This window comes from Arachis stenosperma, chromosome 5 (genome assembly GCF_014773155.1).
Source record: "Arachis stenosperma cultivar V10309 chromosome 5, arast.V10309.gnm1.PFL2, whole genome shotgun sequence".
Lineage (NCBI taxonomy): Eukaryota > Viridiplantae > Streptophyta > Magnoliopsida > Fabales > Fabaceae > Arachis > Arachis stenosperma.
This window is the reverse complement of record NC_080381.1, coordinates 64638433-64782611: the sequence shown is the minus strand read 5'-3', so window position 1 is coordinate 64782611 and position 144179 is coordinate 64638433. Positions and strand designations below refer to the sequence as shown.

At 39.3% G+C, this 144179-nt stretch overlaps 3 non-coding genes and 1 pseudogene across 3 annotated transcripts; 2 read left to right on the top strand and 2 right to left on the bottom strand.

The window, feature by feature from the left end:
• Positions 1-33468: 33468 nt before the first annotated feature.
• On the bottom strand, positions 33469-141978 carry LOC130980850 (ATPase 5, plasma membrane-type-like; annotated as a pseudogene).
• Positions 40922-41025, bottom strand: LOC130983718 (small nucleolar RNA R71). The gene has a single exon (XR_009087696.1). It is a non-coding gene; the product is annotated as a small nucleolar RNA R71 (small nucleolar RNA).
• On the top strand, positions 102530-102633 carry LOC130984728 (small nucleolar RNA R71). Its single transcript, XR_009088642.1, has one exon. It is a non-coding gene; the product is annotated as a small nucleolar RNA R71 (small nucleolar RNA).
• Positions 110671-110774, top strand: LOC130983924 (small nucleolar RNA R71). Its single transcript, XR_009087891.1, has one exon. It is a non-coding gene; the product is annotated as a small nucleolar RNA R71 (small nucleolar RNA).
• Positions 141979-144179: the final 2201 nt, after the last annotated feature.

Genomic DNA, 144179 nt, shown 5'->3' with positions numbered 1-144179 from the left:
TGCTTTGGATCACAACTTTATTTCTTTCTTTTTCTTTTTTTTTCTCTTTCTCCCCTTTCTTTTTGTTTTTTTTTGTATTCACTGCTTTTTCTTGCTTCAAGAATCATTTTTATGATTTTTCAGATCCTCAGTAACATGTCTCCTTTTTCATCATTCTTTCAAGAGCCAACAACTTTAACATTCATGAACCACAAATTCAAAAGACATATGCACTGTTTAAGCATACATTCAGAAAACAAAAGTATTGCCACCACATCAAAATAATTAATCTGTTATAAAATCTGAAATTCATGCAATTCTTCTCTTTTTCAATTAAGAACTTTTTTCATTTAAGAAAGGTGATGGATTCATAGGACATTCATAACTTTAAGGCATAGACACTAAGATATTAATGATTATGGAATAAGACACAAACATGGATAAACATAAGCATAATTTTGGAAAACAGAAAAATAAAGAACAAGGAGATTAAAGAACGGGTCCACCTTAGTGATGGCGGCTTGTTCTTCCTCTTGAAGGTCTTATGGAGTGCTTGAGCTCCTCAATGTCTCTTCCTTGCCTTTGTTGCTCCTCTCTCATGATTCTTTGATCTTCTCTAATTTCATGGAGGAGGATGGAATGTTCTTGGTGCTCCACCCTTAGTTGTCCCATGTTGGAACTCAATTCTCCTAGGGAGGTTTAATTTGCTCCCAATAATTTTGTGGAGGAAAGTGCATCCCTTGAAGTATCTCAGGGATTTCATGATGAGTGGGATCTCTTGTTTGCTCCACTCTTTTCTTGGTGATGGGCTTGAGGTCATGCCTTCTTAGTTGAACCGGCTTCCCTCTTGAATCTCTCTTTCATTGAACGCCCTCTTCACAAATGTCTGTGAGGACTTGGTCCAACCTTTGATCAAAGTTGACCCTTTTTGAGTTTGAAAGGGACCTCAGGGATCACCTTCTTCATGGCCACAACTTCATAGAAGTGGTCTTGATGCACCCTTGAGATGAATCTCTCTATCTCCCATGACTCGGAGGTGAAAGCTTTTGCCTTCCCTTTCCTCTTTCTAGAGGTTTCTCCGGCCTTGGATGCCATAAATGGTTATGGAAAAACAAAAAGCAATGCTTTTACCACACGAAACTTAAAAGGTTTGCTCGTCCTCGAGCAAAAGAAGAAAGAAGAGAGTAGAAGAAGAAGAAATAGAGGAGATGGAGATGGCTTTGTGGTTCGGCCAAAGGGGAAGAAGTAGTGTTTAGGGTGTGTGAAAATGAAAGAGTGAAGATGGGTTTATATAGGGGTGGAGAGAGGGGTAGGGTTCGGCTATGGGAGGGTGGGTTTGGGAGGGAAAGTGGTTTGAATTTGAATGGTGAGGTAGGTGGGGTTTTATGAAGGATGGATGTGAGTGGTGAAGAGAAAGATGGGATTTGATAGGTGAGGGGTTTTTGGGGAAGAGGTGTTGAGGTGATTGGTGAATGGGTAAAGAAGAAAGGTGGGGTAGGTGGGGATCCTGTGGGGTCCACAGATCCTGAGGTGTCAAGGAAAAGTCATCCCTGCACCAAGTGGCGTGCAAAAATGCACCCTTTTGCCAATTCTGGCGTTAAACACCGGGCTGGTGCCCCTTTCTGGCTTTTAACGCCAAGTCTTTGCCCTTTTCTGGCGTTTAACGCCAGTCTGGTGCCCCTTTCTGGCGTTAAACACCCAGAATGATGCCAGACTGGGCGTTAAACGCCCATCTGCTAGCCTTACTGGCGTTTAAACGCCAGCAGGATCTTCCTCCAGGGTGTGCTATTTTTCTTCCTGTTTTTCATTCTGTTTTTTCTTTTTCACTTGATTTTGTGACTTCTCATGATCATCAACCTACAGAAAACATAAAATAACAAAAGAAAATAGATAAAATATAACATTGGGTTGCCTCCCAACAAGCGCTTCTTTAATGTCAGTAGCTTGACAGAGGGCTCTCATGGAGCCTCACAGATACTCAGAGCAATGTTGGAACCTCCCAACACCAAACTTAGAGTTTGGTTGTTGCCTCCCAACACCAAACTTAGAGTTTGGTTGTTGCCTCCCAACACCAAACTTAGAGTTTGACTGTGGGGGCTCTGTTTGACTCTGTTTTGAGAGAAGCTCTTCATGCTTCCTCTCCATGGTGACAGAGGGATATCCTTGGGCCTTAAACACAAAGGATTCTTCATTCACTTGAATGATCAATTTACCTCTGTCCACATCAATCACAGCCTTTGCTGTGGCTAGGAAGGGTCTGCCAAGGATGATAGATTCATCCATGCTCCTCCCAGTCTCTAGGACTATGAAATCAGCAGGGATGTAATGGTCTTCAACCTTTACCAGAACATCCTCTACAAGTCCATAAGCTTGTTTCCTTGAATTGTCTGCCATCTCCAGTGAGATTCTTGCAGCTTGTACCTCAAAGATCCCTAGCTTCTCCATTACAGAGAGAGGCATGAGGTTTACACTTGACCCTAGGTCACACAAGGCCTTCTTGAAGGTCAGTGGCTACCTCCCATCCTCTCAGTGGAAATGTTCAATGCACCCTGTCACGGCACGACTATCCAGCTGTCGGTTCTCGATCATGTCGGAATAGAGTCTAGTGATTCTTTTGCGTCTGTCACTAACGCCCCACAATCGCGAGTTTGAAGCTCGTCACAGTCATTCAATCATTGAATCCTACTCAGAATACCACAGACAAGGTTTAGACCTTCTGGATTCTCTTGAATGCCGCCATCAATTCTAGCTTATACCACGAAGATTCCGGTTAAAGAACCCAAGAGATATCCACCCAATCTAAGGTAGAACGGAGGTGATTGACGGTCACACGTTCATAGGTGAGAATGATGATGAGTGTCACGGATCATCACATTCATCAAGTTGAAGAACAAGTGATATCTTGGAATAAGAACAAGCTGAATTGAATAGAAGAACAATAGTAATTGCATTAATACTCGAGGTACAGCAGAGCTCCACACCTTAATCTATGGTGTGTAGAAACTCCACCGTTGAAAATACATAAGAACAAGGTCTAGACATGGCCGTGAGGCCAGCCTCCAAATGATCAAAGATAGCATAAAACTACTCAAAGATAGCTACCAAGATGTCTAATACAATAGTAAAAGGTCCTATTTATAGGGAACTAGTAGCTTAAGAATTACAAAGATGAGTAAATGACATAAAAATCCACTTCCGGGCCCACTTGGTGTGTGCTTGGGCTGAGCATTGAAGCATTTTCGTGTAGAGACTCTTCTTGGAGTTAAACGCCAGCTTTTGTGCCAGTTTGGGCGTTTAACTCCCACTTTGGTGCCAGTTCCGGCGTTTAACGCTGGAAATTCTGAAGGTGACTTTGAACGCCGGTTTGGGCCATCAAATCTTGGGCAAAGTATGGACTATCATATATTGCTGGAAAGCCCAGAATGTCTACTTTCCAACGCCGTTGAGAGCGCTCCAATTGGGCTTCTGTAGCTCCAGAAAATCCACTTAGAGTGCAGGGAGGTCAGAATCCAACAGCATCTGCAGTCCTTTTCAGTCTCTGAATCAGATTTTTGCTCAATTTCAGCCAGAAAATACCTGAAATCACAGAAAAACACACAAACTCATAGTAAAGTCCAGAAAAGTGAATTTTAACTAAAAACTAATAAAAATATACTAAAAACTAACTAAAATATACTAAAAACATACTAAAAACAGTGCCAAAAAGCGTACAAATTATCCGCTCATCAGTAATAGAGGGGGGTTAAAAGATATCTTATTTGATGTAAAAGATGCATGTTTTCATCTATGAGGCAAAGTTCGGAAAGCAACACAAAGTCATGTGTTTTTATAGGAATAAGTGTGAAAGATCATTGATAAACCCTTAAAATCCATACATGATAAACCCTAAAAAGGGGGTTTATCAACCTCCCCACACTTAAACTATAGCATGTCCTCATGCTAAAGGAGAGCGAAAGACCAAAGGATTACAAGAGAATGAGATTCATGAAATGCAATCTATCTATACGAATGCAACTAAGATGAGTGTTATCATCTACTTGGTCACAAGAAAATCAATCTTCCAAGAGAAAACATAAGCACGTGGGGCAAAATGATAAGCAATGCATGAATTCTAACAATTTTAATCATCAAAATGAAATGCGCATAACTTGCATGAAGAACGCTCGTGAGAGCCAGGAACAAGAAGTTGGATTTCGCACCCTCATTGGAAGTGTTTACACTCTATTCACTCGGTGTATAGGGTTATCACTCAATTCTCCTCTATTTCATGCTTTCCAAAATTTATTCTTCCTCTAACAATCAACAATTATTATATGCAAACATACATATATCATGAGATATTTTCTTAGGTTGTAATGGGACTAGGGTCAAGGTGGGGTTATATATTTAGTTAAGTGGACTAAAATTTGAGTTCTTTGATTAACCTAAACTTCCCACCTAACCTATATAACATCCTATACAATTATGTACTAACCTAACTACCCATTCCTCACTTTTTCACATACTCATGCATTCACTCTTGATCACTACACATATGCATTGATTGTTATTGAGTCTTACTTTGGGGCATTTTATCCCATTTTCCTTTCTTTCTTTTCTCTTTTCTTTTTTTTTTCTTTTTCTTCTACATTTTTTTCTCATTATTCATTCCTTTTCTTTTTTCTTTTTGTTTTTCTCTTCTTTTGTTTTTCTTATCAATGCATACGATCTACATTTTTAGTCAACTCATGAGTACATATCCACTTCCCAATATTTTTAACACAAATAACAACATGCTCTTACCTCAACCAATTCCCCCCCCCATTTCCCCACACTTGAATGACACACACACACTAGCCTAAGCTAATCAAAGATTCAAATAAGGACATTCATGGTTTTTCGCTTTTAGCTTGTAATGTGCAGAAATTAAGAACAAGTGGGTTGAGCGCAGGCTCAAAGTTGGTTACAAAGGTTGTTAAATGAGGAAAATTTATACTCAAATCAACTGGGGCCCTATAGGTAAATTTATTAAAAAATCTCAATATTTTGACAAAGCTTATTATCTAAATGCAATGTTGTGATTGAGAAATTCGAAAATTCCTTAGTTTGTCCCCCTTTTTTAAACAAACCGAATTCTCATAAGCAGAAAGGGTCAACTAGGCTCAATAATCCATTTTTTTTCTAATCACAACTAACTCATGAACTATATATATATGCTATCAACTACAAATGCAAAATCTTACTAAAAATATGAAATGTATACTACTCAAAGTGCAAAATGTAACAAACCAAAATAAAAGTATCCAAGGTGTTACTATATACAATAATCCAAAAGTGCGGAATATAACAAAATAATGCAAAACAAGAGATAAATGTCCGAAATGTCACCCCAAATAGCAATTCCACCGATGGCGATGACGTTGACCTCCCCACACTTAGAATGAAGTATCGTCCTCGATGCTATAGCTATGGCTTGGACTCGGGGTGAGGGTCAACAGTCGCATCTAGCTGGGGCTGAGGCTATGGCTCCACAGAGGTCTGCTGCACCTTTGGGGTAGCCTGGGTCAGTGTAGGTGCCTCTGGCTGCTGAGCCTGCTCCTCCTCATGCTCCTCCTCCTCTGCGGAAGAGGGGTCGTCATCAGGGGGCATCTCGGCGCCCAGTGCTACAAGCATCTGATCCACTCGATCAAAGCATCGCATGATGCGGCGCTCACTACGCTCCATGAATTAGAAAAGACACTGTACTAGTAAGTACATCGGCTGGGGTGCTGGTGGAGGTGGATGTGCAATAGGTGCTGCTGGTGCTGTAGATGCTCCTGTTGTAGCTGAAGAAGATGATGGGCCAGATGCTGCGGCTGCTGAGGAAGGTGTTGGTCTAGATGCTGCTACTGTTAAGTGGGCTCTGGATCTGCACGGGGCTAGTCTCTCGTCCACCCAAGTCCCCCACAAAATCATTGTCTCCTTTCTGTGGATCGGGGGTGGCGACTCATCATCCTAGTGCCTGGGTACACCAGCCCGCTGACACATCTCAGTGACCAAGGCAGGGAATGGAAATGTGACTCTGATATGTGCCCACCACATAACTCTCCTGATCAGGTGGGGGAAATACAGCTGGTGTCCCTCCACAATGCATCTGATCAAAGCGAGCATAGCCACTGAAATCTCGGAGAAGTGTGTGGTAGGCATCACATAATGAGCAAAGATATGCTGCCATGTTGGTGGACGAAATTGTGATCACATGTTCTTTATACTTTGATGATGTTTACTCTTAGGGCACTATTTATTTTCACAACTCCGTTCAACTAACCAGCAAGTGTACTGGGTCGTCCAAGTAATAAACCTTACGTGAGTAAGGGTCGAATCCACAGAGATTGTTGGTATGAAGCAAGCTATGGTCACCTTGTAAATCTCAGTTAGGCGGATTAAACATTGTTTATGGGTTCGAAGGTTAATAATAATAAGAAATAAGAAAATAGAAAATAACTGATAAAAGGGATAGAATACTTATGCAGATTCATTGGTAGGAATTTCAGATAAGCGGAATGGAGGTGCTGTAGAGCTCACAGACGCCTGCTCTCCTACTGCTTCTACTCAATCCTTCTTACTCCTTTCCATGGCAAGCTTTGTATAGGGGTTCACCATCAGCTGTGGCTACTTTCAATCCTCTCGGGGAAATATCCTATGCCGCTGTCACTCGCACAGCTAACCAGTCTGGAGGCATCACCCATGGTTGATGGCTACATCCCATCCTCGCAGTGAAAGCTAATGCTCACGCACTCTGTCACAGTACGGCCAATCACCGGTTGGTTCCCGCTCCTACTGGAATAGAATCCCTTGATTCTTTTGCGTCTGTCACTAACGCCCAGCAGGTTGCAAGTTTGAAGCACGTCACAGTCATTCATTACCGGAATCCTACTCGGAATACCACAGACAAGGCGAGACTTTCCGGATTCCCAGGATCCTACTCGGAACACCACAGACAAGGTTGGACTTTCCGGATCCTCATAAATGCCGCCATCTATCTAGCTTATACCACGAAGATTCTGTTGGGGAATCTAAGAGATACACATTCAAGCCTTGTTGCATGTAGAACGGAAGTGGTTGTCAATCACGCGCGTTCATGAGTGAGAATGATAATGAGGGTTATTTACTCATCACATTCATCATATTCTTGGGTGCGAATGAATATCTTAGAATAAGAATAAGATAGAGACCGAATAAAAGAAAATAGAACTTCATTAATACTTGAGGTACAGCAGAGCTCCACACCCTTAATCTATGGTGTGCAGAAACTCCACCGTTGAAAATACATAAGCAAAGGGTTCAGGCATGGCCGAATGGCCAGCCCCCTAAAACGTGATCAATGATCTCCTAGGATGAAGAATAAAACAAAACTGAGACCAAAGATATCTAATACAATAGTAAGAGGTCCTATATATACTAGACTAGCTCCTAGGGTTTACATGAGTAAGTAATTGATGCATAAATTCACTTCCGGGGCCCACTTGGTGTGTGCTTGGGCTGAGCTTGATCAATTCACGAGCTGAGGCATTTCTTGACGTTGAACTTTGAGTTATGACGTGTTTTGGGCGTTCAACTCCGGATCATGACGTTTTTCTGGCGTTTAACTCCAGACAGCAGCATGAACTTGGCGTTTAACGCCAAGTTACGTCGTCAATCTTCGAATAAAGCATGGACTATTATATATTTCTGGAAAGCCCTGGATGTCTACTTTCCAACGCCGTTGAGAGCGCGCCATTTAGAGTTCTGTAGCTCCAGAAAATCCATTTCGAGTGCAGGGAGGTCAGAATCCAACAGCATCAGCAGTCCTTTTGTCAGCCTTTTTTCAGAGTTTTGCTCAAGTCCCTCAATTTCAGTCAGAATTTACCTGAAATCACAGAAAAACACACAAACTCATAGTAAAGTCCAGAAATGTGAATTTAACATAAAAACTAAGGAAAACATCCCTAAAAGTAGCTTAAACTTACTAAAAACTACCTAAAAACAATGCCAAAAAGCGTATAAATTATCCGCTCATCACAACACCAAACTTAAATTGTTGCTTGTCCCCAAGCAACTAAAAATCAAATAGGATAAAAAGAAGAGAATATACTATAAATTCAGAAATATCAATGAATATTAATTATAATTAAATGAGCGGGACTTGTAGCTTTTTGCTTCTGAACAGTTTTGGCATCTCACTTTTTCCTTTGAAGTTTAGAATGATTGGCTTCTCTAGGAACTTAGAATTTTGGACAGTGTTATTGACTTTCCTAGTTAAGCATGTTGATTCTTGAACACAGCTACTTATGAGTCTTGGCTGTGGCCCTAAGCACTTTGTTTTCCAGTATTACCACCGGATACACAAATGCCACAGACACATAACTGGGTGAACCTTTTCAGATTGTGACTCAGCTTTGCTAGAGTCCCCAGTTAGTGGTGTCCAGAGCTCTTAAGCACACTCTTTTGCCTTGGATCACGACTTTAACCACTTAGTCTCAAGCTTTTCACTTGGACCTTCATGACACAAGCACATGGTTAGGGACAGCTTGATTTAGCCGCTTAGGCCTGGATTTAATTTCCTTGGGCCCTCCTATCCATTGATGTTCAAAGCCTTGGATCCTTTTTTTACCCTTGCCTTTTGGTTTTAAGGGCTATTGGCTTTTTCTACTGCTCCTTCTTTTTCTATATACTCTTTTTAGCTCCATTTTTTTTTTTGAATGCTTCTTCTTTTTCACTGCTTTTTCTTGCTTCAAGAATCAATTTCATGATTTTTCAGATCATCAATAACATTTCTCTTTGTTCATCATTCTTTCAAGAACCAACAATTTTAACACTCATAAACAACAAGATCAAAAGACATATGCACTGTTCAAGCATTCATTCAGAAAACAAAAAGTATTGTCACCACATCAATATAATTAAATTAAATTCAAGGATAAATTCGAAATTCATGTACTTCTTGTTCTTTTGAATTAAAACATTTTTCTTTTAAGAGAGGTGAAGGATTAATGGAATTTATTCAAAGCTTTAAGGCATGGTTACATACTAATGATCATGAAATAAAGACACAAAACATAGATAAACACAATAATTAAAAACCGAAAACAGAAAGAAATAAGAACAAGGAATGAATCCACCTTTAGTGGCGTCTTCTTCTTGAAGGTCCAACAATGTCCTTAAGCTCTTCTATGTCCCTTCCTTGCCTTTGTTGCTTGATTCCTAGTAATTTTGGTGTTCCTCCCCTTAGTTGCTTCCAATAGTTGTGTGGAGGACCATTTATCCCTTGAGGTATCTCAGGGATCTCTTGATTTGCAGCCACATGTTATACCACTGAGCTATGACGGCTTATATTTTTCTTTCCATCTCCCATGACTCAGAGGTGGAGGCTTTTGTCTTCCCTTTTGAGGTTTCTCTGGCCTTAGGTGCCATTAATGGTAATGGAAAAGCAAAAAAAGCTATGCTTTTACCACACCAAACTTAAAATATTGCTCGCCCTCGAGCAAGAAAAGAAAAGAATAGTAGAAGAAGAAGAAAATGGAGGAGAGTGAGGGGAGATGGATTCGGCTATATGGGTGGGATTGGGTGGGAAAGAATTTTGAATCTTGAAGGTGAGTGGGGTTTATGGGAAAGAGTGAGTGGTGAGTGAAAAATACAAGGGATGACCATGAATGGAGAGAGAGAGGGCGAGGTAGGTGGGGATCCTGTGAGGTCCACAGATCCTGAGGTGTCAAGGAATTTCATCCCTGCACCAAATAGGCATGTAAAATGCCTTGGTGCACCATTCTGGCGTTCAAACGCCCATTGATGCATGTTCTGGGCGTTCAACGCCCATGTAATGCATGTTTCTGGCGTTGAACGCCAGTTTCATGCTTGTTTCTGGCGTTCAGCGCCAGAATGTCCTCTCTGTGCACCATCCTGGCGTTTAACGCCAGGTTGTTGCTTGTTTTGGGCGTTCAGCGCCAGAATGGTGCTCTGTTCTGGCGTTGAACGCCGGCCAGATGCACCTTCTGGGCGTTGAACGCCAGCCCGTGCGTCCTCCAGGGTGAAAAATTTTTTCTTCTGTTTTTGACTTTGTTTTTAATTTTTTTGATTTTTTCGTGACTCCCCATGATCATGTACCTAATTAAACACAAAAATAACAAAGAAACAAAATAAAATAAAATTAGATAAATAAAATTGGGTTGCCTCCCAACAAGCGCTTCTTTAATGTCAATAGCTTGACAGTGGCTCTCATGGAGCCACATGGTGATCAGGTCAATTTAGTGTGTAGTCCCAACACCAAACTTAGAGTTTGGATATGGGGTTTGAACACCAAACTTAGAGTTTGGTTGTGGCCTCACAACACCAAACTTAGAGTTTGACTGTGTGGGCTCTTCTTGACTCTGAACTGAGAGAAGCTTTTCATGCTTGCTCTCTTTTGTCACAGAGGGATGGCCATGTGCCTGAAACACAAGGTAGTCCCCATTCAATTGAAGGACTAACTCACCTCTGTTGACATCTATCACAGCTCCTGCTGTGGCTAGGAAAGGTCTTCCTAGGATGATGCATTCATCATCTTCCTTCCTAGTGTCTAGGATTATGAAATCAGTAGGGATGTAAAGGCCTTCAACCTTTACTAGCACATCCTCTACTATTCCATAAGCTTGTCTTATGGACTTATCTGCCAATTGTAATGAGAACAAGGCAGGTTGTACCTCAATGATCCCCAGCTTCTCCATTACAGAGAGTGGCATAAGATTTATCCTTGACCCAAGATCACATAGAGCTTTTTCAAAGCTCATGGTGCCAATGGTGCAAGGTATTAATAATTTGCCAGGATCTTGTTTCTTTTGAGGTAGAGTTCTCTGAATCCAAGTATCTAGTTCATGAATGAGCAAGGGAGGTTCACTTTCCCAAGTCTCATTACCAAACAACTTGGCGTTCAGCTTCATGATAGCTCCTAAATATTGAGCAACTTGCTCTCCAGTCACATCTTCATCCTCTTCAGAGGATGAATATTCTTCAGAGCTCATGAATGGCAGAAGGAGATTTAATGGAATCTCTATGGTCTCTATAGGAGCCTCAGATTCCTCAGGATCCTTAATAGGAAACTCCTTCTTGCTTGAGAAACGTCCCTGGAGGTCTTCCTCACTAGGATATTCGTCCTCCTCCTCCTTTGTGCATTCGGCCATATTGACTATGTCAATGGCCTTGCACTCTCCTTTTGGATTTTCTTCTGTATTGCTTGGGAGAATACTGGGAGGAGTTTCAATAACTTTCTTACTCAGCTGGCCTACTTGTGCCTCCAGATTTCTAATGGAGGATCTTGTTTCATTCATGAAACTGAAAGTGGCCTTTGACAGATCAGAGACTATATTGGCTAAATTAGAAGTGTTTTGTTCAGAATTCTCTGTCTGTTGCTGAGAAGATGATGGATATGGCTTGCTATTGCCCAGCCTATTACGTCCACCATTATTAAAGCCTTGTTGAGGCTTTTGTTGATCCTTCCAGGAGAAATTTGGATGATTTCTCCATGATGAGTTATAGGTGTTTCCATAAGGTTCACCCATGTAATTAACCTCTGCCATGGCAGGGTTCTCAGGATCATAAGCTTCTTCAGAAGCTGCCTCTCTAGTACTGTTGGATGCATGTTGCAATCCATTCAGATTTTGAGAGATCATGTTGACCTGTTGAGTCAACACTTTGTTCTGAGCCAATATGGCATTCAGAGCATCAATTTCAAGAACTCCTTTCTTCTGAGGTACCCCATTATTCACGGAATTCCTCTCAGAGGTGTACATAAACTGGTTGTTTGCAACCATGTCAATGAGTTCTTGAGCCTCTTCAGGCGTTTTCTTCAGGTGAATAGATCCACCTGCAGAATGGTCTAGTGACATTTTCGAAAACTCAGAGAGACCATAATAGAATATATCTAATATGGTCCATTCTGAAAACATGTCAGATGGACATCTCTTGGTCAGCTGCTTGTATCTTTCCCAAGCTTCATAGAGGGATTCACCATCTTTTTGTTTGAAGGTTTGAACATCCACTCTCAGCTTGCTCAGCTTTTGAGGAGGAAAGAATTTGTCCAAGAAGGCAGTGACTAGCTTATCCCATGAGTCCAGGCTATCTTTGGGTTGTGAATCCAACCATACTCTAGCTCTGTCTCTTACAGCAAAAGGGAAAAGCAAGAGTCTGTAGACTTCAGGATTAACTCCATTCGTCTTTACAGTGTCACAGATCTGCAAGAACTCAGTTAAGAACTGATAAGGATCTTCAGATGGAAGTCCATAAAACTTGCAGTTTTGTTGCATTAAAGCAACTAGTTGAGGCTTAAGCTCAAAGTTATTGGCTCCAATGGCAGGAATGGAGATGCTTCTTCCATCAAACTTGGATGTTGGCTTTGTGAAGTCACCAAGCATTCTCCTTGCATTATTATTATTATTTTCGGCTGCCATGTCCTTCTCCTGTTCGAAAATTTCTGAAAGGTTATTTCTGGATTGTTGTAATTTAGCTTCTCTTAATTTTCTCTTCAGAGTCCTTTCAGGTTCTGGATCAACTTCAACAAGAGTGCCCTTTTCCCTGTTCCTGCTCATATGAAAGAGAAGAAAACAAGAAAAGAAAGAGGAATCCTCTATGTCACAGTATAGAGATTCCTTTATGTTAGTAGAAAAAGAAAGGGGTAGAAGAATGAAGGGGAATTCGGATTTTTAGATGAAGGGAGGTGAAGAGAAGTGTTAGTAATTAATTAATTAATTAGAAGAAGAGAAGAGAGGGAGAAGAATTCGAAAATAATTTTTGAAAAAGGGGTTAGTATTTTCGAAAATTAGAGATAACATAAGATTAAAATTAAAATTTAAAACATGAAACAATTAATTAATTAAAAAGAATTTTTGAAAAAGAGAGAGATATTTTCGAAAATAGAAGAGGGAGAAGTAGTTAGGTGGTTTTGAAAAAGATAAGAAACAAACAAAAAGTTAGTTAGTTGATTGAAAAAGATTTGAAATCAAATTTTGAAAAAGATAGGAAGATAAGAAGTTAGATAAGATATTTTGAAATCAAATTTTGAAAAAGATAAATTTTTTTTTTTTAAAAAAAGATAAGATAAAAGATAAAAAGATATATTTGAAGAAGATATTTTGAAAAAGATTTAATTTTAAAAATGACTTAACTAACAAGAAACTACAAGATAAGATTCTAGAACTTAAAGATTGAACCTTTCTTAACAAGAAAGTAACAAACTTCAAATTTTTGAACCAATCACATTAATTGTTAGCATATTTTCGAAATTTTGATATAAAGATAAGAAAAAAGATTGTGAAAATATTTTGAAAAATAATTTTTGAAATTTTCGAAAATAAAAAAAATTGAAAAAGATATTGTTCATACCCTGACCGAGCTCCTCCAACTCGGCAAAATCCATGAAAGGTCCGACCTCATCCCAAGGCCCACGCCTAAGGTCGGACCTCGGACAAATAAAGCTAAGAAGGCCCATCAAAAGGAACGAAGCCCAAAACCTAAAGGCCGAAAAAGCCTAGGAAAGGCGGTTCCGCAAAGATAGAGGTAAAACTCCCAAAAGATAAGATAAGATAAGAATATCTTATCCAGGGAAGATCACGACCAACTACTATAAATACACTGGAGCACCCAGGTATGACATACATTCCACATTCTACACATATCTGCTTGGACCCATGCTAACTTAAGCATCGGAGTGTCATTGCAGGTACAACCACCAATCGCCAAACACATCAAGCTCGGGTCCCTGACCCCCACCTCGGGCATCTCCAGACGACCGAGCTACACGTTTCAGGTAACCCCCGGAACATTGGCGCCGTTGCCGGGGACCTGGAAGTCATCCCTTTACCATGGCGGACGACCCTCTCAACAATGACCACGCTGTATCAGAACAAGAGGAGGAAGTTGACACCGGAGAACGACCGGACAGCCCTCTATCACCACGCACTCCAGGAGGAAACAAACAGAATCGCCCAAAGACATCGCTCCCAAACAAAGATCCACAAAATCCCAAAAAAGAAAAGAGCTCAGAAATTCTAGAAGCAGTCCGGGCACAACAAAACCGACTGAAACAACTCGAAGAGGACATAAAGAAGCAAAAAGAAACTGAACAAGATCTGAGAAGGGAGGCTCGCAAGCGCAGAGAATTAGAAGAAAAGCTGCGGAAAATAGAGGCCAACCTGAAAGATCGGACAGAACGCGACACCACCCCCGAAGGCAACCATGATCCCTTCACGCAAGAGATCATGAAGGAGAAGGTACCGCGAAACTTCAAACCACCCGATATGGATCTCTACGACGGCACCACCGACCCAAGTCACCACCTCAGCAACTTCAGAAGCAGAATGTACCTAGTTGATGCCTCCGACGTGATTCGGTGCAAAGCCTTCCCCACCACTCTCACCAAGTCAGCCATGAAGTGGTTCGACAACCTGCCACCAAGATCAATCACCAGCTTCGAAGACCTAACCAAAAAATTCCTAACAAGATTCTCTATTCAAAAGGACAAGACAAAGCATGCCCCCAGTCTACTCGGGATCAAGCAAGGTAACCAAGAAACTCTCCGAGAATACATGGAGCGATTCAACAAAGCCTGCCTGGACATACAACACTTACCCACTGAAGCGGCCATCATGGGACCAGCAAACGGCCTAAAAGAGGGACCGTTTAGCCAATCCCTATCCAAGCGCTACCCGACCTCCCTATACGAGGTGCAGGAGCGGGCAGAAAAATATATCAACATGGAGGAAACCTCCCAGCTAAGAGACTCTTCTAGGAAGGAATCAACCTACCCACTCCGAGATCGGGATCGGGAACAAAAGAAAAAAGAAGACCCCAACTCGGACAAGCCACGGAAGTACCACAACTACACCCCCCTCCGAGTCTCCCTGGTAGACGTCTACAGAGAAGTATGCCACACCGAAAAGATCCCACCGCCCCGACCGCTAAAACACAAGAGAGCGGGAAGAGATCGGTCCGAATACTGTGAATATCACAAGCTCTACGGTCATTCTACTAACGACTGCTATGACCTAAAAAATGTTATAGAAAAACTCGCCAGAGAAGGAAAACTCGACAGATACATAGCGGAAAAAGGAGAAGAGACCAGGAAGAGAAGGCGGGGAGATAACGAAGGTCGGGCCGAACAAACCCCGCGAACCCCGGAAAGACACATTCACATGATAAATGGAGGTTTTGCAGGCGGGGGAACATCCAGATCCTCGCGAAAAAGACACTTCAAAGAAGTCTATCATGTCCGAGAAGACAGCCCCCTGCCCGAGTTACCTACTATCTCATTTACCCGAGAAGACGCTCAAGGGATAATTCCCGGGCACGACGATCCAATGGTAGTCACCATTATCCTAGCAAACGCCAACTTACATCGAACCCTGATTGACCAGGGAAGCTCGGCAGATATCCTGTTCAAAACGGCATTCGACAAGCTCGGACTTGAAGAAAAAGAACTAAAGGCCTATCCCACCGACCTATTTGGGCTAGGGGACACCCCGATCCATCCCTTAGGATACATCCCGCTACACACTACCTTTGGAAGAGGCGAGCAATCTAAAACATTAAGCATCGACTACATTGTGGTCGACGTCACTTCGGCATATAATGCCCTCATTGGGCGACCAACCCTAAACAGACTGGCAGCTATAGTCTCGACCCCACACCTCTGCATGAAGTTCCCTACCGCAAAAGGAATCGCTACCCTAAAAGGCGACCAAAAACTAGCGCGACGATGCTACAACGAAAGCCTGAGCCTAAAAGGGAAGGAGGTCAACACGATAGAACTCGGACGAGTGCAGTCCCGAGAAGATCTTCGACCACAACCAGAGGGAGAGACCGAAAAAGTCCAGATTGGGAACACACCTGAAAAAATAACAAACATAGGAGCAAACCTCAAAACGGGCCTAAAAGAGGAACTCATAACCCTCTTAAAAGAAAATTCCGACCTCTTCGCCTGGAAAGCCTCCGACATGCCAGGCATAAGCCCCGACTTGATGTGCCATAAGCTATCAGTTTACCCGGGATCCCGACCTGTCCAACAAAGACGCCGGAAGCTCGGACCCAAGCGCATGCAAGCGATAGAAGAACAAGTACAAGCACTACTAGATGCAGGGTTCATTAGGGAAGTAAAATATCCCCTATGGCTTGCAAACGTGGTCCTGGTAAAAAAGCCCAACGGAAAGTGGAGGATGTGCGTCGATTACACAGACCTCAACAAAGCCTGCCCCAAAGACCCATATCCACTACCAAACATCGACGCCTTAGTAGACGCAGCCTCAGGCTACAGATATCTCTCCTTCATGGACGCATACTCGGGATACAATCAAATCCCGATGTACGGACCCAACCAAGAAAAAACCTCGTTCATAACCCCAAGGGCAAACTACTGCTACGTAGTAATGCCCTTTGGGCTGAAGAACGCAGGGGCAACCTACCAGAGGCTAATGAACAAAGTGTTCTCAGAGCACATCGGACTACAGCTAGAGGTGTACGTCGACGACATGCTGGTAAAGACACAAGAAGACAGAAACTTACTGACCGACCTCGCCAGCGTCTTCGGCACCCTCAGAAAACACAACATGAGACTTAACCCGACAAAGTGCACCTTCGCCGCAGAAGCCGGAAAGTTCTTAGGCTTCATGCTGACTCAAAGGGGCATCGAAGCGAACCCGGATAAATGCCAAGCAATACTCAATATGAAAAGCCCGACGTGTGTCAAAGAAGTACAACAACTGAATAGAAGGCTGGCCGCCCTATCAAGATTCTTGGCAGGATCAGCGATAAAGTCACTACCTCTCTACTCACTCCTAAAGAAAGGGAAACCCTTCTCATGGACCCCGGAGTGCGAAAAAGCCTTTCAAGAATTCAAGGAATTCCTCGGGCAGCCACCAATCCTAACCCGACCTTTAAAAGGGGAAGAGCTCGTACTATACCTCTCGGTCGGACATCGAGCAGTCGCTTCAGCATTAATACGAGAAAATAACCAAGGACAACACCCCATATACTTTGTAAGCAAGGCACTACAAGGGGCCGAATTAAACTATCAGAAAATAGAAAAATTCGCCTACGCCCTAGTGTTCACAGCTCGGAGGCTCCGTCCCTACTTTCAAGCCCACACCATCAAAGTCCGGACAAACCAACCCATGAGACACATCCTACAAAAAAACAGACCTAGCGGGATGAATCCTACAATGGGCGGTGGAACTGTCCGAGTTCGACCTCCACTATGAAGCCCGGACTGCCATAAAATCTCAGTATCTAGCCGACTTCGTCGCAGAATACACTGAGACCCCTGGAACCCCACTCTCATGGAACCTGTATGTCGACGGGTCCTCAAACAAAACAGGAAGTGGAGCAGGGGTTATACTCGAAAGCGACCAAGGAACGCGGATAGAACTATCCCTAAAATTCGAGTTCCAGGCCTCGAACAACCAAGCCGAATACGAGGCCCTACTAGCAGGCCTAAAACTAAGCCGAAGAGGTCGGAGCCCAGAAAATCACGATCTTCAGCGACTCCCAGGTCGTCACATCACAAGTAAATGGAAGCTACCAGGCCAAAGACCCAACTATGAAGAAATACCTGGACCAAACACAGGCACAATTACGCCACTTTTCAGAAATACAGATCCAACACATACCGCGGGAACAAAACGCCCGGGCAGACGCCCTCTCAAAGCTCGCCAGCACCAAGCCCGGAGGCAACAACAGAAGTCTCCTCCAGGAAACCTTACAATCTCCCTCCGTGACAAGAGAAGAAGAAACGCTAAATATATCCAACCAACAGCAAGGATGGATGACCCCCATACTCAACTACCTGAAGTCGGGAACTCTCCCCACCGAAAGAAAGGAAGCTAAAAGACTCACGAAAGACGCCCAGAATTATACACTAATTCACGACGTATTATACAGAAGAGGATTCGCAAACCCCCTCCTTAGGTGCGTCCCGACCTCAGAAACAAAGAGCGTCCTCGAAGAAGTCCACGGAGGCATGTGTGGGAACCACCTCGGAGCTCGGGCGTTATCCAAGAAAGTAGTCCGAGCCGGGTTCTACTGGCCAACTTTGCAAAGAGACGCAACGGAGTTTGTGAAAATATGCCCCCCTGCCAAAAACACGCCAACTTCCACAAAGCACCACCCGAAGACCTCATCAGCATCACCGCACCATGGCCCTTCGCAAAATGGGGACTTGACCTACTCGGCCCGTTCCCCCCAGGACCGGGGCAAGTCAAATACCTCATAGTAGGGGTCGACTACTTCACAAAGTGGATCGAAGCTGAACCCTTAGCCACCATTACGGCTCAGAAAAGTCGCAAATTCCTATACAAAAATATTGTCACAAGGTTCGGAGTCCCCTACTCCATCACAACAGACAATGGAACACAGTTCACGGACACAAGTTTTCAGAACTTGGTGGCCGAACTAAAAATCAAACAGCAATTCACCTCAGTCGAGCACCCACAAGCCAATGGACAAGCAGAGGCTGCAAATAAAGTCATCTTGGCTGGGTTAAAACGGAGACTCCAAGAGGCCAAAGGGGCATGGGCTGAAGAGCTCCCCCAGGTGCTATGGGCATATCGGACAACTCCACACTCTACAACAGGAGAATCGCCATTCCGACTAGCTTATGGGATGGAGGCAATGATTCCTATCGAAATAGATGAAGGGTCACCCAGAGTCATCTTCTACAACGAAGAAGGTAACCCGCAGGCACAAAAGGAAGAACTCGACCTCCTCCCCGAGGTCCGAGAAAGGGCCCGGATCCGAGAAGAAGCCTTAAAACGGCGAACGGCCCTCAGATACAATCAGAAGGTAATAAAACGAAGCTTCTCCACTCACGACCTAATTTTAATCCGAAATGACATCGGAACACAAAAGTCGGGAGAAGGAAAGCTAGCCGCAAACTGGAAAGGACCCTACAAAGTAACAGAAGTCTTAGGAACAGGCTATTACAAGATATCCGACCTAGAAGGCAATGAGCTGCCCAGGGCCTGGCACGCCTGCAATCTAAGACGGTACTACAGCTAGAAAAATTTGACCCGAGGTGTACTCTTTTTCCCCTACAGGGGTTTTTTAATGAGACACCCGGTCAAGTAAGGCACCCGACCTAGTCAAGGGTAAACACTCTGTAAATATTCTTTCTTTTTTAAATACTAATCAAATCTTTCTATTTTCTTTTGTTCTTCCTCGTGATGAAACAAATCCTGAAAAAGTACCCCGCCAAGGCGCATTAATTTATGCTCGGCAAAACGCAAAAAATCATTTGCCAAAAAGACCGCACAAGGTCGGCAAAGATAAAGCGACGAGGTTCAAATTAATGTGAGAAGTTATAAAGTAACTCTGAAAAGGTTCAAAAAAAACCAAATAAAAAGAGATTACAAAAATAACTTAAAAGGCCGACCAACGACAAGGTCGGACCCAACAAAGGGAAGTACTCGAACACCCGAGGTCCGAGGAAAAACCCGGATCCAAGAAAGAAGCCTTAAAGCAGCAAAAGCCAAGATTTCGAAAACGCTTACTAAAAAGTTGCTATACAAAAACAACTAAAAAGTACAAGCGAAAAAACGAAATCAAAGGAAGAGGCAAAACCAAGATTTCGAAAACGCTTACTAAAAAGTTGCTATACAAAAACAACTAAAAAGTACAAAGCGAAGAAACGAAATCGAAGGAAAGGACAAAACGGAAGTTTCAAAGCGCTGGCTAAAAAGTTGTTATCCAAAAAACAACTAAAAAGCATAAAAGCGGAACAAAAAGTCAAAGCAAAACACCGCATAATAAGCTAAAAAGTTACTACAAGTAGCTAATAGCAAAAAAGCGTCCAAAGCGTTCACAGCAACCATCCAAAAACAAAAGAGCCCACAGGCCGGGCAAAGAACCAAAAATAAAAGATTACAGAGGATCAAGGTCCTTTCCGGATTCCACATCGGTAGAAGGCTGCGGAGGAAGAACCATAGAAATCGGGACAGCCTTGACAGCACCATCATCTCGGCTTGAAACCTCCACACCAGATCCATCCCCGGCCAAAGGTGAAGTCGGGTCCGCAACCGGAACCTTGAGGTCGGACACCGGAACCTTGGGATCGGACACCGGCACCTCATCCTCATTGGGAGCAGGAACAATCTTTCCCTCCACAACAACGTTATCCGTACTAAATAAGCTCAGATCCAGGTCAGGAGCAAGAACCCGGACCTGAGCCTTCAAATTCTCGAACATAGCATCCATACCCTTAGCCACATGGCCTTCCAGCTCGTAAAAATCATCCTGAGCAGATTGCAACTTCTCCCTTGTCTCCACAAGCTCGGCATATACCCGAGTATAATTCTCCGTCGCCGCCTTCACCATCTCCTCGGACGCTTTCGCTGCCGCCACAGCCGCGGTAGCTTTAGCTTTCTCCTTCTCCAAAGAGGCCTCCAGCTCCGTAATCCTAGCAGCCTTCAGCTCACTAAACTTCTCAAACTCGGACTGAGCCCTCTCAAGTCGGGAGCTGGTCGCGCCAATGGGAGATTTCTTGAACTCCCGGGCAATAGCAGCATGAAGACTGGCCATCCGAACACAACTCCGCGCCATATACTGAAAATGATGCTCCATAGACACGTCATCAGTAGAGATAAAAGTCTGAGGGAGAATATGCTGTTCAATCCAACCAAGAGCATCGAAATCCTTATCGTTAAAACCCGCAAGCTCTTGAGAGGTCTTCTGCTCCTTGGGAGGAGGACCCGAGAACGGGGGAGGAGAAGAGGTAGCAGGCCCGGAGGTCGGAGGGTCTTGATTTATAGCTCGGAACTGGGGAGTCGGAATAGTCTTCGACCGAGTCTGAACACCCACGGTAGCCTTCTGCGGAGAAGATCCAGCAGAAGCCTCAGCCTCGATATTTCGAGCAGCCACAGACTTCTTCGTCCGACGAAGGAACTTCATGGAATCCGCCTGAGAAGACATCTCTGCAGAAATATAAAGAAAAGGATTACCACAACAGAAATTCAACCAAAACAAGTAAAACAACAATATTGAAAAAGAAGAATCTCGGAGAGGTCGGGAAACTACCTAACTCGGAACGGAGAAGGCTTGGATCCCCCAACATTTTCTTCGTATCCAAGTGAGGTGCCCGACCCCATAAACTGCTCACCACACCCACAAAAGCCTGCTCAACCTCATCTAGACTCTCAAAAGTATACTTAGCAGACACTACATTCTCCTGCCAACAAAGAGGAAAAGAAGGCTCCCCACTCTCATCCAGAAAGAAAGGTCGGACGTCTCCAGTAGCCCGGACCTTGAAATAAAAGTTCTTGAAATCATGAAAGGACTCATCATAAAGGGTACAAAACTTCCTTCCCTGGTTAGCCCTAAAAGAGACCCAAGACACCTTCCCTCCACCCGACCCCGGCTTCGTCAACACAAACAAATAGGAAAAAAGAGAAATAGAGGGAGCGACGCCCAAAAACTGACACAAAAGTTGAAACAGCTTTAAAAATGCCCAAGAATTTGGATGGAGCTGCGTAGGGGCAAGGTTACAAGACCACAACACCTCGGACTCCAGGTCGGTAAAAGGAAGTCGGACACTCAGCTTAGAGAAAAAACAATCATAAGCATAAAAGAAGAGCTTCTCGGAACTATCTAAAGGCGGGAAGCAAACTCTCTCCTCGGAATCCGGGGCTACGAGCTCATAATCCCTCTCAGACTCTCTATTCTCACATATACTACAGTGCCTACGGAACCTAGCCAAATATTCAGAATCTACCACAGAAGGGACTTTTAGAGGAAGAGGGTCTACCCAACCAAGACCACTTGGAATCTTGGTCGACATCGCCTGAAGAACCTTTCGAAACATAAAACTCTTACCTACAAAGAAGAAATACAAAAGCAAGCAAAAATCACATAAAGTAGACAGCGAAAAACCCGTTCAGCCAAGCAAGAAACAAAAAAGAAAATGTGGCAACCCGGAACAAAGTACCAGAAAAATAAAAAAGAGCCCCCCCATATGCAAACAAAGCAATGGCGGCGCCTCTTTTTGGGGCAACCCAGGCATAAAGAAAGAAGAAACAGACAAAGAGCCACACAAAAGAACAGAAAGCATATGTGCGCAAAGAAAAGAGACGGGAACAAACCTGGAAGAAAGAAAGAAGACGACGAGCTCCGAAGAAAGAAGAACGAAACGGCGGCACAGAGGAAACCCCGGAAAGACGCACGGAAAGATTCGGGGAAGAAGAACAAAGAGAAAGAAGAAGCGATGCTCGAAAAAGAGATGGCGAAAACTTAGAAAAAACAGGAAGGAACAGAATAAACGAAGAAAAAGGAAGGGAGCAAATAAATAATACCTTCACAGAGCCCGAACGGAAATCGAGGAGAAACGGTAAAATGCAATAAATGCAGGAAACGGCCATTTTTGAATTTTGAAAAACAACTATGCCCGAGCTCGACCTCCCAAAAAGGACGAACTCGGGCAGGGGCACTGTTCATACCCTGACCGAGCTCCTCCAACTCGGCAAAATCCATGAAAGGTCCGACCTCATCCCAAGGCCCACGCCTAAGGTCGGACCTCGGACAAATAAAGCTAAGAAGGCCCATCAAAAGGAACGAAGCCCAAAACCTAAAGGCCGAAAAAGCCTAGGAAAGGCGGTTCCGCAAAGATAGAGGTAAAACTCCCAAAAGATAAGATAAGATAAGAATATATTATCCAGCGAAGATCACGACCAACTACTATAAATACACTGGAGCACCCAGGTATGACATACATTCCACATTCTACACATATCTGCTTGGACCCATGCTAACTTAAGCATCGGAGTGTCATTGCAGGTACAACCACCAATCGCCAAACACATCAAGCTCGGGTCCCTGACCCCCACCTCGGGCATCTCCAGACGACCGAGCTACACGTTTCAGGTAACCCCCGGAACAGATATGATTTTTGAAAAAGATTTTGAAAAGATAAGATTTTTAAAATTGAAATTTTGACTTGACTTGTAAGAAACAACTAATTTTGAAAATTTTTGACCAAGTCAATCCCAAAATTTCGAAATTTTGAAGGGAAATAAGGAAAAGATATTTTTGATTTTTCAATTTTTAAAGAAAAACACAAAAATGACCCAAAACATGAAAATTTTGGATCAAGACACAAGATGCATGCAAGAACACTATGAATGTCAAGATGAACACCAAGAACATTTTGAAGATCATGATGAACATCAAGAACATAATTTTGAAAAATTTTTAATGCAAAGAAAACATGCAAGACACCAAACTTAGAAATCTTTAATGCATGGATTCTAACAAACAAAAAATGCACATGAAAAACAACAAACAACACAAAACATGAAATCATCAAGATCAAACAAGAAGACTTGTCAAGAACAACTTGAAGATCATGAAGAACACTATGAATGCATGGGATTTTCGAAAATTGCAAGAAAAATTTTTTTAAAACATGCAATTGACACCAAACTTAAAATTTAACTCAAGACTCAAACAAGAAACACAAAATATTTTTTATTTTTATGATTTTCTAATTTTTTTGGATTTTTATTATTATTTTTCGAAAATAAAGTTTAGAAAAACGAAAAATAAAAGAAAAATTTTGAAAAAGATTTTTGAAAAGAAAATTACCTAATCTGAGCAACAAGATGAACCGTCAGTTGTCCATACTCGAACAATCCCCGGCAACGGCGCCAAAAACTTGGTGGACGAAATTGTGATCACATGTTCTTTATACTTTGATGATGTTTACTCTTAGGGCACTGTTTATTTTCACAACTCCGTTCAACTAACCAGCAAGTGTACTGGGTCGTCCAAGTAATAAACCTTACGTGAGTAAGGGTCGAATCCACAGAGATTGTTGGTATGAAGCAAGCTATGGTCACCTTGTAAATCTCAGTTAGGCGGATTAAACATTGTTTATGGGTTCGAAGGTTAATAATAATAAGAAATAAGAAAATAGAAAATAACTGATAAAAGGGATAGAATACTTATGCAGATTCATTGGTAGGAATTTCAGATAAGCGGAATGGAGGTGCTGTAGAGCTCACGGACGCCTGCTCTCCTACTGCTTCTACTCAATCCTTCTTACTCCTTTCCATGGCAAGCTTTGTATAGGGGTTCACCATCAGCTGTGGCTACTTTCAATCCTCTCGGGGAAATATCCTATGCGGCTGTCACTCGCACAGCTAACCAGTCTGGAGGCATCACCCATGGTTGATGGCTACATCCCATCCTCGCAGTGAAAGCTAATGCTCACGCACTCTGTCACAGTACGGCCAATCACCGGTTGGTTCCCGCTCCTACTGGAATAGAATCCCTTGATTCTTTTGCGTCTGTCACTAACGCCCAGCAGGTTGCAAGTTTGAAGCACGTCACAGTCATTCATTACCGGAATCCTACTCGGAATACCACAGACAAGGCGAGACTTTCCGGATTCCCAGGATCCTACTCGGAACACCACAGACAAGGTTGGACTTTCCGGATCCTCATAAATGCCGCCATCTATCTAGCTTATACCACGAAGATTTTGTTGGGGAATCTAAGAGATACACATTCAAGCCTTGTTGCATGTAGAACGGAAGTGGTTGTCAATCACGCGCGTTCATGAGTGAGAATGATAATGAGGGTTATTTACTCATCACATTCATCATGTTCTTGGGTGCGAATGAATATCTTGGAATAAGAATAAGATAGAGACCGAATAAAAGAAAATAGAACTTCATTAATACTTGAGGTACAGCAGAGCTCCACACCCTTAATCTATGGTGTGCAGAAACTCCACCGTTGAAAATACATAAGCAAAGGGTTCAGGCATGGCCGAATGGCCAGCCCCCTAAAACGTGATCAATGATCTCCTAGGATAAAGAATAAAACAAAACTGAGACCAAAGATATCTAATACAATAGTAAGAGGTCCTATATATACTAGACTAGCTCCTAGGGTTTACATGAGTAAGTAATTGATGCATAAATTCACTTCCGGGGCCCACTTGGTGTGTGCTTGGGCTGAGCTTGATCAATTCACGAGCTGAGGCATTTCTTGGCATTGAACTTTGAGTTATGACGTGTTTTGGGCGTTCAACTCCGGATCATGACGTTTTTCTGGCGTTTAACTCCAGACAGCAGCATGAACTTGGCGTTTAACGCCAAGTTACGTCGTCAATCTTCGAATAAAGCATGGACTATTATATATTGCTGGAAAGCCCTGGATGTCTACTTTCCAACGCCGTTGAGAGCGCGCCATTTAGAGTTCTGTAGCTCCAGAAAATCCATTTCGAGTGCAGGGAGGTCAGAATCCAACAGCATCAGCAGTCCTTTTGTCAGCCTTTTTTCAGAGTTTTGCTCAAATCCCTCAATTTCAGTCAGAATTTACCTGAAATCACAGAAAAACACACAAACTCATAGTAAAGTCCAGAAATGTGAATTTAACATAAAAACTAAGGAAAACATCCCTAAAAGTAGCTTAAACTTACTAAAAACTACCTAAAAACAATGCCAAAAAGCGTATAAATTATCCGCTCATCACATGTCCTTGCCTCCCGAGTCAGATATTCAAACATCATCCCCTTGGGCTTCATCTTATTGGCATCCATCTCCCAAGGGGCGTCCGGGGTGGCTACTACATTCCTCAGAGCATCATAATCATATGTCATATTGTGCAACTCCGCCTCAGCCTATGTAAAGGCATCAGTATCACCGGTCTTAGGTAGACAGTGGAGTGCATCCTCAATGTCAGCTTCTGTCATCAGAACTCGCCCGCCTTTCAGGTGAATCGAGGGTCGGTGTATAAAAGTTGCAATAGAATTCTCAGACCCATGATTTATTCACCCTAACTAGCACCCTATCCACGAAGCCTAGGCCCAACCCATCAAGCCGAAGCTTAATGTACTGCTTCAGATTTGAAGGAATGACGAGCTTCTTCTCTATATTGAGCTTCCGCCCCTAAAAGGATGGAAAGCGGAGCTCACAGTATAAGTTTGGAAACTTGTCGGCGTCGGTAAGCGGTAGTAACTGATCTGCTTTATCCTTTTCCGAAAGAGGGTTCTTGGCATAATCGGAGAAAGGAGAAGCAGTGGAAGATTGAGTTTTCTTCTTTTTTCGAGAGGTCACCTTTGCTTTACCTCTATCAGTCATTCTGGAGAAAATAGAAGTTACAGGACATAAACAATTAAGCCAAGTAGAGGAATAGAAAGCAAGGAATCAAGTATGGGTAGAAAAATAGAAAATAAGAGGATTAACATAGAGAAATTCTCATGAAGTGAATCAAACAAGAAAACTCTTGGATTGCAAGCAAACATAATTTAGATAACAATCAAACACAATCCAAGAACATGCAATACTAACAAAATGCTTGTTTGTTAAGTAACCATAATCATCATGCCTCAAAGAATAAGAAAAAGTTAATGTGAAAGCTAAAAAAAAAAGAATTAGAGAGTTAACAAGGTCAAAAGTTAGAAGCTAGGCCAAATATTAGTGGCACGACTATTAAGGGACTTAATCCAGGGAGGCTCAAAAAGTATATAGAACAAGCATATTCACATTTATGAGTATGATGCATGACATTGATGATGAAATACGAAATGATAAAAACATGGAAAATGATGCAAGTTATCATCAATGTTTATGGTCACTGAGTTTGTAATGTTGGTGCTGAAAGATTTAAAATATGCTTATGTAACCCAAGGCCAATTAGACAAGAAAAACTGGTTACATAGGCAAGATTAGACCAACAGTTACACTTGAAAAAAATTGATCACTTAATCAAGTTCCAATTGACAAAGAAATTTGCCAATTAGCTCTTTGACTCTATTAATCAACAAGGCGCATAAAAGGGAACATAAAAATAACACAGATATGTCTGCCAAACAACCTGTGTATTGAGTTTGGTGTATGTCACTTGAATTTCAATTCAAAGAAGTTCCAAATCAATACTTATGTGTACTTTAAGAACATGGCAATTTCCAAAAAAAATTGGGCAGCATTCCGACAGTAAAATGGACGTTCCTGAATAGCAAACATCAACAAAAATAGTGCGGAAGACACAATTAAAAGTAGTAGGGCAGCAATGAAACAATCCACATGAAACAAAATTCAGCACAGAGGTGGCAAGATATACACAAAGCACAATATCATCACCAATCAGCAAACAAATGACATTCAACTATATCAGATAATAAGAACGGAGCACTTATCAGACTTAGAATCCTCTAATCACAACCTAGCTACCTAACTACCTAGGATTAACTAAAATATGCAATTCTAAGCTATACTAAGCAAGAAGAATTAAATGACTAAGCTAAGTAAACAGAATTAACAGCAGAAAGCAAAAACAAAGCAGGAGGCAGGGGAACCTGGAGGGAAAACCAAGAATGAACTGGAAAATAAACGGGAATAGGGAGCAGCGCCACCTAGGAATGGTGGCGACCGGTGGTTCGCAGCGGCATTGAGAATGTGGCAAATCCAACAGGAAAGCAGCGTAGAACAGGGTCGAATAGAGCCTAGTAGTGGCTAGCTCAGGGCGCTGCGCTTGCAGACTTAAGGGAAGGAGAGATGGGAGAAGTTGGCAGTTGTGGCGTGGCTCGCCGACGGCAAGGGATGGCCACAGCGGTGCTGGTCGAGGCAAGGAGCAGAAACGGTGAGAGATGAGGGAAGAAAGAGTGGAGATAGGGCGGCGGTCAGCGGCGACGGGTTACTAGAAGAGTGGCCGGCAGTGGTGGTTAGAGAGCTTGTGGGGCGGTTATGGGGGTTTGGGTTTGGAGGAGAGAGGAAAAGGGAACGTTGGAAGAGGAGAGGGTTGCACGAATGGCTAGGGCTTCCGCGTCGTTGGGGTCAATGTATTTGAATCCACACGTACGCGTTCTCTACGCGTGCGCGTGGATGAACAGAAAGGTGATCGATGCGAAAGCGCTAAGCATGCATATGCGTATATGGAGAGAGTGCGCATCAATGTGTATGCGTGATGTATGTGTACGCGTGGAATGAGAATTGTGCTAGAGGCACAATTCTGGCACAAAAGTGGCATGACTATCGGGTATGATGTATGGGAGCTGGACTCACGCATCGACGCGTACGCATCATGTGCGCTTGCGCGTAGATGGGGTGTTTGTGGATCGATGTGTGCGCGTGATGTACGCGTACGCGTGGGTTATAATTGGGCCAAAGGCACAAAATGGGCGCAAATATGGCACAACTCTCGGGTATAATGTACGGAGGCGTGTTTGCGCATCGACGTGTACGCGTAATGTGTGCGTACGCGTGGCTTTCCCCCTTTTTTTAGAAACACCCAAAACAGCTAAAAATCCCCCTAACACTGCCTGCAACTCAAAACTACAAAAATGCAACATTAACAAATATCTTTTTAGGTTTGAAGAATTTTCAATCACAAAGCAAACGTAACTTGCACCTCAAGCAACTAACAACCAAGGTATTAAAACAAGACTATATGAATGGAAAACTACCTACTTGTAACTCAAATCACTTATTACTCAAACCTACAAGAGAATGGATAGAGTTTACCATGGTGGAGTGTCTCTCACCTAACACTTTTAGTTTAAGTCCTTAAGTTAGACATTTGGGAAGCTCTTTGTCATGGTGGTTTATGCTTGTATTCATCCTTAAATCTCTAAGGATGCTTGCTTCTCAAGCGGTTGTCAGAATTTCCAACCGTCTTCACCAAGCTTGGGTGAAGTTCTACCCAATATATGAGCTCCCAAAGTTGGTCTTTGTGTTGTGATCTGGGATCCCATATCTTGTTTTCACACCCGTCTTCTAGTTGATCATCATGGTTCTTTCATCCGGGTGGTTGACACATAGAATTCTCCTTAGAACACCAAATTTTCCTCCTAGAGCCACACAAACTTGCATTTATCCAATCATGGTGCCTACTCCTTGAAAGTTCAACCTTAATGAGATCAATATCAAACTTCCAACCACTACACAATTCCCTCTTACTCTTAACCCCACAAAGAGCTCTAAGTTGCCCACCCGTTTCAATCAAACCATATTCAAGTGAGAAATTGAAGCTTAAGGGTAAGAATTTTACCCACTTGAATGATGTGTTGGATAGTGACTTATGTAACAACCCTGATTTTCGAGTACGCGAGATCTTTTCTGAAAGTACGAATTTCTCCGGAAGATCAGTAAAGGGAACACCTCTGTTATATCATCAAGCATCTCAATCCTCATTGTCATTATGACATCTTTAAGCTAGAACCTTTTATGAGGCAAGCTCGATAATGCAGTTACGAAGAACATAGTTTTTGAACTGTATCGGTTAGGAGTTTTGATCCGGTTTTTCGTAGATAGTCTCAGTTTGACGAACTAGACTCGATTCATGAGAGAAGAGAGATAATAGGGTAATATTATCATTAAATAAAAGTTTCTTGAATGATATTATAAGGTTACCTGGTCAGTTTTAGTTAAAAACAGAAAATCAGTTTAACTGGGTTTACGGTTTACTGGTGCAGCTTAGCACCAGCACTCTCTGATGACTTTAGCAATGCTAAGGCCTCATTATTCATGTTTTATTATCATAATAAATATGTTACTAGTGTCATTTATGCTAGTAGCTCAGAAAATAATTTTTAGAGATGTTTTTACGAGTGTTCCGATACACCTAGTTTTAGTAGTTGTACACCATAGATATTTTAATATTATTTTAATCCACCTTCAAGCCAACCAATCACAACTCACCCTACACCCCCAAAACCCCCAAGGCTGCCTCATTTGCTCATTGTGGCCGAAAATCACCAAGAGAAAAAGGAGAGAAAGTTCTTGGTTCATAAATCTTCAAAGCTTGATTTCTTCTGAACTAAAACTCAAATCAAAACTCCGATTTCACCAAAATGATCCTCTCTTCTTCCTCTACAAAACCATGTGAATTATCAAGGCCGGAAATAAGGTGAGATGGCTGTCTCCCTCCCTCTTCAATTCGGTTTTCAAGGAAAACCATGCAAAACATGTGTTTTCTTGATGTTCTTCCTTAGGAATCATGCTTAACTTGACTTGAGGGCCAAGTAACGTTAATTTCCAGCAACTCTAAGGTGAGATATCTCTTTCTAACATGCTGAGTGAGATTTGGTCAGTTGAGAGTTTTTGGATTTAAAGTTGTTCTTGATGTGATTTAGGAGGAAAAAGTGCTAAAGGACCACCTGAAAGTCTAACTGAATTAGGAGCAGCGAAACCAGGTAGGGTGTCACGAAATTAATCTTGATTATTTGTGTTTGAGATGTGTGAATGTTGTATTATTTGGCTGTGCTAAAAAGTGGTTGCATATATGATTGATTCTTGGTGAAAATTTGGTGAAATTTTGATGAAATTTAAGCTATGAATGTGTGTTCTTGTGGCTGCTGGAAAAACGAACCCTAGGCCCTAAATTGAGGTTCAATTTGTGTTAAAATCATGTGGAAAAGATGGGGTTTTAGTGGCTGGGAATTTATTTTGAATTTTGGTAAAAATCGGTTGCTGAAAAGATTGAAAAACGGGTAAAAACAGAGAAAGAATTTGAAGAATTTATGAAGAACATGAAGAACACTTTGAGTGTGATGAAGAACAATGAAGAACAGGCTTTAGATCTTAAAAAGGGCAAGGAAGTAAAATTTTTGGTGTTTTAGGGGTTGTTTGGTAATTTCTAAAAGTTAGGGTGGTAAAAGTAGAAATATTAAAAGTTACGGGTGGTAAAAAGTGAATTTTAAAGGTTAAAAGTAAAAGTGAGTTAATTTTCGAAAATTTAATAATAAAATAATAAATAATAATAAAATATTAAATAATAATATTTAATTAAAAATAATATTATAATAAAAATAATAAAATAATGCAGAAAAGGCAGTTTTCTGTAAAAGCTTTAGAAAGACAACTTTAAGTGCAGAATCTCATAATTACCTTCATAAAACACTTAGGGAGTGGTAATAACATGTTAGAGAGGAAAAGATAAAGAAAAGATAAAAGTTAAAGAAAAGATAAAAATCGGAGAAAAAGTCTGTAAAGTTTTAACGACAGAAAAACAGACAGAGACTAGTGAACGAATTAGGGCAACATAGTTAGACCTTGAACTCCGACTAGGATTAGGTATTATATGAAAAGTTAAAATGTTTCAGTATAGACTTAATGAACCTATACTTGGGACAGGCTAACTATTCATACCGAAGTTTACATAAGCTTTAAATACATATGTTAAGCAGAGAAACACAGAGAACAGAGTAATCAGAGCAGAGTAGAGAAACACAGAAAATAGAGTAACCAGAGTAAAGTAAAGAGATAAAGAGAAAAGGAGTAATATAGATACAGATGAAAAGAGTAATCAGAGAAGAGAAAAGAGATACAGAGAACAGAGTAATTAAAACAGAGTAAAGAGATACAGAGAAAAGGGCAACCAGAACAGAGTAAAGAGATATTTAATATATATTAGTTGCTTGATGCAACCCAGAGCTATATTTATTATATACTAGTTGCTTATACTAGTTGCTTGATGCAACCCAGAGCTATATTTAATATATATTAGTTGCTTGATGCAACCCAGAGCTATATTTAATATATATTAGTTGCTTAATGCAACCCAGAGCTTCTGTAGGGAAACTAAGTTACCTACAGCTATTTTCCGCTTCCCCAGAGCAGAGCAGAGTATATATATATTTTCCTGCAGTAAGCAGAGGCTGTCTCGAATGAGCGGCTATTATTATATGCGCATTTATTTAGGAACGGAAAATCGTATCCGGGAAATCGGGATTACTCGTGACCGGATAAATGTCGGGATTGCGGGCAGCCAACCGACACATGAGCTCATGGCCTGTGCTAGGACTAGACATGCATCATTCTCTGTTGCATTCCTTTCTGTGTGTGATCTATTTCTTTGTGTTTGTCTGCTTGTATGCTATTTCTATGTTTTATTTTCTTGTATTCTTTTGTTTGTGTTCTGCTTTCTATTGTCTCTACCTTCTCTTTTTGTCTTTATCTTTTGTTTACTGCTTCGCTATCTTATGTTATTCGTCTGTTAATCGACCCCAAATAAATGAACGTAACTAATAACCCCGACCCTACTAAGGACTCCCCAGTTCTTACCCATTCTCTCTCCCTTCCTCCCCCAGATGGAGACGGGCGTGATCTTCTATGAGTTCGAGGACCCTTACGTCTACGAGGATCCGGTACATCATAGTTATTTCATCATGGGATTGGAGCCTCGTATTAGACGATACGCGTTACCTGATCGAGCCTTTCAACATCCTCTGTCTAGCCCGCATTTTGACCCTGATGCTCCTTACGACTTTCCCTTATCCTGGTTACATCCTGACGCACCTGTACATCCTTTTCCTGATGACCCCGAGCACCCTATACCAGCTCAACCTTTGAATGAGGTGGAACCTGAGCCTATCATTCCTGATGAGCCCGAGTTAGCTGGTGACTACGTACCTGTGATACCACCAGAGTGGGACTTTCCCCCTGAGCCGTTCCCTGACTTTCCACAGCCTGATGAGCCGGCACTACCGGATGATGGGGTAGCTCCTATATACGCAAACGGACCTGTGCTCGCGAATGGTTTTGTACATAGTGACAGTAGTGCTTCTGGTGGATCTGAGGGTATAGTTGTAGCTGCGGATGATGAGGAGGAGGAGGAGGATCCTGAGATAGAGATAGAGCAGGATGAGGAGATGGACGAGCCTCACGGCGATTCTCCGAACGGCCACGAGTAGATGTAGTTTGACTGCGGAAGGGGCATTCTTTTGATGACACTCTAGTCTAACATTATCGGATAGAAAGTCTCTCACTTGTGTTAGTACACCCGAGAGCTAGGAGCTATATAGCGGTTAGGCTAGCCTAGGTGCCAGTTTAGCGGCTTTTTGTATGGGCCAGGCCCTGGGAGTGTCGAGTAAATATTAGCTACGTAGGATGACGAGGATGTGAACTGACTTGATCTTGTGTAAACGCTACATGTTTTGTTATAGTGTACATGATGTATATTATCTGCTATATTTCTATATTTCTCTATGCTTGCTTTTATTGCTCTCAATGTATGCTTGCTTATTTTACTTGAACATCTGCAACAAAAAAAAAAGTTACTCGTAAAATTGACAACGTTCTAACAAGGAACAGGCTCGTATATTAAGTGATAGTTAATAATTAGGAAGAACAAGTTGGTAACACTTAGCTTCTTGTATGACCATGGCATACTGGGAGTTGGGTCGTTACAACTTAGGAAGGGGAACTTCCCCACACTTAGACAATGCGAGGTCTACTCCCTTATACTCTTCCTTAATTGTTTCTACCTCTTGAAAACTTTCTTCAATTTCTCCTTGCTTGTTAACTTCTTCCAAATCCTCTTCATCATCAATCAAGTCAAACTTTGGAGGTTGTGTGAAATTTACTTCAACATCAACTTCACATTCAATGGAAGAGTCTTCAACAAGGTCATCAATGTTACTCGGTGTAGAGTTGTCTTCAATAGCTTCAACTTCATATTCCATGGAAGAGGATTCTATTTTGGACAAGAATTCATCAATGATCGTATCCATCTCTTGATCGACCTCCTTACGATCTCCATCTATGATATACAATGGGGGTTGTCCTCAATATCAATATTAAGCTTCTGGGAGAGAGGTTCTTGAGATTCCCATGGTGGTTCTGCATCTCCTAAGTCTTCAACCACTTCTTTCTCTTCTTCAACGATCATGGCTTCCTCCAATTATTCCAATACAAAATCCCACTCCTTATTTCCCACCAGAGCTTCTAATCTCTCTTTTATGCTATGCTCTTCTTTTGATCCTTCACATGTGGCCACGGAAGCACCTTGAGCGTTCAAGCATTGGGTGGCTGATAAATCCCATTTGTAGGGTTTATCTTGTATTGATTTTAGGGGATTTTATCACCTTTTACCTACATTTATTCAATGAAATGGCATGGTTTTGTGATTGTCTCCTTATCTGTGTTTAGATGTGAAAACATGCTTTTAGACCCTTAATTTGATGGTTTTAATCTCCCTTTGATTCAACTAGATGCCTTGATATGTTTGTTAGTGATTTCAGATTGAAAAGGCTAGGAATGGATCAAAGGAGTGAAGAGGAAAGCATACAAAGTGGAAAAATCATGAAAAATCAAAGAAGATGAACTCGCCCATGGACGCGCGCGTGCACCTGGCGCTTGCGCGCACCTGCAAATCACCCCATGGACGCGTACGCGTGTTGTGCGCGTACGCGTCGGTGCTGGTCTATGATTTTTTAATGAAAATGTGACCAACGAATTCTCAAGGGTTGTGGGGCCCAATCCCAACCAACATTGGCGCCTAAACTGCTATTTAAAGCCAAGGATTGAAGAACACATGGGGAACACACAATTAGTTCATTCACACTCATTAGGATTAGTTTAGAGTTAGTTTCTAGAGAGAGAAGCTCTCTCTTCTCTCTAGAATTAGGATTAGGATTAGGTTTAGTTCTTAGATCTAGGTTTTAATCTTTGCCTTCTTCCACTTCTATCTCTCAATTCTTTGTTGCTACCTTCATCTTCTTCTATTCTTTTGTTGTAATTTTCTTTATGTTGTTCTTATATTTTGTTGTAGATCTAGTATTGTTCCTTCTACTTTCTTCCAATTCAATTAGAGGTAATTCATAATGATTGTGTTCATTTGATTTGTTGTTGTTTAATTTCTTGCAATTTAGTAGTGTAGATTTACTTTTCTTGCAATTTTACTATGCTTTCCTTTTATGCCTTCCAAGTGTTTGATGAAATGTTTGGTTGGATTTTAGAGTAGAATTTTATACTCTTGGCTTGGAAAGGTAACTTAGGAACTCTTGAGTTACTAATGTCCAAGTAATTGATGATTGTGAGCCATTTACTCTAGTTCTCACTAATTGAATTAGTGGAGAGTTAGGACTTATGGACTAGGATTGATATAGCTCATTTGACTTTCCTTTACTACTAGTTAGAGGATGATTTAATGAGATTAATCCTTGCCAATTCTCATATTGTGGTTAATGATTAGGATAGAGATCCTTAACCACCAACCCTTGCCAAGACCTTTTTAGGCCTTAGTTTACTTTCTTGCCATTTATCTTTCATGCTTCATATCAAAACCCCAAAATAACTCACAACCAATAACAAGACACTTTATTGTAATTCCTAGGGAGAACGACCCGAGGTCTGAATACTTCGGTTATTAATTTTAGGGGTTTGTTACTTGTGACAAACAATCTTTTGTATGAAAGGATTATTGTTAGTTTAGAAACTATACTTGCAACGAGAATTCATTTGTGAAATTCTATACCATCAAAAATCTAATCATCAAAATGGCGCCGTTGCCGGGGAATTGCAATGGTATTATGTTATTGGTTATTGTACATATGTGAATAGTATGAATATCTTGCTTTTTGCTTTACTTTCTAGTTTTTGTTAGTTTTATTTTGCCTTCCCATTATGAATTCTCACTTTGGCTATGAGTTTGGTTCCAATTGTGTTGTAGGAAATGAGAGCCTCAATGAGAATGTGTATCAAGGATGGGATAACCAAAGGTGGGAGGAGCCATATGCTTATGATCGATCCTCATGGCAACAACCTCCACCGGTGCACTATGAAGAAGAGCCATTTTATGATGCATACCAATCAAATGGCTATGGTGAATCTCCTTGTGACTTTCAAGAACCACCACCATATGCCTATGAATCATATCCTCAACATGATCATCAACTATACTCACAAGCCTCTTTTCACCAAATACCTCCATATGACTCTAATCCTTATCCACCACACCAACCACCTTTTGAACCATATGAGTCATACAAGGAACCACAATTCCAAGATTACTACTCCCAAGAACCACCTCAATACACACCACCACCTTGCCAAGAAGAACCACCTTCCTATAATGAGCCCTTTCTCCAAGACAATGAACCCTCTTATCCACCCCAATCCTCAATGGATGAAATCCTTAGCCTTATACTTCAAGGGCAAGGAGAAATGCAAAGGGAGACACTAGAATTTATGGCTACCTTGACCAAGGTAGTAAGCATTTTAGCCTCCCAATGCTTGAGCACTCAAAGCACTCCCATAGTCACATGTGGAGAATCTAAAGAGGAACATAGCATGAAGGAGAGATTGGAAACTCCGGTGGAAAAGGAGGAATACCACTTTGTGTTAGAACAATTGGAGAAGCCTACGATTATTGAAGAAAAGGAAGAAATGGTTGAAGAATTAGGAGATGCGGAACCTCCATGGGAACCTAGAGTTATAGAAAACTCCTCCAAGAAGATTGAAGTTGATGTTGAGGAGGAATGTGCACAACCTCCAAGGCATATCCCATATGAAGACTTGGAGAGAATGAAGCAAGAATTGAGTTCCCTTGGTGATGAAGATCATGCATCCAATCTTCTTGGTGAAGAATCCTTTAAATTTGAAGAACCTTCTCCCAATGAATTTGAAAGTGATGTGGAGGTAGATTTCTCTCAACCCCCCATTTATGACTTGAGTGATGGAGAAGAATTAGATGAAGTTGATGAACAAAGAATTGAGAATGAAGAAGTTTATAAAGAGGTGGAGATTGACAAGGAAGCAAACAAGGGAGTAGAGCTTGCAAGCACATTAGAGATACCTCTCCCCAAGCCACCACCATCCATTCTCTCATTCAAGTGGGTAAATTCCTTATACTTAAGTTTTATTATTCCCCTTGAATATGGTTTACTTGAGACGGATGGTCAACTTAGAAAAATTAGTGGCTTTAAGAGTAAAAAGGAGATGGTTAGTGGTTGGAAGCATCATTCTAGGTTCATTATGGTCACATGTCCAAAGCTTGATAGCAAAGGTTGGTGTATAACTAGAGTACATGGGTCTAGAAGGATGTTTGGTTACTTTGTTGAGAATTCACCTTGCTCACCACCCACATGGATTAATGATAATCAACTTGGAGATGGGTGTGAAGACAAAATATGGGATCCGGGAACACATGAGGATCAACATTGGGAGCCCATGGTTTGTGAAGAACTCCATCAAAGCTTGGAGATATTAATCTTGAATGATGGAGCTTATTGGAAGTCCAAGTATTGGTGGAAGTTCCAAGATGAATACAAGCACAAGCCACCTTGAGAGGAGCTCCCCATAAGTCCAACTTAAGGACAATAAACAAAAGCGCTAGGTGGGAGACTGATGAGCGGATAATTTATACGCTTTTTGGCATTGTTTTTAGGTAGTTTTTAGTAAGTTCAAGCTACTTTTAGGGATGTTTTCATTAGTTTTTATGTTAAATTCACATTTCTGGACTTTACTATGAGTTTGTGTGTTTTTCTGTAATTTCAGGTAATTTCTGGCTGAAATTGAGGGACTTGAGCAAAACTCTGAAAAAGGCTGACAAAAGGACTGCTGATGCTGTTGGAATCTGACCTCCCTGCACTCGAAATAAATTTTCTGGAGCTACAAAACTTCAAATGGCGCGCTCTCAATGGCGTTGAAAAGTAGACATCCAGAGCTTTCCAGCAATATATAATAGTCCATACTTTATTCGGGAATTGACGACGTAAAGTGGCGCTCAACGCCAAGTACATGCTGCTGTCTGGAGTTAAACGCCAGAAACACGTCATAACCCGGAGTTGAACGCCAGAAACACGCTATAACTCGGCGTTCAAATCCAATAAAAGCCTCAGCTCGTGGATAGATCAAGCTCAGCCCAAACATACACCAAGTGGGCCCCGAAAGTGGATTTATGCATCAATTACTTACTTCTGTAAACCCTAGTAGCTAGTCTAGTATATATAGGACATTTAACTATTGTATTAGACGTCTTTTGACCACGTTACATCTTTGGTCTCAGTTTTGTTTTATTCTTCATCTTAAGAGTCTATTGATCACGTTTGAGGGGGCTGGCCATTCGGCCATGCCTGAACCTTTCACTTATGTATTTTCAACGGTGGAGTTTCTGCACACCATAGATTAAGGGTGTGGAGCTCTGCTGTACCTCAAGTTTCAACACAATTACCATTACTTTCTATTCAATTCTCTTTTATTCTTATTCCAAGATATACGTTGCACAACAACTTGATGAATGTGATGATCCGTGACACTCATCATCATTCTCACCTATGAACGCGCGTGACTGACAACCACTTCCGTTCTACTTTAGGCTGGGCGCATATCTCTTAGATTCCCCAACAGAATCTTCGTGGTATAAGCTAGATAGATGGGCATTCATGGGGATCCGGAAAGTCTAACCTTGTCTGTGGTATTCCGAGTAGGATCCCGGGAATCCGGAAAGTCTAACCTTGTCTGTGGTATTCCGAGTAGGATTCCGGTATTGAATGACTATGACGAGCTTCAAACTCCTGAAGGCTGGGCGTTAGTGACAGACGCAAAAGAATCAAGGGATTCTATTCCAACCTGATTGAGAACCGACAGATGATTAGCCGTGCTGTGACAGAGCATTTGGACCATTTTCACTGAGAGGATGGGATGTAGCCATCGGCAAGGGTGATGCCTCCAAACGATTAGCCATGCAGTGACAACGCATAGGACTATTTTCCCGAGAGGATGAAAAGTAGCCATTGACGATGGTGATGCCTTAGATACAGCTTGCCATGGAAAGGAGTAAGAAGAATTGGATGAATGTAATAAAAAAGTAGAGATTCAAGAGGAGCACAGCAACCCCAAACGCCTATATGAAATTCCCACCATTAATTTACATAAGTATTTCTATCCCTTTTTATTTTCTGTTTATTATTAATTTTTGAACTCATCATAAACCATTTAATCTGCCTAACTGAGATTTACAAGGTGACCATAGCTTGCTTCATACCAACAATCTCTGTGGGATCGACCCTTACTCACGTAAGGTATTACTTGGATGACCCAGTACACTTGCTGGTTAAGTTGAACGAAGTTATGATCACACCACGGATTATTAAGATCCCAATTCATCACACCATGATCTCTTTGGGGTATTTTTGATTTCATACAAATACAAAGAGACCAACTTTGAGGATCACAATTTCGTCCACCAAGTTTTTGGCGCCGTTGCCGGGGATTGTTCGAGTATGGACAACTGACGGTTCATCTTGTTGCTCAGATTAGGTAATTTTCTTTTCAAAAATCTTTTTCAAAATTTTTCTTTTATTTTTCGTTTTTCCAAACTTTATTTTCGAAAAAAAAATTTAATAAAAATCCAAAAAAATTAATAAAATCATAAAAATCAAAAATATTTTGTGTTTCTTGTTTGAATCTTGAGTCATTTTTTTAGTTTTGCATGCTTTAAAAATTTTTCTTGCATTTTTCAAAAATTTCATACATTCATAGTGTTCTTCATGATCTTCAAGATGTTCTTAGTAAATCCTCTTGTTTGATCTTGATGATTTCTTGTTTTGTGTTGTTTGTTGTTTTTCATATGCATTTTTCGTTTGTTAGAGTCCATGCATTAAAGATTTCTAAGTTTGGTGTCTTGCATGTTTTCTTTGCATAAAAAATTTTCCAAAATTATGTTCTTGATGTTCATCATGATCTTCAAAGTGTTCTTGGTGTTCATCTTGACATTCATAGTGTTCTTGCATGCATCATGTGTTTTAATCCAAAATTTTTATGTTTTGGGTCATAATTGTGTTTTTCTATCTCATAATTAAAATATTCAAAAATCAAAAAAATATCTTTTCCTTATTTTTCTCATAATTTTTGAAAATTTGAGTTGACTTAGTCAAAAATTTTCAAAATTAGTTGTTTCTTACAAGTCAAGTCAAATTTTCAATTTTAAAAATCTTATCTTTTTAAAATCTTTTTCAAAAATCATATATTTTCCAATTTTTCCTCTTTTTCAAAAATTTCAAAAAAATCTTTTTCAAAATATTTTCAAAATCTTTTTCTTATCTTTATATCATATTTTCGAAAATTTACTAACAATTAATGCGATTGATTCAAAAATTTGAAGTTTGTTACTTTCTTGTTAAGAAAGGTTCAATTTTTGAATTCTAGAATCATATCTTGTAGTTACTTGTTAGTTAAGTAATTAATTTTAATTTAAAAAAATTTTTTTTTCAAACATATCTTTTTATCACATCTTCTTATCTTATCTTTTTATCATATCGTTTTCAAAATTTTATCTTTTTCAAAAATTTGATTTTAAAATATCTTATCTAACTTCTTATCTTTTTTAAAACCACCTAACTACTTTTCCCTCTCTAATTTTCGAAAGTATCCCATTCCTTTTTCAAAAATTCTTTTTAATTGTTTTAAATTTTAATTTTAATCTTATCTTATCTTTAATTTTCAAAAATATTAAACTCTTTTTCAAAATTATTTTCGAAATTTTCCCTCTCTCTTCTTATTCTCTTTAATTATTTATATACTAACACTTCTCTTCACCTCCCCTATCCTTACTCTTTATACAGACTATTCATTCTTCTTCACTCTTCTCCCCTTTCTTTTTCTACTAACATAAAGGAATCTATATACTGTGACATAGAGGATTCCTCTTCTTTTCTTGTTTTCTTCTTTTTCATATGAGCAGGAGCAAGGAAAAAGATACTCTTGTTGAAATTGATCCTGAACCTGAAAGGACCCTGAAAAGGAAATTAAGAGAAGCTAGATTACAACAATCTAAAGGTAACCTTTCAGAAACATTAGAACAAGAGAAGGAGATGGCAGCCGCACCCAACAACAATAATGCAAGGAGAATGCTTGGTGACTTCACAAAGCCAACGTCCAAATTTGATGGAAGAAGCATCTCCATTCCTGCCATTGGAGCAAACAATTTTGAGCTGAAACCTCAGCTAGTTGCTTTAATGCAACAGAACTGCAAGTTTTTTGGACTTCCATCTGAAGATCCTTACCAGTTTTTAACTGAGTTCTTGCAGATTTGTGAGACTGTAAAGACGAATGGAGTTGATCCTGAAGTCTACAGACTCATGCTTTTCCCTTTTGCTGTAAGAGACAGAGCTAGAATATGGTTGGATTCACAACCTAAAGATAGCTTGGACTCCTGGGATAAGCTGGCCACGGCTTTCTTGGATAAATTCTTTCCTCCTCAAAAGCTGAGCAAGCTTAGAGTGGATGTTCAGACCTTCAAGCAAAAAGATGGTGAATCCCTCTATGAAGCTTGGGAAAGATACAAGCAGTTGACCAAAAGATGTCCATCTGACATGTTTTCAGAATGGACCATATTAGATATATTCTATTATGGTCTATCTGAGTTTTCGAAAATGTCATTGGACCATTCTGCAGGTGGATCTATTCACCTAAAGAAAACGCCTGAAGAGGCTCAAGAACTAATTGACATGGTTGCAAATAACCAATTCATGTACACTTCTGAGAGGAATTCCGTGAATAATGGGATACCTCAGAAGAAAGGAGTTCTTGAAATTGATGCTCTGAATGCCATATTGGCTCAGAACAAAGTGTTGACTCAGCAAGTCAACATAATTTCTCAAAGTCTGAATGGATGGCAAAATGCATCCAACAGTACTAAAGAGGCAGCTTCTGAAGAAGCTTATGATCCTGAGAACCCTGCAATGGCAGAGGTTAATTACATGGGTGAACCTTATGGAAACACCTATAATTCATCATGGAGAAATCATCCAAATTTCTCATGGAAGGATCAACGAAAGCCTCAACAAGGCTTTAACAATGGTGGACGCAATAGGCTGAGCAATAGCAAGCCTTTTCCATCATCTTCTCAGCAACAGACAGAGAATTCTGAACAAAGCACTTCTCATTTAGCCAATCTAGTCTCTGATCTGTCAAAGGCCACAATCAGTTTCATGAGTGAAACAAGATCCTCCATCAGAAATCTGGAGGCACAAGTGGGCCAGCTGAGTAAGAAAGTCATTGAAACTCCTCCCATTATTCTCCCAAGCAATACAGAAGAGAATCCAAAAGGAGAGTGCAAGGCCATTGATGTAATCAACATGGCCGAATGCACAACGGAGGAGGAGGACGAAAATCCTAGTGAGGAAGACCTCCTGGGATGTCCCTCAAGCAAGAAGGAGTTTTCTATTAAGGATCCAAAGAAATCTGAGGCTCATATAGAGACCATAGAGATTCCATTAAATCTCCTTCTGCCATTCATGAGCTCTGAAGACTATTCTTCCTCTGATGAGGATGAAGATGTGACTGGAGAGCAAGTTGCTCAATATTTAGGAGCTATCATGAAGCTGAATGCCAAGTTGTTTGGTAATGAGACTTGGGAAAGTGAACCTTCCTTGCTCATTAATGAACTAGATACCTGGATTCAGCAAATTTTACCTTAAAAGAGACAAGATCCTAGCAAGTTCTTAATACCCTGTACAATAGGCACCATGACCTTTGAAAGAGCTCTATGTGATCTGGGGTCAGGGATAAATCTTATGCCACTCTCTGTAATAGAGAAGCTGTGGATCATTGAGGAACAACCTGCCTTGTTCTCATTATAATTGGTAGACAAGTCATTGAGACAAGCTTATGGAATAGTAGAGGACGTGTTAGTAAAGGTTAAAGGCCTTTACATCCCAGCTGATTTCATAATCTTAGACACTAGGAAGGAAGAGGATGAGTGCATCATCCTTGAAAGACCTTTCCTAGCCACAGCAGGAGCTGTGATAGATGTCAACAGAGGTGAATTAGTCCTTCAATTGAATGGGGACTACCTTGTGTTTAAGGCACATGGCCATCCCTCTGTGACAAAAGAGAGTAAACATGAAGAGCTTCTCTCAGTTCAGAGTCAAGAAGAGCCCCCACAGTCAAACTCTAAGTTTGGTTTTGGGAGGCCACAACCAAACTTTAAGTTTGGTGTTAAGACCCCATATCCAAACTCTAAGTTTGGTGTTGGGACTATACAACATTGACCTGATCACCTTGTGGCTCCATGAGAGCCCACTGTCAAGCTATTGACATTAAAGAAGCACTTGTTGGGAGGCAACCCAATTTTATTTATCTAATTTTTATTTTATTTTATTTTATTGTTATTTTGTGTTTTATTAGGTACATGATCATGTGGAGTCACGAAAAAAATATAAAAATTAAAAACAGAATCAAAAACAGCAGAAGAAAAATCACACCCTGGAGGAAGGACAGACTAGCGTTCAACGCCAGTAAGGAGCATCTGGCTGGCGTTAAACGCCAGAACAGAGCATGAATCTGGCGCTGAACGCCAGAAACAAGCAACATTCTGGCATTTGAACGCCAGGAATGTGCCTTGAGAAAAGCTGGCGCTGAACGCCAGTAACAAGCATGGAACTGGCGTTCAACGCCAGAAACATGCTGCATATGGGCGTTGAACACCCAGAACATGCTTCACATAGGCGTTGAACGCCTAGAACGTGCATCACCTCGGCGTTTAAACGCCAGAATGGTATGCAAAGGCATTTTACATGCCTATTTGGTGCAGGGATGGAATTCCTTGACACCTCAGGATCTGTGGACCCCACAGGATCATCTCAGGATCTGTGGATCCCACAGGATCCCCACCTAACATATTCCCACCTTACCTCCTAATCCTATTACACTCTCCCCCATGTCACACTTCCTAACAACTTCAATCTCTCAATCTCTCTTCCCAATAAACACTCTTTTCCAAAACCCTTCACCAATCACCTCAATCTCTCTTCCCCATCACCTATTCACCACTCATATCCATCCACACTTCCCCATAAACCCCACCCACCTTCAAAATTCAAAAACACTTTCCCACCCAACCCACCCTAAATTGGCCGAACCTACCCTCTCCCCTTTTCCTATATAAACCCCTCCATTCTACTTCATTTTCACACAATACAACCTCCTCTTCTATACCTTGGCCGAAACCCACACTCCACCTTCTCCTCAATATTTTCTTCTTCTTCTTCTTCTCTTCTTTCTTCTCTTGCTCGAGAGCGAGCAATATTTTAAGTTTGGTGTGGTAAAAGCATAAGCTTTTTGTTTTTCCATTACCATCAATGGCACCTAAGGCCGGAGAATCCTCTAGAAAAGGAAAAGGGAAGACAAAAGCTTCCACCTCCGAGTCATGGGAGATGGAAAGATTCATCTCCAAAAGCCATCAAGACCACTTCTATGATGTTGTGGCAAAGAAGAAGGTGATCCCTGAGGTCCCTTTCAAGCTCAAGAAAAATGAGTATCCGGAAATCCGACATGAGATCCGAAAAAGAGGTTGGGAAGTCCTAACCAACCCCATGCAACAAGTCAGAATCTTAATGGTTCAAGAGTTCTATGCCAATGCATGGATCACTAGGAACCATGATCAAAGTATGAACCTGAGTCCAAAGAATTATCTCACAATGGTTCGGGGGAAATACTTAGATTTTAGTCCGGAGAATGTGAGATTGGCGTTCCACTTGCCCATGATGCAAGAAGATGTACGCCCCTACACTAGAAGGGTCAACTTTAATCAAAGGTTGGACCAAGTCCTTATGGACATATGTATGGAAGGAGCTCAATGGAAGAGAGACTCCAAAGGCAAGCCAGTCCAACTAAGAAGACTGGACCTCAAGCCTGTAGCTAGAGGATGGTTGGAGTTCATTCAACGCTCCATCATTCCCACAAGCAACTGATCTGAAGTTACTGTGGATCGGGCCATCATGATTCATAGCATCATGATTGGAGAGGAAGTAGAAGTTCATGAAATTATCTCCAATGAATTCTACAAAATAGCCGAAAAGCCCTCCACTATGGCAAGGCTAGCTTTTCCTCACCTTATTTGCCATCTATGTTACTCAGCTGGAGTTATCATAAAAGGAGATATCTCCATTGAAGAGGATAAGCCCATCACCAAGAAGAGGATGGAGCAAGCAAGAGAGACCCTCCACGGTTCTCAAGAGATGCATGAGGAAGCTCATCATCAAGAAATCCCTGAGATGCCTCAAGGGATGCACTTTCCTCCCAATAACTATTGGGAACAACTCAACACTTCCTTAGAAGATTTGAGCCACAATGTGGAACAATTAAGGGTGGAACATCATGAGCACTCCATCATTCTCTATGAAATAAGAGAAGATCAAAGAGCAATGAGGGAGGAGCAACAAAGGCAAGGAAGGGACATAGAAGAGCTTAAGGACATTGTTGGTCCTTCAAGAAGAAGACGCCACTAAGGTGGATTCATTCCTTGTTCTTATTTCTTTCTGTTTTTCGGTTTCTATGTTATGTTTATCTATATTTTGTGTCTCTACTTCATGATCATTAGTATGTAGTAACCATGTCTTAAGGCTATGAATAAAATCCATTGTTCCTTCACTTCTCTTAAATGAAAAATGTTTTAATTCAAAAGAACAAGAAGTACATGAATTTCGAATTTATCCTTGAAATTAATTTAATTATATTGATATGGTGACAATACTTTTTGTTTTCTGAATGAATGATTAAACAGTGCATATGTCTTTTGATATTGTTGTTTATGAATGCTAAAATTGTTGGATCTTGAAAGAATGATGAACAAAGAGAAATGTTATTGATGATCTGAAAAATCATGAAATTGATTCTTGAAGCAAGAAAAAGCAGTGAAAAACAAAAGCTTGCGAAAAAAAATGGCAAAAAAAATAGAAAGAAAAAGAAAAGGCAAGCAGAAAAAGCCAATAGCCCATAAAACCAAAAAGCAAGGGTAAAAAGGATCCAAGGCTTTGACCATCAATGGATAGGAGGGCCCAAGGAAATAAAATCCAGGCCTAAGCGGCTAAACCAAGCTGTCCCTAACCATGTGCTTGTGTCATGAAGGTCCAAGTGAAAAGCTTGAGACTGAGTGGTTAAAGTCGTGATCCAAAGCAGAAAGAGTGTGCTTAAGAGCTCTGGACACCACTAACTGGGGACTCTAGCAAAGCTGAGTCACAATCTGAAAAGGTTCACCCAGTTATGTGTCTGTGGCATTTATGTATCCGGTGGTAATACTGGAAAACAAAGTGCTTAGGGCCACGGCCAAGACTCATAAGTAGCTGTGTTCAAGAATCAACATGCTTCACTAGGAAAGTCAATAACACTATCCGAAATTCTAAATTCCTAGAGAAGCCAATCGTTCTAAACTTCAAAGGAAAAAGTGAGATGCCAAAACTGTTCAGAAGCAAAAAGCTACAAGTCCCGCTCATCTAATTAGAATTAATATTCATTGATATTTTGGAATTTATAGTATATTCTCTTCTTTTTATCCTAATTGACTTTCAGTTGCTTGGGGACAAGCAACAATTTAAGTTTGGTGTTGTGATGAGCGGATAATTTATACGCTTTTTGGCATTATTTTTAGGTAGTTTTTAGTAAGTTCAAACTACTTTTAGGGATGTTTTCATTAGTTTTTATGTTAAATTCACATTTCTGGACTTTACTATGAGTTTGTGTATTTTTCTGTAATTTCAGGTAATTTCTGGCTGAAATTGAGGGACTTGAGCAAAACTCTGAAAAAGGCTGACAAAAGGACTGCTGATGCTGTTGTAATCTGACCTCCCTACACTCGAAATGGATTTTCTGGAGCTACCGAACTCCAAATTGCGCGCTCTTAACGGCGTTGAAAAGTAGACATCCAGAGCTTTCCAGCAATATATAATGGTCCATACTTTATTCGGGAATTGACGACGTAAAGTGGCGCTCAACGCCAAGTACATGCTGCTGTCTGGAGTTAAACGACAGAAACACGTCATAACCCGGAGTTGAACGCTAGAAACACGCTATAACTCAGCGTTCAACTCCAATAAAAGCCTCAGCTTGTGGATAGATCAAGCTCAGCCTAAACATACACCAAGTGGGCCCCGGAAGTGGATTTATGCATCAATTACTTACTTCTGTAAACCCTAGTAGCTAGTCTAGTATATATAGGACATTTAACTATTGTATTAGACGTCTTTTGACCACGTTACATCTTTGGTCTTAGTTTTGTTTTATTCTTCATCTTAAGAGGCTATTGATCATGTTTGAGGGGGCTGGCCATTCGGCCATGCCTGAACCTTTAACTTATGTATTTTCAACGGTGGAGTTTCTGCACATCATAGATTAAGAGTGTGGAGCTCTGCTGTACCTCAAGTATCAATACAATTACCATTACTTTCTATTCAATTCTCTTTTATTCTTATTCCAAGATATATGTTGCACAACAACTTGATGAATGTGATGATCCGTGACACTCATCATCATTCTCACCTATGAACGCGCGTGACTGACAACCACTTCCGTTCTACTTTAGGCCGGGCGCATATCTCTTAGATTCTCCAACAGAATCTTCGTGGTATAAGCTAGATAGATGGCGGCATTCATGGGGATCCGGAAAGTCTAACCTTGTCTGTGGTATTCCGAGTAGGATCCCGGGAATCCGGAAAGTCTAACCTTGTCTGTGGTATTCCGAGTAGGATTCCGGTATTGAATGACTATGACGAGCTTCAAACTCCTGAAGGCTGGGCGTTAGTGACAGACGCAAAAGAATCAAGGGATTCTATTCCAACCTGATTGAGAACCGACAGATGATTAGCCGTGCTGTGACAGAGCATTTGGACCATTTTCACTGAGAGGATGGGATGTAGCCATCGGCAAGGGTGATGCCTCCAGACGATTAGCCATGCAGTGACAGCGCATAGGACCATTTTCCCGAGAGGTTGAAAAGTAGCCATTGACGACGGTGATGCCTTACATACAGCTTGCCATGGAAAGGAGTAAGAAGAATTGGATGAATGTAATAAGAAAGTAGAGATTCAAGAGGAGCACAGCAACCCCAAATGCCTATCTGAAATTCCCACCATTAATTTACATAAGTATTTCTATCCCTTTTTATTTTCTGTTTATTATTAATTTTCGAACTCATCATAAACCATTTAATCTGCCTAACTGAGATTTACAAGGTGACCATAGCTTGCTTCATACCAACAATCTCTGTGGGATCGACCCTTACTCACGTAAGGTATTACTTGGATGACCCAGTACACTTGCTGGTTAAGTTGAACGGAGTTATGATCACACCAGGGATTATTAATATCCCAATTCATCACACCATGATCTCTTTGGGGTATTTTTGATTTCATACAAATACAAAGAGACCAACTTTGAGGATCACAATTTCATCCACCAGAGACACCCCACCATGGTAACTTCTTTTCATTTTATCTTTTTGTACATATTGGTAGAATTAATTTAAATTCTTGTTTTGATTGTTTTAATGAGTCTAATTGGTAGTTTAGTATGTTAAATAAGGTTTTATGGTATTTTGGTAAGCTGTTTAGAGGTTTGGAATGCTTGGATTGGTGCGAAAACATAGAAAAAATTTTTTTGAAAAACAGAGCACCATCCACGCGTATCCGCACCTTGCGCGTACGCGTGCATTAAGCGTTTTCGACCATCCACGCGTGCGCGCCATGTGTGCGTACGCGTGGATTGAGAAGTTTCACCTTCCATACCTTGACCCGAGAGTTAGGCCTGCACTGTGCGGAAATTGGGCCTGAGGCACAAACCTATTTGCGCGCTCGCGCACATGACGTGTACGCGCCACTCTCGAGATAAACCATCCGCGCGCGCGGCATGCGCGCGTACGCGCGGATTTCCTTCCTTCACCACATTTCGTTTCTTCTCCTCTTCCTAATGCTTTCCTTCTCCTTTCTTCTTCCCTCCTCCTACCCCTCATCCAACACCTCCAAACACCATTGATAACCATTTATTTTAGTTAGTTAATTAGTTAGTTAGTTAGTTGATTAGTTAGTTTTAGTTTGTTTTCATTTCATTTCTCTTTTTTCATTATAAGTGTTGGATTGTTATTTTTGTTTACCATTAATTGCTGCTGAGTATTAAAAAGGGCATGTTATCTTAACATCATAACGTTTATAATCTTTGTTGGATTCTATCGTTGAGGTTATATTTTGCTACTTGGTTTTGAGTTTTTCATGCTTACCTTTGCGAATACCAAGTGATGAGAATTGCCTTCGAGCTTATAACTCTTTTGAATTGCATGTTGTAGCTAGCCATCATGTGATTTGAATCCTTTTCCTCGATTAGGCAACCTCTTGATGGATGATGTTGTGCATTTACCTTAATGCATTGTATTTCATGATCATACGCATCCATATGTGTTTGACATGAATGCTTTCATGCTTCTTTAATGCTTGTTCTACCTTACAAGTTTACTTAAATCATCTCAAGCACACGAGGATAAGTGAAGTACATGCTTCTTTTGTGACATCGCCCTTTTATGCTAATGTGTGTTCTAAATCGCGCAATTTAGAATTCACACACTTATTTGTCATTAATGTCACACTAATTCACTCACTCATTTCTAGTGATTTACCTCATTCCAACAATGTATGCTTCCTTGCTTTTATATCTTCTCATCTTATGGTGGTATATTTTTGTTTTTACATGACAAATGCACCACAAGCAATAACGGAAGCAAGACTAAGAACACGCAGCAATCCGAAGAGTTTTTGTACCCCCTTGCTCATCTTTGAATGCACCGAGGACGGTGCAAACTTTTAAGTGTGGGGAGGTCGTCCGGCCGGTCGGTGATTTTGGGTGACAAATTTCTAATCCCAACACTTTTGCATTTCATTCTAGGATTTTATGGTTTTTACTTGCATTTTCTTATTTTTGCATACATATACACAATAAGCATAGTCAAAATAATGAAATTTTTCAAGATTTCTATCTATAGGGCACCAATTGATTTGAGTGAAAACTTTTCATAGAACTTGCTTGAAATATATATATTGTGGATCATGAATTTTGAGCTAAGAACACAAGCTTGCGAGATTTGAGCCTAATAGTGTGGTTACATCTTATAACCACTTATTTTTCCTTCTTGTGTGCATTATTCTCTTTCTATGAATGTAATCTTTGATTTGTTTGATCCTTTATATCCATTATTTTGTGTATTCATGCATTTATATGATTGAGGCCATCATTTCATTTAACTCACTTACCCAAATAGCCTTACCTTTTATCTTCCATTGTTAGCAAATTTGAGTCTACACTTAACCCACTTGTTCTTTAATTTAGCACATTACAAGCCCTAAAGCGGAAAACAATAAATGTCCTTAATTTGGATCTTTGATTAGCTTAGGCTAGTGTGTGTGAGTATCATTCAAGTGTGGGAACCTTGGGACATTGGGTGAATAAAAGGGTAGTTTCGTATTGTTATTGAAAATATTGGGAATTGGGTACATACTCATGTATTGATCAAATGTAAAACCTTATGCATTGATGCTCTTTTATATAAAAAAAGTAAAAATGATGAGAAAAAGAAAAAGAAAAAAAATAATATGGAAAAGAAAAAAAATAGAAAAAGAAAGAAAAAAAAGAAGAAAAATAATAAAAAGGGGACAAAATGCCCCAAAGCGAAGCTCAATAAGATCAATGCATAAGTGTTGTGAAATGAAAAAGAAAATGCATGAGTATGTGAAAAGGTGAAAAATGGGTAGTTAGGCTAGCTTTGAAATTGTATAGGATGTCATAGGTTAGGTGGGAAGTTTAAGCTTATCAAAGATTCAAATTTCAAGCTCACTTAACCAAATATGCATCCTACCTTGACCCTAGCCCCATTACAACCTATGAAAAGACCTCATGATATATGTATGCATGCATGAAATATTTGTTGATTGTTAGAAGAAAAACAAATCTTAGAAAGCATGATTAGGAGAGAATTGAGAGAATCAACCCTAAACACTTGAGCGAATAGAGTGCAAACACATCCGGTGAGGGTTTGATGCTCAATTATATGTTTCCACCTATGATCATCTCTTCTCATGCAAGTTTGTAAAAATATTTAATAACTCAATTCAATTGTGGATTAGACTTGCTAGTCCTTAGCCCTTGTGCATATATGCTCCTTGGGAAATGATTTATTTTGACCAAGCAATTGCATTCATCTAGATAGTTACATATAGGTAGATTGCATTTAGTTAGTTCCCATTGAATAAATGCCATACCCTTACTTCATTCTTGGTTTAAGCATGATGACATACTTGGTTTAAGTGTGGGGAGGTTGATAAACCCCATTTGTAGGGTTTATCTTGTATTGATTTTAGGGGATTTTATCACCTTTTACCCACATTTATTCAATGAAATGGCATGGTTTTGTGATTGTCTCCTTATCTGTGCTTAGATGTGAAAACATGCTTTTAGACCCTTAATTTGATGGTTTTAATCTCCCTTTGATTCAACTAGATGCCTTGATATGTTTGTTAGTGATTTCATATTGAAAAGGCTAGGAATGGATCAAAGGAGTGAAGAGGAAAGCATACAAAGTGGAGAAATCATGAAAAGTCAAAGAAGATGAACTCGCCCATGGACGTGCACGCGCACCTGGCGCTTGCGCACACCTGCGAATCACCCCATGGACGCGTACGCGTCGGTGCTGGTCTATGATTTTTTAATGAAAACGTGACTAACGAATTCTCAAGGGTTGTGGGGTCCAATCCCAACCAACTTTGGCGCCTAAAATGCTATTTAAAGCCAAGGATTGAAGAACACATGGGAAACACACAATTAGTTCATTCACACTCATTAGGATTAGTTTAGAGTTAGTTTCTAAAGAGAGAAGCTCTCTCTTCTCTCTAGAATAAGGATTAGGATTAGGTTTAGTTCTTAGATCTAGGTTTTAATCTTTGCTTTCTTCCACTTCTATCTCTCAATTCTTTGTTGCTACAATCATCTTCTTCTATTCTTTTGTTGTAATTTCCTTTATGTTGTTCTTATATTTTGTTGTAGATCTAGTATTGTTCCATCTACTTTCTTCCAATTCAATTAGAGGTAATTCATAATGATTGTGTTCATTTGATTTGTTGTTGTTTAATTCCTTGCAATTGAGTAGTGTAGATTTACTTTTCTTGCAATTTTACTATGCTTTCTTTTTATGCCTTCCAAGTGTTTGATGAAATGCTTGGTTGGATTTTAGAGTAGAATTTTATACTCTTGGCTTGGAAAGGTAACTTAGGAACTCTTGAGTTACTAATGTCCAAGTAATTGATGATTGGGAGCCATTTACTCTAGTTCTCACTAATTGAATTAGTGGAGAGTTAGGACTTATAGACTAGGATTGATATAGCTCATTTGACTTTCCTTTACTACTAGTTAAAGGATGATTTAATGAGATTAATCCTTGCCAATTCTCATATTGTGGTTAGTGATTAGGATAGAGATCCTTGACCACTGGTGGACGAGATTGTGACCCTCTTTGTATTTGCATGAGATTTATTTAATGGCTATTGGCTATGTGTGGACACAACTCCGTTCAACTTAACCAGCAAGTGTACTGGGTCATCCAAGTAATACCTTACGTGAGTAAGGGTCGATCCCACAGAGATTGTTGGTATGAAGCAAGCTATGGTCACCTTGTATTTGTCAGTTAGGCAGATTAAATTGGTTTATGATGAGTTCGAAAATTAATAATAAACAGAAAATAAAATAGGATAGAAATACTTATGTAAATTAATGGTGGGAATTTCAGATAGGCATGTGGAGATGCTAGAATCCTCTCGAATCTCTACTTTCTTATTACATTCATCCAATCCTTCTTACTCCTTTCCATGGCAAGCTGTATGTAGGGCATCACCGTCTTCAATGGCTACTTTTCATCCTCTTGGGAAAATGGTCCTATGCGCTGTCACTGCATGGCTAATCATCTGGAGGCATCACCCTTGTTGATGGCTACATCCCATCCTCTCAGTGAAAATGGTCCAAATGCTCTATCACCGCACGGCTAATCATCTGTCAGTTCTCAATCAGGTTGGAATAGAATTCCTTGATTCTTTTGCGTCTGTCACTAACGCCCAGCCTTCAGGAGTTTGAAGCTCGTCACAGTCATTCAATACCGGAATCCTACTCGGAATACCACAGACAAGGTTAGACTTTCCGGATTCCCGGGATCCTACTCGGAATACCACAGACAAGGTTAGACTTTCCGGATCCCCATGAATGCCGCCATCTATCTAGCTTATACCACGAAGATTCTGTTAGGGAATCTAAGAGATATGCGCCCGGCCTAAAGTAGAACGGAAGTGGTTGTCAGTCACGCGCGTTCATAGGTGAGAATGATGATGAGTGTCACGGATCATCACATTCATCAATTTGAAGTGCAACGTATATCTTGGAATAAGAATAAAAGAGAATTGAATATAAGGTAATGGTAATTGTATTGAAACTTGAGGTACAGCAGAGCTCCACACCCTTAATCTATGGTGTGCAAAAACTCCACCGTTGAAAATACATAAGTGAAAGGTTCAGGCATGGCCGAATGGCCAGCCCCCATGGTCTAAGGACTATGCGCCCCCAGATGTTCCTTAGATCTAAAGTGATCAAAAGATGTCTAATACAATAGTTAAAAGTCCTATATATACTAGACTAGCTACTAGGGTTTACATGAGTAAGTAATTGATGCATAAATCCACTTCCGGGGCCCACTTGGTGTATGCTTGGGCTGAGCTTGATCTATCCACGAGCTGAGGCTTTTCTTGGAGTTGAACGCCGAGTTATAGCGTGTTTCTGGCGTTCAACTCCGGGTTATGACGTGTTTCTGGCGTTTAACTCCAGACAGCAGCATGTACTTGGCGTTGAGCGCCACTTTACGTCGTCAAATCCCGAATAAAGTATGGACTATTATATATTGCTGGAAAGCTCTGGATGTCTACTTTCCAACGCTGTTGAGTGCGCGCCATTTGAAGTTCTGTAGCTCCAGAAAATCCATTTTGAGTGCAAGGAGGTCAGACTCCAACAGCATCAGCAGTCCTTTTGTCAGCCTTTTTCAGAGTTTTGCTCAAGTCCCTCAATTTCAGCCAGAAATTACCTGAAATCACAGAAAAACACACAAACTCATAGTAAAGTCCAGAAATGTGAATTTAACATAAAAACTAATGAAAACATCCCTAAAAGTAGCTTGAACTTACTAAAAACTACCTAAAAACAATGCCAAAAAGCGTATAAATTATCTGCTCATCACAACACCAAACTTAAATTGTTGCTTGTCCCCAAGCAACTGAAAATCAAATAGGATAAAAAGAAGAGAATATACTATAAATTCCAGAATATCAATGAATATTAATTATAATTAGATGAGCGGGACTTGTAGCTTTTTGCTTCTGAACCATTTTGGCATCTCACTTTTTCCTTTGAAGTTTAGAATGATTGGCTTCTGGTGCGCGAAATTGTGAACAATACTTTTCACAACTCTCATAATCCCCGGTAATGAACCCCAAAAACTTGGTGTTCAATACCATGGCATAAACACAACTTCGCACAACTAACCAGCAAGTGCACTGGGTCGTCCAAGTAATAAACCTTACGCGAGTAAGGGTCGATCCCACGGAGATTGTTGGTATGAAGCAAGCTATGGTCATCTTGTAAATCTTAGTCAGGCAAACTCAAATGGATATGGTGATATACGAATAAAACATAAAGATAAAGATAGAGATACTTATGTAATTCATTGGTGGGAATTTCAGATAAGCGCATGAAGATGCTGTGTCCCTTCCGTCTCTCTGCTTTCCTACTGTCTTCATCCAATCCTTCTTACTCCTTTCCATGGCAAGCTTATGCAAGGGTTTCACCGTTGTCAGTGGCTACCTCCCATCCTCTCAGTGGAAATGTTCAACGCACCCTGTCACAGCACGGCTATCCATCTTTCGGTTCTCGATCAGGCCGGAATAGAATCCAGTGATTCTTTTGCGTCTATCACTAACGCCCCGCCCTCAGGAGTTTGAAGCACGTCACAGTCATTCAATCATTGAATCCTACTCAGAATACCACAGACAAGGTTAGACCTTCCGGATTCTCTTGAATGCCGCCATCAGTTCTAGCCTATACCACGAAGACTCTGATCTCACAGAATGGCTGGATCGGTTGTCAGGCGAGCGCTCGGTTGTCAGGCGATCAACCATGCATCGTGCATCAGGAATCCAAGAGATATTCACCCAATCTAAGGTAGAACGGAGGTGGTTGTCAGGCACACGTTCATAGGTGAGAATGATGATGAGTGTCACGGATCATCACATTCATCAAGTTGAAGAACAAGTGATATCTTGGAACAAGAACAAGCTGAATTGAATAGAAGAACAATAGTAATTGCATTAATACTCGAGGTACAGCAGAGCTCCACACCTTAATCTATGGTGTGTAGAAACTCCACCGTTGAAAATACATAAGAACAAAAGTGATCATTGGCTTCGGTCCCAGAGAGGGAACCAGAAAAACCAAGATCTGATCTAAGAACTAGATGTCCAAAGATGAAAAATACAATAGTAAAGGGTCCTATTTATAGGGAACTAGTAGCTTAAGAATTACAAAGATGAGTAAATGACATAAAAATCCACTTCCGGGCCCACTTGGTGTGTGCTTGGGCTGAGCATTGAAGCATTTTCGTGTAGAGACTCTTCTTGGAGTTAAACGCCAGCTTTTATGCCAGTTTGGGCGTTTAATTCCCACTTAGGTGCCAGTTCCGGCGTTTAACGCTGGGAATTCTGAAGGTGACTTTGAATGCCGGTTTGGGCCATCAAATCTTGGGTAAAGTATAGACTATTATATATTGCTGGAAAGCTCAGGATGTCTACTTTCCAACGCCATTAAGAGCGCGCCAATTGGGCTTCTGTAGCTCCAGAAAATTCACTTCGAGTGCAGGGAGGTCAGAATCCAACAGCATCTGCAGTCCTTTTCAGTCTCTGAATCAGATTTTTGCTCAGGTCCCTCAATTTCTGCCAGAAAATATCTGAAATCACAGAAAAACACACAAACTCATAGTAAAGTCCAGAAAAGTGAATTTTAACTAAAAACTAATAAAAATATACTAAAAACTAAACCAAATATACTAAAAACATACTAAAAACAATGCCAAAAAGCGTACAAATTATCCGCTCATCACAACACCAAACTTAAATTGTTGCTTGTCCTCAAGCAACTGAAAATCAAATAAGATAAAAAGAAGAGAATATGCAATGAATTCCAAAAACATCTATGAAGATCAGTATTAATTAGATGAGCAGGGCTTTTAGCTTTTTGCCTCTGAACAGTTTTGGCATCTCACTCTATCCTTTGAAACTCAGAATGATTGGCTTCTTTAGGAATTCAGAATCCAGATAGTGTTATTGATTCTCCTAGCTAAGTATGATGATTCTTGAACACAGCTACTTATTGAGTCTTGGCTGTGGCCCAAAGCACTCTGTCTTCCAGTATTACCACCGGATACATACATGCCACAGACACATAATTGGTTGAACCTTTTCAGATTGTGACTCAGCTTTGCTAAAGTCCCCAATTAGAGGTGTCCAGGGTTCTTAAGCACACTCTTTTTGCCTTGGATCACAACTTTATTTCTTTCTTTTTCTTTTCTTTTTCTTTCTCTCTTTTTTTTCGTCTCTTTTCTTTTCTTTTTTTTTGAATATTCACTGCTTTTTCTTGCTTCAAGAATCATTTTTATGATTTTTCAGATCCTCAGTAACATGTCTCCTTTTTCATCATTCTTTCAAGAGCCAATATTCATGAATCACAAATTCAAAAGACATATGCACTGTTTAAGCATGCATTCAGAAAACAAAAGTGTTGCCACCACATCAAAATAATTAAACTGTTATAAAATTCACAATTCATGCAATTCTTTTTCTTTTTCAATTAAGAACAAATTTTTTTTTCATTTTTTAAGAGAGGTGATGGATTCATAGGACATTCATAACTTTAAGGCATAGACACTAAGACACTAATGATCACAAGACACAAACATGGATAAACATAAGCATAAATTTTCGAAAAACAAGAAAATAGAGAACAAGGAGATTAAAGAACGGGTCCACCTTAGTGATGGCGGCTTGTTCTTCCTCTTGAAGATCTTATGGAGTGCTTGAGCTCCTCAATGTCTCTTCCTTGTCTTTGTTGCTCCTCTCTCATGATTCTTTGATCTTTTCTAATTTCATGGAGGAGGATGGAATGTTCTTGGTGCTCCACCCTTAGTTGTCCCATGTTGGAACTCAATTCTCCTAGGGAGGTGTTCAGTTGCTCCCAATAGTCTTGTAGAGGAAAGTGCATCCCTTGAGGCATCTCAGGGATCTCATGATGAGAGGGGTCTCTTGTTTGCTCCATCCTTTTCTTAGTGATGGGCTTATCCTCATCAATGGGGGTGTCTCCTTCTATGTCAACTCCAACTGAATAACAGAGGTGACAAATGAGGTGAGGAAAGGCTAACCTTGCCAAGGTGGAGGACTTGTCCGCCACCTTATAGAGTTCTTGGGCTATAACCTCATGAACTTCCACTTCTTCTCCAATCATGATGCTATGAATCATGATGGCCCGGTCTAAAGTAACTTCGGACCGGTTGCTAGTGGGAATGATTGAGCGTTGGATAAACTCCAACCATCCTCTAGCCACGGGCTTGAGGTCATGCCTTCTTAGTTGAACCGGCTTCCCTCTTGAATCTCTCTTCCATTGGGCGCCCTCTTCACAAATGTCAGTGAGGACTTGGTCCAACCTTTGATCAAAGTTGACCCTTCTAGTGTAAGGATGTTCATTTCCTTGCATCATGGGCAAGTTGAATACCAACCTTACATTTTTCGGACTAAAATCTAAGTATTTCCCCCGAACCATTGTAAACCAATTCTTTGGGTTCGGGTTCACACTTTGATCATGGTTCTTGGTGATCCATGCATTGGCATAGAACTCTTGAACCATCAAGATTCCGACTTGTTGAATGGGGTTGGTAAGAACTTCCCAACCTCTTCTTCGGATCTCATGTCGGATCTCCGGATATTCACTCTTTTTGAGTGAAAAAGGGACCTCGGGGATCACCTTCTTCAAGGCCACAACTTCATAGAAGTGGTCTTGATGCACCCTTGAGATAAATCTCTCCATCTCCCATGACTCGGAGGTAGAAGCTTTTGCCTTCCCTTTCCTCTTTCTAGAGGTTTCTCCGGCCTTGGATGCCATAAATGGTTATGGAAAAACAAAAAGCAATGCTTTTACCACACCAAACTTAAAAGGTTTGCTCGTCCTCGAGCAAAAGAAGAAAGAAGAGAGTAGAAGAAGAAGAAATGAGGAAGAAGGGAATGGCTTAGTGTTCGGCCAAAAAGGGGAAGAAGTGGTGTTTAGGTTGTGGGAAAATGAAGGAGTGAAGATGGGTATATATAGGAGTGGGGGAAGGGTTATGGTTCGGCTATGGGAGGGTGAGTTTGGGAGGGAAAGTGGTTTGAATTTGAAGGGTGAGGTATGATGTGCGGAAAACGATCCGACACAAAACTCACCGGCAAGTGTACCGGGTCGCATCAAGTAATAATAACTCACATGAGTGAGGTCGATCCCACAGGGATTGAAGGATTGAGCAATTTTAGTTTAGTGGTTGGTTTAGTCAAGCGAATCAAGTTTTGGTTGAGTGGGTTGTATTTAACAGAAGATAAATTGCTTGGAATGTAAAGGGAGAGGGGGATTTTGCAGTGAATTAAAGAACAGGAAAATAAACTTGCTGAATCTTAAAGAACAAGAAAGTAAATGACTGAAACTTAAAGTGCAAGAAATGTAAATTGCAGAAACTTAAAGTGCAAGAAATGTAAATTGCTTGAATATAAAAGGGATTTGAGGACAGGGATTGCAGAATTTAAACAAAGAGAAATTGAATTGCCACAATTAATAGAGCAGAAATTGAATTGGAAGCAATGAGGATTCAAACAGAAATTAAAATTAAAATGCAGCAAGGTTCACAGAAGAACCAAAAGTAAATTGGGATCTCAGGGTTCAAGAGACTAGGTAGCAGAGCCTAGATCTCAATTACCTTCCTAGATCCAAGTTCTCAAAGCAATTGACAAGAAATTGAAGAAGAAACAGTAAAGAGAATGTAAATAGATTCAATTATGCAGAAAAGAAACTAAAGATTTCTTGAGTGGAGATTGAGACAGAATTTCCTCAATTCTTAACACCCAAGAATCAAAACAAGGAAATTAAAAAGACCCAAGCAAGAACGAGGAAGAAGAGAGATCAATTCCCCTCCCCAATTCTCTGAAATCTCAGTCAAGTTTCTCAAGGAAAGTGCAAAAGCTCAAAGCTCAAAGAAAGTGCAAAATTCAAAAGCAAAGCTAGCGGTTTTTAAGCTCCCAAAAAAAAAAAGATATCCTAATTACATCAAACTAGCTCCTATTTATACACTTTCTATTCTTGGATTTTGGGATTTGGATGGGCTTTTGATTTGGTGAAGAAATGAATTAAATTGGAATTTTAATTGAATTTTCGGCCCAAAAATAATAGCTCCCAGGAGGCTGCCCTGCCCTTGCGGAGGGCAGGGCAGAAAATGGTGCTTGGTGCGGCTTGGTGCGGGCTGGTGCGGTCTTGGTGCGCAGAACGCTGCCCTGCCCTCGCGGAGGGCAGGGCAGGAAAAATTGGTGCGCCAGAAATGTGCCTTGGTGCGTGCTGATGCTGCCAGAATCATGCCATGGTGCGCCAGAATTGAGCCTTGGTGCGCCAGAGTCATGCACCAACAAAATGCTGCCCTGCCCTCGCGGAGGGCAGGGCAGTGTTTCCAAAATGAAGTCCCGCGTTGGAATCCTGGCTGCTACACACGCTTATTCATTTTCTTTGGCTTTCTTGGCACGGTAATGGAACTTAGTTCCTTGCTTCCTCATGGTCCCGTGTTCAACTCTTGTGGCAAGCATTTGGAGACATTTTCTTTTGATTTTCTCCCCTTGTGAGCCCGATACTGCCCTTGTGGAGGGCAGGGCAACATTTTCTTCTTCTTGATTCCAAGGCACAAATTTGTGCTCTGCCCTTGTAGTGGGCAGGGCAGAGTTGCCTTCTTTGCCTTGTTCCCTTATGTTGCCCTCCTAGAGGGCAGTGTGCCCTCGTGGAGGGCAATGCTTGCCTCCCCCATTGCATGCGGCACACTTTTGACCACACTTTCTTCTCCTTTGGTCACGCTTTCTTAAGCCACGCTTTTCTCTTTTATTCTTTTCTTCACCTACAATAAACCAAAACAACCACTCCAAGTATCACTAAATTCATAAGGCTTATAAATCAATTAAAATTCAATTAAAATTAGCTTAAACCTTATGATTTAACATTAATTTCATGGTGGTTGCTTGATTTAAAGAAGTTATGCATTTTCACTCCAAATCACTTACTTAGGATGCAAGAAAGTGTATAAAGACTAATAAAACAAGTGAAATTAGCTTGAAAAATGGGTATATGATGAGTTGTCATCACAACACCAAACTTAAATCTTGCTTGTCCCCAAGCAAGCATCAAAACTAAGAGGAATTGAAATGAACAAGAAAAGATATATATCCTTATTAGGCAAATAGCAGAACTTAATCTATGGGGTCTTTATGCAGACAATGATAACTCAAGTTATTGTTTGCTGTTACACAATATACATCTTTCCTCAAAGGCTTGCTAAACTTGCTGTTAGAAGACTCACTTTTTAATTACTCCCTTGCTAACTTCTCTTGGCTTATAATGCTTAACAAGCTTATTATTCTTTTGGAGGTTTGGTGTCAAATGTTGCAGTAGTAGCCTTTGGCTTTATTTTCTTTTCTTTTACTCAACATCTCTCCACCACAGACACTTGGCTCACTAATTCTTCCTAGGATCATTGATGCCCAGCATCTCTTTGGATAACTAAATGTTCTGTATCTAAGTTGCTCTTTATTGTGGATTTTCAATTGGCCATCCCAAATCAGTTGATCTAAGTGACCGGGTTTTAAAATACCCCTTAGAATTTACTCATCCAAGCATATCTTAGTACAAGAACACCACAGGCATGTGTCCTAGGGTCCAAGCTATTGGTGTCCAACCTTTATTCTTTGTTTTTCTTGCCATTTTGGCTTTTTCTTTCCCTTTTTCTTTCTGTTTTTGTTACCAAGGGCTTTTTCATTATTGATAAGAGTCTTTATTAACAGCAAGCTAACTCACACTTGAATGAGAATGATATTATGCAGCAGTTATTTCATGAGTTATGCATTTAATCAAACACATATACCACCATTAATTTCCATTCTACTTATGCAACATTGAATATTTCACTTTTCAATTCAAACCAAATCTCTTTTATTCAAGCATATGGGAAATAAAACAAAATTTAAAGCTAAGTGATGGATAACAAGCATCATGCAGATTTAACAATTTTCTAGCTATTTATTAACTAACTAAAATGAAAGCAAAGAACAAAAATTGCATGAAGTAAAAAGAAAATAGATGATGGAGGCATATCATGTTTCAGACATGCATCTCCTTATTAAAGACATGAAAAAGGAAACATGAAAGAACTTTGCCACCTTCTCATGGTCGTGGCTGCTGCTTGATTCTCCCTTTTTCTTCTTTCTCTTCCCTGTCTTGGAATAATCTCGGATCTCTTCACCAGGACATCTTCTACCCCAAACGGAATCTAAGAGTCCTGAGAGCCCAACATCTTCCAATCTTTTAAAGGTTGCCTCAGTATATTGATGAGATCTTGCCTGTTGCTTGGCTAAAAATTCAGGGCATTGCTCAAATGGCTTGATCTCAGGATTGAGTGTTGGCAAATTGTGGGTCAAGTACTCCAACCTTGCTTGCATGTTTTCATCATTCTCCATTCTTTGTGCGTATCTAACTTCTCCCATGGTGTGATGAACATTCTTCCATTGATATAGGTTGTGACTATATTCCCCTGCTTTAGCTTGACTAAAATACAGCTTATCATATGATTCTTTGAACTCTTTGTATTGCTCTTTTTGTCCTTCAAGAATCTGTGGTTGAAATTCTTGCTGCTGAGTCATCATTTGTTGTTGCCATCTCTCTTGTTTCTCCTCCATTTGATGCTGCCAAGCTTCTCGTTCCTCTTTTTCTTTCAAAAATTGCTCCATAAATTCTGGATGGGGCTCTAGATATTGCACTTGGCACCCCTGATTTTGCTCTTGTTGAGTCTGCATGAGTTGTTGAGATAGTTCTTCTATTGCTCTGTGTAGCTGGCTCATGTCTATAGCATCATGAGCTTGATTTCGTCCTTCCTCTCTTTGTGATCTCCTTTGCTTGGGAGCTACCACCCCCTCTGGATCATCTTCTTCATTTATTCCTTCCATGCTCTTCTTAGTGATCCCTTTTCCTTTCTTCACTTTTGTTGTGTCCTCATCTTCAAAGATTACTTTAGCTCTCTCACATAGTCTGAGGATGGTACTTGGATGTCCAAGACTACTTGATTTGCTTGTGCTATTGGCCATATCTTGAATACTGTCGGTTATGAGTTGTGCAAGGTTGATTTCACCTCCATGTAAGATGCAGTACGTCAAGAGTGCCCGTTTGATTATGACCCAAGAGGCGTTTCCAGTAGGAAGGATAGATCTTCTCACTATTTCATACCATCCCTTGGCTACAGAAGTAAGATTTATCCTTCTCAAGTGGCTTGGAACTCCCTTTGAATCTCTTTCCCAATCTGAATTCTCCACACATAACCCCTGCAAGATCTCATCAGGATTGTTTTCTATCTGCAATCTGGTTTCATAACTGGGCTCTTGTGATGGCAGCTGGGCTAAAACTCACTTCAACTCCTCTGACATAACTTGTGTAAGGAGCACTATCTTTGTTTTCTTTTACAGCATTTGCATAGAACTCCCTGATCATGACTGCACTGATGTCAACAAGAAGAGCACATAAAAGTTCCCACCTTCTTTCTTTAGTGATTTGCCTCATGATGGGGTACTCCCCATCTCTCAACTCAAGGCCTTTCTCATAAATGACATTCTTTGTCTCCATGAACCTATGATATCTCCCTTCATGGAATTGGGATCTAAATTTGGTTGCATCAAATGATGGAGGTTCGGCTACCATAGGTTCCTTTCCCGGCCTTCTTTTTGAACTTGAGGAGGCCATCGGATTTGAGGTAAGAAGAAAGAAAGAGTGAGAATAGAAGAAGTATGTGTTGTGTTTGGGATGAGTTTTGGTTCGGTTTTGTTGTGTGAGATAAGGGGATTATGTTGGTTTTGGAAGTGGAAGAGATTATGGCTTTCATATGAAAATGGCTTGAATGAGAGTGTGTATATGATGAGCGGATAATTTGTACGCTTTTTGGCATTGTTTTTAGTATGTTTTTAGTATCTTTTAGTTAGTTTTTAGTATATTTTTATTAGTTTTTAATTAAAATTCACTTTTCTGGACTTTACTATGAGTTTGTGTGTTTTTCTGTGATTTCAGGTATTTTCTGACTGAAATTGAGGGTCCTGAGCAAAAATCTTATCCAGAGACCAAAAAGAACTGCAGATGCTGTTGGATTCTGACCTCCCTGCACTCGAAGTGGATTTTCTGGAGCTACAGAAGCCCAATTGGCGCGCTCTCAACGGCATTGGAAAGTAGACATCCTGGGCTTTCCAGCAATATATGATAGTCCATACTTTGCCCAAGATTTGATGGCCCAAACCGGCGTAGCAATTCGGCCTCAGAAATTCCAGCGTTAAACGCCGGAACTGGCATAAAACTTGGAGTTAAACGCCCAAACTGGCATGAAAGCTGGCGTTTAACTCCAGAAAAGGTCTCTACATGAAATTGCTTCATTGCTCAGCCCAAGCACACACCAAGTGGGCCCGGAAGTGGATTTTTCTGTCATTTACTCATTTCTGTAAAACCTTAGGTGACTAGTTTACTATTAATAGGATCTTTTGACATTGTATCCGAACCTTATGACCTCATGACATTTTTACACGTTTCTTTGTGTACATTCCACGGCATGAGTCTCTAAACCCCATGGTTGGGGGTGAGGAGCTCTGCTGTGTCTTGATGGATTAATGCAATTACTACTGTTTCTTATTCAATCATGCTTGCTTCGATTCTAAGATATCACTTGCTCTTAACCCGGATGAATGTGATGATCCGTGACACTCATCATCATTCTCAACTATGAACATGTGCCTGACAACCACCTCTGTTCTATCTTAGATTGAGTAGATATCTCTTGGGTTCCTTAACCAGAATCTTCGTGGTATAAGCTAGAACTGATGGCGGCATTCAAGAGAATCCGGAAGGTCTAAACCTTGTCTGTGGTATTCTGAGTAGGATTCAATGACTGAATGACTGTGACGTGCTTCAAACTCCTGAGGGCGGGGCGTTAGTGACAGACGCAAAAGAATCACTGGATTCTATTCCGGCCTGATTGAGAACCGACAGATGGATAGCCGTGCCGTGACAAGGTGCGTTGAACATTTCCAATGAGAGGATGGGAGGTAGCCACTGACAATGGTGAAACCCTACATACAGCTTGCCATGGAAGGAGCCTTGCGTGTTTGATGAAGAAGACAGTAGGAAAGCAGAGATTCAGAAGATGGAGCATCTCCAAAACCCCAGCCTATTCTCCATTACTGCAATACAAGTAACCATTTCATGTTCTTTTGCTTTTTACAATCAATCCTGATAATTTCTGATATCCTGACTAAGATTTACAAGATAACCATAGCTTGCTTCAAGCCGACAATCTCCGTGGGATCGACCCTTGCTCACGCAAGGTATTACTTGGACGACCCAGTGCACTTGCTGGTTAGTTGTGCGGGATTGCAAAAGTGTGATTGCAATTTCGTGCACCAAGTTTTTGGCGCCGTTGCCGGGGATTGTTCGAGTTTGGACAACTGACGGCTTATCTTGTTGCTTAGATTAGGACTGTTTTATTTTTATTGGTTTAGAGTCTTTTAGTTGAGTCTAGTCTCATATTTTAAGTTTGGTGTCAATTGCATGCTTTTGTTTTTCCTTTAAAATTTTCGATTTTGCATGTTCTTAGTCCCTTTTTGATTCAAAAAAAAATTCTAAGTTTGGTGTCCTCTTTGTGTTTTTCCTTTAAAATTTTCGAAAATTAGTGTTTGATTTTCTAAAAATTTTAAGTTTGGTGTCTTTTTGTTGTTTTTCTCTTTCCTCTTTTCAAAAAAAAAAAAATCAAATCTTTTTCAAAAAATTTTTTTTTCAATCATATCTTTTTAATTGCTGTTTTCAAAATCTTTCTAATTAACTAATTGATTCAGTTCTCAATTTGCTTTGATCTTATTTTATTTTTAAATTTCGAATTTTTATTTTAGTTTTCTTTTGTTTTATTTTATTTTATTTTATTTTCGGTTAATTCAAAATAATAAACAAAATTTATCTGTTTGCAATCATAGTCATTTCCCTCTTGTCCATTATGGACATAAGTGGGATTGATCAGTCCAAAAGGACTCTGGGGTCATATGCTAACCCCATTACAGCTGCATATGGGAGTAGCATCTGCACACCTCCCATCAAAGCAAGCAGCTTTGAGCTCAATCCTCAACTCATTATCATAGTGCAGCAAAATTGCCAGTATTCCGGTCTTCCACAGGAAGAACCTACTAAGTTTCTGGCACAGTTCTTACAAATTGCTGACACAGTACATGATAAAGAGGTGGATCAGGATGTCTACAGACTATTACTGTTTCTATTTGCTGTAAAAGATCAAGCTAAAAGGTGGTTAAATAACCAACCTACAGCAAGCATAAAGACATGGAAACAGTTGTCAGACAAATTCCTGAATCATTTTTACCCTCCAAAGAGGATGACACAGCTAAGGCTGGACATCCAAGGCTTTAAACAAGAGGATAATGAATCCCTTTACAATGCCTGGGAGAGGTATAGAGGTATGCTAAGGAAATGCCCCTCTGAAATGTTTTCAGAATGGGTACAGTTAGACATTTTCTACTATGGGCTTACAGACAAAGCTCAGATGTCTTTAGACCACTCAGCTGGTGGATCTATACACATGAGGAAGACAATTGAAGAAGCTCAAGAGCTTATAGACACTGTTGCTAGAAACCAATATTTGTATTCTAGCAATGAGTTCTCCCCAGAAGAGGAAGTCATGACAGTAATCACTGACTCTAATCCTCAAGAACAGATAATTGAGCTTAATCAATAACTACTCCTGATGACAGAACAGTTAGCAGAATTTAAAGAGATGCTTCATGAAACTAAAGTTGCTAATAAGAGCATAGAACTACAGTTGAATCAAGCAAAACAGCAAATATCTAAACAGATAACAGAGGAATGTCAAGCAGTTCAATTGAGGAGTGGGAAGACACTGAATACCACTGCTCAAAAGAGCAAAAAGCCAAACAAGGAACAAATGACAGAGGACAACCAAACCACTGTTCAAAATCCCTCTGAGGACAGTAAGAGCCCAGAGAGGAATTTCATTGGCGTTCAAACGCCAGAAAGGGAAGGAAAGCTGGCGTTAAACGCCCATTCCTTGCCCAGTTCTGGCGTTCAAACGCCAGAAAAGGGGGAAAAGTTGGCGTTAAACGCCCATTTTCCATCCAATCCTGGCGTCCAAACGCCAAGGGAGGATCAGACACCTGAGAGTGCTGACAGTAATCCCTCTAACAAGGCTTCTTCAACCACTTTTGTAAGGAATAAACCTGCAGCACCTAAGGTTGAAGAATATCAAGCCAAGATGCCTTATCCTCAGAAACTCCGCAAAGCGAAACAGGATAAGCAATTTGCCCGCTTTGCAGACTATTTAAGGACTCTTGAAATAAAGATTCCGTTTGCAGAGGCACTTGAGCAAATACCTTCTTATGCTAAGTTCATGAAAGAGATCTTAAGTCATAAGAAGGATTGGAGAGAAACTGAAAAAGTGTTTCTCACTGAAGAATGCAGTGCAGTCATTCTAAAAAGCTTACCAGAAAAGCTTCAAGATCCTGGAAGCTTTCTGATACCATGCACATTAGAAGGCACTTGCACCAAGACAGCCCTATGTGATCTTGGGGCAAGCATCAATTTAATACCTGCATCCACTATCAGAAAGCTTGGGTTGACTGGAGAAGTCAAACCAACCAGGATATGCCTCCAACTTGCTGATGGGTCCATTAAACATCCATCAGGCATAATAGAGGATATGATTGTCAAGGTTGGGCCATTTGCCTTTCCCACTGACTTTGTAGTGCTGGAAATGGAGGAGCACAAGAGTGCAACTCTCATTCTAGGAAGACCTTTCCTAGCAACTGGACGAACTCTTATTGATGTACAAAAAGGGGAAGTAACTTTGAGAGTCAATGAGGATGAGTTCAAGTTGAATGCTGTAAAAGCTATGCAGCATCCAGACACACCAAATGACTGCATGGGCGCAGACATTATTGACTCTCTGGTAGAAGAGATCAATATGGCTGAAAGCCTAGAATCAGAGCTTGAGGACATCTTCAAAGATGCTCAAACTGATCAGGAAGAACCAGAGGAAGCAAAGGAATTTTCGAAAATTCCTCAGGAAGAGGATAAGTCTCCTAAGCCTGAACTCAAACCACTACCACCATCCCTGAAATATGCATTTCTGGGAGAGGGTGACACTTTTCCAGTGATTATAAGCTCTACCTTAAATTCACAGGAAGAGGGAGCACTGATTCAAGTGCTAAGGACACACAAGACAGCTCTTGGGTGGTCCATAAGTGATCTTAAGGGCATTAGCCCAGCTAGATGCATGCACAAGATCCTATTGGAGGATAATGCCAAACCAGTGGTCCAACCACAGAGGAGGCTAAATTCTGCCATGAAGGAGGTGGTGCAAAAAGAGGTCACTAAATTACTAGAGGCTGGGATTATTTATCCTATTTCTGATAGCCCCTGGGTGAGCCCTGTCCAAGTTGTTCCCAAAAAGGGAGGCATGACAGTGGTTCATAATGAAAAAAATGAACTGGTTCCTACAAGAACAGTCACAGGGTGGCGCATGTGTATTGACTACAGAAGGCTCAATACAGCCACCAGAAAGGATCATTTTCCTTTACCATTCATAGACCAAATGCTAGAAAGACTAGCTGGCCATGATTACTACTACTTTTTGGATGGCTATTCAGGCTACAACCAAATTGCAGTAGATCCTCAGGACCAAGAGAAAACAGCATTCACTTGCCCTTCTGGCGTGTTTGCCTATAGGAGGATGCCTTTTGGTCTGTGCAATGCACCTGCAACCTTTCAAAGGTGCATGCTCTCTATCTTCTCAGATATGGTAGAGAAATTTCTGGAAGTCTTCATGGATGACTTTTCAATATATGGAGACTCATTTAGCTCCTGTCTTAATCACCTAGCACTTGTCTTGAAAAGATGCCAAGAGACTAACCTGGTTTTAAACTGGGAGAAATGTCACTTTATGGTGACTGAAGGAATTGTCCTTGGGCACAAAATTTCAAGCAGGGGAATAGAGGTGGATAAGGCAAAGGTAGAGGTAATTGAGAAATTACCACCACCTGCCAATGTTAAGGCAATCAGAAGCTTTCTGGGGCATGCAGGATTCTATAGAAGGTTTATCAAGGATTTTTCGAAAATTGCAAAACCTTTAAGTAACCTGCTAGCTGCTGACACACCGTTTGTGTTTGACACACAGTGTCTGCAGGCATTTGAGACCCTGAAAGCTAAACTGGTCACAGCACCAGTCATCTCTGCACCAGATTGGGCATTACCATTTGAATTGATGTGTGATGCCAGTGATCATGCCATTGGTGCAGTGTTGGGACAGAGGCATAACAAACTTCTGCATGTCATTTATTATGCTAGCCGTGTTCTAAATGATGCACAGAAGAATTACACAACCACAGAAAAAGAGTTACTTGCAGTGGTCTATGCCATTGACAAGTTTAGATCCTACCTAGTGGGATCAAAGGTGATTGTGTACACTGACCATGCTGCTCTTAAATACTTACTCACAAAGCAGGATTCAAAACCCAGGCTTATAAGATGGGTGTTGCTTCTGCAAGAGTTTGATATAGAAATAAGAGACAGAAAAGGGACAGAGAACCAAGTAGCTGGTCATCTGTCCCGAATAGAACCAGTAGCTGGGGCGTCCCTCCCTTCTACTGAGATCTCTGAGACTTTCCCAGATGAGCAACTCTTTGCCATTCAGGAAGCTCCATGGTTTGCAGATATTGCAAACTATAAAGCTGTGAGGTTCATACCCAAGGAGTACAGCAGAGTGCAGAGAAAGAAATTAATTTCAGATGCCAAGTACTACCTCTGGGATGAACCATATCTCTTCAAGAGATGTGCTGACGGAGTGATCCGCAGATGTGTACCCAGAGAAGAAGCACGAAGAATCCTATGGCACTGCCATGGATCACAGTATGGAGGACATTTTAGAAGTGAGCGAACAGCCACTAAAGTCCTCCAGTGCGGCTTCTACTGGCCTACTCTCTATAAAGATTCCCGAGAGTTTGTGCGTAACTGTGACAGTTGCCAAAGAGCTGGTAACCTGCCTCACGGATATGCCATGCCTCAACAAGGGATATTAGAGATAGAATTGTTTGATGTATGGGGAATTGACTTCATGGGGCCATTCCCACCATCATACTCAAACACTTACATTCTGGTGGCGGTGGACTATGTATCTAAGTGGGTAGAAGCAATTGCTACACCCACTAATGATACCAAGACCGTGCTCAAATTTCTCCAGAAACACATCTTCAGCAGATTTGGTGTTCCCAGAGTACTAATCAGTGATGGGGGCTCTCATTTCTGCAACAAACAGCTATACTCTGCTATGGTTAGATATGGAATTAGCCATAAAGTGGCAACTGCGTATCATCCACAGACAAATGGGCAAGCTGAAGTCTCTAACAGAGAGCTAAAAAGAATCCTAGAACGGACTGTGATAGCCCGAAGAAAGTGTTCCGGGGGTTACCTGAAACGTGTAGCTCGGTCGTCTGGAGATGCCCGAGGTGGGGGTCAGGGACCCGAGCTTGATGTGTTGACGGTTGGTGATTGTACCTGCAATGACACTCCGATGCTTAAGTTAGCATGGGTCCAAGCAGATATGTGTAGAATGTGGAATGTATGCCATACCTGGGTGCTCCAGTGTATTTATAGTAGTTGGCTGTGATCTTCCCTGGATAAGATATTCTTTATCTTATCTTATCTTTCGGGAGTTTTATCCCTATCTTTGTGGAACCGCCTTTGCTAGGCCTTTTCGGCCTTTAGGTTTGGGCTACGTTCCTTTTTATGGGCCTTCCTAGCCTTTAATGTCCGAGGTCCGACCTTTAGGCGTGGGCCTTTTGGACGAGGTCGGACCTTTCACGGGTTTGCCGAGTTGGGGAGCCCGGTCAGGGTATGAACAGTGCCCCTGTCCGAGTTCGTCCTTTTTGGGAGGTCGAGCTCGGGCATAGTAGTTTTTCAAATTTTCAAAAAAAGGCCGTTTCCTGCATTTATTGCGTTTTACCGTTTTTCCTCGATTTCCGTTCGGGCTCAGTGAGGCTTTATTTATTTGCCCCTCTTCTTCTCTCTCTGTGTTTTTTGTTTCTCTTCATCCTTTTCGAGCACTGCTTCTTCTCTCTTTTTTCTCTGCTTCCCTCGAATCTCTCTGTGTGTTTTTCTGGGTTTCTACTGTGCCGTTGTTTCGTGCTTCTTGCTTCCGGAGCTTGCCGCCTTCGTTTCTCCTTTGCCTCGGAGCTCCTCGCCTTCGTTTCTACTTTCCAGGTTTGTTTTCCATGTTTTTACTTTCTTGTGATCATATGCTTCTGTTCTTTGTGTGGCTCTTTGTTTTGTCTCTTTATGCCTGGGTTGCCCCGAAAAAGAGGCGCCGCCATTGCTGTTGTTTGTATATGGGGGGGGGCTCTTTTTTGTTCTCTGGTGTTTTTCGGTCCGGGTTGCTGCTTTTTCTTCGCGGGGTTTTTATTTTCTTGCATTGCTGAATGGGTTTTTGCTTTCTGTTGTATTCTTCTTTGTAGGTAGGAATTTATGTCTCGAAAGGTTCTTCAAGCGGTGTCGACCAAGATTCCGAGTGGTCTTGGTTGGGTAGATCCTCTTCCTTTGAGAATCCCTTCTGTGGTAGATTCTGAATATTTAGCTAGGTTCCGTAGGCACAGTAGCATATGTGAAAATAGAGAGTCTGAGAGGGATTATGAACTAGTGGCCCCGGATTCCGAGGAGAGAGTGTGCTTCCCGCCTTTAGAGAGTTCCGAGAAGCTCTTCTTTTATGCTTATGATTGTTTTTTCTCTAAGCTGGGTGTCCGACTTCCTTTTACCGACCTGGAGTCCGAGGTGTTGTGGTCTTGTAACCTTGCCCCTACGCAGCTCCGTCCAAATTCTTGGGCGTTTTTGAAGTTGTTTCAACTTTTGTGTCAGTTTTTGGGGGTCCCTCCCTCTATTTCTCTTTTTTCCTATTTGTTTGTGTTGACGAAGCCGGGGTCGGGTGGAGGGAAGGTATCTTGGGTTTCTTTTAGGGCTAACCAGGGAAGGAAGTTTTGTACCCTTTATGATGAGTCCTTTCATGATTTCAAGAACTTTTATTTCAAGGTCCGGGCTACTGGAGACGTCCGACCTTTCTTTCTAGATGAGAGTGGGGAGCCTTCTTTTCCTCTTTGTTGGCAGGAGAATGTAGTGTCTGTTAAATATACCTTTGAGAGTCTAGATGAGGTTGAGCAGGCTTTTGTGGGTGTGGTGAGCAGTTTATGGGGTCGGGCACCTCACTTGGACACGAAGAAAATGTTGGGAGATCCAAGCCTTCTCCGTTCCGAGTTAGGTAGTTCCCGACCTCTTTCGAGATTCATCTTTTTCTTAGTATTTTGGTTTTGCTTGTTTTGGTGAAATTTCTATTGTGGTAACTCTTTTTCTTTTATTTCTGCAGAGATGTCTTCTCAGGTGGATTCCATGAAGTATCTTCGTCGGACGAAGAAGTCTGTGGCCGCTCGGAATATTGAAGCTGGGGGGCTTCTACCCGATCTTCTCCGGAGAAGACTACTGTGGGTGTTCAGACTCGGTCGAAGACTATTCCGACTCCCCAGTTCCGAGCTATAACTCAAGATCCTCCGACCTCCGAGCCTGCTACCTCTTCTCCTCCCCCGTTCTCGGGTCCTCCTCCCAAGAAGCAGAAGACCTCTCAAGAGCCTGCGGGTTTTAATGACAAGGATTTCGACGCTCTTGGTTGGGTTGAACAGCACATTCTTCCACAGACTTTTATTTCTACTGATGATGTGTCTATGGAGCACCATTTTCAGTATATGGCGCGGAGCTGTGTCCGGATGGCTAGTCTTCATGCCGCTATTGCCCGGGAGTTCAAGAAATCCCCTATTGGTGCGACCTGTTCCCGACTTGAGAAAGCTCAGTCTGAGTTTGAGGGAATGAGTAAACTGAAGGCTGCTAGGATTGCTGAGCTAGAGGAGTCTTTGGAGAAGGAGAAGGCTAAAGCTACCGCGGCTGTGGCGGCGGCGAGTTCGTCCGAGGAGATGGCGAAGGCGGCGAAGGAGAATTATACTCGGGCACTTGCCGAGCTTGTGGAGACAAAGGAGAAGTTGCAATCTGCTCAGGATGACTTTTACGAGCTAGAAGGTCATGTGGCTAAAGGTATGGATGCTATGTTTGAGAATTTGAAGGCTCAGGTCAGGGTTCTTGCGCCCGACCTGGATCTGAGTTTATTCAGTATGGATAACGTTGTTGTGGAGGGAAAGATTGTTCCTGCTCCCAACGAGGATGAGGTTCCGATGTCCGACCCCAAGGTTCCGGTGTCCGATCCCGAGGTTTCGGTTGTGAACCCGACTTCACCTTTGGCCGGGGATGGATCTGGTGTGGAGGGTTTGAACCGAGATGACGGTGCTGTCAATGCTGTCCCGATTTCTATGTTTCTTCCGCAGCCTTCTGTTGATGCGGCGACCGGGAAGGATCTTGATCCTCTGTAATCCCTTTATCTTTTGGGTTTTTGCCCGGCCTGTGGGCTCTTTTGTTTTTTGGATGGTTTCTGTGGATATTTTGGACACCTTTTTGCTTTTAGCTACTCGTAGTAACTTTTTTAGCTTATTATGCGGTGTTTTTGTTCGCGTTTTGACTTGTTTGTTCCGCTTTTATGCTTTTTAGTTGTTTTTGGATAACAACTTTTTAGCTAGCGTTTGATTTCGTTTTTTCGCTCGTACTTTTTTAGTTGTTTTTGTATAGCAACTTTTTAGTAAGCGTTTTCGAAATCTTTTTCTTCGCCGTTTTGATTTTTTTGTTCCGCTTTTATGCTTTTTAGTTGTTTTTGGATAACAACTTTTTAGCTAGCGCTTGATTTCGTTTTTTCGCTCGTACTTTTTTAGTTGTTTTTGTATAGCAACTTTTTAGTAGGCGTTTTCGAAATCTTTGTTTTCGCCGTTTTAAGGCTTCCTTCTTGGGTCCGGGCTTTTTATCGGACCTCGGGTGGCGTGGTCGAGTACACCCTTTGTTGGTCCGACCTTGTCTTTGGTCGGCCTTTTAAGTTATTTTTGTAATCTCTTTTTTATTTGGCTTTGTTGAGCCTTTTTCAGAGTTACTTTTATAACTTCTCACATTAATTTGAACCTCGTCGCTTTATCTTTGCCGACCTTGTGTGGTCTTTTGGCAAATGATTTTTTGCGTTTTGCCGAGCATAAATTAATGCGCCTTGGCGGGGTACTTTTTTCAGGATTTTTATCTCGAGGAAGAACAAAAGAAAATAGAAATTTGATTAGTATTAAAAAAGAAAGAATATTTACAGAGTGTTTACCCTTGACTAGGTCGGGTGTCTTACTTGACCGGGTGTCTCATTAAAAAACCCTTGTAGGGAAAAAGAGTACACCTCGGGTCAAATTTTTCTAGCTGTAGTACCGTCTTAGATTACAGGCGTGCCAGGCCCTGGGCAGCTCATTGCCTTCTAGGTCGGATATCTTGTAATAGCCTGTTCCTAAGACTTCTGTTACTTTGTAGGGTCCTTTCCAGTTTGCAGCTAGCTTTCCTTCTCCTGACTTTTGTGTTCCGATGTCGTTTCGGATTAGAATTAGGTCGTGAGTGGAGAAGCTCCGTTTTATTACTTTCTGATTGTATCTAAGGGCCGTTCGTCGTTTTAGGGCTTCTTCTCGGATCCGGGCTCTTTCTCGGACCTCGGAGAGGAGGTCGAGTTCTTCCTTTTGTGCCTGTGGGTTACCTTCTTCGTTGTAGAAGATGACTCTGGGTGACCCTTCATCTATTTCGATAGGAATCATTGCCTCCATCCCATAAGCTAGTCGGAATGGCGATTCTCCCGTTGTAGAGTGTGGAGTTGTCCGATATGCCCATAGTACCTGGGGGAGCTCCTCGGCCCATGCCCCTTTGGCCTCTTGGAGTCTTCGTTTTAATCCGGCCAAGATGACTTTATTTGCGGCTTCTGCTTGTCCGTTGGCTTGTGGGTGCTCGACTGAGGTGAATTGCTGTTTGATTTTTAGTTCGGCCACCAAGTTCTGAAAACTTGTGTCCGTGAACTGTGTTCCATTGTCTGTTGTAATGGAGTAGGGGACTCCGAACCTTGTGACAATGTTTTTGTATAGGAATTTCTGGCTTTTTTGAGCCGTAATGGTGGCTAAAGGTTCAGCTTCGATCCACTTTGTGAAGTAGTCGACCCCTACTATGAGGTATTTGACTTGCCCCGGTCCTTGGGGGAACGGGCCGAGTAGGTCAAGTCCCCATTTTGCGAAGGGCCATGGTGCGGTGACGCTGATAAGGTCTTCGGGTGGTGCCTTGTGAAAATTGGCGTGTTTTTGGCAGGGGGGCATATTTTCACGAACTCCGTGGCGTCTTTTTGCAAAGTTGGCCAGTAGAACCCGGCTCGGATTACTTTTTTGGATAATGCCCGGGCTCCGAGGTGGTTCCCACACATGCCTCCGTGGACTTCTTCGAGGACGCTCTTTGTTTCTGAGGTCGGGACGCACCTAAGGAGGGGGTTTGCGAATCCTCTTCTGTATAATACGTCGTGAATTAGTGTATAATTCTGGGCGTCTTTCGTGAGTCTTTTGGCTTCCTTTCTTTCGGCGGGGAGAGTTCCCGACTTCAGGTAGCTGAGTATGGGGGTCATCCATCCTTGCTGTTGGTCGGATATATTTAGTGTTTCTTCCTCTCTTAGTACGGAGGGAGATTGTAAGGTTTCTTGGAGGAGACTTCTGTTGTTGCCTCCGGGTTTGGTGCTGGCAAGCTTTGAGAGGGCGTCTGCCCGGGCGTTTTGTTCCCGAGGTATGTGCTGGATCTGTATCTCCGGAAAGTGGCGCAATTGCGCCTGTGTTTGGTCCAGATATTTTTTCATAGTTGGGTCTTTGGCCTGGTAGCTTCCATTTACTTGTGATGTGATGACCTGGGAGTCGCTGAAGATCGTGATTTTCTGGGCTCCGACCTCTTCGGCTAGCTTTAGACCTGCTAGTAGGGCCTCGTATTCGGCTTGGTTGTTCGAAGCCTGGAACTCAAATTTTAGGGATAGCTCTATCCGCGTTCCTTGGTCGCTTTCGAGTATGACCCCGGCTCCGCTTCCAGTTTTGTTTGAGGACCCGTCGACATATAGGTCCCATGAGAGTGGTGTTCCAGGGGTCTCAGTGTATTCTGCGATGAAGTCGGCTAGATACTGAGATTTTATGGCAGTCCGGGTTTCATAGTGAAGGTCGAACTCGGACAGTTCCACCGCCCATTGCAGTATTCGTCCTGCCAGGTCTGTTTTTTGGAGGATGTGTCTCATGGGTTGGTTTGTCCGGACTTTGATGGTGTGGGCTTGAAAGTAGGGACGGAGCCTCCGGGCTGTGAACACTAGGGCGTAGGCGAATTTTTCTATCTTCTGATAGTTTAATTCAGCCCCTTGTAGTGCTTTGCTTACAAAGTATATGGGGTGTTGTCCTTGGTCGTTTTCTCGTATTAATGCTGAAGCGACTGCTCGATGTCCGACCGAGAGGTATAGTACGAGCTCTTTCCCTTTTAGAGGTCGGGTTAGGATTGGTGGCTGCCCGAGGAATTCCTTGAATTCTTGAAAGGCTTTTTCGCACTCTGGGGTCCATGAGAAGGGTTTTCCTTTCTTTAGGAGTGAGTAGAGAGGCAGTGACTTTATTGCTGATCCTGCCAAGAATCTTGATAGGGCGGCTAGCCTTCCATTCAGTTGTTGTACTTCTTTGACACACGTCGGGCTCTTCATATTGAGTATCGCCTGGCATTTGTCCGGGTTTGCTTCGATGCCTCTTTGGGTCAGCATGAAGCCTAAGAACTTTCCGGCCTCTGCGGCGAAGGTGCACTTTGTCGGGTTTAGTCTCATGTTGTGTTTTCTGAGGGTACTGAAGACACTGGTGAGGTCGGTCAGCAAGTTCTTGTCTTCCTGTGTCTTTACTAACATGTCGTCGACGTACACTTCTAGGTGTAATCCGATGTGTTCTGAGAACACTTTGTTCATTAGCCTCTGGTAGGTTGCTCCTGCGTTCTTCAGCCCGAAGGGCATTACTACGTAGCAGTAGTTTGCCTTTGGGGTTATGAACGAGGTCTTTTCTTGGTCGGGTCCGTACATCGGGATTTGATTGTATCCCGAGTATGCGTCCATGAAGGAGAGATATATGTAGCCTGAGGCTGCGTCTACTAAGGCGTCGATGTTTGGTAGCGGATATGGATCTTTGGGGCAGGCTTTGTTGAGATCTGTGTAATCAACGCACATCCTCCATTTTCCGTTGGGCTTTTTTACCAGGACCACGTTCGCGAGCCATAGGGGGTATTTTACTTCCCTAATGAACCCTGCATCTAGTAGTGCTTGTACTTGTTCTCCTATTGCTTGCATGCGCTCGGGTCCGAGCTTCCGGCGCCTTTGTTGGACAGGTCGGGATCCCGGGTACACTGATAGCTTATGGCACATCAGGTCGGGGCTTATGCCTGGCATGTCGGAGGCTTTCCAGGCGAAGAGGTCGGAATTCTCTCTTAAGAGGGTTATGAGTTCCTCTTTTAGGCCTGTTTCGAGGTTTGCTCCTACGTTTGTTATTTTTTCAGGTGTGTTCCCAATCTGGACCTTTTCAGTTTCTCCCTCTGGTTGTGGCCGAAGATCTTCTCGGGCTTGAACTCGTCCGAGTTCTATTGTGTTGACCTCTTTCCCTTTTAGGCTTAAGCTTTCGTTGTAGCATCGCCGTGCTAGCTTTTGGTCGCCTTTTAGGGTAGCGATTCCTTTTGAGGTAGGGAACTTCATACAGAGGTGTGGGGTTGAGACTATAGATGCCAGTCTGTTTAGGGTTGGTCGCCCAATGAGGGCATTGTATGCTGAAGTGACGTCGACTACAATGTAGTCGATGCTTAATGTTTTAGATTGCTCGCCTTTTCCAAAGGTAGTGTGTAGCGAGATGTATCCTAAGGGATGGATCGGGGTATCCCCTAGCCCAAATAGGTCGGTGGGATAGGCCTTTAGTTCTTTTTCTTCAAGTCCGAGCTTGTCGAATGCCGATTTGAACAGGATATCCGCTGAGCTTCCCTGGTCAATCAGGGTTCGATGTAAGTTGGCGTTTGCTAGGATAATGGTGACTACCATCGGATCGTCGTGCCCGGGAATTACCCCTTGAGCATCTTCTCGGGTAAATGAGATGGTAGGTAACTCGGGCAAAGGATTGTCTTCTCGGACGTGATAGACTTCTTTGAGGTGTCTTTTTCGAGAGGATCTGGATGTTCCTCCGCCTGCAAAACCTCAATTTATCATGTGAACATGTCTTTCAGGGGTTCGCGGGACTTGTTCGGCCCGACCTTCATTGTCTCCCCGTCTTCTCTTCCTGGTCTCTTCTCCTTTCTCTGCTATGTATCTGTCGAGCTTTCCTTCTCTGGCCAGCTTTTCTATAACATTTTTTAGGTCGTAGCAGTCGTTAGTAGAGTGACCGTAGAGTTTGTGATATTCACAGTATTCGGACCGATCTCTTCCCGCTCTCTTGTGTTTTAGCGGTCGTGGCGGCGGGATCTTTTCGGTGTGGCATACTTCTCTGTAGACGTCTACCAGGGAGACTCGGAGGGGGGTGTAGTTGTGGTACTTCCGTGGCTTGTCCGAGTTGAGTTCTTCTTTCTTCTTCTGTTCCCGATCTCGATCTCGGAGTGGGTAGGTTGGTTCCTTCCTAGAAGAGTCTTTTAGCTGGGAGGTTTCCTCCATGTTGATATATTTTTCTGCCCGCTCCTGTACCTCGTATAGGGAGGTCGGGTATCGTTTAGACAGGGATTGGCTAAACGGTCCTTCTTTTAGGCCGTTTGCCAGTCCCATGATGGCCGCTTCAGTGGGCAAGTGTTGTATGTCCAGGCAGGCTTTGTTGAATCACTCCATGTATTCTCGGAGAGTTTCTTGGTTACCTTGTTTGATCCCGAGCAGACTGGGGGCATGTTTTGCCTTGTCCTTTTGAATGGAGAACCTTGTTAGGAATTTCTTGGTTAGGTCTTCGAAGCTGGTGATTGATCTTGGTGGCAGGTTGTCGAACCACTTCAGGGCTGACTTGGTGAGAGTGGTGGGGAAGGCTTTGCACCGAATCGCGTCGGAGGCATCAACTAGGTACATTCTGCTTCTGAAGTTGCTGAGGTGGTGACTTGGATCGGTGGTGCCGTCGTAGAGATCCATATCGGGTGGTTTGAAGTTTCGCGGCGCCTTCTCCTTCATGATCTCTTGCGTGAAGGGATCATGGTTGCCTTCGGGGGTGGTGTCGCGTTCTGTCCGATCTTTCAGGTTGGCCTCTATTTTCCGCAGTTTTTCTTCTAATTCTCTGCGCTTGCGAGCCTCCCTTCTCAGATCTTGCTCAGTTTCTTTTTGCTTCTTTATGTCCTCTTCGAGTTGTTTCAGTCGGTTTTGTTGTGCCCGGACTGCTTCTAGAATTTCCGAGCTCTTTTCTTTTTCGGGATTTTGTGGATCTTTGTTTGGGAGTGATGTCTTTGGGCGATTCTGTTTGTTTCCTCCTGGAGTGCGTGGTGATAGAGGGCTGTCCGGTCGTTCTCCGGTGTCAACTTCCTCCTCTTGTTCTGATGCAGCGTGGTCATTGTTGAGAGGGTCGTCTGCCATGGTAAAGGGATGACTTCCAGGTCCCCGGCAACGGCGCCAATGTTCCGGGGGTTACCTGAAACGTGTAGCTCGGTCGTCTGGAGATGCCCGAGGTGGGGGTCAGGGACCCGAGCTTGATGTGTTGACGGTTGGTGGTTGTACCTGCAATGACACTCCGATGCTTAAGTTAGCATGGGTCCAAGCAGATATGTGTAGAATGTGGAATGTATGCCATACCTGGGTGCTCCAGTGTATTTATAGTAGTTGGCTGTGATCTTCCCTGGATAAGATATTCTTTATCTTATCTTATCTTTCGGGAGTTTTATCCCTATCTTTGTGGAACCGCCTTTGCTAGGCCTTTTCGGCCTTTAGGTTTGGGCTACGTTCCTTTTTATGGGCCTTCCTAGCCTTTAATGTCCGAGGTCCGACCTTTAGGCGTGGGCCTTTTGGACGAGGTCGGACCTTTCACGGGTTTGCCGAGTTGGGGAGCCCGGTCAGGGTATGAACAGAAAGGATTGGGCAAAGAGCTTGGATGATGCTCTGTGGGCATACAGAACAGCATTCAAGACTCCTATAGGAACTTCTCCATACCAATTGGTGTATGGGAAGGCCTGTCATTTGCCTGTGGAACTGGAACATAAAGCCTACTGGGCAACCAGATTCCTAAACATGGATGCTCAGTTAGCTGGTGAAAAAAGATTGCTCCAGTTAAATGAGCTAGAGGAGTTCAGACTCAATGCCTTTGAAAATGCAAAAATTTATAAGGAAAAGGCAAAGAAGTGGCATGACAAGAAGTTGTCAACCAGAGTCTTTGAGCCAGGACAAAAAGTTCTGCTCTTCAACTCCAGGCTCAAATTGTTCCCAGGAAAACTCAAATCCCGGTGGAGGGGTCCGTATGTGATCACAGGAGTGTCACCATATGGATATGTTGAGCTTCAAGATATTGATTCTGACAAAAAGTTCATTGTTAATGGACAGAGAATCAAGCATTATCTTGAGAGCAATTTTGAGCAGGAATGCTCAAAACTGAGACTTGAGTGATTCTCAGTGAAAGTCCAGCTAAAGACAGTAAAGAAGCGCTTGCTGGGAGGCAACCCAGTCATTAGGAAGTTGTATGAATTGTTCTTACAGAGGCAAGTATCAAAAATGAAGGAATTCACAGAGTTACAGAAGGATTCAGCTCAAAAAGCAGAGAAAATGAGCTTACTGGCGAAAAAATGCCAGTAAGGGGCATTTTGGGCGTTAAACGCCAGAATGGGTACCATTCTGGGTGTTTAACGCCAGTAATGGTACCATTTTGGGCGTTAAACGCCAGAATGGGCACCATTCTGGGCGTTTAACGCCAGGTGTGCAGCATCCTGGGCGTTCAGAAAAACGCCCAGTGATAAAGACTTTCTGGCGTTTAACGCCAGCCAGGGCACCTGGCTGGGCGTTAAACGCCCAAAAGGGGCAACAAATGGGCGTTAAACGCCAGAATGGGTGCCATTCTGGGCGTTTAACGCCAGCAAGGTGGGGGGACCACAATTTTGTTTTCAAATCAAATTTTTTTAAACTTTCCTTTTCTTACCCATACTTTTCTACAAAATCACACTTCAATCATTCATCATTCACTTTCAAATCTTCAAAAAATCAAAACCATTTTTCAAATTTATTTCAAATCAATTACAAACATTGTTCAAAAATTTCACCCTTTTCTCAACTTCTTTTCATATCTTCTCAAATCTCCTTTCAAATTTCTCTTTTTTTCGAAAACTCCCCTTCCCACCTTATAAATACACGTTGGTTCCCCTCTCTCCACCACACCATTCGAATTTCCTCTTCCTCCCCCTCTCTTCTCTCTTTTCCTTTGCTTGAGGACAAGCAAACCTCTAAGTTTGGTGTGCTTTTCAGTGATCACTAAGCCAAGATTCATCAATATCATGGCTCCTAAGGGAAAACAAACCAATTTAAGAGGCAAGAAAGAGAATAATCCAAAGAATCTTTGGAATCAAGAGAAGTTCTTAACCAAAGAACATGAAGACCATTATCACAAGATAATGGGTCTGAGGTCAGTGATCCCGGAAGTAAAATTTGATCTAAAAGAAGATGAATATCCGGGGATCCAAGAGCAAATTCGAAACAGAGGATGGGAAGTTCTAACCAATCCTGAAGTAAAGGTTGGAAGGAACATGGTTCAGGAATTCTACTCAAATCTGTGGCTGACAGATAAGCAGAGAATGACTGGAACCGCTTACCATACCTACAGAACCATGGTCAGAGGGAAAGTTATGTACTTCCATCTGGACAAAATAAGAGAAATCTTTAAATTGCCTCAACTGCAAGATGATCCTGACTCCTTTAATAGGAGGATGGTGAGAGTAGATAAGGGGTTGGATCAAGTTCTAGAAGACATATGTCTCCCTGGGACTAAATGGATAACCAATTCAAAGGGTGTCCCAAACCAACTCAAGAGGGGAGACCTCAAGCCAATTGCAAGAGGTTGGCTAGACTTCATTGGGCGCTCCATATTGCCCACTAGCAACCGTTCTGAGGTCACCATCAAGAGGGCAGTGATGATTCATTGCATTATGCTTGGAAAAGAAGTGGAGGTTCATCATCTGATTGCCTGTGAGATCTACACAATTGCAAATAGGAATTCCACTGTAACCAAATTGGCTTACCCAAGCTTGATCTCCTTGCTCTGTAAAGAGGCTGGGGTGAAGATGGAAGCAGATGAATTCATACCCATTGAACATCCAATCACCAAGAAGTCAATGGAAGGAACAAGAGAAGCAGGGGCGTGAAATCCAAGAGATGAAGCGCCAAAAGCTCTTCTCTCAAGCTGAGGGAGCATCCACTTCTCAAAATCAAGGTTGTTGAGTCCTAACTCTGTGAAAACCTCTATCATTAGGAGCCTATTTTTTTCGTTTTTCTTGTCTTATTTTCTATTTTTATTTTTAGTCTCATCTTATATCTATATTTGAGTCTTGTTCTTAGCTCATAATTAATAAAATTTATGCCTTAAAGTTATGAATGTCCTATGAATCCATCACCTCTCTTAAATGAGAAATGCTTTAATCACAAAAGAATAAGAAGTACAGGATTTCGAAATTTATCCTTGAAACTAGTTGAATTAGCTTGATGTGGTGACAATACTTTTTGTTTTCTGAATGAATGCTTGAACAGTGCATATGTCTCTTGAATTTGTTGTTTTAAGAATGTTAAAATTGTTGGCTCTTGAAAGAATGATGGAAAAGGGGAATTGTTATTGAGGATCTGAAAAAATCATCAAATTGATTCTTGAAGCAAGAAAAAGCAGTGAATACAAAAAAAAAATTTCGAGAAAAAAAAAAAGAAAAAAGAAAAAAAAAAGAGAAAAGAAAAGAAATAAAGTTGTGAACCAAAGCAAAAAGAGTGTGCTTAAGAACCCTGGACACCTCTAATTGGGGACTTTAGCAAAGCTGAGTCACAATCTAAAAAGGTTCACCCAATTATGTGTCTGTGGCATGTATGTATCCGGTGGTAATACTGGAAGACAGAGTGCTTTGGGCCACAGCCAAGACTCATACACTAGCTATGTTCAAGAATCAATATACTTAACTAGGAGAATCAATAACAATATCTGAGTTCTGAGTTCTTATAGATGCCAATCATTCTGAACTTCAAAGGATAGAGTGAGATGCCAAAACTGTTCGGAGGCAAAAAGCTACTAGTCCCGCTCATCTAATTGGAGCTATGTTTCTTTGATATTTTGGAATCTATAGTATATTCTCTTCTTTTTATCCTATTTTGATTTTCAGTTGCTTGGGGACAAGCAACAATTTAAGTTTGGTGTTGTGATGAGCGGATAATTTGTACGCTTTTTGGCATTGTTTTTAGTATGTTTTTAGTATCTTTTAGTTAGTTTTTAGTATATTTTTATTAGTTTTTAATTAAAATTCACTTTTCTGGACTTTACTATGAGTTTGTGTGTTTTTCTGTGATTTCAGGTATTTTCTGACTGAAATTGAGGGTCCTGAGCAAAAATCTGATCCAGAGACCAAAAAGGACTGCAGATGCTGTTGGATTCTGACCTCCCTGCACTCGAAGTGGATTTTCTGGAGCTACAGAAGCCCAATTGGCGCGGTCTCAACGGCATTGGAAAGTAGACATCCTGGGCTTTCCAGCAATATATGATAGTCCATACTTTGCCCAAGATTTGATGGCCCAAACCGGCGTAGCAATTCGGCCTCAGAAATTCCAGCGTTAAACGCCGGAACTGGCATAAAACTTGGAGTTAAACGCCCAAACTGGCATGAAAGCTGGCGTTTAACTCCAGAAAAGGTCTCTACACGAAATTGCTTCATTGCTCAGCCCAAGCACACACCAAGTGGGCCCGGAAGTGGATTTTTCTGCCATTTACTCATTTCTGTAAAACCTTAGGTGACTAGTTTACTATTAATAGGATCTTTTGACATTGTATCCGAACCTTATGACCTCATGACATTTTTACACGTTTCTTTGTGTACATTCCACGGCATGAGTCTCTAAACCCCATGGTTGGGGGTGAGGAGCTCTGCTGTGTCTTGATGGATTAATGCAATTACTACTGTTTCTTATTCAATCATGCTTGCTTCGATTCTAAGATATCACTTGCTCTTAACCCGGATGAATGTGATGATCCGTGACACTCATCATCATTCTCAACTATGAACATGTGCCTGACAACCACCTCTGTTCTATCTTAGATTGAGTAGATATCTCTTGGATTCCTTAACCAGAATCTTCGTGGTATAAGCTAGAACTGATGGCGGCATTCAAGAGAATCCGGAAGGTCTAAACCTTGTCTGTGGTATTCTGAGTAGGATTCAATGACTGAATGACTGTGACGTGCTTCAAACTCCTGAGGGCGGGGCGTTAGTGACAGACGCAAAAGAATCACTGGATTCTATTCCGGCCTGATTGAGAACCGACAGATGGATAGCCGTGCCGTGACAGGGTGCGTTGAACATTTCCAATGAGAGGATGGGAGGTAGCCACTGACAACGGTGAAACCCTACATACAGCTTGCCATGGAAGGAGCCTTGCGTGTTTGATGAAGAAGACAGTAGGAAAGCAGAGATTCAGAAGATGGAGCATCTCCAAAACCCCAGCCTATTCTCCATTACTGCAATACAAGTAACCATTTCATGTTCTTTTGCTTTTTACAATCAATCCTGATAATTTCTGATATCCTGACTAAGATTTACAAGATAACCATAGCTTGCTTCAAGCCGACAATCTCCGTGGGATCGACCCTTGCTCACGCAAGGTATTACTTGGACGACCCAGTGCACTTGCTGGTTAGTTGTGCGGGATTGCAAAAGTGTGATTGCAATTTCGTGCACCAGTATACCGTGTGGTGCCAACGGCTACTTATAAGTGAATTCTTCAAGCTTTCCAACAAAACCATAATGAGAGAGAGAGGAACTCGTTGGTGCTCATGAATGGTCAAGATTGAGTTGTTCATCCAAGGAATGCATGAAATGGACGGCCTGCATGTATTGTTGAGGCTTTGACGAGGATCCTTCTCCCATTGGCTGCATGTATTTAGGTGTTCAATGTTGCATGCATGCAAATTCTGTTCCCCATGAGCGCGTTCTTCTAGGCACATGTGAACATCCTCTCATAGCTTATCCTAGCCGTGGCCCCTCCTTGCTTTTGTCTCAATCTTTTTCTCCTGCATGAACCAAAACAACTAGCCTTAGATCCTCAATATAGTCATTGGCAATTGATTTGTATTAAAGGAAAAGAATTGTTTTGTTTTGTTTATTATTATTAAAAAAAAATTATTTTTTGTGGTCAATTGTGTCCCTTAATTAAAGATGCTAAAAGTTGGTGAACACCAAACTTATCTTTTATTGAGGGGGGTGGCTTAGCAATGCAAACCATTCTTCACAATTGATATATTTTTAAAGAAATTATTTGATGCATGATCCCTTTCTGTATGGTTTTGATTCCATGATTGGGAAGTGATCTTTTGAACTTTGTTATACATGCAGACACCAAACTTAGTGTTTGGTCATATGCTCCATCAAAAGAATTACGCATATGTTCTAAGAATAGCTCCCTTTCTTTTTGAAAAGCAGAAATTAAGTGTGCCTTAAGGGACACCAAACTTAGAAGTCTGACTTATGCTCTAAAATGAAATATGCATTTATCAAATATGAAAGTTTAAAATCATACTCAGGAAATCATAGCTTATTAAAGAGAAGACAGAAATTTTAAATCATGGGTTGCCTCCCATGAAGCGCTCTTTTATTGTCACTAGCTTGACATTGAACTCCCTTTAAGGTGGTTGATGTTGGTGATGTCTCAACTTGTCACCTCTCACTGTAAGCTTTCTCTGTGTTCCTTGATGCTCAATTTCAATGTGCTCAAGAGAGAGTACTTGGTTGACAGTGTAATAATCCTTTGTTCCCAGCTGTTGATACACTAGTTGCACCTTGTCACCTTTGGCAAATCCTTCTGTTGGGATTTTCTTGTTCTTCCACCCTTTGTAGGCCCTTTTCTTGTTTTTCTTCTTTTTCTTCCTTGTTGATATGCTTCCCTTGACAGTGACTTGAGTTGTGTTGCCTTCCTTTTTGTTTATTATTCCAGCTTCTTTTTGAATTCCTTTTTCTTTCTGTGGATGCTTGTTTTCCTGTTCTACTGCCTTGTAGGTTGTTTTCTTTGGAAGGAAGTCACCACTTGTCTTGCTTGCTTCTTCATTCCTTTGTAATTCTGGAAAGACTTTCAAGGTGATGCTCTCCTCATGCATTCTGAGAGTTAGCTCTCCTTGCTCTATATCCACAATGGCTCTAGCAGTGGCCAAAAATGGTCGACCAAGTATTATGGAGTCATTTCCATTTTCTGAAGAATCCAAGATCACAAAATCTGCCGGATAGATGAACTTGTCAACCTTAACTAAAAGGTTCTCAATCAGCCCTTTAGGATACACTACTGATTGATCCACCAATTCCAAGGATATCTGTATTGGTTTCACCTCCTCTATGCCAAGCTTTTTCACTAAAGAAGATGGGATTAGATTTATGCTTGCTCCTAAGTCACACATCCCCTTATTGATGAATAGGTTTCCAATAGTGCAGGGTAGGAAGAAACCTCCAGGATCTTCAAGCTTGGGAGTGAGTCCCTTTCTGATGAGTGCACTGCATTCTTCACTAAGCATTACAGTCTCCTTCTCATTCCAACTTCTCTTCTTGTTGATGAGCTCCTTTAGAAACTTGGCATACAGAGGCATTTGCTCTAATGCCTCAGCCAAAGGTATGTTGATTTCCAGCTTCTTGAAAGTCTCAAGAAATTTGTGGAAGTGCTGATCCTTTGTTTCTTTGTGGAATCTTTGTGGATAAGGTATTGGGGGTGTCAAGTTTTTCTCCCCTTGAAGTTGTCTTGGGATTGGTTCTTCCATGATCTGCTTTCCCTTCTTCAAATTTTGTGGTTGGTTATTTTCTTCTGTGAGTTCTTCTGGGACATTCTTGGTTGTCATGTCCTTGTTGATGGCTTCAGCATTCTTTGTTGGCTCATTGTCATTCTCCATAAGTTTCTTTGTTGCTCCTTGGTTACCATCCACTAACATTTTTCCACTTCTTAGTTGCACGACCTTGCATTCTTCCTTTGGGTTGGGAATGGTGTCACTTGGTAGTGAGCTTGATGGTTTTTCAACAGAAATCTGTTTGGAGATTTGTCCAATCTGCCTCTCTAGGTTCTTCATGGAAGCTTCTTGGTTCTTTGTTGTCAATTCTTGGTTCTTCATCATTTTCTCCATGAGCAGCTCTAGATTAGTGATCCTCTGTGAGTCTTGTGAGATTGGTTGGCTTTGGGATATTGATGGATGATGGTAAGTGCTTTGGTTCGTTGGGTGGTTATTGGGTAGGTGATGGTTAGAATTGGGGTAGTTATTTTGTGGTTTTCTGTATGTGTTTTGGTTAGTGTTTGGCTGGGGATTGTGGTTTGTGTTTTTCCAATTGTTCTGACTTGAGTTTCTTTGCCATGATTGTTGGTTTTGATTGTGGTTGTCTCCCCATCTGAGGTTGGGATGGTTCTTCCAAGATGGATTGTAAGTATCACCATAAACTTCATTTGTTCCAGAATTTTGGTTGTGCATGTATTGGACTTGCTCTTGCTGTTGCTCCTCTTGAGTTTCTTCACTTTGCACCCAAGTGGTTGGTGGTTGGCTTGTGGTGCTCACTGCTGCCACTTGCAAGCCATCAATTATTTTGGCCATTTGCTCAAACTGTTGTTGAATATGCTGCTGCATCATCTTGTTCTGAGCTAGAATTGAATCCACTCCTTCTAACTCCATTACTCCTCTTCTCTGTGATGGTTGGCGTTGTCTTTGATGAGCAAAGAAATATTGGTTGTTGGCCACCATATCAATGAGGTTTTGAGCTTCCTCTGTGGTTTTCATGAGTTGTAATGAGCCTCCGGCTGAGTGATCAAGTGCTTCTTGAGCCTTTAGAGTAAGTCCTTCATAGAAGTTTTACAACTTATCCCATTCAGTAAACATCTCTGGTGGACACTTTCTCAATAGAGCTTTATATCTTTCCCATGCTTCATATAAATTCTCGGCCTCCATTTGAGTGAATGTCTGCACCTCAGTCTTCAATCTTATGATTCTTTGAGGGGGAAAAAATTTGGCAAGGAACTTGCTCACCAAGTCATCCCAAGTGTTGATGCTTTCCTTTGGGAATGTTTCTAGCCATTGAGTGGCTTTGTCTCTGAGAGAAAATGGAAAGAGCAACAACTTGTAACTGTCAGGAGGCACACAATTGGTTTTAACAGTGTCACAAATCCTCAAGAAGGTGGATAAGTGTTGGTTTGGGTCCTCCAATGGTCCTCCTCCAAAAGAACAGTTGTTTTGAACCAGAGTGATAAGTTGTGGCTTGAGTTCAAAATTGTTTGCAATGACATTGGGGGGAAGAATGCTACTCCCACAGTGTCTAGCATTTGCAAATGTATAGGAAGCCAGTACTCTCCTTTGTTGTTGATTATTGTTGGCTCCTCCTTCTGGTTGATTGGGATTTGATGGATCTCCTTCCATTTCTTGGAATTCCTCCTCAGATTCTTCCTCTCCAATAACGTTCTTTCCTCTTTCAGCTCTTCTTATTCTTCGAATAGTTCTTTGGTCAATTTCAGAGAGGACAGGGGAAGATCTTCCTGTACCTGACATACAAACACACAACAATAAACACACAGACCCAGAAAATCAATAAAACTTCAATCTATTGCTAGAATGAGGTTTTAGTTAGTTTAAGCAAAAATTCAAACAGTTAGTGTGTTAGAGAAACAGAAAAGAAAAAAGTGCTTAATCTAGACCTCCACTTCACTTAATCATTGTCAATCTATTTCAATCCCCGGCAACGGCGCCAAAAACTTGATGTGCGGAAAACGATCCGACACAAAACTCACCAGCAAGTGTACCGGGTCGCATCAAGTAATAATAACTCACATGAGTGAGGTCGATCCCACAGGGATTGAAGGATTGAGCAATTTTAGTTTAGTGGTTGGTTTAGTCAAGCGAATCAAGTTTTGGTTGAGTGGGTTGTATTTAACAGAAGATAAATTGCTTGGAATGTAAAGGGAGAGGGGGATTTTGCAGTGAATTAAAGAACAGGAAAATAAACTTGCTGAATCTTAAAGAACAAGAAAGTAAATGACTGAAACTTAAAGTGCAAGAAATGTAAATTGCAGAAACTTAAAGTGCAAGAAATGTAAATTGCTTGAATATAAAAGGGATTTGAGGACAGGGATTGCAGAATTTAAACAAAGAGAAATTGAATTGCCACAATTAATAGAGCTGAAATTGAATTGGAAGCAATGAAGATTCAAACAGAAATTGAAATTAAAATGCAGCAAGGTTCACAGAAGAACCAAAAGTAAATTGGGATTTCAGGGTTCAAGAGACTAGGTAGCAGAGCCTAGATCTCAATTACCTTCCTAGATCCAAGTTCTCAAAGCAATTGACAAGAAATTGAAGAAGAAACAGTAAAGAGAATGTAAATAGATTCAATTATGCAGAAAAGAAACTAAAGATTTCTTGAGTGGAGATTGAGACAGAATTTCCTCAATTCTTAACACCCAAGAATCAAAACAAGGAAATTAAAAAGACCCAAGCAAGAACGAGGAAGAAGAGAGATCAATTCCCCTCCCCAATTCTCTGAAATCTCAGTCAAGTTTCTCAAGGAAAGTGCAAAAGCTCAAAGCTCAAAGAAAGTGCAAAATTCAAAAGCAAAGCTAGCGGTTTTTAAGCTCCCAAAAAAAAAGATATCCTAATTACATCAAACTAGCTCCTATTTATACACTTTCTATTCTTGGATTTTGGGATTTGGATGGGCTTTTGATTTGGTGAAGAAATGAATTAAATTGGAATTTTAATTGAATTTTCGGCCCAAAAATAATAGCTCCCAGGAGGCTGCCCTGCCCTTGCGGAGGGCAGGGCAAAAAATGGTGCTTGGTGCGGCTTGGTGCGGGCTGGTGCGGTCTTGGTGCGCAGAACGCTGCCCTGCCCTCGCGGAGGGCAGGGCAGGAAAAATTGGTGCGCCAGAAATGTGCCTTGGTGCGTGCTGATGCTGCCAGAATCATGCCATGGTGCGCCAGAATTGAGCCTTGGTGCGCCAGAGTCATGCACCCACAAAATGCTGCCCTGCCCTCGCGGAGGGCAGGGCAGTGTTTCCAAAATGAAGTCCCGCGTTCGAATCCTGGCTGCTACACACGCTTATTCATTTTCTTTGGCTTTCTTGGCACGGTAATGGAACTTAGTTCCTTGCTTCCTCATGGTCCCGTGTTCAACTCTTGTGGCAAGCATTTGGAGACATTTTCTTTTAATTTTCTCCCCTTGTGAGCCCGATACTGCCCTTGTGGAGGGCAGGGCAACATTTTCTTCTTCTTGATTCCAAGGCACAAATTTGTGCTCTGCCCTTGTAGTGGGCAGGGCAGAGTTGCCTTCTTTGCCTTGTTCCCTTATGTTGCCCTCCTAGAGGGCAGTGTGCCCTCGTGGAGGGCAATGCTTGCCTCCCCCATTGCATGCGGCACAGTTTTGACCACACTTTCTTCTCCTTTGGTCACGCTTTCTTAAGCCACGCTTTTCTCTTTTATTCTTTTCTTCACCTACAATAAACCAAAACAACCACTCCAAGTATCACTAAATTCATAAGGCTTATAAATCAATTAAAATTCAATTAAAATTAGCTTAAACCTTATGATTTAACATTAATTTCATGGTGGTTGCTTGATTTAAAGAAGTTATGCATTTTCACTCCAAATCACTTACTTAGGATGCAAGAAAGTGTATAAAGACTAATAAAACAAGTGAAATTAGCTTGAAAAATGGGTATATGATGACTTGTCATCAAGGTAGGTGGGGTTTAATGAAGGATGGATGTGAGTGGTGAAGAGAAAGATGGGATTTGATAGGTGAAGGGTTTTTGGGGAAGAGGTGTTGAGGTGATTGGTGAAGAAGAGAGAGAGTGGTGGGGTAGGTGGGGATCCTGTGGGGTCCACAGATCCTAAGGTGTCAAGGAAAAGTCATCCCTGCACCAAATGGCATGCAAAATTGCATTTTTAGCCAATTCTGGCGTTAAACGCCGGGCTGGTGCCCATTTCTGGCGTTTAACGCCAAGTTCTTGCCCTTTTCTGGCGTTTAACGCCAGTCTGGTACCCCTTTCTGGCGTTAAACGCCCAGAATGGTGCCAGACTGGGCGTTAAACGCCCATCTGCTAGCCTTACTGGCATTTAAACGCCAGTAGGTTCTTCCTCCAGGGTGTGCTATTTTTCTTCCTGTTTTTCATTCTGTTTTTGCTTTTTCAATTGATTTTGTGACTTCTCATGATCATCAACCTGCAAAAAACATAAAATAAAATGGCAAAGGAAAATATATAAAATATAACATTGGGTTGCCTCCCAACAAGCGCTTCTTTAATGTCAGTAGCTTGACAGAGGGCTCTCATGGAGCCTCACATTTTCTCAGAGCAATGTTGGAACCTCCCAACACCAAACTTAGAGTTTGAATGTGGGGGTTCAACACCAAACATAGAGTTTGGTTGTGGCCTCCCAACACCAAACTTAGAGTTTGACTGTGGGGGCTCTGTTTGACTCTGATTTGAGAGAAGCTCTTCATGCTTCCTCTCCATGGTGACAGAGGGATATCCTTGAGCCTTAAACACAAAGGATTCTTCATTCACTTGAATGATCAGTTCACCTCCATCAACATCAATCACAGCCTTTGCTGTGGCAAGGAAGGGTCTGCCAAGGATGATGGATTCATCCATGCACTTCCCAGTCTCTAGGATTATGAAATCAGCAGGGATGTAATGGTTTTCAATCTTCACCAAAACATCCTCTACAAGTCCATAAGCTTGTTTTCTTGAATTGTCTGCCATCTCTAGTGAGATTCTTGCAGCTTGTACCTCAAAGATCCCTAGCTTCTCCATTACAGAGAGAGGCATGAGGTTTACACTTGACCCTAAGTCACACAGAGCCTTCTTGAAGGTCATGGTGCCTATGGTATAAGGTATTGAAAACTTCCCAGGGTCTTGTCTCTTTTGAGGTAATTTCTGCCTAGACAAGTCATCCAGTTCTTTGGTGAGCAAGGGAGGTTTGTTCTCCCAAGTCTCATTTCCAAATAACTTGTCATTTAGCTTCATGATTGCTCCAAGGTATTTAGCAACTTGCTCTTCAGTGACATACTCATCCTCTTCAGAGGAAGAATACTCATCAGAGCTCATGAATGGCAGAAGTAAATTCATTGGAATCTCTATGGTCTCATTTTGAGCCTCAGATTCCCATGGTTCCTCATTAGGGAACTCATTGGAGGTCAGTGCACGCCCATTGAGGTCTTCCTCAGTGGCGTTCACTTCCTCTCCTTCCTCTCCAAATTCGGCCATGTTGATGGCCTTGCACTCTCCTTTTGGATTTTCTTCTGTATTGCTTGGAAGAGTACTAGGAGGGAGTTCAGTAATTTTCTTGCTCAGCTGTCCCACTTGTGCCTCCAAATTCCTAATGGAGGACCTTGTTTCAGTCATGAAACTTTGAGTGTTTTTTATTAGATCAGAGACCATGGTTGCTAAGTCAGAGTGGTTCTGCTTAGAATTCTCTGTCTGTTGCTGAGAAGATGATGGAAAAGGCTTGCCATTGCTAAACCTGTTTCTTCCACCATTATTGTTGTTGAAACCTTATTGAGGTCTCTGTTGATCCTTCCATGAGAAATTTGGATGATTTCTCCATGAAGAATTATAGGTGTTTCCATAGGGTTCTCCTAGGTAATTCACCTCTTCCATTGAAGGGTTCTCAGGATCATAGGCTTCTTCTTCAGATGAAGAGATCCTCCAGCAGAGCTATCCAAAGACATCTTGGATAGTTGATGAGCGGATAATTTATACGCTTTTTGGCATTGTTTTTATATAGTTTTTAGTAAGTTTAAGCTACTTTTAGGGATGTTTTCATTAGTTTTTATGTTAAATTCACATTTCTGGACTTTACTATGAGTTTGTGTGTTTTTCTGTGATTTCAGGTAAATTCTGACTGAAATTGAGGGATTTGAGCAAAACTCTGACGAAGGCTGACAAAAGGACTGCTGATGCTGTTGGATTCTGACCTCCCTTCACTCGAAATGAATTTTCTGGAGCTACAGAACTCCAAACGGCGCGCTCTCAACGGCGTTGGAAAGTAGACATCCAGGGCTTTCCAGCAATATATAATAGTCCATGCTTTATTCGAATATTGACGACGTAACTTGGCGTTAAACGCCAAGTACATGCTGCTGTCTGGAGTTAAACGCCAGAAAAACGTCATAATCCGGAGTCAAACGCCCAAAACACGTCATAACCTGAAGTTTGACGCCAAGAAATGCCTCTACACGTGGATTGATCAAGCTCAGCCCAAACACACACCAAGTGGGCCCCGGAAGTGAATTTATGCATCAATTACTTACTCATGTAAACCCTAGTAGCTAGTCTAGTATATATAGGACCTCTTACTATTGTATTAGACATCCTGGATTGTATTTTCTATCCTGTGATCACGTTTAGGGGGCTGGCCATTCGGCCATGCCTGGACCTTTCACTTATGTATTTTCAACAGTGGAGTTTCTGCACACCATAGATTAAGGGTGTGGAGCTCTGCTGTACCTCAAAGATTAATGAAGTTCTATTTTCTTTTATTCAATTCCTCTTTTATTCTTATTCCAAGATATTCATTCGTACCCAAGAACATGCTGAATGTGATGAGTTAATAACCCTCATTATTATTCTCACTTATGAACGCGCGTGATTGACAACCACTTCCGTTCTACATGCAAAGAAGCTTGAACGTGTATCTCTTAGATTCTCCAACAGAATCTTCGTGGTATAAGCTAGATGGATGGCGGCATTTATGAGGATCCGGAAAGTCCAACCTTGTCTGTGGTGTTCCGAGTAGGATCCTGGGAATCCGGAAAGTCCAACCTTGTCTGTGGTGTTCCGAGTAGGATTCCGGTAATGAATGACTGTGACGTGCTTCAAACTTTAACCTGCTGGGCGTTAGTGACAAACGCAAAAGAGGGATTCTATTCTAGTAGGAGCGGGAACCAACCGGTGATTGGCCGTACTGTGACAGAGTGCGTGCATTAGCTTTCACTGCGAGGATGGGATGTAGCTATCAACCATGGGTGATGCCTCCAGACTGGTTAGCTGTGCGAGTGACAGCCGCACAGGTTATTTCCCCGAGAGGAATGAAAGTAGCCACAGCTGATAGTGAACCCCTATACAAAGCTTGCCATGGGAAGGAGTAAGAAGGATTGAGTAGAAGGAATAGGAGAGCAGGCGTCCGTGAGCTCTACAGCACCTCCATTCCACTTATCTGAAATTCCTACCAATGAATCTGCATAAGTATTCTATCCCTTTTTATTATTTATTTTATTATTAATTTTCGAACTCACCATAAACAGATTTAATCTGCCTAACTGAGATTTGCAAGGTGACCATAGCTTGCTTCATACCAACAATCTCTGTGGATTCGACCCTTACTCACGTAAGGTATTACTTGGACGACCCAGTACACTTGCTGGTTAGTTGAACGGAGTTGTGAAGGAAGGTCAATTTCCAAAAGGAATAATAAATAAACAGTGCCCTAAGGGTATATGCCAAAGCTCAAAAGATAGAATAAAATTTATACAACTTAAGAATGTGTGATCACAATTTCGTCCACCAAGTTTTTGGCGCCGTTGCCGGGGATTGTTCGAGTATGGACAACTGACGGTTCATCTTGTTGCTCAGATTAGGTAATTTTCTTTTCAAAAATCTTTTTCAAAATTTTTCTTTTTATTTTTCGTTTTTCAAAACTATATTTTCGAAAAAAAAATTAATAAAAATCCAAAAAAATTAGAAAATCATAAAAATCAAAAATATTTTGTGTTTCTTGTTTGAATCTTGTGTTAATTTTTAAGTTTGGTGTCAATTGCATGCTTTTAAAAATTTTTTCTTGCATTTTTCGAAAATCCCATGCATTCATAGTGTTCTTCATGATCTTCAAGTTGTTCTTGATAAGTCTTCTTGTTTGATCTTGATGTTTTCTTGTTTGGTGTCTTTTCTTGTTTTTCATGTGCATTTTTGCATTCATATTTTCCATGCATTAAAGATTTCTAAGTTTGGTGTCTTGCATGTTTTCTTTGCATCAAAAATTTTTTCAAAATTATGTTCTTGATGTTCATCATGATCTTCATAGTGTTCTTGGTGTTCATCTTGACATTCATAGCATTCTTGCATGCATCTTGTGTCTTGATCCAAAATTTTCATGTTTTGGGTCATTTTTGTGCTTTTCTTTAAAAATTTAAAAATCAAAAATATCTTTTCCTTATTTCCCTCCAAAATTTCGAAATTTTGGGATTGACTTGGTCAAAAATTTTCAAAATTAGTTGTTTCTTACAAGTCAAGTCAAAAATTTCAATTTTAAAAATCTTATCTTTTCAAAATCTTTTTCAAAAATCATATCTTTTCCATTTTTTTTTTGAAAATTTCAAAAATCTTTTTCAAAATATTTTCAAAATCTTTTTCTTATCTTTATATGTAATTTTCGAAAATTAGCTAACAATTAATGTGATTGGTTCAAAAATTTGAAGTTTGTTACTTTCTTGTTAAGAAAGGTTCAATCTTTAAGTTCTAGAATCTTATCTTGTAGTTTCTTGTTAGTTAAGTAATTTTAAAAATTAAATCTTTTTCAAAATATCTTTTTCTTAAAAATCTTTTTATCTTTTTTTTTTATCTTATCTTTTTCAAAAATTTTATATTTTTCAAAATTTGATTTCAAAATATCTTATCTAACTTCTTATCTTCTTATCTTATTAAATTTTGATTTCAAATCTTTTTCAATCAACTAACTAACTTTTTGTTTGTTTCTTATCTTTTTCAAAACCACCTAACTACTTTTCCCTCTTCTATTTTCGAAAATATCTCCCTCCTTTTTCAAAAATTCTTTTTAATTAATTAATTGCTTCATGTTTTAATTTTGATTTTCGAAAACTACTAACTATCTTTTCAAACTTATTTTCGAATTCTCTCTTTTCTTTTCTTCTTCTATTTAATTATTTAATTACTAACACTTCTCTTCACCTCTCTTCATCCAAAAATCCGAACCCTCTTCTTCATTCTTCTACTCCCTTCTTTTTCTACTAACATAAAGGAATCTCTATACTGTGACATAGAGGATTCCTTTTTCTTTTCTTGTTTTCTTCTCTTTCATATGAGCAGGAACAAGGATAAAGGCACTCTTGTTGAAATTGATCCAGAACCTGAAAGGACTCTGAAGAGAAAATTAAGAGAAGCTAAATTAAATTATTCTAAAGGTAACCTTTCAGAAACATTAGAACAAGAGAAGGAGATGGCCGAAAATAATAATAATGCAAGGAGAATGCTTGGTGACTTCACAAAGCCAACGTCCAAGTTTGATGGAAGAAGCATCTCCATTCCTGCCATTGGAGCCAATAACTTTGAGCTGAAGCCTCAACTAGTTGCTTTAATGCAACAAAACTGCAAGTTTTATGGACTTCCATCTGAAGATCCTTATCAGTTTTTAACTGAATTCTTGCAGATCTGTGAGACTGTAAAGACGAATGGAGTTGATCCTGAAGTCTACAGACTCATGCTTTTCCCTTTTGCTGTAAGAGACAGAGCTAGAATATGGTTGGATTCACAACCTAAGGATAGCCTGGACTCCTGGGATAAGCTGGTCACTGCATTCTTAGATAAATTCTTTCCTCCTCAAAAGCTGAGCAAGCTGAGAGTGGATGTTCAAACCTTCAAACAAAAAGATGGTGAATCCCTCTATGAAGCTTGGGAAAGATATAAACAGCTGACCAAAAGATGTCCATCTGACATGTTTTCAGAATGGACCATATTAGATATATTCTATTATGGTCTCTCTGAGTTTTCGAAAATGTCATTGGACCATTCTGCAGGTGGATCTATTCACCTGAAGAAAACGCCTGAAGAGGCTCAAGAACTCATTGACATGGTTGCAAACAACCAATTTATGTACACCTCTGAGAGGAATTCCGTGAACAATGGGGTACCTCAGAAGAAAGGAGTTCTTGAAATTGATGCTCTGAATGCCATATTGGCTCAGAACAAAGTGTTGACTCAACAGGTCAACATGATCTCTCAAAATCTGAATGGATTGCAACATGCATCCAACAGTACTAGAGAGGAAGCTTCTGAAGAAGCTTATGATCCTGAAAACCCTGCCATAGCAGAGGTTAATTACTTAGGTGAACCTTATGGAAACACCTATAACTCATCATGGAGAAATCATCCAAATTTCTCCTGGAAGGATCAACAAAAACCTCAACAAGGTTTTAACAATGGTGGACGCAACAGGCTGAATAATAGTAAGCCATATCCATCATCTTCTCAGCAACAGACAGAGAACTCTGAACAAAACACTTCTAATTTAGCCAATATAGTCTCTGATCTGTCAAAGGCCACTTTCAGTTTCATGAATGAAACAAGATCCTCCATTAGAAATTTGGAGGCACAAGTAGGCCAGCTGAGTAAGAAAGTCATTAACACTCCTCCCAGTACTCTCCCAAGTAATACAGAAGAAAATCCAAAAGGAGAGTGCAAGGCCATTGATTTAATCAAAATGGCCGAATGCACCAAGGAGGAGGAGGACGAAAATCCCAGTGAGGAAGACCTCCTGGGACGTCCCTCAAGCAAGAAGGAGTTTCCTATTAAGGATCCTGAGGAATCTGAGGCTCATCTAGAGACCATAGAGATTCCTTTAAATCTCCTTCTGCCATTCATGAGCTCTGAAGAATATTCATCCTCTGAAGAGAATGAAGATGTGACTGGAGAGCAAGCTGCTCAATACTTAGGAGCTATCATGAAGCTGAATGCCAAGCTGTTTGGTAATGAGACCTGGGAAAGCGAACCTCCCCTGCTCATTAGTGAACTAGATACTTGGATTCAGAGAACTCTACCTCAAAAGAAACAAGATCCTGGCAAGTTCTTAATACCTTGCACCATTGGCACCATGAGCTTTGAAAAAGCTCTATGTGATCTTGGGTCAGGAATAAATCTTATGCCACTCTCTGTAATGGAGAAGCTGGGAATCATTGAGGTACAACCTGCCTTGTTTTCATTACAATTGGCAGATAAGTCCATAAGACAAGCTTATGGAATAGTGGAGGACGTGCTAGTAAGGGTTGAAGGCCTTTACATCCCCACTGATTTAATAATCCTAGACACTAGGAAGGAAGATGATGAATGCATCATCCTAGGAAGACCTTTCCTAGCCACAGCAGGAGCTGTGATAGATGTCAACAGAGGTGAGATAGTCCTTCAATTGAATGGGGACTACCTTGTATTTCAGGCACATGGCCATCCCTCTGTGACAAAAGAGAGTAAGCATGAAGAGCTTCTCTCAGTTCAGAGTCAAGAAGAGCCCACACAGTCAAACTCTAAGTTTGGTGTTGTGAGGCCACAACCAAACTCTAAGTTTGGTGTCCAAACCCCATATCCAAACTCTAAGTTTGGTGTTGGGAATACCACACTTAAGTTGACCTGATCACCTTGTGGCTCCATGAGAGCCACTATCAAGCTATTGACATTAAAGAAGCGCTTGTTGGGAGGCAACCCAATTTTATTTATCTAATTTTATTTTATTTTATTTTGGTGTTATTTTTGTGTTGAATTAGGTACATGATCATGAGGAGTCACGAAAAAAATAAAAAAAAATTAAAAACAGAGTCAAAAACAGAAGAAAAAAATTTTTCACCCTGGAGGACGCACGGGCTGGCGTTCAGCGCCCAGAAGGAGCATCTGGCTGGCGTTCAACGCCAGAACAGAGCATCTTTCTGGCGCTGAACGCCCAAAACAAGCTATATCCTGGCGTTTAACGCCAGAATGCGCACACAGAGGACAATCTGGCGCTGAACGCCAGAAACAAGCTTGAAACTGGCGTTCAACGCCAGAAACAAGCATCACATGGGCGTTTAACGCCCAGAACATGCACCAATGGGCGTTTGAACGCCAGAATGATGCATGAAGGCATGTTACATGCCTATATGGTGAAGGAATGGTATTTGTTTTCACCTCAGGATCTGTGGACCCCACAGGATCCTCACCTCAGGATCTGTGGACCCCACAGGATCCCCACCTAACATATTCCCACCTTACTTCCCAATCCTAGTTTTTGTGATGTGATTCCCCATGTCACAATTCTCAACATCTTCTTCATCAATCACCTCAATTCCTCTTCCCAATTTACCCATTCACCATTCACATCAACCCACTCTTCCCCATACACCCTACCTACCTCCATAAAATTCAAATTCAATTTCCCACCCATTCCCACCCAATTTGGCCGAACCTATACCCTCCCTTCTCCCTATAAATACCCTTCTTTTCTTTTACATTTTCACACAACACAAACCCACATTCTCCCACATAGCCGAACCCTCTCTTCTCCCTCTCTACCACATTTTCTTCTTCTTCTTCTACTCTTCTTTTCTTTTCTTGCTCGAGGACGAGCAAATTTTAAGTTTGGTGTGGTAAAAAGCCTAAGCTTTTTAATTTTCATTCACCATCAATGGCACCCAAGACCGGAATTTCCTCAAGAAAAGGAAAAGGGAAAGCAAAAGCTTCTTCCTCCGAGTCATGGGAGAAAGAGAGATTCATCTCCAAAAGCCATCAAAACCACTTCTATGATGTTGTGGCAAAGAAGAAAGTGATCCCTGAGGTCCCTTTCAAGCTCAAGAAAAATGAGTATCCGGAGATCTGACATGAAATTCAAAGAAGAGGTTGGGAAGTCTTAGCCAACCCCATGCAACAAGTCGGAATTCTCATGGTTCAAGAGTTCTATGCCAATGCATGAATCACTAGAAACCATGACCAAAGTATGAACCCAAGCCCAAAGAATTATCTCACAATGGTTAGGGGGAAATACTTGGATTTCAGTCCGGAAAATGTGAGGTTGGCGTTTCATTTGCCTATGATGCAAGGTGATGAACGCCCCTACACAAGAAGGGTCAACTCTAACCAAAGGTTGGACCAAGTCCTTAGAGACATATGTGTGGAAGGCACCCAATGGAGAGTAGACTCCAAAGGCAAGCCAGTCCAACTAAGAAGACTGGACCTCAAGCCTGTAGCTAGAGGATGGTTGGAGTTCATTCAAAGATCCATCATCCCTACAAGCAACCGATCTGAAGTTACTGTGGATCGGGCCATCATGGTTCATAGCATCATGATTGGTGAAGAAGTAGAGGTTCATGAAGTCATCTCCAATGAACTCTACAAAATAGCTGACAAGCCTTCATACGTGGCACGGTTAGCCTTCCCCCACCTTATATGCCATCTATGTTACTCAGCTGGAGTTATCATAGAAGGAGATGTCTCCATTGAAGAAGACAAGCCCATTACCAAGAAAAAGATGGAGCAAACAAGGGAAGCTCCTCACGGCCTCCAAGAAGAACATGAGGAAGTGCATCATCAACAAATGCCTCAAGGAATACACTTTCCTCCTAACAACTATTGGGAGCAACTCAACACCTCCTTAGAGGATTTGAGCCATAATGTTGAACAACTAAGGGTGGAACATCATGAACACGCCCTCACTCTCCAAGAAATAAGAGAAGATCAAAGAGCAATGAGGGAGGAGCAACAAAGGCAAGGAAGGGACATAGAAGAGTTGAAGAACATCATTGGTCCTTCAAGAAGAAGACGCCACTAAGGTGAATTCATTCCTTGTTCTTTATTTCTTTCTGTTTTCGGTTTTTAATGCTATGTTTATTTATGTTTTTGTGTCTCTACTTCATGATCATTAGTATGTAAACCATGCCTTAAAGCTATGAAATAAAATCCATTAGTCCTTCACCTCTCTTAAAAGAAAAATGTTTTAATTCAAAAGAACAAGAAGTACATAATTTTTGAAATTATTAGTGAATTTAGCTTAATTATATTGATGTGGTGGCAATAATTTTTGTCTTCTGAATGAATGATTGAACAGTGCATATGTCTTTTGATCTTGTTGTTTATGAGTGTTTAAAATAGTTGGTTCTTGAAAGAATGAGGAACAAAGAGAAATGTTATTGATGATCTGAAAAACATCATGGAATTGATTCTTGGAGCAAGAAAAAGCAGTGAAAAAAAAAAAGGGGCGAAAATTCCAAAGCAAGGATCCAAGGCTTTGAGCATCAATGGATAGGAGGACCCAAGGAAATTAAATCCGGGTCTAAGCGGCTAAATTAAGCTGTCCCTAAACCATGTGCTTGTGTCATGAAGGTCCAAGTGAAAAGCTTGAGACTGAGTGGTTAAAGTCGTGATCTAAAGCAAAGAGTGTGCTTAAGAGCTCTGGACACCACTAATTGGGGACTTTAGCAAAGCTAAGTCACAATCTGAAAAGGTTCACCCAGTTATGTGTCTGTGGCATTTGTGTATCTGGTGGTAATACTGGAAGACAAAATGCTTAGGGCCACAGCCAAGACTCATAAGTAGCTGTGTTCAAGAATCAACATGCTTAACTAAGGAAGTCAATAACACTATCCCAAATTCTAAATTCCCCCAGAGACGCCAATACCTCTAAACTACAAAGGAAAAAGTGAGATGCCAAAGCTGTTCAGAAGCAAAAAGCTACAAGTCCCGCTCATATAATTAAATTAATATTCATTGATATTTTGGACTTTATAGTATATTCTCTTCTTTTTATCCTATTTGATTTCAGTTGCTTGGGGACAAGCAACAATTTAAGTTTGGTGTTGTGATGAGCGGATAATTTATACGCTTTTTGGCATTGTTTTTATATAGTTTTTAGTAAGTTTAAGCTACTTTTAGGGATGTTTTCATTAGTTTTTATGTTAAATTCACATTTCTGGACTTTACTATGAGTTTGTGTGTTTTTCTGTGATTTCAGGTAAATTCTGACTGAAATTGAGGGATTTGAGCAAAACTCTGACGAAGGCTGACAAAAGGACTGCTGATGCTGTTGGATTCTGACCTCCCTGCACTCGAAATGGATTTTCTGGAGCTACAAAACTCCAAATGGCGCGCTCTCAACGGTGTTGGAAAGTAGACATCCAGGGCTTTCCAGAAATATATAATAGTCCATGCTTTATTCGAATATTGACGACGTAACTTGGCGTTAAACGCCAAGTACATGCTGCTATCTGGAGTTAAACGCCAGAAAAACGTCATAATCCGGAGTCAAACGCCCAAAACACATCATAACCTGAAGTTTGACGCCAAGAAATGCCTCTACACGTGGATTGATCAAGCTCAGCCCAAACACACACCAAGTGGGCCCCGGAAGTGAATTTATGCATCAATTACTTACTCATGTAAACCCTAGTAGCTAGTCTAGTATATATAGGACCTCTTACTATTGTATTAGACATCCTGGATTGTATTTTCTATCCTGTGATCACGTTTAGGGGGCTGGCCATTCGGCCATGCCTGGACCTTTCACTTATGTATTTTCAACAGTGGAGTTTCTGCACACCATAGATTAAGGGTGTGGAGCTCTGCTGTACCTCAAAGATTAATGAAGTTCTATTTTCTTTTATTCAATTCCTCTTTTATTCTTATTCCAAGATATTCATTCGTACCCAAGAACATGCTGAATGTGATGAGTTAATAACCCTCATTATTATTCTCACTTATGAACGCGCATGATTGACAACCACTTCCGTTCTACATGCAAAGAAGCTTGAACGTGTATCTCTTAGATTCCCCAACAGAATCTTCGTGGTATAAGCTAGATGGATGGCGGCATTTATGAGGATCCGGAAAGTCCAACCTTGTCTGTGGTGTTCCGAGTAGGATCCTGGGAATCCGGAAAGTCCAACCTTGTCTGTGGTGTTCCGAGTAGGATTCCGGTAATGAATGACTGTGACGTGCTTCAAACTTTAACCTGCTGGGCGTTAGTGACAAACGCAAAAGAGGGATTCTATTCCAGTAGGAGCGGGAACCAACCGGTGATTGGCCGTACTGTGACAGAGTGCGTGCATTAGCTTTCACTGCGAGGATGGGATGTAGCTATCAACCATGGGTGATGCCTCCAGACTGGTTAGCTGTGCGAGTGACAGCCGCACAGGTTATTTCCCCGAGAGGAAGTAGCCACAGCTGATAGTGAACCCCTATACAAAGCTTGCCATGGGAAGGAGTAAGAAGGATTGAGTAGAAGGAATAGGAGAGCAGGCGTCCGTGAGCTCTACAGCACCTCCATTCCACTTATCTGAAATTCCTACCAATGAATCTGCATAAGTATTCTATCCCTTTTTATTATTTATTTTATTATTAATTTTCGAACTCACCATAAACAGATTTAATCTGCCTAACTGAGATTTGCAAGGTGACCATAGCTTGCTTCATACCAACAATCTCTGTGGATTCGACCCTTACTCACGTAAGGTATTACTTGGACGACCCAGTACACTTGCTGGTTAGTTGAACGGAGTTGTGAAGGAAGGTCAATTTCCAAAAGGAATAATAAATAAACAGTGCCCTAAGGGTATATGCCAAAGCTCAAAAGATAGAATAAAATTTATACAACTTAAGAATGTGTGATCACAATTTCGTCCACCAATAGTTCAGAGAGACCATCATAGAAAATACCTATGATGCTCCATTCAGAAAGCATGCCAGAAGGACATTTTCTGATCAATTGTTTGTATCTTTCCCAAGCTTCATAGAGGGACTCTCCATCCTTCTGTCTGAAGGTTTGGACTTCCACTCTAAGCTTACTCAATTTTTGAGGTGGAAAGAACTTTGCCAAGAAGGCATTGACTAGCTTTTCCCATGAGTCCAGGCTTTCTTTAGGTTGTGAGTCCAACCATGTCCTAGCTCTGTCTCTTACAGCAAAAGGGAATAGCATAAGTCTGTAGACCTCAGGGTCAACCCCATTAGTCTTGACAGTGTCACAGATTTGCAAGAACTCAGCCAAAAACTGATGAGGATCTTCCAATGGAAGTCCATGAAACTTGCAATTCTGTTGCATTAGAGAAACTAATTGAGACTTAAGCTCAAAGTTGTTTGCTCCAATGGCAGGGATAGAGATGCTTCTCCCATAGAAGTCGGGAGTAGGTGCAGTAAAGTCACCCAGCACCTTCCTTGCATTGTTGGCATTGTTGTTGTTTTCGGCTGCCATGGGTTCTTCTTCTTTGAAGATTTCTGTTAGGTCCTCTGCAGAGAGTTGTGCCTTAGCTTCTCTTAGCTTTCACTTCAAGGTCCTTTCAGGTTCAGGGTCAGCTTCAACAAGAATGCCTTTGTCTTTGTTCCTGCTCATATGAAAGAGAAGAGAACAAGAAAATATGGAATCCTCTATGTCACAGTATAGAGATTCCTTGAGGTGTCGGAGGAAAAGAAAAATGGAAGAAAGAAGGAGAAGAATTCGAACTTAGTCAGATAGAGTTCGAATTGTGCATTGAGGAAGAGTGGTACTCCATAAATAGAAGGATGTGAGAAGAGAGGAAGAGCTTTTTCGAAAATTAAGTTAAAGAATTTGAAAACATTTTGAAAAAGATGAGGTTAAGAAGATATGATTGGTTTTAAAAAATATGTGATTGAAAAGATATGATTTGAAAATAATTTTAAAAAGATTTGATTTTAAAAATTAATGACTTGCCTAACAAGAAAAGATATGATTCAAACATTAAACCTTTCACAACAGTAATTGATAGCAAGTATCTTTGAAAAAGGAAAGAAATTGATTTTGAAAACATTTGATTGAAAAGATATGATTTGAAAAAGATTTGATTTTGAAAAACATTGAGAACTTGAAAAAAAATTAATTTGAAAACAAAATCCTCCCCCTTGTGCCATCCTGGCGTTAAACGCCCAGAATGGTGCACATTCTGGCGTTTAATGCCCAATGCACTACCTTTTTGGGCGTTAAACGCCCAACCAGGCACCCTGACTGGCTTTTAAACGCCAGTCTGTCCTTTTTCACTGGGCGTTTTGAACGCCCAGCTTTTTCTGTGTAATTCCTCTGCTGCATGTTCTGAATCTTCAGTTCCCTGTACTATTGACTTGAAAATAGAACCAAGATCAAATAAACAATGCATGCAAGACACCAAACTTAAAATTAAACACTAGACTCAAACAAGAAACATAAAATATTTTTGGTTTTTATGATTTTGAAATTTTCTTGGATTTTTCGAAAATTATATGGAAATAGAAAATAAAGGTTTCAGAATTCTTAATTTGAATTCCAAGAATCATTGCAATGCTAGTCTAAGACTCCGGTCCAGGAATTGGACATGGCTTCACAGCCAGCCAAGCTTTCAAAGAAAGCTTCGGTCCAAAACACTAGACATGGCCAATGGCCAGCCAAGCCTTAGCAGATCATTGCTCCAATAGCAAGATTGATAGAAATCAACAAGCTCTTGTGATGATAAGTTGAAACCTCGGTCCAATAAGATTAGACATGGCTTCTCAGCCAGCCAGATTTCAACAGATCATCATGAAACTCTAGAACTCATTCTTAAGAATTCTGAAAAATACCTAATCTAAGCAACAAGATGAACCGTCAGTTGTCCATACACAAAACAATCCCCGGCAACGGCGCCAAAAACTTGGTGCGCGAAATTGTGAACAATACTTTTCACAACTCTCATAATCCCCGGTAATGAACCCCAAAAACTTGGTGTTCAATACCATGGCATAAACACAACTTCGCACAACTAACCAGCAAGTGCACTGGGTCGTCCAAGTAATAAACCTTACGCGAGTAAGGGTCGATCCCACGGAGATTGTTGGTATGAAGCAAGCTATGGTCATCTTGTAAATCTTAGTCAGGCAAACTCAAATGGATATGGTGATATACGAATAAAACATAAAGATAAAGATAGTGATACTTATGTAATTCATTGGTGGGAATTTCAGATAAGCGCATGAAGATGCTGTGTCCCTTCCGTCTCTCTGCTTTCCTACTGTCTTCATCTAATCCTTCTTACTCCTTTCCATGGCAAGCTTATGCAAGGGTTTCACCGTTGTCAGTGGCTACCTCCCATCCTCTCAGTGGTTTCATCCTTCTTGCGTCTGTCACTAACGCCCCGCCCTCAGGAGTTTGAAGCACGTCACAGTCATTCAATCATTGAATCCTACTCAGAATACCACAAACAAGGTTAGACCTTCCGGATTCTCTTGAATGCCGCCATCAATTCTAGCCTATACCACGAAGACTCTGATCTCACGGAATGGCTGGCTCTATTGTCAGGCGAGCGCTCGGTTGTCAGGCGATCAACCATGCATCGTGCATCAGGAATCCAAGAGATATTCACCCAATCTAAGGTAGAACAGAGATGGTTGTCAGGCACACGTTCATAGGTGAGAATGATGATGAGTGTCACGGATCATCACATTCATCAAGTTGAAGAACAAGTGATATCTTGGAACAAGAACAAGCTGAATTGAATAGAAGAACAATAGTAATTGCATTAATACTCGAGGTACAGCAGAGCTCCACACCTTAATCTATGGTGTGTAGAAACTCCACCATTGAAAATACATAAGAATAAAAGTGATCATTGGCTTCGGTCCCAGAGAGGGAACCAGAAAAACCAAGATCTGATCTAAGAACTAGATGTCCAAAGATGAAAAATACAATAGTAAAGGGTCCTATTTATAGGGAACTAGTAGCTTAAGAATTACAAAGATGAGTAAATGACATAAAAATCCACTTCCGGGCCCACTTGGTGTGTGCTTGGGCTGAGCATTGAAGCATTTTCGTGTAGAGACTCTTCTTGGAGTTAAACGCCAGCTTTTATGCCAGTTTGGGCGTTTAACTCCCACTTAGGTGCCAGTTCCGGCGTTTAACGCTGGGAATTCTGAAGGTGACTTTGAACGACGGTTTGGGCCATCAAATCTTGGGCAAAGTATGGACTATCATATATTTCTGGAAAGCCCAGGATGTCTACTTTCCAACGCCGTTGAGAGCGCGCCAATTGGGCTTTTGTAGCTCCAGAAAATCCACTTCGAGTGCAGGGAGGTCAGAATCCAACAGCATCTGCAGTCCTTTTCAGTCTCTGAATCAGATTTTTGCTCAGGTCCCTCAATTTCAGCCAGAAAATACCTGAAATCACAGAAAAACACACAAACTCATAGTAAAGTCCAGAAAAGTGAATTTTAACTAAAAACTAACAAAAATATACTAAAAACTAAACCAAATATACTAAAAACATACTAAAAACAATGCCAAAAAGCGTACAAATTATCCGCTCATCAGTTCTCTAGGAACTTAGATTTTCGGATAGTGTTATTGACTTTCCTAGTTAAGCATGTTGATTCTTGAACACAGCTACTTATGAGTCTTGGCCGTAACCCTAAGCATTTTGTTTTCCAGTATTACCACTGGATACATAAATGCCACAGACACATGACTGGGTGAACCTTTTCAGATTGTGACTCAGCTTTGCTAGAGTCCCCAGTTAGAGGTGTCCAGAGCTCTTAAGCACACTCTTTTTGCTTTGGATCACTTTTTACCTTTGCCTTTTGGTTTTAAGGGCTATTGACTTTTTCTGCTTGCTTTTTCTTTTTCTTTCTATTTATATATATATATATATATTTTTTTTCGCAAGCTTTTGTTTTTCACTGCTTTTTCTTGCTTCAAAAATCAATTTCATGATTTTTCAGATCTTCAATAACATTTCTCTTTGTTCATCATTCTTTCAAGAGCCAACAGTTTTAACATTCATAAACAACAATATCAAAAGACATATGCACTGTTCAATCATTCATTCAGAAAACAAAAAGTATTGTCACCACATCAATATAATTAAACTAAATTCAAGGATAAATTCGAAATTCATGTACTTCTTGTTCTTTTGAATTAAAACATTTTTCATTTAAGAGAGGTGAAGGATTCATGGAATTTATTCATAGCTTTAAGACATAGTTACTACATACTAATGATCATGAAGTAGAGACACAAAATATAGATAAACATAACATAGAAACCAAAAACAGAAAGAAACAAGAACAAGGAATGAATCCACCTTAGTGGCGTCTTCTTCTTGAAGGACCAACAATGTCCTTAAGCTCTTCTATGTCCCTTCCTTGCCTTTGTTGCTCCTCCCTCATTGCTCTTTGATCTTCTCTTATTTCATGGAGAATGATGGAGTGCTCATGATGTTCTACCCTTAATTGTTCCACATTGTGGCTCAAATCTTCTAAGGAAGTGTTGAGTTGTTCCCAATAGTTGTTGGGAGGAAAGTGCATCCCTTGAGGCATCTCAAGGATTTCTTGATGATGAGCTTCCTCATGCATCTCTTGAGAACCGTGGAGGGTCTCTCTTGCTTGCTCTATCCTCTTCTTGGTGATGGGCTTATTCTCTTCAATGGAGATGTCTCCTTCTATGATAACTCCAGCTGAGTAACATAGATGGCAAATAAGGTGAGGAAAAGCTAGCCTTGCCATGGTGGAAGACTTTTCGGCTATTTTGTAGAATTCATTAGAGATAACTTCATGAACTTCTACTTCCTCTCCAATCATGATGCTATGAATCATGATGGCCCGATCCACAGTAACTTCAGATCGGTTGCTAGTGGGAATGATGGAGCGTTGAATGAACTCCAACCATCCTCTAGCTACAGGCTTGAGGTCCAGTCTTCTTAGTTGGACTGGCTTGCCTTTGGAGTCTCTCTTCCATTTAGCTCCTTCCACACATATGTCCATAAGGACTTGGTCCAACCTTTGATTAAAGTTGACCCTTCTAGTGTAGGGGCGTACATCTTCTTGCATCATGGGCAAGTGGAACGCCAACCTCACATTTTCCGGACTAAAATCTAAGTATTTCCCCCGAACCATTGTGAGATAATTCTTTGGACTCGGGTTCATACTTTGATCATGGTTCCTAGTGATCCATGCATTGGCATAGAACTCTTGAACCATTAAGATTCTGACTTGTTGCATGGGGTTGGTTAGGACTTCCCAACCTCTCCTTCGGATCTCATGTCGGATCTCCGGATACTCATTTTTCTTGAGCTTGAAAGGGACCTCAGGGATCACCTTCTTCTTTGCCACAACATCATAGAAGTAGTCTTGATGGCTTTTGGAGATGAATCTTTCCATCTCCCATGACTCGGAAGTGGAAGCTTTTGTCTTCCCTTTTCCTTTTCTAGAGGATTCTCCGGCCTTAGGTGCCATTGATGGTAATGGAAAAACAAAAAGCTTATGCTTTTACCACACCAAATTAAAATATTGCTTGCCCTCGAGCAAGAGAAGAAAGAAGAGAAGAAGAAGAAGAAGAAAATATGGAGGAGAAGGGGGAGAGTGGGTTTCAGCCATTTTAGGGTGGGTTTGGGTGGGAAAGTGTTTTTGAATTTTAAAGGTAGGTGGGGTTTATGGGGAAGGGTGGTTGGATGTGAGTGGTGAAGAGGTGATGGGGAAGAGAGATTGAGGTGATTGGTGAAGAGTTTTTGGAAATGTGACATGGGGAAGAGTGTTAATAGGATTAGGAGGTAAGGTGGGAATATGTTAGGTGGGGATCCTGTGGAGTCCACAGATCCTGAGGTGATCCTGTGGGGTCCACAGGTCCTGAGGTGTCAAAGAATTCCATCCCTGCACCAAATAGGCATGTAAAATGCCTTTGCATACCATTCTGGCATTTAAACGCCGAGGTGATGCACGTTCTGGGCGTTCAACGCCCATGTAAAGCATGTTCTGGGCGTTCAACGCCCATATGTAGCATGTTTTTGGCGTTGAACGCCAGTTTCATGCCTGTTACTGGCGTTCAGCGCCAGCTTTTCTTAAGGCACATTCCTGGCATTCAAACGCCAGAATGTTGCTTGTTTCTAGCGTTCAGCGCCAGATTCATGCTCTGTTCTGGCGTTGAACGCCAGCCAGATGCTCCTTACTGGCGTTGAACGCCAGTCTGTGCTTCCTCCAGGGTGTGATTTTTCTTCTGCTATTTTTGATTCTGTTTTTAATTTTTATATTTTTTTCGTGACTCCACATGATCATGTACCTAATAAAACACAAAATAACAATAAAATAAAATAAAATAAAAATTAGATAAATAAAATTGGGTTGCCTCCCAACAAGCGCTTCTTTAATGTCAATAGCTTGACAGTGGGCTCTCATGGAGCCACAAAGGTGATCAGGTCAATGTTGTATAGTCCCAACACCAAACTTAGAGTTTGGATATGGGGTCTTAACACCAAACTTAGAGTTTGGTTGTGGCCTCCCAACACCAAACTTAGAGTTTGACTGTGGGGGCTCTTCTTGGCTCTGAATTGAGAGAAGCTCTTTGTGCTTACTCTCTTTTGTCACAGAGGGTTGGCCATGTGCCTTAAATACAAGGTAGTCCCCATTCAATTGAAGGACTAATTCACCTCTTTTGACATCTATCACAGCTCCTGCTGTGGCTAGAAAAGGTCTTCCAAGGATGATGCATTCATCCTCTTCCTTCCTAGTATCTAAGATTATGAAATCAGCAGGGATGTAAAGGCCTTCAACCTTTACTAACACGTCCTCTACTATTCCATAAGCTTGTTTCAATGATTTGTCTGCCAGTTGTAATGAGAACAAGGCAGGTTGTACCTTAATGATCCCCAGCTTCTCCATTACAGAGAGTGGCATAAGATTTATCCCTGACCCTAGATCACATAGAGCTTTTTCAAAGGTCATGGTGCCTATGGTACAAGGTATTAAGAACTTGCCAGGATCTTGTCTCTTTTGAGGTAAAATTTGCTGAATCTAGGTATCCAGTTCACTAATGAGCAAAGGAGGTTCACCTTCCCAAGTCTCATTACCAAACAACTTGGCATTCAGCTTCATGATAGCTCCTAAATATTGAGCAACTTGCTCTCCAGTCACATCTTCATCCTCTTTAGAGGAAGAATAGTCTTCAGAGCTCATGAATGGCAGAAGGAGATTTAATGGAATCTCTATGGTCTCTATATGAGCCTCAGATTCCTTTGGATCCTTAATAGGAAACTCCTTCTTGCTTGAGGGACGTCCCAGGAGGTCTTCCTCACTAGGATTTTCGTCCTCCTCCTCCCTTGTGCATTCGGCCATATTGATTATATCAATGGCCTTGCACTCTCCTTTTGGATTCTCTTCTGTATTGCTTGGGAGAATACTAGGAGGAGTTTCAATGACTTTCTTACTCAGCTGGCCCACTTGTGCCTCCAGATTTCTGATGGAGGATCTTGTTTCACTCATGAAACTGAAAGTGGCCTTTGATAGATCAGAGACTAGATTGGCTAAATTAGAAGTGCTTTGTTCAAAATTCTCTGTCTGTTGCTGAGAAGATGATGGAAAAGGCTTGCTATTGCTCAGCCTATTACGTCCACCATTGTTAAAGCCTTGTTGAGGCTTTCGTTGATCCTTCCATGAGAAATTTGGATGATTTCTCCATGATGAATTATAGGTGTTTCCATAAGGTTCACCTATGTAATTAACCTCTGCCATTGCAGGGTTCTCAAGATCATAAGCTTCTTCAGAAGCTGCCTCTTTAGTACTGTTGGATGCATTTTGCCATCCATTCAGACTTTGAGAAATCATGTTGACTTGCTGAGTCAACACTTTGTTCTGAGCCAATATGGCATTCAGAGCATCAATTTCAAGAACTCCTTTCTTCTGAGGTATCCCATTATTCACGGAATTCCTCTCAGAAGTGTACATAAATTGGTTATTTGCAACCATGTCAATGAGTTCTTGAGCTTCTGCAGGTGTTTTCTTTAGGTGAATTGATCCACCTGCAGAATGGTCCAATGACATTTTCGAAAATTCAGATTGGCCATAATAGAATATATCTAATATGGTCCATTCTGAAAACATGTCAGATGGACATCTTTTGGTCAGCTGCTTGTATCTTTCCCAAGCTTCATAGAGGGATTCACCATCTTTTTGTTTGAAGGTCTGAACATCCACTCTAAGCTTGCTCAGCTTTTGAGGAGGAAAGAATTTATCCAAGAAGGCTGTGACCAGCTTATCCCAAGAGTCCAGGCTATCCTTAGGTTGTGAATCCAACCATATTCTAGCTCTGTCTCTTACAGCAAAAGGGAAAAGCATGAGTTTGTAGACTTTAGGATCAACTCCATTCGTCTTAACAGTCTCACAAATTTGCAAGAACTCAGTTAAAAACTGGTAAGGATCTTCAGATGGAAGTCCATGAAACTTGCAGTTCTATTGCATTAAAGCAACTAGTTGAGGCTTAAGCTCAAAATTATTGGCTCCAATGGCAGGAATGGAGATGCTTCTTCCATCAAATTTGGACGTTGGCTTTGTGAAGTCACCAAGCATTCTCCTTGCATTATTATTATTTTCGGCTGCCATCTCCTTCTCTTGCTCTAATATTTCTGAAAGGTTACCTTTAGATTGTTGTAATCTAGCTTCTCTGAGTTTTCTCTTCAGAGTCCTTTTAGGTTCAGGATCAATTTCAACAAGAGTGCCTTTTTCCTTGTTCCTACTCATATGAAAGAGAAGAAAACAAGAAAAGAAGAGGAATCCTCTATGTCACAGTATAGAGATTCCTTTATGTTAGTAGAAAAAGAAAGGGGAGAAGAATGTAGAAGAGTGGGTTCGGATATTTAGATGGAGAGAGGTGAAGAGAAGTGTTAGTAATTTAAATAATTAAATAGAATAAATGAGAAAGGATAGAAAAATTCGAAATTAATTTTAAGAAGGGGTTAGTAACTTTTGAAAATTAAAGATAAGATATAATTGAAATTGAAATTTAGAACAAAAAGGGTTTTTGAAAAAGAGGTGAGATATTTTCGAAAATTAGAGAGGGAAAAGTAGTTAGGTGGTTTTGAAAAAGATAAGAAACAAACAAAAAGTCAAATAGTTAGTTGAAAAAGATATTAAAATCAAATTTTAAAAAGATAAGAAGATAAGAAGTTAGATAGGATATTTTAAAATCAAATTTTGAAAAAGATAAAATTTTGAAAAAGATAAGATATAAAAGATAAGATAAGATATGTTTGAAAAAGATTTAATTTTTAAATTAAAATTAATTACTAACAAGAAACTAAAAGATAAGATTCTAGAACTTAAAGATTGAACCTTTCTTAACAAGCAAGTAACAAACTTCAAATTTTTGAATCAATCACATTAATTGTTAGCTAATTTTCGAAAATTTGATATAATGGTAAGAAAAAGATTTTGAAAATATTTTGAAAAAGATTTTTTTGAAATTTTCGAAAAATAAAAAAAATGAAAAGGATATAATTTTTGAAAAAGATTTTGAAAAGATAAGATTTTTAAAATTTGAAAATTTGACTTGACTTATGAGAAACAACTAATTTTAAAAATTTTTTGACTAAGTCAACTCAAATTTTCGAAAATTAGGAGAGAAATAAGGAAAAGATATTTTTTTTATTTTTGAATTTTTAATGATGAAAGAGAAAAACACAAAAATGACCCAAAACATGAAAATTTTGGATCAAAACACAAGATGCATGCAAGAACACTATGAATGTCAAGATGAACACCAAGAACACTTTGAAGATCATGATGAACATCAAGAACATATTTTTGAAAAATTTTTGATGCAAAGAAAACATGCACGACACCAAACTTAGAAATTTTTAATGCATGGATTCTAACAAACGAAAAATGCACATGAAAAATAACAAACAACACAAAACAAGAAAACATCAAGATCAAACAAGAAGACTTGTCAAGAACAGCTTGAAGATCATGAAGAACACTATGAATGCATGGAATTTTCGAAAAATGCAAGAAAAAATTTGAAAAGCATGCAATTGACACCAAACTTAAAAATTGACTCAAGACTCAAACAAGAAACACAAAATATTTTTGGTTTTTATGATTTTCTAATTTTTTTGGATTTTTATTAATTTTTTCGAAAATAAAGTTTGAAAAAACAAAAAAGAAAAGAAAAATTTTGAAAAAGATTTTTGAGAAATTTTTTGAAAAGAAAATTACCTAATCTGAGCAACAAGATGAACCGTCAGTTGTCCATACTCGAACAATCCCCGGCAACAGCGCCAAAAACTTGGTGGACGAGATTGTGACCCTCTTTGTATTTGCATGAGATTTATTTAATGGCTATTGGCTATGTGTGGACACAACTCCGTTCAACTTAACCAGCAAGTGTACTGGGTCATCCAAGTAATACCTTACGTGAGTAAGGGTCGATCCCATAGAGATTGTTGGTATGAAGCAAGCTATGGTCACCTTGTATTTGTCAGTTAGGCAGATTAAATTGGTTTATGATGAGTTCGAAAATTAATAATAAACAGAAAATAAAATAGGATAGAAATACTTATGTAAATTAATGGTGGGAATTTCAGATAGGCGTGTGCAGATGCTAGAATCCTCTCGAATCTCTACTTTCTTATTACATTCATCCAATCCTTCTTACTCCTTTCCATGGCAAGCTGTATGTAGGGCATAACCGTCTTCAATGGCTACTTTTCATCCTCTCGGGAAAATGGTCCTATGCGCTGTCACTGCATGGCTAATCGTCTAGAGGCATCACCCTTGTTGATGGCTACATCCCATCCTCTCAGTGAAAATGGTCCAAATGCTCTGTCACGGCACGGCTAATCATCTGTCGGTTCTCAATCAGGTTGGAATAGAATCCCTTGATTCTTTTGCGTCTGTCACTAACGCCCAGCCTTCAGGAGTTTGAAGCTCGTCACAGTCATTCAATACCGGAATCCTACTCGGAATACCACAGACAAGGTTAGACTTTCCGGATTCCCGGGATCCTACTCGGAATACCACAGACAATGTTAGACTTTCCGGATCCCCATGAATGCCGCCATCTATCTAGCTTATACCACGAAGATTCTGTTGGAGAATCTAAGAGATATGCGCCCGGCCTAAAGTAGAACGGAAGTGGTTGTCAGTCACGCGCGTTCATAGGTGAGAATGATGATGAGTGTCACGGATCATCACATTCATCAATTTGAAGTGCAACGTATATCTTGGAATAAGAATAAAAGAGAATTGAATATAAGGTAATGGTAATTGTATTGAAACTTGAGGTACAGCAGAGCTCCACACCCTTAATCTATGGTGTGCAGAAACTCCACCGTTGAAAATACATAAGTGAAAGGTTCAGGCATGGCCGAATGGCCAGCCCCCATGGTCTAAGGACTATGCGCCCCCAGATGTTGCTTAGATCTAAAGTGATCAAAAGATGTCTAATACAATAGTTAAAAGTCCTATATATACTAGACTAGCTACTAGGGTTTACATGAGTAAGTAATTGATGCATAAATTCACTTCCGGGGCCCACTTGGTGTATGCTTGGGCTGAGTTTGATCTATCCACGAGCTGAGGCTTTTCTTGGAGTTGAACACCGAGTTATAGCGTGTTTCTGGCGTTCAACTCCGGGTTATGACGTATTTCTGGCGTTTAACTCCAGACAACAGCATGTACTTGGCGTTGAGCGCCACTTTACGTCATCAATTCCCGAATAAAGTATAAACTATTATATATTGTTGGAAAGCTCTGGATGTCTACTTTCTAACGCTGTTAAGAGCGCGCCATTTGGAGTTCTGTAGCTCCAGAAAATCCATTTTGAGTGCAGGGAGGTCAGATTCCAACAGCATCAACAGTCCTTTTGTCAGCCTTTTCAGAGTTTTGCTCAAGTCCCTCAATTTCAGCCAGAAATTACCTGAAATCATAGAAAAACACACAAACTCATAGTAAAGTCTAGAAATGTGAATTTAACATAAAAAATAATGAAAACATCCCTGAAAATAGCTTGAACTTACTAAAAACTACCTAAAAACAATGCCAAAAAGCGTATAAATTATCCGCTCATCAACCACCAACCCTTGCCAAGACCTTTTTAGGCCTTAGTTTACTTTCTTGCCATTTATCTTTCATGCTTCATATCAAAATCCCAAAATAACTCACAACCAATAACAAGACACTTTATTGTAATTCCTAGGGAGAACGACCCGAGGTTTGAATACTTCGGTTATTAATTTTAGGGGTTTGTTACTTGTGACAAACAATCTTTTGTATGAAAGGATTATTGTTGGTTTAGAAACTATACTTGCAACGAGAATTCATTTGTGAAATTCTATACCATCAAAAATCTAATCATCAGTGGCTAAAGTGTGGACTACCTTGGTCAAGTTAGTCACAAACTCTAATGTGTTCCTTTGCATATCTGCTTGCTCTTGAAGTAGCAAAGTGAGAGAATCATCTATTGGTGCTTGGGATGGATAGGAGAGTTCATTATTTTTGAGAAAGGGTTCATAGTAGGAAGGTGGTTCTTCTTGGTGAAAATATGGAGATGGGGTGTATTGAGGTGGCTCATTGTAGTAATCATGATGGGATTGTGGCGGTTCTATAGGTTTTCGCTCATAATGGTCACAAAGATGTGGTATGGGTGGTTGGTTATTTGATGGATAAGGGTCATAGGGAGTTTGTTGGTAGAAAGGGGCTTGTGAGTATAGTTGAGGATCATGTTGAGGATGAGGTTCATTGGCATGTGATGATGGTGGTTGTTGATAATCGCAAGGAAATTCACCATAGCCGTTGGATTGACATGCATTAGGATGGGAATTATACCTATACGTATCCGGAGGTTGTTGTCAAGAGGAGTGATCAATTCCTTGAGACTCCTCCCATCTTTGATAGCAAAGACAAAGACAAAAAAAAAAAAACAAAAAGCACAAAAACAAAGCGATAAAGTCTAACTACTAACAAAAGAGCAAACTATTCACAACATTCACATATATATAATAACCAATAACAAGCGCAGATTTGCAATTCCCGGCAACGGCGCCATTTTGATGAATGAATTTTTGTGTGGTATAAAATTTCACAATAAGTTCTCGTTGAAAGTATAGTTTCTAAACCAACTAAAATCCTTTCATACAAAACTTTGTTTGTCACAAGTACAAACCCCTAAAATTAATAACCGAAGTATTCAAACCTCGGGTCATCTCTCAAAGGAATTGCAGGGAAGTGTTCTCATTATTGGTTATGAGTTGTATATTTTGGGGTTTTGATGGCAAGAAACAAGAAATGTAAATTGCAAGAATTAAAATAACAACTAAGAAAGCTCTTGGCAAGGTATGAGAATTACAAATCCTATCCTCATTATCTTCATCAATTATGATGACAATTGTTCATTGCTCTACTTAGTTAACCTCTAACTATGAAGAAAAGTAAAGTGGAAGTAATCAATTTAATTCCTCAAGTCCTAGTCAACTCCTAAGAAAATACTAGCTTTAGTGGAATTCAAATCAATTAGCAACTCCTAATTATCAATCAAGAAGAGACTTTGATAACTCAAGAGTCTCCAATTACTCAACCTAAGCCTAGAGAAAAAATTCTACTCTATCATCGTTCCAAGCATTTTATTAAACACTTGGAAGGTATAAAAGGTAAGCATAGTAAATTAACAATAAGAATGAAATCTAACAACTACTAATTGCAAGGAAATTAACAACAACAATCAAAGAAAGCACAATTGACAAGAATTACCTCAATTTGTAGTAAAAGAAAATAAAAGGAACAAGAGTGTATCAACAACAAAGTAAAGAATTACAAGAATTAAAGTACAAAATTAGAGAGAGGAAAGGTAGAAGAACAAGGAATTGAAGAGGAAAAGTAGATCAAAGCATGAACTAACCCTAGATCTAAGAGAAGAATTAAACATAATCCATCCTAATCCTAGAGAGAAGAGATAGTTTCTCTCTCTAAAAACTGACTCTAACTAAAACTCCTTGGTAACTAACTCCTAACTAAATGATTAGATGATGAGAGATCCTCCTTTTCCCCTTCAATCCTTGGGTTTAATAGCATCAGAAGTGTGTTAGATTTGGACATGGGAAGCCCAGAAATCGTCCCCAGCGGATTCACTTTAAGTGGGTTATGTGCGAGCACCGACGCGTACGCGTGGGTCACGTGTGCGAGTCGCTTGACAATTTGCTATCCACGCGAACGCGTCATGTACGCGTACGCGTCGCCATGCGACCTTGCATCCACGCGTGCGCGTGTGCGTTGATGAGTTCATCCCAAATCCTTGATTTTCCATGATTTCTCCACTTGCTTGCTTTTCCTCTTCATCCCTTTGATCCATTCATAACTTTTCCATTCTGAAATCTCTAACACATCAAGGCATCTAGTGGAATCAAAGGTGAATCAAAATTAACCAATTAAGGGCCTAAAAAGCATGTTTTTACACTTAAGCACAATTTAGGAGAAAAATCATGAAACCATGCTATTTCATTGAATAAATGTGGAAAAAGTGGATAAAATCCACCTAAATTAAGCACAATATGTACCATCAAATAGCGGCGCATCACTAACCAAAAATCTTCAATCACCAATTAATAAAAAGACTTTTGATAACTCAATAGTCTCTAAATAATCAATCCAAGTCAAGAACATAAAAATCTAAAAAAAATCCACCCAAACTTTTTATCAAACACTTGGAAGGCACAAAATAAAAGCATAGAAAATTAATAAGAGAATGTAAAATCTAGGACCAACAATTGCAAGGAATCAATAATAACAAATGAAAAAAGTAGCAATAAACATGAAATACCTCAAATTGCATTAAAAAGGAAATTAAGTCTAACATGAAGAGTTCATAAACTAAATTGGGAAAATAAAGAAACCAACAAGAGAAAATAAACTAAGATGCTAGAATAATAGGATGTAGAAGAGAAACTAAATTAAAGCAAAATAAAAACCTGAATTGGAGAAGAAATAAAACTAAAAACCCTAAAATCTAAAGAGATGAGAGAGCCTCTCTCTCTAGAAAACTACTTCTAAAACCTAATGTGTGTATGAATGAAAGTGTGAATGAATGATCTCCCTTTCCAGCTCCACTCAGCAGCCTCTATTCTTCATTTTCGGGCATGAAATTGGGCCAAAAGCAGCCCAGAAATCAACCCCAGTGTTTTCTGTAATTGCAGCACGTGATGCTCTGTCACACATGCACGTCGGCCACGCGTACGTGTCGCTTGAAAAAATTCCTGGTCACGCATACACGTCATCCACGCGTACGCATCGCTTCCTTGCTGCACTGAACGCATACGCGTCGCCCATGCGTGTGCGTCACTACCAGATTCTGAAATACTTGATTTCTTGTCTTTCTTCCATTTTTTCATACTTCTTTTCGATCCTCTAAGCCACTCCTGCCTTATAAATCCTGAAAACACTTAACAAACATGTCACAGCATCAAATGGTAATAAGAGAAGATTAAAATTAGCAAATTTAAGGCCAAAGAAGTATATTTTCCATCATAGCACAAAATTAGGAAGGAAAATGTAAAACATACAAATTATATGCATAAGTGTTAGAATAATGGATAAAATGCATTCAATTCAACCTAAAATATACCATGAAATAGTGATGCATCAAATCTTCGCACTCTTGAACATTAGCATGTCCTTATGCTAAGCTCAAGAGAAGCTATAACGGAGTGAAGAGGGATGGTAGAATTTATGAAATGCAACCTATCTATATGAATGCAAATAAATGCAAAATGCTTTTACGTACTTGGTTAAAAGTAAATCAAATCTGTCAAGAATAAATATGAACTGGCTTCTACTAATTCAAATCATAAAATGAAGAACAAATAGACTTGCAAGAAGAAAGCTTGTAAAAGCCGGGAACAAAGAATCGAGTATCGAGCCTTCACTGGAAATGTATACACTCTAATCGCTCAGATGTTTGAAGTTCGATTCTCTCAATTCTCTAATAATCTTGCTTTCTAAGACTTGCTCTTCTTCTACCAATCAACAAAAATTTAATGCACAAATACACATATCAAGAGGTCTTTTAAGGGTTGTAATGGGGTTATGGTAAAGGTAGGAATATATTTGGTTAAGTAGACTAAAATTTGAATCCTTGATTAGCCTAAACTTTCCACCTAACTTAAGACAATCCATGTAATCAGAATATAAAATCTAAATACCCATTAACTATGTTTACTACATATTCATGCACCCCAATTTTGAGTACAGTACATATGCATTGCTATCACCATTTACTTTGGGGCATTTTGTCCCTTTTTTATTTATTTGCTCTTTTTCTTTTCTTTTTCTCTTTTTTTTCTTTTTATTTTATTCTTTTCTTTTGTTTTTTTCAATGCATATGATTAAGGTATTGAATACAAGAATATGTGCTCAACTATTTTTTTCACATTTTCACCAAAAATATACAATACCCAATGTCCAAACCAAATGTTTCCAAACTCAACTGCCCCACACTTAAATCATGAGCACTCTCACTAGTCTAAGCTAACCAAGGATTCAAATTAAGGACATTATTATTTTCCGCTTAGTGTTTAGTGATGAGATAAAGTAAAGAATAAATGTGGTTAAAAAGGCTCAACATTGGTTTGTAAAGGATTGATAACAAAGGTAAGGCCATATGGGTATGTGAGCTATAGTGAACAAAGGCCTCAATCATATAAGGGCATGCATACATCAAACAATGGAAATATAGAATCAAGCAAGACAAAGATCACAATATTTGAGAGAACAACACACACCAAAACAAAATATTGGTTGATAAGATGCAACCAATCAATAGGCTCAAAATCTTACTAGTTTTTGCATTGTGTGTTCGAGCTCTAAACCATGTTCCAAAAATAAATTTTTTCAAGCAAGCTCAAAAAGTTTTAATTCAAATTAGTGAAATGCTTGAAATACTTTCTTGGAAAAGAAATTATAACTTCACCCAAGTAGTAACTAAATGCATGCAATTAACTACACATACAATCTATTATGCAATGCAACAACTAACTAACAAAGAAAATGAAGAATTGGTGTTGAAAAGAAAGTAGTTACCCACGGAAGTCGGTATCGACCTCCCCACACTTAAAGATTACACCATCCTCGGTGCATGCAAAGATGTGCAAGTGGATGGGCTGCTACAACTGCGGAGTTCCTTCAAAAGCTTGTACAGAGTGACTTGTTGTTTGCCCCATTTAAAAGCTTTTCCGTTTCCTTCTTGGTGGCCATCCTGAAAGAAAAGAAAAAAAAGGAAGAAGAATAACCCACAAATAAGGATATGAACACAAATATAATATGGGTGGGCTAATGCTAAATAATAGTAAGGTTCTCAACTACATGAAAGCTACAACATGCACGTGAGAAAGCAGTACAAGCAAATGGCATATCAAGTAACACTTGATGGAAGGATAAAGTCAAAGAATAAGTGAATGACAAGAATACTCGGAAACATCAAGTTAAAACAAGAATTGACGCAGACAAGAGTAGTGATAAGCATGAGAGCATTTGGTCCTATCCTAACTCAATGATAATGAAGCATAAAAATAGAGAATAATGAGTCAGAAGGGATAAAAGCACGAATCTTGTGTGTGGGGCAAAATTTTCCATTAATGCTAAACAAGTCACGAAGCACCCAAAATGATCCAAGAAATTTTCAAAGGTTGAGTAGAAAATTTAACACCAATGGTAAAATAGGAAACATAAAAAGGAAAATAAGAACAAGTTACAAAAGCAAAGTGAAAATGAAATGAATAAAGTATGCAAATGCAATAAACAAAAGAGAATAAAAGAGGATAAGGATGAGAAGTTAAAGAAATGTAGAAGAAGAAGAAAGTAAGAAGGAAAGAAGAAAAGAAAGATGAAAGGAGAGACAAAACAACAAGAAAGGAAGAAAAAAGGAAAGGAGGACCCGATGGGTAAGTGTCGCCCACGCGTACGCGTGGGTTGCAGAATGTGTAGGCGACGCGTACGCGTCAGTCACGCGTACGCGTGGATGTGAAACGTATTCCGCGCGCAAGACTCGCACAAGGGCAGCGCAACTCTCTATTCGCTATACCAGAGATGGCATAAAGAAACAACGCGTACGCGTCGCCCACGCCCACGCGTGGAAGGCCAAAAACGCAAATGACGCGTACGTGTTAGCGACGCGCACGCGTGGGTTGGGTTGTGCACCTAGCATCCCACCCGCATGGTTCCAGCGCAACTCCCTATTCATTATACCAGAGATTGTAGCGTCGCATGTGACGCATGTGCACAAAAAATTTGACGGAAGAAAAATGTCGGTAATGATTTTCACAAAAAAAATATTGCGTTGCAAGTATAGTTCTAAACTAACAATTAAACCTCAATCAATATTTAAATTGTTTGTCACAAATACAAACCCAATAAAATTAACCAAAGTATTTAAACCTCGGGTCGTCTCTCAAGGAATTGCAGGGAAGCATACTTACTATTGGTTATGGGAAAGCGTTTTTGGGGTTTTTGAATTAAGAGACAAGAAAGTAAAATGGCAAGAAAATAAACTAATAACTAAGTAAGCTCTTAACAAGGAAAGAGGATTAGAAGTCCTATCCTTATTATCATTGCCAATTGTGATGGTAAATGTGAATTGCCTTCACTTAGTTAACCTCTAACCAATGGAGGAAGGTTAAGTGCATACAATCAACTTGAGTTCACAACTCCTAGTCAACTCATAGTGAGAAACTAGCTTTGGTGAAGTTCAAGCTAACCGGCAATCTTCAATCACCAATCAACAAAAGACTTTTGATTACTCAAGAGTATCTAAATAATCAATCCAAGTCAAGAACATAAAAATCTAAATAAAAATCGACCCAAGCATTTTATCAAACACTTGGAAGGCACAAAATAAAAGCATAGAAAATTAATAAGAGAATGTAAAATCTAGGACCAACAATTGCAAGGAATCAATAATAACAAATGAAGAAAGAAACAATAAACATGAAATACCTCAAATTGCATTAAAAAGAAAATTAAGTCTAACATGAAGAGTTCAAAAACTAAATTGGGAAAATAAAGAAATCAGCAAGAGAAAATAAACTAAGATGCTAGCATAATAGGATGTTGAAGAGAAACTAAATTAAAGCAAGATGAAAATATGAATTGGAGAAGAAATAAAACTAAAAACCCTAAAATCTCTAGAAAACTACATCTAAAACCTAATATGTGTATGAATGAAAGTGTGAATGAATGATCTGCCCTTTTTAGCTCCACTATGCAGCCTCTATTCTTCATTTTTGGGCTTGAAATTGGGCCAAAAGCAGCCCAGAAATTGCCCCCAGTATTTTCTTTAATTGCAGCACGTGACTCTTTGTCACGCGTATGCATCGGCCACGCATACGCATTGCTTGAACAAATTCCTGGTCAAGCGTACGCGTCATCCACCCGTACACATTACTTGCCTGCTGCACTGGTCACGCGTACGCTTCGCTCATGCGTGCGCGTCGCTACCAGATTCTGAAATACTTGATTTCTTGTGTTTCTTCCATTTTTGCATACTTCTTTTCCATCCTCTAAGCCATTCCTTCCCAATAAATCCTGAAAACACTTAACAAACATATCACGACATCGAATGGTAATAAGAAAGGTTTAAAATTAGCAAATTTAAGGCCAAAGAAGCATGTTTTCTATCATAGCACAAAATTAGGAAGGAAAATATAAAACATATGAATTATATGCATAAGTGTGAGAATAATGGATAAAATCCACTCAATTCAACCTAAAATGTACCATGAAATAGTGATGCATCATTATGCTGTAAAAATAAGTTTTTTAGCCCCAATTTCTATCCTTCATATCTTTTCCCACAAAGTTCATTTTTCCACCATTCTTAAACTTTTGGAAAGATCGATAAATGAATTGTCATAAAATCAAGTTTTGTAAAATTTTCAATTTGGAGGACAGAGTTACAACCTGTCAAAATTGGCCAAAAATCAATTTTAACCAAAAACTGCAACCAAACCAACTCAGTTCATATATTCACATGAACCAAATTCAAACCTACTTCATTTACACATTTCAAACCAAATTCATCATCTTCACACCTCAAATCTTGAATTTCTATTATTTTATCACATTCCAATTTTCTCGCATTTAATACCAAATTTTTTATTCAAACTCATGAATCATCACACAATTCAATCACCACTTATCATTCTTATCTTTTTCTGGCCTCCGACCCAATCTTCATCAATACAATACATAATTTATAAATACATTATCACCATCCAAATCATAAAACTCCACAACACATCAACTATGAATAATTACACGATCCTCATCGAAATCATCAATTGTAACAACACATCAATTGATGATCACTTACCTTAACCCACAATTTCTTGATGAAACTCACCAATAGCTCATGTTAGAGCACTCTTAAACAACCAAAATCACAAGATTTCTCAAAAATTATAACAAAATTTTGAATTTGAATTGTTCTATAAAATTAGGGTAAGAGAATTTAAAAGTCTTACCAATCGTTTTGGATAGAATTGTAGAGGATGTGAAGGGCTTCACGTGACCGCAAACAGTATGGCAATCGGTGTTCTAGAGAGAAAGTTATGGTGGTTTGAATATTTAGGGAGTTATGGTTTTTTTCTCTTTACCTCTCTTCTCTATATCAGCATGGAGCACCAAATGGGGAGTGTGTTGTGCTACATGGCCTTTAGTTAGAGTTTATATATACTCCAGTTCACATATACAGTCCATTTGGCCCAATTTTGTACCAAAATATTTAAGATTAACATTTTAAATTGCGTTTTAAATATTTTTACCATCTCAATTATAAGTTTTAACTTTTTAATCTCTTTTACTCATAATTAATTTTCTCAGGAGAAGAACCGGACAGATCTAAGCCGGTACAGCCGTCAAATTTTTAGTGCGCGTTTTTATGCAGAAAAATATGTTTTCCGACTCGAAAAAATCCTCTAAGTCCAAATATCATCGTTTAATCTTCAAATTATGATTTCTATATTTTCCAAAAATTTTCACCCATACTTTATAAAGTACCTATTTAACTACGATTTGATTGGGTTTTATACCCTCCCTCGCGTGCAGCTGCCTCTCCCCACAAGTCTTCGATTGCAATTACTCTGCCTCATCCACCATTCATGCAGGCGGCTCCCCACTCGCAATACGCAAGGATTTTGAGCATCGCAGCGCCCTTCGACGCGAAATAAAGCGCCTCCGACCACTGCGGCTCTCTCCTTCGTGTCGCGTAGCCCAGCCGACCACCGCAGCTCCTCCTCGCGTCGTGTATTTCCACCTAACGTCACATCCCCACCTAACGCCTTCGTCCTCCGCCGCTACCCCTTGAGCAAGTTTTGGATGCCTTTTCCTTATCTTTTGAATTTTTGTTTTTGGATTTTGGATGATTTTTTAAATAGTTTTAGACTTTTCTTACTTACTTTTCTTGCTTACTTTTTAGATTTTTTTTTTCAATTTTTTATATATTTCGTTATATTAGGTTTTGAAATTTTTAAACTAATTTTGAATATCTCATTTTTATTAGGTTTCGGATGTTTCTTTTATTGCGTTTTGGATGTTTCTTTTTATTAGAATTTTTTAAAATATTTTTGGAATTCTTAAAATGAATTTTGAAATTTTTTAATAATTTTGTAAAATGATTTTACAATGAATTTGTTTATTTGTTATTATTTGGTTTTGGATTTTTTTAGATTTTAGATTTTTTCATTACATTTTGGATGTTTCTCATGATAATTTTAATTGATGTTTGCTCTAAAAAAATTTACAAAATTTTTAGATATCTCTTTTTTTGCTAGGTCTTGTTACATTTCGAATGTTTCTTTTTTTTTGTTTGATCTTGGATGATTTTTTCACTTGTTTCAGATGTTTCTTTTTTCTAAGTTTTAGATGTTTCTCTTTCTTATATTTTGGATGTTTCTTTGTTTTTGGTTTTGAATTTTTTTTAATAGTTTTTATATGTTTATTTTCTTAGTTTTTTATTTATTTTAATATTTTCTAGATGTCTCGTTTTGTTTAAGTTTTGAAATTTTTAAAATAATTTTGGATATCTCTTTTGTGTTAAGTTTTTTTATACTTCTTTTTGTTACACTGTTTATGTTTCTTTTTATTAGAAATTTTTAAATAATTTTAAAATTTTTGAGATAAATTTAAAATTTTTAAGATGATTTTGGATTTTTAAAATGAGTTTTAAAATTTTAAGATAATTTTGAAAATAATTTTAGGATTTTTTAAATGAATTTTAAAATTTTTAAAATAATTTTAAATGTTTAAAATAAATTTTGGAATTTTTAAAATAATTTTAAAATGATTTTAGATGTTTGTTATTATTAGGATTTAAATTTTTTTATATTTTATATATTTTTATTATATTTTAAATATTTTTTATAGCAATTTGAATTTATGTTTCTTCTAAAAAAAATTCAAAAAAAAATATTACTACTTGACTCCACTTCTTATTAATTCTCTAACAAAATTGAATAAAAAATAGAGGAAATCTAAATGACTAGTATTTTTATTAAAATTTGGTAAATTTTTAACTATCAAAAGAAAAGTAAATAATTTCATACTATTAAATATAATTTTACACTATTAAAAATACTAATAATAACTAATTAATAATTACAAATCACAAAACCTACTAACTCCTAACACTCTTCAAACAAATATCGAGTCCCTAATTAAATGCTGAAGGAAAAAATAATATTGTCCAACTTCCATAAAAATATTTTCTCAACTCGCATACAATTTTTTAGCCATTTTTAACTCTCTTTCGAGTTGTTTTCTTTATGTCAAATCACTTATCACCAAACACATGATTAAAATAAAATTTCTCCTATGATTAACTTTAAGATTAAAATAAAAAGAATATAATACATTTTAAAGTGCCGTCCATATAATTTTGGTTTAATTACTCTATTGGTCCCTATAGTTTTGTCAAATTTTCAATTAGGTTCCTACACTTTTTTTTTCTTTTAATTGAATCCCTAAACCAATATTTTTTTTTTCAATTAGGTTCATACCGTGACAAAAACATTTAATTTAACAGAATATTCTATTCCTAAATTAAAGATACCCTAATTTTTTTAAATCTTTAATTATCTCTCTCCTCCTTTTCTCATAAAGACAAAATTAACCCTGCCTCTTCCTCTCCATCTCCCTCCTTTGCTCCCGTCTCTCCCTCCACCTTCACTTCTCCTACCTCTGCTGCACCCCTCCATCCTCTCCGATTCCATCCTCACTCCTCTCAGTTTTGTCATCCATTGATAGTATCTTGGTCTTTGTTAGTTTGAGGGTGAAAATTGATGGAAAGAGTACTTATCAAAAGCCAAACACTCCAACATCAAAATATTAAGTAGAAGATGAGCAAAATTAATGACTTAAAATGCATATTTCAGATACTACGAGAGTTAATTTCACAGTGACCAAAAGAGGGACAAAGCATCTTTTCTGCTAGAGGTGCATTCACATTCACATTAATTAAGTATACGTAAGTCATTGAGTATATTCATTTCTTACAAGAGAAGGTGCATAAGTATGAAGGTTCATTCCAAGGATGGAACCTCAAGTCAGAAAGAAAAACTGATGCCATGGCTAAATAACATACGAACTGCTCCTATATATTGTGAAGGATTTTTAATTTTTGACCATGGTTGTTTGTTTATTGAGCACAACAACTCCCTTCAAGAACATGGATCATCCTCCTGCAATAACAAACAACACTTCCCCAATTCCTATTTCTTTACCGCCAAACTTCTTCTCTCCTAGAAAAAGCATTGGTCTAGGCAAAATGCCTCACATCACGCATAGACTGCCATTTGATGTAGGAAATTGCATATACCAACTTTGAGTGTCAAACTGTGATTGCTACTAATGAAAAGTTGAAAGAGAAAAAGTTTGCTATTGAAGGTGGTGCCATTAAAAGAGAAGGCAGGGTTCATGGCGGCGTGAACCACAGTATCGATGAGGGAAGGAGAGGAAGTAGAGACCTTGGGGGCAGAGATTGGGGGATACAGCAGAGACAAATTGTGGGTTAGGTCGGGTAAGATCAGGAAATTGTACAGCGAGATGAGTGAGTGTTAACAATAAATAATGGGTATAATGGTAAATTTATTCTTTTTAACATTTTTTGTAACGTTTATTTTTAAGGGGGACATAATTGAAAAAAAATATATTGGTTCAGGGATTCAATTAAAAGGAAAAAAGTGTAGGGATCTAATTAAAAATTTGACAAAACTATAGAGACCAACTGAGTAATTAAACCTATAATTTTCTAATGACATTTTTATTATATATATAAATCTGTTCGTGTTTATTAAAATAATCTTATTTGCCTTGTGAAAGATTTTTTTAAAATCTTAAATTCTTGTTTCAGAAAATTAATACAAATAAAAAAAAGCAACACAAAAAATAAAAACAAATCAAATTTCATTAATAGCATAGATTCGTAACTAAAATATGCGCTAACCACCTATCTTTTCCCAACAAATCTTGTTTGGGTGAGCTTCTAAGAAAAGATTTTTTTTTTTTAGTTATCTTTTTTTTTTAAAAATCTTATGAAAAAGTAAAAGTAATTTTATGTTTGGATATCTCATGCAAAAAGATCTTTTTATCTATCAATTATATTTGGGTACACAACTAGAAAATGGATTAATACAGACAGATTTAGCCTTTATTACAGACGGATTTTTGGATACTGACAAAATTACCGACGGATTTTGTCCCTCTGTAAAAGCCTCGTTGGAAATTATTTACCGACTGATTTTTTCCGTCAGAAAATTACCGACAGATTTTTACCAGTTACCGACAGATTTTTCCTCTGTAAATTCTCCATCCATTTTCCGAAGGCAACGAACTTTCCGACGGATTTTCCGTCTGTAATTACAGACGAATTTTTCGACAGATTTTCCGTCTGTAATTACAGACGGATTTTTCGACAGATTTTTTGTCTGTAATTATAGACGGATTTTTCGACAAATTTTCCGTCTGTAATTACAGACCAATTTTTCAACAGATTTTTCGTCTGTAATTTGAACCTTGGAAAATCATCTCACACTCTGAATACAGACAGAAAATCCGTCTGTAAATCCGTCAGTAGGGTAAAATAGAATTTTTTTAAAATTTTTTCATTGCAAAATAAATACTTTATATTTGTTTTCTAAATTTACTCCATCAAACACACTATAAATTGAACAAATAAAGTCAAAAATCACATACATAAACATTATATTCATTACATGATACATATAAAATTGGATGTTATTTTTCAATACCATTAGCCAATATCTCATTGTCTCAATAAAAAGATACCCCCAAAAAATAAGATGACCATCCCAATAAACAAGTTCCTCATTATAGTTACTTTTCTATGAATATAATCATATCATTAAATTAATCCCTAAAGTGCTACTTCAGGATGCCAAAATTCAACTCTACTCCACAATTAGGAGGGGTTCTTATAAGAATTTTCAACAGATCAAGCAAGTTACAAATCAAGAGTTAATTTTCCTCATTCAAGTATGATGCTGTTGTTGTGACTTGTGAGAGGAGCTACTCCTGCAGTTGCACTCTGTTTCTTCAGTTTACTTGTTGTTGGTGGCCTTCATAGATAGGGTAAGCAGCGTAGGCAGCAACATATATGCTTGGATCATGAGGAGAAGGCAATGCATATCCATAACCATCATAAACAGGGGCTCCGTAATAGGTGCCACTCTAGTGGTTGCCACCAAAGTCCATTCTAAATTGTTCTCCAAAGAAATATGCATTGAAAATCATCACAAATGCAATTTAAAGACATACAACATGAAGAAAATTCAGTCAGTACTACTCTATCACTAATGTCCTCTCTGGCTCCATGAAAAAATAATGATTCGAGAGTGCTAGAAAGTTTACCTGATTGCATATTTGACAAAACCACACCCCTTTCCAACAGGTATCTTAACAGATACTATCTCACCATACTGAGAGAATTGCTGCCTAAGATCTTCATCTGTAACATTAGGGTCGAATCCTCCAACAAATATCTATCATAAAATATCACTAAGGAGAAAGCATAAAAATACAAAAGCTAATAACTGAGTGGGAAACTCACAGTTGTGTTTGTAGAATCCGCTTTAGATTGGCTGGATGCGCCATTTGCCTAGCCTCCTATGAAACGATACAGAAAATTTTGAATATATTTAGTACAGGTATTTCAAACTCTTGTTACAACATGCAATGGATAAACAAATTTAGAAAGGAGCGCATCTCTATTATCAAAATGAAATTGAAGGGATGGGAAACCAAGACAAGAACAAAATAATGAAAAATGAATTAAAGTAGTTCTATTTGCCTACTAAGTAGTATGTACAAAGATATCATGCTGCAGACCATCTAGATTCCAGAACAACATGTCAATAGAAATTGAGATAATCATCAATTCAACCATAATATTGTTGCTTATATGAGAATAAGAATGTAATTCTCAAAGTCCCCAAAGAGTAAATTCCATGCCAAAACTCAGAAACAAGTAATGTGATTTGGGATACCTTGATGGCCAGATGATTTCCTTGGAGTTGCAGTGCCAATACACATAGACCTGCTAGAACAGTAAATGCCATTCATTTGAGTCATAGCTTTCATCCTCTCGCTATCATCTCCAAACCTAATGAAACCATAGCCCTTTGAACGGCCAGTATTGGCAACAAAGACAACTTTTGCAGCTTTAACAGAAGGAAACACACTAGCAAACATTTCATGCAACAAACTATCTGTAACATCTGCAGCTAAATCTCCTACAAAAATAGAAAGATCAGGAACATTGTTTGAGGACTTCTCTCCTGTACTAAATGTCGCCCAGTTCAAGCAGAAAGGTTGCTCTGTGTTCGGCATCAAAATTCCAGTATAACTCTGTAAAACCTTCTCAGCTGTGGCATGTGAATGAAATTCAACAAATCCATAATCCTCTGATAGACCAGTCTACTTATTGCAAATAACCTTGATGGATGAAATCTACAAAACCATATGGTAACAATAAGAAGCAATACTATAGGTTTGTAAATGAAGCCATAAGAGAAAGCACAAAAAGCATTTGATGTTGAAACAAGTTAAGATTTCAAAATTCCAGTTAATTTTCATCAAACTAGAGCATACTTGGTCTGTTCACAAATGCTTTTGAGTGCAAAGGACTGGTCCTTAAACCCTTCAAATACCATTTCGGAAAGTACACTCTATCATTTATAGGTTGTATCCGGAGCACAGCAAATGCAATTAAGAAAGTTAATGCACTGAGGAGGTTTATTGCTGCTGCAAGTCCTATATCACCAAGTGAAGCCATTTGCACACTTCAACAAACTAGAGAATAAGCTATTCCCTGAAAAATATATATACAAGAACTATGTCAAAATTCCACTTCATTTATAAAATTAGAATTTAAAATTTCACTTCAGGTACTGCATTGATAGGTAAGAGACAAAAGGACTAGTTTGACAATTTTTTTTTGTTTTTTTTGTTTTTTTTTTTTTGTACTAAGCTTTTATTTTTGCCTCCCCTAAACTCATTACCAATTTTTATTATTTATCCTTTTTTTTGTGAGCCATGGAAGTAAAAATTAGCCCTTCTAAGTGGCAAAACCATCCTTCATAAACTTGTAAAATGTATGAACTACCAAACCGTGTGTAGAGGACATGTTGTTTTGGTTATCAGAAAGTCCACAACAGAAACTGAATGATGAATCTACCTGTTCTTACAACACAACAAGAACTAAAATCCAAAACTTTAAAACATGTCAAATTCTTCCAAAATTTCTATTTCATCTAAGCTATCGATGAACATAGAAGAAAATGGTCTGTAAAATAAAAAACAAACACGTATAATTCTACATTTGCAGTGCTGAAAGGTGAAAACTTTCACGATCAAATACCTCTTTAGAAACTGCTACTCTTAGCTGAAACAAAAAAATAAAAATTGAGCACTCCTTCTTCTACCCAATTGAGATGATCACAGAAAAATAACAAACAGAGAGAGAGAGAGAGAGAGAGAGAGAGAGAGATAGAGATAGTAGTGTTAGTTCAAGCGACCAAAAGGGGAATAGCCAGAGGCAAAAACGTCATGAATCATCAAACAAGAAGTAATAAACTAACTTTGGTTTTCTTTCGTAGCTAAATAATGCACAAGATCTAGTTTCAAAGATTAGTATAGGTACTTGTATGAGTGAAGCATACTTCCTTCTAATATAATATTTTGTTCTTGGGTATAACATTTTTCTCTGTCTCTTCAATAATATCTCAATGTAATTCACTATAATCATAATAAAAAAATTTCAACCACAATAAATATCATGTTAAAGCACTAAGATATGAATGAATATGCACTACAAAGAGAAGAAAACGAGCAACAACATCTACATTTCTCACTAGATTCTTCAAACTTTAATCTTTAGACATAAGAAAAATTCCAAACTTATCATCAATTAGTGTGGTCCTTCTGTATTCTACAAAGGGAAAACTCTTAGAAGCAAACTAGTCCAAATAAATGCACAACACCTTCATTTCCACGAAAATATTTACGTTGCTATATTAAATTTAAAATATTACATTACGAAATCGGTACTATAAGTCTATAACTCATTAAAACTTAAGAGACACCATCACAAGAAACTATTTGAAAATTTGCATTTTAACATATATATTTTCTCTAAACTATCATTATTTGAAAAATCATTATGTTAAGTTACCAAAAATTAAAGAAAACCTTATCCAGTTAGTGCTGAATTGGTTGATACATGAACATGAAACTTAAAAGAGAAGGTACACGAAATAATTAACCATTTTCCATTGTCCCCCATTCACATTTTCTCATATAATATAAATATAAGACCCTCCTTTATGGAACAAGTAGTGGTGGGTCAGGTTTACCGTGTGGGGCGTGCAAGTTTATGAGGAGGAAGTGTGCTACAGGTTACATATTTGCACCATACTTCTGCTCAGAACATGAGCTCTGCCTACGCAGAATATGAATAAATCCAAAAACCATTTATTTCAGAAAAAAATGAATAAATAAATCTTATCCCAATACTATTACAATTTTCTAAGTTCTTTCAAAAAAACCATTACTTTGTTTAGTGTTTGACAAAAATTAAAGCTGTGAATCCATTCCTTTACCAGCAACTGATTGACCCTTCTATAATTCTGCAAGTGAGGAGTTGAAGAGGAAGCCAATATTTAGCATCAAATAACCAATGACAAGAAGCAGAAACTCAGAGAAAATCAGCGATCTCAAGATAAAAGTGGAAGCCACGATGAATGAATCTCACCTCAATATTTAAAAAAATGGATGATGCTACCATCTGTATTATTATTTTACCAGGCTATTTTGTTGGTAACTTTTTTAAACATTTGACATAAGACAACATGCATACTCAAATATATATTATCCGTACTGGGAAACATTCTAGCAAATCCATCAGCTTTCTCAATTAACTCCTCAACTAGAAGAGATGAAACTGTAGCATCCTTTCTTTGACCAAGTAATGAGGATGAAGGGTACATGTTTGTTCCCATGCCAAGCCTTCTTCTAGTTTCCTTGGCAATAGCAAGCTAATCACCTGGAGAAAAAGAAACCCAAAAGAAATTTCTAAGCAACATGATTTGAATTAATGGTATGAACAAAAAAGAAAAATAACACAACAAATCTTACAAGTAATCATTTTTACATTAACACCAAGGTTCAGGGCTCTTGTGATGGTTTCAGCGCTATCATGCCTGGGAGGATCAAATAGTGGTAGCAGTGCAACAAATTGCCATGGTGCACCAGGAGCATCTTTTGATTTCTCACTTCCTGTTATATAAAGATATTCAAGCAGCAATTATGAATAAAATCTCATTCAACCAAGTTGTAAACTATAAATGTTAATATCTTTTTTTGTCAAACCTGCCTAGCAACCCCCAAAGATCGGAGCCTATGCTCAGCAAACTTAACAATAGTTGCATAGCCTTTCTCCTCACATTCTCTTTACAGTTGCAGAGGTTTAATATCTAAACCGGGAGAAAAGAATATTGTTAAGATCACTGCACAAACATAATCAGCTGGTGCCAATAGCAGAATATTTTTACCTGCTCAGAACACCTTTGCTGGATCTATGCCAATTTCCATCAGATTCAATGTAAGTTAGAGCAGTCCTCTTGTCTCCAAGATTGAAAGGGAAAAAATGGACCTCCCTGATTCCAGCTCTTGCCTGCAAAATTTACATTAAGATTTAGAAATTCTTACCTTTAAATTCAACATATATTTTTTCCTTTTAATTTCTTATATTGAAAAATCAATTTGGGAATATATTTACCTCCTTTGGATTAGCAAGCATACCAATAATTGTGGCATTTATAGCATCTTGATTCTGAGTCCTATATGGAAGACCAAGTTAACATGGATACTAGTCTTCAATCGCTGAGACACTGTGAATCAATAAAAACCTAATCCCCAAAAAATTCAACCAAAATAAAACTAGTCAATGCATTCAGAAACCTTGATTTCACAAACAAGTTTATAAGAACACAAAATAAAGAATTGTAACCGTTACAAGATCTTATCATAGAATAGGAAATAGAATTAGAGTTAGCGATGGAATTTAATGAAAGAAAGCAGCGATGAAAGAGAAAGGAGATTAGGGTTATCTGCACAGCTGAGGCAAGATCGAAAAGAAAAACGCAGCAACACACGGAGAAGAGAAAGCACTAGTGGCGAGATCGAAGAGAGAAACGCACATTAGGGTTCGAAAGGGAGCGATGTAAGCAAGGTCGATGGAAGGGAGTGATGAGAGCAAGGCCGATGGAAGTTGAGTGCAATGGAGGTTCGGTGAGATGGCGGTGCAAGGCTGATAGTACCGCCGATGAAGCATTCAGAGGGGATGAATGTGGAATCATGAGAGAGTGGTGTGAAATGAATAGGGATAACCGTGATCTTCAAATCTTTATTCTAATATTTTTGACGGAAATTTTTAAATTACAGACGGATTTTCTGCCTGTAATAATTTAATTAAATGCAGTATTTTGTCCATTTAATTACAGACGGATTTTCCATCTGTAATTGTTGCTCACAAAAAAATTAATTTTTCCGATGGAATTACTAACAGATTTTCTTTTCCGTCTGTAATTTATACTAATTCATTTTTTTTGTTTTCCGACAAAAAATTCCTCTGAAATTCCGTCTGTATTTCCGTGGGATAAAATTCGTCGGAAATATCCGTCTATAATAACTAGTTTTCTAGTAGTGGTAGAATAATATAAAAGTACCTTTTTGTTTATTTATTGCATAAAAAACATCTTTTTTAAGAAAAAAGATCTTTTAAAAAAATATAAATTATACCTTCTCAAAAAATATCTTTTATTATTTTTCTAGTGCTTTAACTTTTACTACTAGAAATTTACCAAACACACTAAAAAAAAGATCTTTTTTATCAAAATAATGGCACCCAAATAAGCACTATTTCAATTGAAAAATTGAAAACCTATTATCTCTCTCAAACCATTCCTTCCACCGCCATTGAAAAAGAGAGACAAAAGAAGGATTGCTGCTCGTTCAGAAAGAAGGATCGTTACTGCTGGCAAGGTTGTTTGTTGCGTGGCTGTTTGTGATCTTTTTCACCGCTCCTTTCAACAAAATTACAGGTTCTCTTAATCTCTACCCTTGCTTGTTGTTTGTCGCTAATTGAACATGATTGTGATGGTATGTACGGTTCGCAACTTTTTAGTATATGTATGGTATGTGTTGTACTTGTGCCTAATTCTGTCTTTGTTCCTCTGTTTTGTTATATGCCCTGCACATTTTTGTAATCCAAAATATAAATAGAACCATGTGAATTTTAGTATCTCTATTGTGTCCCAGCTAAATTTTAGCTCATTTATAGGTCTCTAAACTTTATGATAATTTTTATGAAGAAAGTGGCAGAATGTAATTTTCCTGTGAGAGAGCACTTCTAATTACATCTTATCTAGATATGTAGTACAACAACAACAACAAAGCCTTGTTCCACTACGTGGGGTGGGCTACATGAATCAAACCACGTCATTGTACTCTGATATGTATCATGTCTACAAAGAGACCGTTTATATGTAGATCTTGTTTGACCACCTCATGGATGGTCTTCTTAAGTCTTCCTCTGTCTTTCACTCATTGTCCATCTTCCATCTCATCTACCCTCCTGACTGTGTGTTCTGTCGGTCTGCTTCTCATATGTCCAAACCACCTGAAATGCGATTCAATTCAACCATCTTTTCCACAATGAGTGCTACTCCAACTCTCTCCCTTATATATTCGTTCCTTATTTTATCTAATTGTGTATGACCACTCATCCATCTCAGCATCTTCATCTCTGCCACACTCAGCTTATATTCGTGCTCCCCTTTGACCGCCCAATACTCCGTACCATAAAGCATAGCCGGTCTTATAGTAGTGCGATAGAATTTACCATAAGTTTTGAAGACAATTTTTTGTTGTATATAAAACCAGATGCACTCCGCCATTTTGATCAACCTGCTTGGATCCTATGATTTACATCCTATTCAATCTCTCTATTATCTTGTATGATGCACTCAATATACTTAAAACTTTTAACTTTTGGTAAGATATTTTCTCCAATTTTCACCTCTATATTAGAGTTTTCTCTTTTCAGACTGAACTTACATTTCATATATTCCGTCTTGCTACGGCTTATGCACAGACCATACACGTTTAGAGCTTCTCTCTAAAAGTCCAACTTCTTATTTAGGTCTTCCCTTGACTCTCCCATAAAGACGATATTACCAACAAAAAACATGTATTATGGCACAGGCTCTTGGATGTGTGCTCTGTGAGTACTTCCAAAACTAATTTGAAAAAATATGGATTTAAGGATATGTAGTGCCTAAAAATTTACTATTCTTGATTAGTTGAAATTCTTATTTTTAGATGAATTTTTTGACATAAAGTTTGCACATTTTTTTATGTCATTTATCATAATTTTAGTACCAAATGACCTGGGCATTAGACCTGAAGCAAATAGTTTAATTTCAAGCTTTATTCCATTAAAACGTGAAAAGTTTAGGCCAATATTAGCAATCACTATTTTTTTCATATAATTTAAGGATTTGTTGGCATTATAACTCAATTTTGTCAAAGTTTGATTTCTAAACAGCTCTATCTCGTGAAAAATTTATGCCAATACTAGCCATCACACTATTTCTTTTTCATATAATTTAAGGACTTGCTGGCATTATAACTCAATTTTGTCAGAGTTTGATTCTAAATAGCTCTATCTCTAAAAAATTAATTCACTTTCACTAGTAGTTAAACTCATTTATAATTGCAGACTATTGTTGTTGTTGTTGTTGTTTAACTAAAGTAATTTGTGAAAGCAAAACAAAAGTAATAGTAGTCTTGTCAATTTGAAATTATTTATGCAAAATCTTTGTTCCATTATGTTCTTTTCTTTTGAGTGTTGTATTTGGTTAGTTGGTCATCTCTTATTTTGATTTACCTTAGCTACATAGAAGTAGTTATAAAATTATAGAAGTCATAGAGCATAATTCATTTAATATATATATAAACTAACATACGAAAAATAAAACAAATTATAATTAGAAAAAATGAAGGAAGAAAATAAGAACTTAAAGTACTCAAATTAAGCGTCGTACTTTACATACTACCAATACTCACAATCTTAGCAAGCATTACTAATGAGGCTTTTGATGGTTTTTAATACTTGCCACGAGCTTCTCTGCACTAAATAAAGTTTCTGTTCATGTGCACTGGAGTTTGATTTGCTGTCATCTTTTTATTTATTTATTTATTTATTTTTATCTCAATAGTCAAATTTTGGAGCTCTCTGCACTCCTCCTAGACGACAGAACATGTCTCAGTATAATCCAAGGTATTATTAATCGAGAAATTCTCCATATACAAGCATTTTTTTATACAAGTCTTTACAAGTTATTATATTAACGCGCTTGAACGTTACTGCACGTTCTTCTTCCTCTTCCTCTTCTTCTTTTTTTCTTTCGTTTCTTACTTTCTCTTTCTCCTTCTTCAACCGTTACTGCACAATTTCACTGCATCGTCTTCTTCTTCTTGCTGCACATTCTTCTTCCTCTTCCTCCTCTTCTTCTTCTTCTTTTCTTTCGTTTTTTGCCTTCTCTTTCTCCTTCTTCATTTACGTGCTTTTCTCTTTGTTTTCTTTTTTCGTTATTCTTGATTTCCATTATTTTTTGATATCAAGCTCTGAAATCATTTTTTAAGAAGAAGAAGCAGCAGAATATGAGGAGGAGAAAGAGAAAGAGTTCTGAATTATGCATAAAGTGTCCTTTGGGTGTATTTTCTATAATCGTTTGGGTGTATTTTCTGTAATCGTTTGGGTGTATTTCTGAAGTTTCATTATTTTCAAAACGATTTCAAAGCTTGATTTCAGAAACCATGAAAATCGAAAAAAAAGAAGTAAGAATACCAGTAATAAACGAGTAAAACAACTAATGAAAAGGCAAAGAGAATAACGAAGAAATATCGTTTGGGTGTATTTTCTATAATCGTTTGGGTGTATTTTCTATAATCGTTTGGGTGTATTTCTGAAGTTCTATTATTTTCAAAACGATTTCAAAGTTTGATTTCAGAAACCATGAAAATCGAAAAAAAAGAAGCAAGAATACCAGTAATAAATGCAAGTAAAACAACTAATGAAAAGGCAAAGAGAATAACGAAGAAATATCGTTTGGGTGTATTTTCTATAATCGTTTGGGTGTATTTTCTATAATCGTTTGGGTGTATTTCTGAAGTTTCATTATCTTCAAAACGATTTCAAAGCTTGATTTCAGAAACCATGAAAATCGAAAAAAAACGAAGCAAGAATACCAGTAATAAACGCAAATAAAACAACTAATGAAAAGGCAAAGAGAATAACGAAGAAATACATGGAGGAGGAGGAAGAAGAAGAAGAAGGAGAAGAAGAGGAAGAGGAAGAGGAAGAGGAAGAGGAAGATGAGTTGTTCATAATCCACGGTGAGTGAAGAAGAAGAAGAAGAAGAAGAAGAGGAAGAGGAAGAGGAAAAGGAAGATGAAGATGAGTTGTTCATAATTCACAGTGAGTGAAGAAGAAGAAGAAGAAGAGGAAGAGGAAGAGGAAGAGGAAGAGGAAGAGGAGTCGTTCATAATTCACGGTGAGTGTAGCGCTTTGGAAATTAAATAACGCATTAAAAGACTCTAATGTGTAGCAACTTGTAAAACTTGTAAGTCAAAAAGACTTGTATGTGTAGCAAGCCTCTTAATAATCATATTCCAAGTGTTATGAGTTATTTGTGTTTGATTTATGTGTATTTTTGTTCTAAGAGTTTTTCATTAAATTGTTACAAGTGTTAATGTATTTTTTTGTGACTACAAGTGTTAATGTGTATAAATTATAATAACTCACGTAAAATAATAAAAAGAATAAATATGTAAGGACAATGTTATAAAATTATAAATATTATTATTTTTAGCTAATAATTTATATCCATATTTATAAAAGTTTTGCACACAACAAATATATAGTTTGTACTTATATTTATCAAAATTTGCATATATAAATTAATACTCTCACATTTTTTCAAAATTTCTATACGCAAATTAGTTAAATTTATTTGTTAAAAATAATTTAGTATTTGTGCTGGTTAAATAAGGGTTAAAAATACTAAAAATGTCTAGCACTCAAGAAATTTTTAATATTAAAAATTTTTGGAAACCAATAATTTTTAATATTTTTAGCTATCATTTGGTTAGCATAAATACTAAATTATCTTTTTATTAATTTATGTATATAAATTTTAAAAAATATGTGCATAAATTGTATTGATTAATGCAGTAATAAGTGTTATATGTTATTTTGAAATGACCATGTTTCATGAAATTAATTATTCCTGTGTGTCCCAATTTGATCATCAATTTGTTAGAGTGGAAATTTGGTAAGTTAGGTAGAAATTTTGATTGGACTATTCTTTCTTCCTTGGTGATAAAGACTTGATTAAATGGACGAGATAATGCATCTTTATATGTGTAGTTTGCTTCCATTTAAAGTTGTTCTATATGGCTACCCTATTTGACAATGTAATATACAAAGGAGCTAGCAAAATAATTTTTCTACCTTTGTAATTAGTAAAGCACTTTCTAGACAAATACTACTTGTGTTGCTAAATTTTGGAAATATTTTCAAGAAGAAACTCCCTCTAATTACTATGTTTACGTTCTACCTTAAAATGAAAATATGGGCACTCGGAGAAGTATTTGGATGGATAAGAGCATTTCCTTTATTTCATTGTTGTTTCTATATACTGTGTACTATGTATTATCCTTTGATTATTTGATTTCATCAAGATATTAAGACTAATAGTTTTGTTAACAATAGTTAATAATCTTCTTCTACATTAATAATTTAATGTTATCAACACCATTAATTAATGAAAGTGGCCGTAAATATGGGTGTAAATTATATATTTTTTGTGTGTAAAAAATCTGTAAATATGAGTGTAAATTATTACCGATTAAGTACTGGCCAAAAATAATATTTATTGGCCATATAACATTGCTCGAGTTATAAAATTAAAATATGAGGTACAAAAATATCCTTGATAATAATTAATCTATTTAATTATTTCACTATTTTTACTGTCTCGCATCATTAATTTAGGAAACAATAATTGGAAAAAAAATAATATGATATAATCCTAGGTTAATACTTATCCATAAACTCTCACAATAACATTTTAGTACTTTATCCTAAATAAAATTTGTTCATTCCAGTTTGATTTATTTTTCTTACCTCATTGTTTATGTTTTCAGATGTTACTCTCTCTCCCAGGAAATAATCTTAGACATCCTATTACGACTTTCTGTGAAATCTCTGTTGCGATTCAAGTGTGTTTGCCGGTCCTGGAAATTCCTAATACATTGCCTGATTTTCACGAAACTTCACCTTCAAAGATCTCCTAAGAACACCAACTTCTTGTTGGTAGGAATAGACACGGATCCTGCTTTGGTATTATCGTATTCTCTTCATTCTTTAATGAAGGAGACAATTCCCTTTAATGCACAGTCCCTTGGTTTTGGAAAAGATTTAACAGAATGTTACTGGGTCAATGGTGCAATCAACGGACTTTCTTGCCTTTCAAGTATTGTTTCTTACGACATGAAATGTAAAGTATTCAATGTACGACTCTGGAACCCAGTTACAAGGTTAATATCTGCAGCGTCACCACTTTTATAAGTAGAGAAAGAATGTGCATGTATTGTTAAGTTTGGATTAGGCTACGACGATTCAACTAACACTTACAAGGCGGTAGCTAACATAATAGATCGTCGACAATGGAAAAATAAGTTGAGAATTTACAGCAGACCGAGTGACACATGCTGGAGAACCGTTTTAACTCCTCCGGATCATCTCATTTCTTGGGAAGAAGGACAATTTGTGAGCAACACTTTTAATTGGTTAGCAATTCGTCCACCTGGACCAATTGATCGTTAGAGAATCCAGCAGCTCGAATACACTTATGATGACTACGTGATCTTTTCACTTCATGTAGGGCAAGAAACGCACAAGCTTTTGCGAATGCCTGTTGATCTTGATGACTACAATCGTGAAGAACCAAAGCTCGTATTATTGAAGGATCACCTCTGTGTTTTTCATGATTTTGAAGGGACTCATGTTGTTGTGTGGCAGCTTGAGGAATTTGGAGTTGAAGATTCTTGGACTATATTAATGAAATTCAGTTATGTTTCTCTTCAAATCGACGCATGTAGCTGTTCATTCAGGGATTATTCACAATTTGACATGTCCGAGGACGGTAATTATTTGTTGATGTATAACAAACGTGATAGCATATTACTTGTGTATGATCAAAGAGTTAAGGAAGTAAGCAAGTGCATAAACCTTTGCAATAATCATCGTTGGGTGGGTGTCAATGGTTACGTTCAAAGCTTGGTTTCGCCTGAATGAAGAAATTAATAATGCTCTTTAGTTTCTTGCACCGGTTAGGGTTTGCAAGTTGTGTTAGCTAGGTTAGTAATAAGTTCCATATATGCAACTCAACTAGTTTGATTTTTTTCAGCTCCTTCCTCCTTAGCTTGAGTAGTTTGTTGATTGATTTTAATTTTATTTTTTTCCAATTATCATATCAAATCTTGGCTCCAGAACTTAGAATAATAGAATAATTGACAATATGACTATGTTGTATATGTTTTGAAATTTAAGTTTTATCATCACATAAACCCCCTAAGATTATAGGCATCCATTAAAGTATAGTTAACTATGAAGATTAGTTATATCAAAAGTAGACACATACATGATAAGCTTAAAAATAAATAAATCAGATCTGTTAGACATCCAAGTAATATTGCCATCTAAGTCCAACAAAGTAGATCTAACACCAACAAAAACTACTCTCATTAAAAAGAGCGTGATTACACGTGCACACATCATTCTTCCACCCAAGTCATTTACGTTCACGCGCTACGTTATCGTCATCGTCGTCTTCTTCTTGTTCCTCCTTATCCTTCTCCTCTTTTTCATCCTTCTCCTTCTCCTTCTCCTCTTTCTCCTCCTTCTCGTTCTCCTTCTCCTTCTCCTTCTTCTTCATGTGTTTTCTCCTCATCGTCATTCTTTTGTTGTTGCTGTTATTGCTGTTAATGCAGTAGGTGAAGAGAAAGATTTTTGAATTGTGCAGGACAACAAGTCTAAATACACCTTAATTCACTAAAAAATGAACCAAAATTATATAATAACTGAGACACAATTAACTTAGAAATGAACTGAAATTACATAATGATTGCGACACAATTAACTCAAAAAGAAAGAGAAGTAGAGAACCATGGTAAAGAATCTGTAGGTTTGAGAAGCAATAGATGTTAATAATAAAATATTTTCAACATGAACTTAGATATTTTTGCATGTGGATTTCAAGTTCAACTAAGAAAAATTTAATTACAATAGAGGAAAAGATTTAAGAAAAAAGACCTTTTAAAAAAAAGGAGTATATTTATGGTATCTTATATTGAATTCATAATTCATATAAGAAATGTTTAAGGGATTTCATTTTATAGGATTGTGAAAGTTGATGAAATACTTTTTAATTTTCTATTCTTTTATAGAACACTTGAAAAATATTTCACTACAACAAAACAGTATTTTGACGACGGTTTTTTTAATGCTTGGTGACGATTTTAACTGTCACTAAATGATTTTACAACGGCTTAAAAAAGCGTCACAGATTTGAGCGTCGCCAGCTGGCATTGTGACGGTTTTGGACCACCGTTGGTAAGGAGTGTCGCTAAATTGTTTGTGACGGTTTTTAAAGTATAAAACTGTCACTAATTTATAACACTTGTAAAAGTATTTTTTATACTGTATTTCACGACGTTTTAAAACCATCGTTAAATTACTAAATCATGTGACAGTTTTCAGGTCAATAAGTTACTAGTTCTTATGACAATTTTTAGGCATATTTAGTGACTATTTAAGCCGTCACAATATTTTTAGTGACATTTTTTTGATTTAAAACCGTTACTAAGTTATTTATTCCTGTAACAATTTTTTCCTGTATTTAGTGACTGTTTTAAAATGTCATAATCTCTCTAACATCAAAATTTCTATTATCAAAAGTTGAATTCTCCATAAATGACTGTTTCTCAACAAATCCAAATTCAATCCCCCAAGTTTTACAAAAATAGCAACAATGTATTTCAAAAGTTGAATTCTACACGTTTTAATTACATAGTAATAATCCATATGTAAATTCAAAAAATTCCTACTTAATCCAAACTTGTAAACCTAACAATTCAATCATAAAACTCCTTTAAACGTTGGATGGCCTATGTTGTTGAGGTTCATGACTGGCAGAAGAATATGGTCTTGTATGTGTCGGTGATTCAAAATCTGCAACCTACAATTGAAAATAAAAAAATATATATTTTAGGAAATATTTTAGAAGGATACTTAACAAATCAACAAGTGTTATACAAGAAGCTATGATTACAAATTAAACTACAATCATTTTAGAAGTTGTTGATGATGAAAATTAAGTACGCAAGTCTATAAAATTAAGTATAACATATGTCTTTATCTTACCTCAGTAGGAAAACCAGGTGGCAATTGACCCTTTTGATAATTCACAAGAAAATTTACTTGTTCCTGTAGCAATTGTACTTGTAACTTCAAGTTTTGATATTCAGTTCTTGATGGTCCACTAGTTGTAGTAGATTGCATAGACTCTCTTGAGCGGGATAAGGATCCAATCATTTGAGATGGACGAACACCAAATCCCATACCTCTAACATAGCTTGAATTCTCTTTGCCAAATACTTTAATATATGCTTCATTTTCAGAAGCACCCTCACCAATTTCCTTTTGTAAGTCTTCCTGAAGTGATTCATAGATAAATAATAATGTGACATATGCAATATTAGTCCAATAGAATTTATCAATCATTTTGCAAAGAAGTACTACGAGTTTATTAAGTAACAGGAGTACTACTATTTTAAAGAACAAAATCAAGCATTCAAGCCTGAAGATAGAGCGCTTTACTTTAATTTAATTACTGCTTCATATCACTGTTGTTGCGATACTTTATATCTAGAAAAGCACTATTTATCTCTAAATGCATAAAAATAATAATGTAATGGTTATCCCTGTCAGCTATAGCTATTGCTTGACTCTAGGCACCTGAAATGACATGTTGACAAAATTCCCACTGTCACTAAAAGATAATTTGTGAGTTAGAGCACTGCAATTCAATTCCTATTTTGCGCAACACTTCTTAGCCCACACCATTTCTGAATATGTTTGGTAGGGTTAGTTTCAACTTTAATTGTCTAAAGTGGATACATAAAAATTTCAGTAGCAATAATGCTATATAATGTTCTTTCTTTGCATGGACTAAATTCCGAACCACAATGTTGAACATATCAATCAAATTCAACCAAACTAGTCCATAAACTCAACATACACACAAAAATAATCCGAATCCAAAATAAATGATAATAATAATCTCCCTCTCTTCCATCTATACCATTAATCATTATACATAACTGACCTCAAGATAAACCCAAGTTTAGAAAAGTTAACAAAAGTGAAACCAATATTAATTAGTTCCTTTGATTAAGGACATATGCAGCAAGTAATTAAACCCCACCCCCACCCCACTCTATCTAACTATGTTCATATCATTGTGGGAATAAATATAGATTAGAATTTTATCTTACATTCTTTTGTTGTGCTTCCTCATTGACAAATGTTCCATCTTTTTTCTTGTGAGTGATAGAAAACATTTCTCCTCTACTAAATTGTCGCCCAGTTTTAACTTCCTAACATTATTATAAGATTGGTCAAATTAAAATATAACTAACACAAAAAATTAATAAAACAAAAATACTAAGAAAGTAAACAAATGTACAAGTTCATGGCATTTCCTAGCAAGTGTTTTTGAGCCAAGAGTGTGAGGAATTTTTAATTGTTGCCGATTTGTAGCATTCTTTTCACACAATTCCTGCACATTAACAAACATAAAAGTTAATGGATCTTAAACACAAATAAAAACTAACAAATAACAAATGTGTTTACCTGAGTTTTTGGAC